This window comes from Neodiprion lecontei, chromosome 6 (assembly GCF_021901455.1).
Source record: "Neodiprion lecontei isolate iyNeoLeco1 chromosome 6, iyNeoLeco1.1, whole genome shotgun sequence".
Classification (NCBI taxonomy): Eukaryota; Metazoa; Arthropoda; class Insecta; order Hymenoptera; family Diprionidae; genus Neodiprion; species Neodiprion lecontei.
This window is the reverse complement of record NC_060265.1, coordinates 10669179-10813357: the sequence shown is the minus strand read 5'-3', so window position 1 is coordinate 10813357 and position 144179 is coordinate 10669179. Positions and strand designations below refer to the sequence as shown.

Sequence of the window (144179 nt, the reverse complement as noted above, 5' to 3'; positions counted from 1 at the left end):
TCCACCATCAGTCGGTTTTCTACTTTTCTTCATTCCGTACCTCTGCGTACCTCTTACGTAGGTTTATATTATACGCGTTTTTTTTTCCATTCGTACTCGGCGAAAAATCGGGAAGGGGTCGACATCATCGATCAGAACGGCGTGAAAGAGTTCTGGCTAGCGTGAAAATTCTAATGATCGAACGCCATGAGAAAGTTTTAATCGTTTTTCGCACTCTCGATGTCCGTTGAAAAATTGATAAAAAAAAAAAATACGTGCGTGTATCGCGTAGTGTGCGTTATTTGGTAATGAAATTCTTGCCAATGTTATACGTATTTCTGAATCATTGTAAGCGCTAAGTGCTTATATTGAAGTTGTTGAATTTCTCGAGTGTCCGATTCGTCGGGTAATATTTGTTTATAAAAACAGAAACACAAATATGATTATACGTGTGCGAAGAGTGTGTGCGTGTGTACAATGCGAGTTATCCGAAAATCCGATCATGCTTACAATCAGTGGTTTAAAATACGGTGTATAATACTAAAACCGTACCTCGTACTTGTTGATAAGACAAAGCAGCGTCGTTTACTAGATTGCTTCCATGGAGATAAAACTTTGCAAAACTATTTCCATTACCTCTGAGCGAGTCGTACCGATCAAATATCTCACGCATGAACACATGCACAGGTGTATATTTAAACCGTGATAAGTAAATTGAGATGTGTATAAACGGTGTTGGGTTTGTTTGTGTGTAAAATGAATTTCCAACGCATTGAAATTTGTCATTGTTCAAACGGTGGTTGTATGTTTACTTTCCAGCTCGAGATATATAGGCGTGCTTGTACGGATATACGCGGCATGCGGGAGGGAATGCCTAAATCATCACGACGGGACGACGCACCCTCAGCAAGGGCGAAAGAGTGGAGGACGCAAAGCGAACGAAGAGTAAAACAAGACACCTAAAAATGGTAGCAATACGAATCTCAGGCACTTTCCCATTTCGGATCAGTTTTTATCCAAGACCGGAAGTACCCGTAGCCGACGAGCCGCGTACGAAGGAAACTCCGCAGCCGAGGGTAAGGGCAAGGGTAAGGGTAAGGGTAAGTTAGCTCTGCAACCACAACCCTTTTTTTGTTTTTTAATACGTCCCATATTGTCGTGGGAATGGAAATGTGAATATTACGAAGGGTGGCAGCGTCTATATTTAAATTTTTTGACGGGGGTTCTTCCACGTCGCGCGTACATCGTCTGTACCACCTCCTCCATGCGCGTATGTATGAGTAAACGACAAAAAGTCTGGCCCTTTTACGCGCCCACCGCGCGTCGTACGCCATGGTGAAATAAACGAAACAAGGAGCGAGTGCTCCACCAGTTGCACATCGTTTCTACGTAAGCCACGTAATATCGCACGGAGAAAAACTCGGTAAAACAGGTATCGTTAAAAAAACTGTTCGAACGTTGTTGGAATTACGAAAAACGAGGTACGCCCAACCGTTTCGCGCTATTTTCCATCCTTTTTTGGCAATTGCGACGCAAAATCAGTATGTTCGGTTTACTCCACTTTTTTAGTTAAATAAGGCTTTAACGTCAATTTGTTCTCGCCCAAGCATAAAATTTTCGCAACGGTTGCAAGCAATTATAGTAACAGTGATGATAATGAGAAAGAATAGTAACGGATGCTAAACTTTCCGGTAACAGCTACAAATCTAATTTTAATTTTGTACCGAGAACTGTATTTTTCGATTGTGATAAAAGATGAAAATAGTCAAGCGCTGAGCGGTAACCGGAACTAAAAATTCCTCTCAGTGCAGGTATACCCGATACGCGAGGTATTCTTGTTTCGTGTCCAATTTTCTTTTTCCTGCAATCATTTAACAATGTGAGCGTATCGTTGTGATCCGGGCTGCATATAATTTCCGGCGTTGGAATGTACGCGCGACGGAATCTACTCGTCAGATTAAACGACAAGTCTTATACGTATGTGTAAATACGTGTGTATTAGGTAAGGACGTGTAATACCTGGCCGCAGAAAAATGCGTAGATTTCGACGTTGCCCTGGCGAGAGGATTACCTAGACCACATCAGATGATGATAAGGCATCATTTATATTTTTGCTGGCGATTTCACGATTAGAGAAAGCCTCTAGCCATTTATTTGGCGATAAGATAGATATATTACATGTTTCGCGTTATTCGCTTGTAGTCAACGGACTCGATTATACATATTATACGAAAGTTTTTCGATTTCACGCGGTTTGTCCGCTCTTGTTCGCTGTGAAATTTCAGTGATAAAAAAAGTGACACAAAGGTGCGTCCAATTAACTCGCATCGTATTCGCCACGCGATTCCGTCCAAAAAGGTAATTAGCTTGTGTGAAATTGTTTCCTTAGATACGGATCGCGACCTTCCGAAGCGTTGTAATTTGAAAGAAAATAATTCAACGAGGAAACGTGTTCTTCCTACGAAAGTGCGGTGGGCATTAATTCCTTTATTTTCAGCCTTATTATACACGACCGCGATGTTACAGCGAGCGGGTGATATTTTAGAAAAAAGAACCTTCACCCCGGATCAGTTGAACACCACTGCAAGGCATTCACTGATTCGGGGCTCCGGCCTTTTCGATAATTACACGCTGCATGGCGTAACAGCCCTCGAAATATATGTTTGATCGGGATGGTTTTTTGAATTATTTGAAAAGAGACAGCGTGGGTTTCGTATTATCCCAGGCTTTTTTCCTCCTCTTTCTTTGCCTTCTTTTCTTCTCATCTTATTCCTTTTCTTCACATTTCTTTCGGTCAATATTCTTCTTGCGGTTTCGCTTTTGGGCGTGCGTCGGATATTTCGAGATTGTGGGATAGCCTGTTCCCTGAAGCACAGCAAGATCACACGCGTTATATACTATGCACGGATTTTTCTATGTATTACATACATATTACGATACAATTTCCTACACACGAGTCACAATATTATACGTTTCAAGTTCCGATGGTCCAGTACGAGATTCTATACCATTTCACGGATCGGGCTGGAGGAAATAAGGTTCCTGGGAGATTTTCACTCCGGTCCATTATACCGAGCGTTGTCGTTGTGTAATGACCGTCCGTGTATTCGGAAGGCGTGATTTTTCTTTTTTCTTTATTCTTCTTCGGAAAGGAAATTTTTCTCTTTTTCTTCTTTCGAACGGAGCGAAATGAAAACAAACAAAGCGAGACGAAAAACTTATTCGCTGGCGTAAATCTTGGGGAATTTAAATAAGCGATAGGGACGTGAAGTGTGATTAGATTAGATTAGACTCGCGGTCACAAGTATCTGGATTTTTGGATTACTCGAAACAGATGTGTTAATCTAGTTTTATTTCGACTCGCAGGTAGAAGAATTGCGTCGATTTCAAGAAATTAAATTCTGCTACCGTCACATTCACGTTACATAATCGTAACGTCGATAATCGATCGAATGTCGAATCATAAATCCATGCCCTAATGCCTCGCTCATTGAACAAACTAATCGTGAATTTCACTTGCAAGTATAACAACGCGTACGATCATTCATTACGGATCATTTGCTTCTTGCCATGATGTACAGTAGTTAATTTTTCTCATTAGTAACTATCCATTAAATAAAATTAAATCACGTAGAGTACGGATCGTGAAATAAAAAGCGTCATATTCAACGTTCGGAATTGAAAATTTATCGAAAATTGTTTCATGTGTTGATTCGATTATTACTTTTCATCGATGGATTACTAGCTCTCTAATCACGATAAGATTTGATCGTCCGTATGTATATGTATACGCGGGTATTCGCGGTATGTACGGTACACACATGCGTTCATTCAGATTATTTGTTTTTCGACCGCATAATCTGTTTTTCATCGGTGGTGACTGATTCGCCTTTTTATTCTCAGTCCACATTTTCTTTCGCTCATTTCCTTTACCCTTTCGTCGTTACGCTGTGCTTGACGCTATTGCGGAATTATTGTAACCAAGAAACTATTATTAATCAACAAGCATTCGCTGATAGTGCGATCGAATATTTACGAGCAATTGTCCTTTCAACGATCACATAAAACGCCGCAGATGTTATAATTTGACCTAATACCTAACGTGCACAAAATACGTACAAAAAATATGCGTGCATATGACGCAAGACAATCATCTCCTGCAGTACGTACAAATCCACCGGCACAATGTATACCTATAATCTAATGCGTGTAACATTGCACCAATGCACAAACATCGGGGAGATCTTTGGCCCGCGGTTTTATACACAGCAAAGCAAAAGGTTTGTGCCGAAGGTGAAGGAAAAGGAGAGAAGAGAAAAGAGCGATATACACAGAACCGAGATCGTACAAATGACTGTGTTTAAAATTGAACGTGACAAAATTTAAAAATTCCTTCATGGAAGGGGAATTCTCCGCCTTCGTTCTCTCTTTCTCTCTCTTCTCTCTCTCTCTCTCTCTCTAACATCCTCTGCCACCACCAACCCAAACTTTTTATTCTCATTCGGTACGCATGCGCCGCGCCATTCAATTGTTTTGCTCTCGTTCCCGCGAAATTGGCTATAATTGCATCGAGTCTCCTCCTATCCCTCCTCCTTCCCCCCTTTATCATTTGCGGAGCCCTCCCTCTTGCCCTTGTACACTGGCACCTATAGCACTTTTTTCTCTTCTTGTTTCTCTTACTTCGGTATTAGCACATTCGTTAAGATCTGGCACCGACAAATATTCGAAAATAAATACAGATTTGGCCACCTGCTGGTATTGATATTTTTTCGAAAAATTGAATCTTGTGGTATGTTTATGCAAAAAACTTGGCGCAATATCAACGAACGTTTAAGTTTTTTGAAACTTGCTTACATTTATTGATTATCAATGATTTCAGTACTAGGGTGATTAAGCACCGTCCTTCGGTATATGCAACTTGATACGTCTGAACAGTGTTCAGGGAACGTTTCGATCGGGAACGAATAATATAGTCAGTACACAGCAGCCACGTGACTAATACAATGTCGTTTACCTGTGCAAGGAACGAACTAACAAAATTTTATACACAGAATGTCGAAAGCAGCAAAAAGTCGAAACGAAATAACAAACAGAATTAAAAAGTAAAACAGAGAAATGACTTTGCCAGCAAGATTATAAGAAAACAGGTTCCCATTATTCCAATAGATTATACGAACTCATGCTTCTAGTTCTACTCAGGAATTGGTATAGCCGCACTTCTCCGTACATAATATACCTTACCAGCTCTGCTTGCTTACACGGACGTGTGTATGCGTATTACACACATATATGTGCGTATATATGCATTCGGTGTACGCATGGATCAGGGGCATACGATTCTCGTGAATGTACGTATACGTGTCCATGCGTGCGTTATGTGTACGTACATGGATACGTAGATACATACATACGTAGGCTAGATTAAGGTCGCAGGTATGACTCTGGGATTTTAGCCGCTATCTGCCCGTCGAGATCTCGTTGGAATGATTTTCAAAATATGATTAATTATCTTTCGAAGGTATTTCTTGTCCGAGAACCCCAGGGAGATGCGGAAGATATTTTTTACTCACATTATGTACGTACGGACACACACACACGCACACATGTATATATATATATATATGTATATATATAAATGTCTACTACGCGTGTATGCATGTAAATATTATATATAACCGTAACGACTCGTATTCCGTTCGCGTGTCTATTTTACCTTTAACGCTACATTATCGCCTCACGTTTTAATACGCTGGTTACGTATTGTATAGACGTAGTATAATACACATTACACGGCAATACCGTGAATAACACGCGCGTGTGTTACAATCCGTGCATTCGCGTTAACACGGAATCGAATAACCTTCCAGTTTGCCAAATACAGTGCGTAGACCACCTCTGCACGCATACGTAATATGTACATAGGTACAGCCCCAGATACCAAGCAGCTATATATAATCTCAAGCTGAATGGCATGGACCCAGATAATTACCTCTCGTTTTTCAAAATCAAATCTTTATCAATTATTAGTATCTCTAACAGTTGTATAGACTGAGAGAAATTTTTAGTCCCGGTTACCGCTCAGTCCTTAATTATTTTCATATTTTACCACAATCGAAAAACATAGTTCCGGGTACAAAATGAAAATTAGTTTTCTAGCTGTTACCGGAAAGTCTAGCATCCGTTAATATTCTTTCTCATTACGATCACTGTTACTATATTTTCTTCCAGCTATATATAATATATATATATATATATATTACGGATAAAGAAAAGCATACGGGTGATCGAGTAAGAAAAATAGAAAGAAAGTAAAAGAAAAGTAGAGTAAAAATCGCCCCCCCAAAACTCAAGTCGATCGTCCGAGGGCGATCGGGAACGCGAACTCGTCATAAAGCCATAATCCCCACCGACCGGCAGGGAGGCGGTATCATGATAGCGCACGGCTCTGTCTTCTTATTTCGATCGTGAGTGTTTATTTTTAAAAATTTTTTTATCATCGGTTTCCTTCCTTTGTATTATATGTACGTATGTATGCATGTATAGATATTAGATACGTGTAAGCTTTTGCTCTTTTTCTCGGAATTAAAATCGAGTTTGAATCACGAACAATGCGTATCAAATGATTTGACGTTACTGTCGGAGGACCCGCCGCCTCTTGGAACCGATCGGACCCATTTCGGCCCGGCTTTTCGGGGACTCGGGCCCCTCTTACCCCGGGGATCGGTCTTCCGTTCCATCAGAGCCCGGTGCTGTACTGAATTTGGCCGTTTCACCGTCGTCCCGCCGCTGCGCGGATCCTTTACACGACCCTGCGAGCACGTGTGCGAGTGTCCGCATGTGTGGTGCACACCTATTTCTGCGTCCAGAAAACGATGAACCGCGTGCGGCGAGAAGTAATCTTTCTCCAGGCCGGTGGTGTGTAATTATTTGTTGGACAGTGACTCTTAACCCCGTGTACTGTGCGGAGAAATTCTTCTCCTATCTTAATAGACACATCTTTTTCGGAGATCGGAGTTTCTCTAATTTGATGTATATTTTATGGAGGATCTCCCGCCGCAGATTACGCAATTATTCACCCTCGATGCATACGTACGAAAGTATTTATTGGTGTGTCAAATGCGTGACGCGCACGTACCAGATACGTTGACTTGTGCACATATATAAACGTCGTGATTTAATTTTCAAATTGACGAAGATCTAGAGTCGTAATTAGTATTCCTAATTGTGTCCGTTGAATCGCCGAGATGAGATGTATCGTTTTACGTACACCTAGGTGTATACCTATCGCTCTTCGTCTATATCCGTACGAAATTGAGTTTCGGTGACCTTGAACTTTCTCACGGGATCGATTTGATTCCTTTGCCTCTTAATTAGGCGGAGGAACTAATAAGACATTCTTTTATTTCCTCACTTGTTGAACTTTGTTTTTATCTTCCTATTGTTGAACAGAGAATAAACGCTTCGACGCATTGTCAATTTTCACCGCTTCGTAATGTCGTAATCTTTTCTGTACCCCGTAATGGTAAGTGACTTCTATGGTGCGGTATAATGTCTGTATTAAATAAAATATAACGCGAGGATCAAATCAGTCACAGTCTCGGGTCTCATCGGCCGAGAGACCAGACGCAACTCGAGCAGCTGCCTTCCTGCGTTATTGGTTTCGAGGCGAACGTGAGACATTCGAGTTGTACGAAAAGCTGTTCCCACATCGGACGAATGCACCGCTGGACAAAACGAAAGATGCTTGCTCTAACATTTTGCTCGTTCTCCCCCACAAGGTTCGCTAAAGAACTTACATTCTGGGCCCGAAATACGAGGTAATCAAAATTAGCACAAATCGAGCAGTTTGTTTCTTTTTTTTATTCAAGATAACAGTTTGGATGTCAGGTTTGATATTTCAGTAGTTTGCGTACGATAGAAGGACAGTATTAACTAGTTCTTGGTACATCAAGAAATGCGACACGTAACAAGACGCTAAATGCTTAAACAATGGCTGCAAACATCGTGGAATATGCTAAGTAGCAACATTTCTCAGAAATGTCAGGAAGCCTTTAACTCTTGATTCCACGGTCATCCTAGTTTGTTGTAAAAGCCAAGGATCTCGGCTTGTGGAAGCGCTCCGCACTCACAATCCGTGACATCTGATGACCTTTCTTCGGACCCTCCAGTGCAGTGACTCATATCTCACGAATAATCGTGCCAATGAAACGGTCGACAAATTCGATATCTTGCAATCAGCGAAGATCAATCATTGGCTGAACCGCGTTCGTCAAACTTGCAAATTTCGATTCCGACCGTTCAACAGCCGCCACAGGCGGTTTCGCAAAATGGGCACAATTACGAGACGTGTCAATTGTTGGCAGAATCTTCGTCGTTCAAACTGCATTTTCAAAAGTTGTCACCAACACGCGGTACAGAAGGCGACGACGAACCTCGTTCGCATGTGACGCGGAATTATGCCTCAAAGTAAGGCGCATACTTTCGTCTTATATACACAAGTCCATGTACGAGTACATTCGAGTATACAATACGTATGCGTACGCATGTACAATAGAGGCTCGGAGTCTTTCTCGCGCGGCGCAGATATCTCGAATCGGAACGCGTTCGATTCATTTCAGAGATAAGATCTTTCATTCGAAATATGAATATTATAACCGCGTGGCTGTTCTGGCCCGTTCTGGCAGATGGCGGCTGGGCGCGGGGGGGGGGGGGGGGGGGGGATGGGGAAGGGTGGCTGGCCCTCGTTCCCTCCGCAGAGCCCGCAACTCGGCGACGATGAGAAGGAGGATGAGGAGGGCAGCTTGGCGCGCGTTCCTTTTTCAAATCTAAGATCTTTCCGAACGGAAAAAAGGACGGAGATAAGAAGAGCGGTGGGCAAGAGAATTGAGAAGAAGAAGAAGAAGAAGAAGAAGAAGAAGAAGAGGAGACGCGAGAGTGGCGGAGGGGGAGGAGAAAGAAATAAAGAAAGAATGGGTGGAAAGAAATAAAGAAAGAAATCGGTCGGTCAAGAAGTAGAAAAGAAAAAGAGACCCCGGGAGCGGGGGAGAGCCGACCGAGAGGAGAGCTGGATCTCTCTCCCCGAGCGACTTCGCCGGCCGCGACGAACGAACGAACGAACGAACGAACAACCCGGAGTATTACACGTCAGGTTAGGTCCTCCGACGGCGAGACTCGCCTCGCCCGAATTGCCGCGCCGCTGCTGCCGCTAGCTGCCGCTGCCTCGACGCCCGTCAGTTTAAAGAATTCTTCACGAGTCAGAAAAATGAGCATCGTCATGATTTTTGAAAGTAAAAAATGAATAACGCCGACCGACCAGGCGCGCGGTGGAAACCTTCCCCACCCCACCCCTGCACCTCCTCCTCCTCGTCCTCCCTCCCCCCCCCCATCCCTCTCTAACCCCATGCTCGACACACGGGTCACTCCACACTCCGCACTCTCCACACTTTGGTACAACAACTGTGACGCCGAGATGAGTGTATGCAGTACCTAATATCTACGTACAAAACGTATACGTTAATACGCGTGACGTACTTCATGTACCGAACCTTGCACGCACATGCACACACCTGTCTTGTGCGTATGTTGCTCATAATACGCACACGTGTCTCCGTCTGTCTAACGAAAAATACCTTAGACGCAGTTTTTTTACGCAATAAGTAGCTGGTGCGTGTTCCGCCAGGTTAACCGAACGGGATAATGTCATATCCGGATATGACACTGAGATATGTTACAAAATACTTAATAGCTGGGCACATTTGTGCGGTACCTGTGTACGTATTAGGTATCCGCCATCATTGTTAATATATGTACACACGCCTAGGGTATTTTACGCTGAGAAAAATTCTGTTTTTATGATTGATTACGATTGAGTATAATATCGTCCGAGTTACTGGATGATGCATGACACACAAATTACCGTATCCGTCGTGATAATATAGTTTTAGTTATAGTTGCCTCGTGCAGTTACAAAACTAGTCTGTGCAATCCATTAGGCTTGTTTACCATGAATTTTTAACCGAGTTTATAGATCCTTGACTTGACTTTCTTGTCGAATCCGTGTAATACGACCGAATTGACTTATCGTACGGTAACAAGATGATTCGGTACCGGTTACGACACGGTAAAAAGCACTGCTCGGTGCGGACTTCGTGTCGAGTAATGGCTGTGGTTGTAAAAACCGAAAATAGTCGTGTTCATTTTGCTAATCCAGAACCATGTGGTTCAACGGTGCAACGATAGTGATGAAAAGTAGTTACGGTAGGTAAAATTCGCAGTAAAACGGTAACGAAGTCTGCGGACGGCTTCTCGTGATATCCTTTGACGTTATATGTTGACGAGGCAACTTCGGAAAACTAACCCAACTGCGGTGTACTCCTTACAAAGGCCGAAAGTATCGGCATGCCAAAATACCGTTGCAAACTTGTCGAAGAAAACTGTTCGATCTCACCGTAGACTTCAATTGTTATAATCGAAACCTGTAATACCACGTTGTCGACATTCATCTTACCGTAAGGATCAGACTACTTCTTAAGAGCCAGTGGCAGTTTCATTTTGCGTAGCGCGTGACTAACGGAAGTTATATTACTCACGACTGTATTTTTTCTTTTCTTATACAAGTACTACGGCTGAAGCAGTCGCAAAATTGTTATCGTAAACTTATCGAACATACCTATACTTGGTCCTAATTCGGACCGTTTTCAATGACCACATTCGAATCGAACACCCCTCGATATTCCGCTACTGTCAAAACCGTTTTCCGCTAATACAAAATTTTCTAGCGTATCTTCCGACCAACAAACATCGAACAACCTTAAATTCAGTACCTATTATACCTACAGTCGGACAAAGAGTAACGATCCAACTGTGAGGTTGCAGCAGCTTCAGGTTCGACATGACATTTTCACGGTGTATAAACCATCGCACCTCGACGATGTGTCAAGCAAGCATATAGAATTGTTCGTCCGAGCGTAGGTACACGCGGGTTAGAGGTAACCTGCAACAGCGTTGTCCGGATGATGTGCACATATCGAGGAATCTGTACCTACACGTCTCGCGATGCACCTACGCGTGCGGCACGACGCGTCATGCCGCGTACAGTACGTCTTGTGCCGGATGATATTATACGTATGCCTAGGTATTGTAGACGCATTCGAGCATTGTGATCATTATTGTGATTATTCAAAGTTGTTCTTTTTTTTGCCGGTCCGTCGGTTGGGCATGGCAGCAACGGGGCCGCCCGGCGTTTGAAAGGAGAGAAGGAGAAGCGGCAGGGGGGGGGGGGGGGGAGGGGAGCGAGAGAGGCCATTGTTCGATTATTTGAATATCGAACGTGGACGAGAATCGATTCGTGGGGCCTAATGGGGATTACACGGCCAATCAGGCCTTGTGGGCCCGATCCCCGACTGCACGGCCACCAGAGGGTCTCGATCCCTCCGGACTCCGACCCCACAGATCCGTCCCGAGAGCCGCGTCGGAATCGTTCCGTTTTTAACCCCGCCGATTCTTGTCCAACTTTGGCATTTTTGAATCCACGAGAGACGCTGAAATCGGACATGGTATCTACGGCTTGTGAGTTTCGAACCGGGTACCCTTGACGCAAATTGTCTTACGGGAATCAGATGCAGGGTCGATAGGTTGGCGGCGTGTATAATCTAATACGATGTATAATGTTATTTGAAAAAAATCACAAGGCTTCGTTACAACCGTCGCATATACGAACGCATGGCTCGGCCCGAGATCGTCGATATGATCGATTTTAAATCCGTCAAGATTTAAGATTGACAATAATTAATTGGACCGACGACGCATGCCTCGCGGCCTAATTCTATAAACTCAACTTTGTGCGGTTGATCTGCATAAAACCTCCCGATCGTTGAGGTGTACCTGTAAGGTCGAACTTACACAGATTACGTAAAACCGATTTAGATACGTGTGCGTACAAACACGTGTCTCTGCCTACGTGTCGTGTTGTATTGCATGTGATGCATGTTCACATTCGGATGTCGGGTGAATTTGTCTACATGCGTGTATTCAAAAGTACGATTTCTTTTTTCAATCTCCTCCGATTTGTCATACATCGCCTTTGGCGGGCGAACTGGTAATAATTTCCTCAATTCCGTCACATCGACACACAAATACCTGCGGTATTCTTGATAATTGACACTTTAGTCGAACGATCGGTAAGACGGTTTCGACTTTTTCTATCTTCGCGTTTTGTTTCGCTGTCCTTTATTTTTATCCATTTTTTCCAGTATGTATATGTATACACATCAGCGCGTCGCGCGTGTTTCAAATCTATGAGGCATACGATATTATCATTGCGCAACTTACGTATACCGGTCATAAATAATCGAACGATTAGTTTTTCTCGGAAATCGAAGGGGGAAAAAACGAGTGAAGAACAAAAACGAAACAAAAATAAATGACTAAGCAAACAAACAGACCAATCGTCGAGTCGTAATTGACATGTTGCCGATAGAAAAAAAATTTCTGGGTATATTATTATTAGTTTACGATTAAAAATAGACAAACTCGCATCCACATCCACACGTGTTACCACGGGATAAATGCACACGTTCAGGTAGGTTGTATACAAGGCATAGGTATACGGATTACCGATTTCTTAAAACCATTTGTCAAAGAATTTATTTGAAATAGGAGAGTAACGATAATCTCTCCCATCCCCCTCACGCTCCCTCACAAAAAAAAAAAAAAAAAAACACCTCGCCAAGTACATTAAAAATGTGATCATTATTCACAAAAATACCTTCTCTGATGAGAAACGTATGCGTATAATTAACTTGTACAAAAAAAAAAAGTATGATTGACTTGAGCCTCAGCTTCCACATCACACTGTTGTCACACTGGGGTCAAACTGACCCTAAACTCATCCAACTGCAAGTGATAATTAAGTATGAATAAAAAAAATCACTCGCAGATTGATGAAAATTCAGAAAAAGAAAATCGAGTCTGACCGATAAGAATGACGAGTTTCTGGGTTAAGCGACGGCAGTTTTGAGTCCGGGGGTGTGAAGGAAAGGGCGCGGCATTTCTCGAATCAGTGACCGGGACACGCTTTGCGGGATTCGATGCAGCGTCGGAAGCCCCGGCCGAGACGATTATGAATGTATCGGGGACAGAGTGCCGCGATATGACTTAAGATACAGTTATAAGTATAATATGACGTATAAACGGACATACCACTGTGTACCCACAATGGGCGGCTTCCAGTTTGGAAGTTGGGACCAAGGCGGGGTAAAAAAATAATCACAAGAGGTAAAAAATTCGTTGACCGTAAAAAAAAATACACACACACACACACGCACACAAAATAAGAATAAATAGTATCGACAATCTTGTGCGTCGTGAAAGAGCCAACTTCGGCTTATAGCTTAACCCGATTAACTGACCACGTGTACTATTATACCGTGGCCTAACCTCGTACGCCGCTGACCGTAACAATCGTTAACTAATAAGATCACAGCCGTACGCAATGGAATTCGTTCTACGGAGCGTCAGATTCTAGTGCTTTTATAAATATTTGCAAGTTTCTTCAAGAAAGAAATGAAGATGAGGCTCAAACTCAATTTCTGGTCCAAGTGAAACTACTCCCGTTTCTCGTTATTATTATTCCTCTGCAAACGTACAAGAGAATATAACAGAAATTGAGCGTTGTACTCCAAGAAGATGTGTGTATATATATATATATGTATATAATCCACATTTTAAGCGGGCAGATGAATTTATTCTTGTTTGATTTTTTGTGTTTTCAGAGAAGCAAAATTCGCCGCCTTGAGCAAGAACGCGGGCGCAAGAGAATAGGAAAGAAATGCGGATCTAGCGGTGAGTCGATTGAAGTTTTAATCATCATTAGCGCACTAGCCTGAACAGAGCAAACCAAGGGTAAAGAATTGAAACGTATACGTATTGTATTGTAATACACGATATAGGCAGTATACTTAATTACAATTCATGAATCAACGAAGATACGACCGCGGAGCGTATTACAAATTAGGTGCGAAAATCCATGGGAAGGAGGAAAACGTTGTTATACAGACACATGACGCGGCGTTTCTTCAACCTTATACTTATTCTTTCTTGACTACGCCTTCGTTTTCGTCTTGTTGGTTTACTTACTTTTTAATTACGTAGCCGGGTTTCCACCGGAGCGAAGAAGGTCCGGCCCAGATTCCGTGGGAATAATATCGAGAGAGTGTATAATGTAAACGTAATTCGTTGTTAATCAGAACAAACGAGCTCGGCATACACTCGTTTCCCGCACCTCGGGTATCGAGCCCGGAGCCCGCAGCACGTTAATATGACAATTTACGTAATTATACATTCGCCTCGGTACAATCTCGTTACTAATTTGTAACAATAGTTTCTCGTACGAGTCGATGGGCACGGTGCGCCTACTGGTTTTGTACAGCGGTTATGATAAGTGGGGTCGAAAGGTATGCAAAAAGGAGTAGGAAAAAAAGGAAGGGCCGGTGGTGGAGGAAAATAAGAAAGAGCCGAGGAAGAGACGAAAGAAATGTGAGACAATCGCGGTCGCTCGAAGAGGTGGAAAAGGTGGCGGCGGTGAACAGGGAGCGAATTAATTTGACGTCTGTGGGATGACTTTTGATCGGTAACGAATTTGGTCTTGGTGGCTGGTACCCGTGTATTTTATTATACGCGGGACTCTCGAAGTCGATCGGGCGAGTTTTCTGGGTTCGGTTAAGCCCGCTCGCACGAAGACAATGATTCATATTCGAGATATATTCGTTGAGATCGAGCGATCGGTCGACACAAGCCGATCAAAGCACCGCCTATTACTGGCAAACGGACTGCACGGAGGACGGGGATAATAATTATTCCTAATCAAGCTCAATCTAATACTCGTAGCATGACGGAGCTGGCAGCGAGGAGATATCCGAGGCTTTTTTTATTAATTAAAAATCTAGTCAAACGATTTCATTCCCCGATTACATTTTGTTCCTGCACGCTGCTCGACCTCCTGCGTACACCTTCGGGCCTCCTCCTGCACGGACTCCAGGATCGCGTCCTCGAAGGTACCGGGTACACGGGCCGCACCAGGAATCAAGTGTGCACTGCACCTTATTATACGCTCCGCGCGGCGAGGGGGAGGGGGCGGGGAGGGATGGAGGAGCCGAGCCGAGGGCCAAGGACCGAGTTCCTTCGTGTGTGCGAGATTATCGGTCCCGGTGTAGGTATGTAAACGAATACACAAGGCGCACAAACCATCGGGGATCCTCGTTCCCACAATATTGAATCGAGTCGAGTCATCGTTTCGAGATGAAAGAACATTATTATTCCAATTTTAAAGGATGCGCGAGCTGCGCGAGCTGCGCGCGTTTCGAAACTCCCCGAGAGAGCGAACGCGGTTCCCTCGAGTCCACGAGTCCATCCGTCCGTCCATCTTACTCAGCGGCTTAAATTCCGAATACGTCGTTATTCAACTTTTTATCGAACCACCGCTCGCCCTCGCTGGTTATTAATTTCATTCGATGTTTGCTCTTTTTGGGCCGTTATGGAATCTTTCACTATGTTCCGTCTCTCGTTCCTTATTCCTTCGTTCGCGTCCGTCCAGAATATACGTATACGACTCGACAGCATCTGCCGCTGCCGATGCTCCGCTGAAGAGCGAGCTTTTTGTATTCTTGGAACGCCCGCGTATGAATATGCATTGATTAATACATACTTACTTCGGCCATCGGTCGGTACGTACGTACCTACGTCCGTGCTGCGTTCCTGTCTCAGGATTACCGACATTTTTTTCATCCCCACCCACCCACACGCATCGCCCGATGAATACATCCCTCCTTTGTTCGGGCACAACGACATCAAACAAATGATTCCCGGTCAAGTTACCACCAAAACGTTCGTCCCATTAATCCCCCGCAACCAATCTCTACAATTTCTCTCGGCCAATCTCCTCCCATTAGTCGGTAAATCGGGTATTTATGATGCGGCCCGAAGACGAATAAACAAACAAAAATAAAAGATAAAGAAAAAGAAAAACAGCGAAGCAGATTTGTCCAGTCAATTTTCAATCGAATTATACCTGATCGATTGTACCCGAAGTAAAGATCTCGAAGCAATTTCTTCTGTCGATCTCAAAAAAAAAAAATAAAAATAAAAAAATAATTTACCTCGTAATAATAATCACGTGGTAGCACTAAAATATTATGACTCTGTGACCTGTAGGGATCCGATTTCGAAAATCAGTGATACTTGATGTATCGGTAACTCTTCCTTAGTCTTGAAAAAACATTAACTTCAACCGCGCGCTGATTTCAACTTCAAGATTTCTAGACCACAAAATGAAATAAAAATGTTTCTCGATCTTCGAGCAATCGAGTTGGAGGACAAATTCTTCGCAAGGACCCAAGGAATGCAAGACTTCATTCGACTCGAATGACGTTGATGAACCGTCGAGGTTTGCAAAAAATTGACAAATCTGCATACACCCAAAGATCCTCGGGGCTCGCGCACTCGTCGCGAAATATTTGACCGGCGGCTAGACCGGTAGGCCTGCTGACTTGTTGACGGGACATATTTCACTTTGCATATTATAAATACAAGCTCCGCACCTACAGCCGTGCAATGGCAATGTTGATAATAATAACAAGAATGATCCCGAAATGCCCTGACAAATACAATAACGTCATTCGTGACGAACAGAGGCGTACAGAGGTTGTAACGCGTATCGAAAGGTTCGGCCCGACAATGGGAATTGCACAACGTCGGGGCTCGAAACCGCGGCTTTCTCCAAATTAAAATAAGACTGCCCGGTTTGACGTATGGCGTAAAGTGTTTATGAGGATCGCGATTTATACGCCGGTGCCGACTCGTGTACGAGGCTCGCGGAGCGCGGCCGCAGCATTTGATAATTGGAAGAGAAGATTTTGAGGCAGTATTTTAGAATCCTGGATTCGACCCGAGTCCCGAAGGCACATTTTGTGGGGGCCGGACGGTCGGGCAGCACCGCTGCACGGGTTACACGCCGGCTATGTATAAGCCGAGCACAGCCCGAGCAGCCAAATCGTTGACTATAACTCAAATCCAGCCACTTCGATTTATTAACTAAGGTGGTAATTATAAAAGATACTAACCCGTGTAAAAACATAACCGAACGGAATCGCCCCGGTCTAAATATACACCCCGCGCCTTCCGAAACGCGTGCGTTGGAAATCGTGAGAAACGTGGCGTTTTCCTTCGGTACACACCGAGCACCCTCTTCCTACGATGTCCCGTACAATCGCGTACGAGCCCCAAAACGTGCCGAGGTATGGTAAAAAAGAAGAAAAGTTTTAAACTAATTTCGATAAAAAAAACTGCAAAAGGTCATATGTTGAAGCCAATTCCACCAATCGTAAGCAAGTGCGTTATTTAATACTGCTTCGATATAAAACGAATTTTATTTCTGAGTATATACGCGTACACCCGTATGCATAGACCAGCAAGCGGCTGATTACGGGCATGTGAAAAGGGCAAACTTGGTCGGTTGATCAGGTGGCAAGACGATATCGTTATACGGAACGGACGCGCGTTTCGTATACCGCAACGGAGAGATAAATCGCAGTGCAGGATGTAACGAAAGTGAAAAAAAATGCTCGAATGTCGAAAGTCAAAGAGTAATTTACAGTTAGTGTACGTACACCCCCTCCTCCTCCTCCTGTCGCCCAGGCAACACACCCAAAGTCCCAAAGTGACTTCGGTCAGGCCTCAAGTCAATGCGTACGGTACGTGATATTAATCTCGTCGGTTGTATTCGTATTGCTTCGGGTATCCTCGATTCCTTTCGGCTGCATCTTTCGCGCGTCCCCTCGGGGCAAGGCTTGATGAATCACGCGCGCCCCTATCCACGCCTCCAAAATTCTGGTGATTAGTTATGAAATATCGGTTTTCAAATCCGGAGAAATTACACCCTAAAGGAACGCCGGTACTACGACCGAATATTCCTCAGCACGCTGGTCAACCTCGACGATTCGACTTGTATCTCCCGGGTGATACGATGTTGTAAGAAATTTGGAACCCAACGCGCAGAGATTGCACTTTTTGCGAAATTCTACGGGCCGATGGTTCGATCGAGCGGCAAAACTTATCTACAATATCATCACCCTCGTGAAACGCTAAATTCTTTTCTAATTTTTCAGCTGATATGAAAACTGGGCGTTCAGTAGCTGCGGTGACGAACGTGCGGGGGTGCGGTTGAATTATTAAGTAAATGCGGGGCAAAAAGGCGAGAGAGCACAGAGCGGATTTCTCTTGTAAAAATATACCGCGTTTGTACAGTAAAAACCTGAGGCAAAAGATGGAAGCGAACGAAACCTACGGGGTTAGCGGGTTGTATGCAAGGCCTGAGTGCAACGTGTGTACGGGAGATTTGAGAACCAGTCGAACAATTAAACATCTCGAGACGAGCAAAACAGAAAAGGGCTCTGTTGGAAGCAAGAAAGTGAAAGAAAAAAACGTAAATGAAAAAAACGAGAAAGAGAAAGAAAGAGAGAGAGAAAGCGAGAGACGAGGAGTGACGAGGAGGAAAGGGGGTAAAAATAGAAGTAAAGAAATGAAATTCGCGGTTGTAAAATCCGCACGGGTTGCACCGAACGCAATTAAACGCCGAAGCCGAGTGAGTCCGCGGGCCGCCAACGAGTCCGAGAGAGTTCGGCGCAGCCCGGCTCGCTTCAGACTCGGTTTGGGCAGCCCTGCCAGCCCTTAGGGCTCCAGACGGAACGCTTTTAAAATTTATTGACAATCATAAATTTCGAAAATAAAACCTTATATTCCGGCGTGCAGTGTGCAGCGCCTGCAAGGCCCGGCACCCTGCGCGGCCCTCGAGAGACGCGTATAACCCCGCTGCAGCAGCCCGCTCCCTGTTCGTCCTCGCATCCTTTTCCTTCGATTTTTCAACTCTCCGGAGCAGTCGAAACAAAAGAATCCGATCACGCTCCGCGGATCTGCCTCTCGGTCCGATTCTTTTCCGCTTCTTCTTCGCCGCCCCCTCCCCACGTAATCCCCCTGAGCCGAGATGCGCGTTTCTCATCGACGGATTTTGAAAAGTTATTGCGGAAATTTATGCACGTATATACGTACATCCGCGTCCCGCTCAAATATTTTTCCACACTGTATACGGCGTATATAATGTCATGCGAAACCGATTCTCCTTCTTGTCCTCGTTCCAAATTCCAGCCTCACCATGCACACCGCGCTGTTCTCCTTACCAAATCCATCCTATATGACTATTAATTTAAACAAATTTATACGCCAGAAAAGTCTAATTATATTCTACAAGTGTTCACCGCGTACGTACCTTCTTACCTTCGTCTGTCTTTAGTCGTACCTGCATAGATACGGCGGCGACGTAGACTTGGTCAGTGCAACCCAAAATCGTACGACCTGTGTTTGATTGATTTGAAAATTTCTCTCGACTTATCGCATTTTTCAACGCGCCAAGCACGTATATACACACGGAAATTCGACGGGCGATAATTCTTCGCCATTTCATTCTCGCCGGCTATTCGCGAAGTTTAACTCAGTTTACGGCGTAATTATGTTTATACATATATATATATGTATATGTATATTATATATATATACATACGTATGCACGTACTTATATGCCATTGTACGTGTAAGTCCGAGGTTAATTTTTTACGCTGTAAAGAGCCACCGCCTGTCGTTTTTTACAGCTTGTTAATTCCCAACACGAAATGAGAATTGAACACCGGTCGATGGCTACGATTCATTCCATTTCTGTATACCTGCACCTGTGTGACGTCCGTTTTGACATTGACTAAGGCGTATACATGTATATTATAACGACTCGTGTACGCGGTCTCTGCTTGGAACCGACGTTCACGTTCCGGGAGAATTTTAATTCAGGAAACGGTTAAACCACCGCTAAAAACCGACATGCCAATCCCTCATTGGTAAATCGAATTAATTTTTCTCATTTTCTGATCCTCCATCTCGATATCGAACCATTCTTCTCAACCCTCGTTCCAGTCCGGATACCTTGTTCCAATTTATTCCAGCTCGTTTCTGTCACCCTTCGAAGTTCGCTGCCCCGAACCGGAAAATAGTAACGGAATTAGTGGCTAGCCTGTGAACGCGCCACCTTAACCTGCACGGGCTAATTGGCAACTGAGGATTATCGCCCTGGCGCGTTCGTCACACCTGTTCCTCCCAAAAAGTCAGCTCGCGCCCTTTGCCTATTCCGACGCCTCGCCCACCTTCGCTCCAATTTAATCTATGCATGTATATTATATGTAAATTCATGTACAGGGTGGGCCGAGTTCGTCCTGACGCTTCACTTCTTCCCTATCAATCTTAAAACATACATTAACCATTTGTACAACGATATCCGAAGAAACTTTCATCGTGAAATATTTTGAGAATAGTTTCAGTCCGGTTACATTATCGGATCATAAATGTTCTTGTGCTTGCGCTGTACGAGCGCACTTGGTGTAATAATTCGCGAAAAGTTACAAGTCGGTCCGACCGAAATTTAAAAAAACATATCGTCATATTTTCGGCGTATTAAAATTATCCGCGATTCAGAGACACGCGAAACTAGGCGAGCCTCGATCGATGACGTGAGAAAATCATGGGAAATTGAGCGAAGTAAGAATCGTGCAGAGGACCCGCATACGCTCCGACTCGTCTGACTAATTTTGGACCCTTAAACCGACCTAGCAAGTCTCGCTGGCTGTGTGAAACGGGGTAACGCAATTAGTAGACGTCTGCCGTCTGGAGTTTCGAGTGACCGTACGCTTGGCATACTCGCGTGTATCAAGTTTGTATACCGGTTTACCTATGCGAGTGTGAAGCGACCGTATTGACAGAAACTATCGAATGTCGTTCAACATCGATTCGGATTAATACTTGTGTTATCAAGCCTCGCCGACGGGCCTCTTAAAACAAATAAAATTCCAGCCTGCCATTCGCTTGTAAACTTCACCAGAGTGCATCGGTGCCGCGACAGTGTGACTTGTTCGCTTATTTATTTTTTCTTCTCACAAATCAACGCCTCGGTATGCGGGGTGAGAAATTATCTTGCACAGCGCAAGGAGAGGCGCGGTTGAAACGGACAAACCCGACATTTGCTCGAACGAAGATCCGTTCGCGAGTATCGAGACCCTCACGGTGAACCCCCCCTAACATCGAGAGCGAAGTGGAACGATTTTTTTCCTCCCCCCGTCATCCTTTTCACCGTTTATGTATACGCTCTCCTTAATTTTTACTCGGTTATTTTGACCAGGCTAATTCGTTTGAAAAGAGGGCCAGTTGAAATTATGGTAATTCAGGGTGGAATACATCAGTCCAAGTCAGAAATAGCCCGAGAGTGATACATCACTCTTGACCGCCGATCCTTCATACGGACTCATATATGTTCTTGCATTGAATAATACATTTCTGGCGACACGAGAATACACCAATTTTCACCTTCTTCCTGCTCTGCGACGTAGGTATAAAAAAGGTACGCGTTGTACCAGCAGCACCTTGAAGATGGTCGCCTCAATTCTAATTCTTGCACATTCTTCGTTAATTCTTCCTCGACTTCCATCAGCCGTGACGCGCGACGATCGCTTTCGCAGCAATCCTCCTCCATGTGGCTCGAGAATCGTGACACAGAGAGAGATGGTTGCGGCGGTGGCGGGGGCGGGGGCGGGGGCGGGGGTGGAGTGCCACGGTGCCCCGTACCCGCAGCACACGTCCTCATTGTCGATCGATTAAAATGAGCAACCGTGTGTCGAGGCGTACCAGGAAACGGAAGTGACGTCACGACATAGCCAAGACGTTCGCCGTGCGTATGCCTCGGCATGCGTATTTATCCATTCGTTTTAGTGGAACTGTTTGTTTGCCTTTTGCTCGGGCTTATAGACTTCAGGATGAATGGGTCGGTCTCGCGTTCGCCCTGATGGGAATATCTCTCTCTCTCTCTCTCTCTCTCTCTCCTCTCTCTCCTTCTCTCTCTCCCTCCCTCTCCTTCTCTCTCTCCCTCCCTCTCTCTCTCTCCCTCTCTCTCCCTCCGGACGTTAGACCGTTCTGGGGTACAACGACGAGTGCGCTTCGTCTGCCTATGCGGTTCATCTGGATGCCTGCGGCGTGTATCGGCGCACATGTCTCTTCTTCGGGAATCTCTATAGCCGCTGCATTCGCCTCCGCATATGCGTTACATCTATGCGCCTACTCTCTGTGCGCGGACGGCTTATGCCTTATACGCGAGGCGTACCAGCGTCGATATATCAGCCGGCCGAATGTTTATACCGTGCGTAAAGTTCTCAGAGATTGAAATTAAACAAATATATCCGTGTCTATAAACTAATAGGCCGATAAAAATCTCTTTCCTTTATATACTCCGTTTATGACGCGTCTCGAAAGATAGATACGTACATCGCCCTCTCCCGAGATGCACCGACGATCAACGCGAATGTAGTTGTTATAATATCCAACCTACAAGTTCGTCGAAATGGTCTTTCTCGTTAGATAAGTTAGACACGCTTTGTTTATTTCTTCGTTTAGACAGGCCCACTTCTCGCTATTTCCTTCAAGTTTAATTCAGATCCTCCCGACGAACCCGACCAAGTGTTGGAGAATAATCTTGAAGTATAGAGTAACGGATATGATATTAGCGAACTCGAATACTGTTGTCGTAATTATAATATCCCGTGTGCGATTGTCTCAATTTTAATTTACCGAAAAGGCTTAGGCACAAAACTAACATCTATCAGATTCCAGCTACGACCTACACGTTTCGATTTACTCGAAATAATGTCACGCTCGCGGTACAAGACGTTTATTTTATTTTTGGTTGATTCTTTCTTTTCATCGACAACTTGAAAGAACGTCTCAGATTCGCGTTTGATATTTGTCTTACAGATCCACACACGTCATACACATAAATATCTATATATACATATATATATATATACATATATATATATATCAGATACAGGTTGGTACCTTATCAAACGCCACGCCAATAATTATTCGCTCCGCAGAGTTACGACGTGTGAATAAAGGCGCGGGCCACCGGGTGTATAAACTTCGTGTATAATTAAACGCCAGTCCCTTCACGTGTCGGGTGCTTATCGTTGGGCAATTAGTCACAACATGGGGAATAAAAAGGAAATTCCAACCCCTGTGGAGCGACTGATAAAAATTACACTCATTGGTTTCTAATCAGAATCAGAGCAAAATAGGATCTCGGAAAGTGGGGAATTTTTTGAATTACGGTCGTTTTGTTTTCAGGAATGAACGTCAAGTTTAAAGGGACTTTGCCTGATACGGAGAGGCATTTTTGTAACTTTAAAAAAATATGGATAACTCTAACCTAGCTTCTTTTGGATAGGCAGTCATTTTAAGAAAGTTCTTCGACGTGGAACTAGAATTTCGGTCCTTGGTTTCGTCTCGACGTAAAAACTGAGATTTTCCTCCCAGCTGGGTAGTCTGGATGAAAAAGTTGATAAATTTCGCAAAAAAATGCCGCATGATTATTAAGTCAAAGAGCTACGAAAGTATCGATAGAATTGAGAAAATACTGTCTTACGTAACAACAAAAAAATATGTATCAATATTGTATTCCCGTTAAAATCGAAGAAGTAACGACGTATAATGAAAATAGCAATTCCAATCTTTTATTGCAGAAATGCACAGTCTATTCTCAGTCGCTTAATCTCGCCTTAATTATAACGACGCGCTCCTCGAAAGTAAGATAAACATTTCATTGAGAGTCCGTGGATCATCGGCACATATGGTGAGAATTAATTGGCTCCTCGGCTGGTTTAGTTTGGCTGGACACCGTTGGCCACGATGTCCGCATGAGAAACACCAAAACGAAAGAAGTCTCACAGGTAGCACGGGCTCTTGACAGGTGCTACGAAAGTATTTTAGAGATGTTAGTGATGTTAGAGGGAGACAAATATTCGGAATATCCTTGACTAGCCGCAGTTGCCACGGGACACTTTGACCCCCCGAGTTTTATCCTTTTATTTCCATATCATTTTATCGGTTTTAGAGTTTATTGTTCCTCCCTCAGGAGCGGACCCGGCAAGTCACCGTATTCCCGAAGGTTCGTACGCCGCGCACACCTTGCCGCGAACATAATTATGATCTATCGAGTATCCGAGCTTTATGGTCCCTCGGGGTCCTAGAGGTTCCTTTTCTACCGCCTTATCTGAAACTCGCCTTCTTCTCGCCGTAATATCTTTCTTCTCCTCCTATTTCCACTTATAAATTTCACTCAAATCTTTGTGTCAGCACTCCGACAATCGTAAACAAAATTTTTACAGCATCCAGCTTATAGTTCTTCGTACGTGTAACACGTGCGCAACGTTCCTCGAGTCCCGCTCGCCTCTCTTTTTTATTTCCCCGCCGATTTTCGTCCATTTGATGAAAAATCCGAGCATCCCCAAAGCCGTCGACGAAAACGTAACGGCAGCCCAGCGATTACGCGATTCTTCTTTCATCTCTCGCTTCCGATTCGCAGGTATTCAACTTTGTCGACGGTGCTTGCGCAGGAAGAGGAGAATTAGCTCTGGCAAGACGGAATAGAGCCATAACGCGCCGGCGTGGGTAACTGCGGAGGTATAAACCGAGCTTGATATGGTAATTGCGGAAAGACGGAAACGCACGTGTGCGGGTGCACAAGCCGCAGGTATAGACAAACGTCGAGCGTGTGGGGAGTCGGGTCGGCTTGTTTTATTTTCCGTCCGCAGCCTTTTTTCCCCCCTCGTTGTTATATACCGCTTCTAATTGAGCACGACCGAGCACTCCCTCAAGTTTTTTGAAATTTCAAATTCGGATTTGCGTTGCAGATGCGGTGGCAGTGTCGCGCAAGCTACGAGTAGGATGTTTTCTCTCAATTAAGCCTTAATTAAGTTAAAATTAACATTGCGGACTCCCCCACTCCCCGGCACTCCGCAGGCCGCATGCATCGCGTCTCCAACTTTGGGTGGCCTCCGCGGTCGTACAGCCACGCCGAAAAATTCAATTGACAATGCGTCTCGTCGGTGAAAAAAAATTTACACGCATTCACCCGTGATTCGAAATCAACGACGCGTGCGATTTTCGGTCTCAAACTGCTCCGTAAAAATCCTACATCTATCGCACGATTCGCAGTAACGACGAAATTACCGTCTGCACTCTATTCGACTATTTCCACGAATTTCACCGAAATTGGACAGAGCTTCGCGAGAATGGAACGGGAATTGTGTCGCAATTCGGGGTTCTTGATCGTCGCGCGTATTCGATCGGTGGGGGTGGGTGGAGGGCGGGCGAGGGAACTTTTGCACCCGGATGTACGGAGTGGATCGCAAAGGTGTCCTCCTCGGCAGGACGACGCGGTGGTTGCAGGTACGGTACGCGAAGCGTAGGTATATGGGAATGGGATATACTTGGAATCGAAAGCCTTGGCAGATAAACCTTTTCAGCCTTCATTAGGACGCGGGTGATCAGACAAGGGCCTATACAGCTCGACCCTGCATCTCCGCTCCTCCACGTATATAGAATGCATTCAGGTCCATAGCGGTGGCGAGGCGCGATCTGCAGGTACCCCTCGCTATTATGCTGCCCCGGACGCACACCGACTTCCTCCTCTTCGCGTCCGTGCACGACGCCGCCTCTGTGTGAACGCAGGCGAGATTATTCTACGTGCGGATATACCCATGTGCGACGGGGAATTAGGCAGGCAGGACATGTGATCTTGCTTGTCCACCGCGACGCGGCGACGTCCTGCAGACGCTGCTCCTTCCAACCTCGAGAGCTTCTCGCACCGCGTTTGCATCTCGTGCCTGCGGTAATCTTCTCGTGGGGGGTCTCGGCCAGGCCGAAGATTCCTTCCACGGGATCATTGATGGCCGATTGGTGGGCAGTTTCTTTTTCGCCGTCAGTTCGCGTCTTTTCGACGACTCGACCGTCGCAACGACCGACCAAAGAAATCCTCATCCCTCTCGGTGTGTGGATAAAAATTGTTCATCGACTGGGTTCAAGTTCGCTCGTTCTTTTTATCATCTTGTTTTACTTTTTGCGATCAATTTTACGCAACATTGGGCAATCCCGCGTTCTGCGTGCACGCATCGTTTGTAATGCCGGGAACCCCGCGTCGGGGCTAATCGGGTCGGTTAATGGAAGACAATTTCCTCGGTGAGAAGGAGGACACGTATTTTAAGTGCGTAGTTTATACCAAAGAAAAGCGTCCCGTGCGCCGACGAACGTTACATGCACACGCCGTACATAAAGTGTACCTACAAAGTCTACGCGCGGTCAATTTTTATTTAATCCTCGTAATTCTATTGTTTTCACGGACTATTAAGTTTCCGATAATAGGTGACTTCCGGTTAATGAGTAAGACTCTACCGCGGGAACACTTCGAATGCAGGAAAGGGCGCGTCGCCCTCCCCCTAGAAAATTTTTTTTTTTAAGGCGAGGCTTCGCCGCCGATGGTCATTTGCTTCCTTGCTGCATATCGTAAAGCGATTACATCGCGTAGACTGCAGCAGCTACCGCATTATGTTATTTACTCGTGTGACCGTAATAGATGTCTGTAGCTTTTGCTTCTTTTTTTTTTATATTTTTTTTATCTTTTCTTGCGTGCGAGCACGATTACTCTAAATCTGCAATGTCCCGAATATTCCAAGGTGAACGTAGTGCGGCTGACCCGACGTGCAACCACGATCTTGAAACGAAACAATTTCTCTCTTATACTCGCGGTATTTACAAGGCATAATACCTGAGAATGTTTAACCTGTAGGTGACATTCTGGCCAAGGATTACAGAACTGTAATGTGCACGATGAGATTATTATACCGGGGCATGAAATTTGTCGCGACGTAACACGGACCGCTTTCTAAATTCCTTTCATAAATTACAATGCATGTGATTTTTACGCGCGGAAAGATGTTCGACTGAATTGTGCAGATACTCACTTTCGACTCACCCTTTCTTCGATCCTGAAATCAAGACAGGAAATTATTCATTCATATACTACAAGCGTGTCTTGAATTTTATGCGAATAAACAGTTTGAACCTCCGATTATCGCTCCGATCGCGTATTTCAAAGAACGCCTTAGCTATTCTAACAGTTCTGTAAAGGCGTGTGTTAGTTCCTGAAGGAAGTCGTCCCTGATCGGTCCACCGACTATCAAGAATGTGCAGCGGTAATGGGTTCCAACATCGTGCACAGTGGGAAACACAATGTTCGCAAAGGCATTCGAGTGACACGGTCGATCGTTACCTGTCATTACCGATCTGGTTATCGAATTGAATCGCATGTACCCGGGAAAACGATAATAGAACGCGGATAATATCCAAGGAACCGTGAAGAAAATGTAAATTGAAACGATTTCACATTTCTCGCGCACCTATTTGTTTCAATTTACATCTCCTCACTTTTTCTGGACGCTCCATTTTCACTACGTAATGTATAATCAGCTTAATGATTTCTAAGCAATCGCAACTCCGAAGTAACGCTGTGAAAACTACGGTTAGGTATACGGCAATTGTTGAGCGCAATTACCAATTACTACTTCTGTTACGGTTTTATGCTCTCATTATACTACAATAATTCTTGAATATTTTCAGAGATCACTTTCGCTGAAACCGCACGTGATTTTTCATCGAGTTACCGTAATTTCCGTTAAAAATGACTGCGACTGGTATTTCTCCTCCGGCATCGTAACAAATTCCCCGAACCCCATTATCTATCAACGCCCATCTTTCACCACGACACACTTATGCCCGAAGTCCGATGCGGGGGTTGTTCGTATACCATGTAGTCATCGGCAGTGCGGTCCGATGAAAAGATGTCGAACCCATGACATTGGACTGACATGTACCTAAGTTTTGAGTTATAATCACGAGGTGCGCAGGAACGTCGAGCGCATTCGTCGATCTCGGTTTGCATCTCGACTCTGTTTACAATGTTGATGAGAAAACAAAAAAAAAAAAAAAAGAAACGTAATAACAATATCGCAAACTTCCGGTAAAACAAACTCACGCAATGACAAGGTGGAGCGTACTATCGATATAAACTTTTTCCCATTTTCGTTCGCATCGACTCGAGTTCGAATCTACGAATCGTTTCATAAAACGAGTCAGCGAAGGCCAAGGCGGAGGATAATCGAGGGCGTGAAAGCAAGGCGAGAGCATCCAAGTTACGGGTTTCGTACCCTCCGCAAGCGGGATCCGCGTCTGCGGCTAGTTGGATGCACGTCGCGGTTCGCCGGAACGCACACACGTACCTTTATAACTTGCTCATACGTACACGTGTGTATAATCGAAGAGAGGGCGGTGTACCCCGGTTGGCCGTAAGTTTGGGGAGGGGGGCTTGAGCGGAGGTTTGGCCGTATACCTAATACCGTGCGCCCAGGGAGCAGCATTATCGCGCGGTGGTGCTATTCAAATGAGAGAGCCACATTCTGAAACACACGTTTCAAGAGCAACGCGTCTCGACCACACGCGCGTGCATGCACGCGGACGTATTCGTGTGTATAGTCGACGACGACGAAGAGGAAGGTTTGTACGGTATAAACGCTCCCGCCGAAGGAGAACGTTCGGCAACGCCAGGTTGGTCGACAGTGGCTCCGCCTAGCATCCGCCCCCGAAACCCGATTGGACGTTAAATTCTCCCGCCTCGAGGCTCATTTGTTTATTAATGTTGTAATCACCGGCGTGATCCTCTTTTGTTACGTTCCTCGCCTCACCGCTTCACCACTGTACCAACCGGGAATGCGACCAGTTTCTCCTTATATTTCTTCTTATGTATTTCTTATTGCAACGACGATCTTGGAATATTCTTTCTTTCCTTGCCTCCCTTCCCCCCCCCCCCGCGAAGTCCTTCTCTCTTCTCTCTTCTCTCTTTCTCTGATTGTGAGACTCGGACCGAGCTGCAATAGAGTCTCTCTATCGCTCTCGTTCTCTCCGCCCCCTCCCCCCTCCCCCTCCCTCGCCCTCTCTCTCTCTCTCTCTCTCTTGCTCTCTCAGAGCCATGCGCGTACCGCGCTTTACCACCGCCCCCCCCCCTCCCCTCCCCCTCTTCATCTTCCTCATCAGTTCTGCTCCGTCGTTCTTCTCTCTCTCTTTCTCTCTCTCTGTCTCTCGTTCTCTCTCCGTTCCGACTGATCGGTGATTCTCGGCCAAACTCGCGACCCTTCGTCATCCCTTTACGGGGGGCGGGGGTGGGAAGGAACAGCAAGAGGCGGGAGGGGAACGTCGGTAGAAGAGAAAGAGAGAGTAATATCGCGTCGCGCGAAGGGGGGCGGAGGGGGGCATCAGCGTGGCGCGGAGCGCGTCGTCGCGACTCAACGTCGGATTTCACGGGCGTCAGTTATCGCCGAATTGGTTAATTGATATTGGAAGGCCCGCGGGACGATCCTGTGCCTCCGGCAGGACTCGGGTGGGTGAACGCAGGGGTAAGGTTAAGGTCGGAGGTAGGCATGCAGCCTGCAGACGTGTTCGTACCGACGGACGGATAGGATAGCGTATAATAGGATAGGTGTCCTTAGAAAGCAGCTAGGTAGAGTTCCACACCTTTTAATAATAGATTCTTATTATTAGACGACAGACGGACGACTGGGCGAGCAAGCGGCGAGCAGGTCAGTCACGTGTCGTCGTCTGTGTCTCAAACTCTCCGTGTAATACACGCAGGACGTCGACGACTGTGTTTCGTCGTTAGTTGTCACTCGCCGACGACGACGACGAAGTAAAGACGACGCTACGGTGCGTGTTGGTTATTCTCCCCCACCCCTGCCCCTCTTTCTCTTTCTCTTTCTCGTTACCATCTCCCTTCCTTCCCTTTTTCTTTCCTTCTGCCTTTCTTTCTTTCGGATCTCTTTTGACACTTGACCACCGCGACACAAGGTGTGACGGAATTAACAATATAATAATGATATTAACGACACGTGACGCGGAAACGATGTCCTGTTACGAATTAACGCCGTATAACGCGTTACAGGTACAACCTTTAACAAACTTCTTAGAAACTACGCACGCGGGTCGTTTCGTATTGTGAACCTACGCGTACGTACACTGTGCAATTCTACAACTTATTGTTAGCTTTTGCAGGATTCCAGGGACTGTCGCAAAATTGCGGAACGCTTCCGTAAGTGACAAATATCGTTTGGGTAATCCGTGTAGTATAGATTGAGGAGTGCCATGAATTATTCATCGCACCCTTCTCAAGTCTTCTCGAACCCCAATCGAATCGTACGTAGATTTAATTTTCATCCATTTTATAAATTATTACACGCGGGTTGTCTGTTGATTCAAGTGTGTAATAATAAGAGTCAGGCGAGGAAAGCATTTGGAGCTCGTTCGGCGTGGGGCGTGATCGAATGTCTGTTAATTCTGTAAAAAGCAAAACACGAAGAAGAAGAAGAAGAAGAAGAAGAAAAATGGAGAATCGAAGAAAGTAATAGAGAAAAATAAAACAACTGAAAGAAATCAAACAATATTGATTCGGGTTCCGATAAATACGTAAAAAGGTTTTTAAGCGGGAACGCGAGCCCGTACCTATTACGTACGCATGTACGTATCCACGGTGAACTGGAACCGCGTTTCACGGATTTTTCAACAGCTTCCTGGCGCCTCACTTTCGACGACAGTTAAAACAAACAGCCCGTCAAATTGAGACGCGAGGGTGACGGGACCGCTTGCAGAGTCTATAAATATTGTAAAATCAAATATATACATATATATGTATATACATATGTACGTAAGCAACCCACACACGTAGGCGTACGCGTACACATACACGGCGATCCCTCACGCAAGAAATTCCAAGGCGAATACCCACGCGCGCGTCTATGTATTCCGTAATATAGACCACGACGCGTACGTATAACAGGCATCTTATACCTACACGTGATTGCAAACGTACAGTCGTTTTAAGTGTATGCAGGCAAGTGCAAATTCGACCAAAAGTCGAGGAAAACGCTACACGTACGTACGCAGCCGGCTTACGTGCATTCGTACGTATTCCGCAGCAATGCTCGGAAGGGCCGTTCGTACGGCATATATGATATATAGTTACTATTCGCCGAGCCGCACCAGACGTAAGATAATATGCCTGAGTTATAAGCGAACTGCGGGGGGAATGATCGAGGTTATGCGTATATACCTACCCTGTAAGTGTGTATATCCAATATACCGTAGAGACCCGGCTGCACGATGCAATTTGTCGCATCAGAATCCAGCCATATCATTAACCATTGAAATTGGAGAATGGATATATAATGGTTGCAATCGGAAAGATTCGGCCTGGCCGGACGCGAGGGGGCGAGATACCGCCAGGTATAATACACTGCGGACATGCCGCACCGCGGGTACACTGCGGGATGCACGGACGCACACAGACGCAACGCGGTCCAGCGACGCGGACGCGGGCGAGACGAGGAGGGAGAGGAACCGAGGATTCCTGCGGGACATGGGATAGGTCAAGGGCGAATATGCCCGCGAATATTGACCGGAAGTCGGGTCGGGGTGCAGAAGCCGGCCGATTCCTAGGTCGCAGCTCGGACGTTGCGTCGTGGCAACGTGCAAGGACGAAGGTTAAGGAGGAAGGTGCGGGAGACGAAGATCCAGGATAGGTAGAACAATCGGGCGCATCCTCGTAACGCAACGGCGTTCGTATCGTACAGGTTCTCATCTGCAGCTCTGATCCTCGGTGTCTTCTTTAAGGTCTTCGTGGAACCCGAGGCTCATGCAATGTCAAGTAGGTAGGTAGGTAGGTAGGTAGATAGGTAGGTAGGTAGGTATAATATGGTAGGCAGTCAGAGGCACCTCTGCACTCTATCCATCCATCCATCCGCGGGTACACGAACGTAAGCCGTGGCGTACCGGGCATGGCGTGCAAGGTAGATACGTACGTACGTACGTACGTACACCGAGGTGTAGACGAATGGTAAAAAGAAAGTATTTTCAGAGTGTGTCCCAAATGTTGAATTCCATGTGCAGGGCGTGGCGGCTCGGCTTGCACGCCGCCCGGCTCTCCTCGGTTCGTTGTTATTCCGAAATGACGAATCATAATGTATAATATGCTTCGGGTGTGCATGTGGCTGTACGCGATGCTTCCCCTCCCTCCCATATCTCGTACCTACGTACCGCCGTTTGTCCGCCCGTCGTCCGTTCATCCGCAGCCCGCGTATCTACGTATACGTTGTACGCATCTATACCTGACTGCGCGCATGCACGCACACTCCTGCAATCCTTCACCGTCCCGGTACTTACATGGCTTATTCAAATGAACCCCGGGATTGTCTGATATATCTAAGCTAACTGGATTCTAAATATTGAACAAGGAGAACGAAAAGGCAGGAAAAAAGAATAAATGAATAGAAAAATTGAAGGAAGAAAACAAAAAAAAGGAAAAAAAAAAGAAAAAAAAAAGATTGAAATAGGAAGGAGGAAAAAAAAACGAGGCAAAACGGACAGAAAATATAATTGAAACCGTTGTTCGTCAATTTCTTTTGCCCGCGTTATCTTTCACGGGCGCCCCGCGTTAGAAATATTCTATCTAACCGAACTACGAGGTGGATGGCTATATACCTGCCTGTCTATCCGTATATATATATATATATATATATATATATATATACATACTCGCGTAACTATGTACAACCATGTACGTATATCTATAGATGCGATGTATCTATAATCTGCCCATCTATATCAATACCGAGTTATGTACGCCGCGAGTATCCATCTCCAGGCGCGGACATACGGAACCGTATAATTTAATCAATCAGTGATTTCCAATGACATTTACGAGTGTTATAGGCGCTTTTTGCGAGATCCGGGACTACATGACACAACTTTCAAATTCAGACCGGAGCCTGTTTACAACGAGGAATATACCAGTCATTTTTGCCGGTAATAATTTCGACCCGACTGGTATTTGAAGCTGCGATAAAAATCACCTCTCCTTGCCTCGCGTTCGCGTCTCAACCGTCGTCCTGCTTAAGTACACACGTAGATCACGGACTATGCCGCCGCATCCTTCACCTCGTACATACCGCGTTCCCTGCCAATGATCGTTTTCCGCCTAATCGTTAAATTTGCCTGCCTGAAATCTGCGTATAATGAAAAGGTCCGCACAGGCAGAACGAGGTACAGCACGGTCTACATATGCCTGTAACCGCGAGTACGTATCCACGTGTCTGCGTCTGTTCAACAAGCGATTCTTCATCCCAGCTGCGTGGTGTCATTCCTACGGGGACACGTATGTAATCCGCTTCGATCCAGCAACACCCGCAATTCTCGACAGTTCAAAGCCCCGACTTGTCACGCTTCCGTCTTTTTTTCCACCTTTACGGAAAGATTGTGAAAAGAGTGAAAAACTCACCGTCTCAAAACCGCATTAGAAACGTATATATATCCGGCTAAGCCCGGAGTCAACAACAAGTGACTGTCGTCGCCCGGCCCCGGATTCGTAACGGGTATAGACGTTCGCTGGTTTGAAAGAAGTAAAAGGGAGAAAAAAAAAACTGGGGACAGGGATTGAAAAAACAGGCCAAAATCATCAAGAGTTGAACGAAATTTCCACGCTCGCAACCCCGCTTTGTATTATATACACGAAGCTCCAGTTTTGTGTGTAACCCGGGGATCGATTTTCAGGGCAAAAAGTTGCTAAATATGTCCTTAATGCTAGGGGGTCCTCTGCAAATGCGGTCACATTATGACGCAACTCCCCAACCTTACAGGTATAAAGATCTTCTCTACTCCATATACGCCCCGGTTGTATATATGCATTATGCGTACCCAAAAGTGGCGAGCTGTGGCACCGGTTCGGGTTTCGAATAGTGCAGCGGATTGCGGGAGAGGGACTGAGGGGAGGAAAAAGGGGGGGGGGGGGGATAAATTGCGGACGTCCCGAAAATAGTTCCCCAATTTTTCGTAACCCTGCATCCTTTCTCGTTCTTGATTTATAGAAAAGAAGGTCTGCGCGCATGTGCCCAGTTTTGCAGAAGTTCTCCTATTATTCCTGTATATTGTGACGAACTCTCGTCTCCTTCCCTTCGCCCCATTCTCTGGTCATATTTCTTAAACTCCACCTGGCTGAGGGTAGCGATTTTTTCAATTTCGATTCCTTTCCTCGCTCCTTTTTCCGTCATTCCTTCTTTGAGCTTTTCTTCCGTCTTCGTTGATTTTTTTTTTTTTTTCCTTACTTAATAATTATTCTTCTTGCTCAGACATGCTTGGCGATATTTGCTTACCCGTTAACGAAAGCGGCACTCGTGACCGTGTCCAAGTGCGCAACGATTTGCTCGCCTGTGTATCAGGGATCAGAGTCGAAAATCCGGAGTGTAACAGTGAGCTTCTGTGATTCCGAGATCCGACAGTTTCCGAGAAGCCTAACGATATACGTATACACACACCGCGTTTACATAACGTAACGTAAAGACACACGTACGCGTGTAATGAAAAACTCGGTTATATTGTCGACCGCCCGGCGGATGTTTGAGAAATTTTTCAAATCTAGCTGTACCGAGCGGTACAACGTATTCTGATATAAAAATATTTACAAGCTGCACGTGACGAACTCTCCGCCCTGTATACGCGCACCGATATACATATTACACATTGTACATGTATACGCTATTCGTCTCTCCGAGACGGAGATGCAGGTTATACGTGCCTCGGAGACGGCAGAAACGAAGATATCAAACAAAACGAACGATACAACCGTGTGTGAGAAAACGTACCGAATACGTTTCGATCGACTAAACGATCCATTCGAATTGAATCGTTCCTTTGGAAAAACGACACTCGCCCGCATCTCGTAATAACAACAGCAGACTTTTCATTATCTTCCGATAATGGTAGATTTGATTCCTCGCGTTGTCGCAGACTTAATACACAGCTGCTCGATACAATTGGCGTATGCACAAATTGACATGTTTTCAGAGTCGACTTGACGTTTCGTACTATTACGTCGGTTTTCAGGAATTTACCGAACGTTCAAATTCGCAGAAACTTACGATTCTTGACAGATTGAAAAGTGCGGAGTACCATATTGTTGCCTTCCGACGAGGAACGGAATTCAATTCTGTAACAACCTCCGGCGACTTTGGCCCTCGATATCATTCCACACTTCGGTCGACACCCGTTTGACATTTAGTACTTTGTCGTATCTTCCGTGCCAGGTCAGTGTCAAATAAATCTTACCCAATGAGCATTGATCTCGTTCCAAATTTGAAGTAAATTTTAACGTCGGATGAAAAATTGAAACTATGGTAGTTATTTTTGCGCGCTTGGATGTCTCGATAGTTAATTTGACACTTTATTTCAACAGTTTCACCGAGAATATTTGCTCTGTCGAATACAAAGCTGTGCATAATTCTTGTGTCAAAACAACTCACAAACTAAGGAGTTAAATCTGGGTCAGTCCTTACACAACTCGTCTTACCCGTCAACGCCTCGTTCGTAAGATCGTATGCGCGTGTCTGTTGAGCGGAAGTAAATTTTCGGAAGTTACAACGAACGTTGTCTAAATCTCGAAGCGACAGAGGATAACAAACATCCAGCAAAATTTCGGCAATGTCGTCTCGTCTTTGATTCAAGAGACCGCCAGAAACCGATACCGCGATATCGCAGTCCTACTGCCGGCAAAGGCGACCGATGATACACCGGAAGTGGACATTTGATTGCCAGAGAGGCGACTAACTCGTACGCACCAACTGCAACGGCGTACGTCAGCCAACGTATACGTGCATCGACACAATGTAGGTACTACGCAATTTCTCCAATTACCGTATCCGGTCCAGATGAAGTAGACGCAACAATGCATCGCGCCGGCCGCATGGAGTGGTAGGGGATTTACCAAGAAACAACTAAGCATAATATTGATAGGGTCTCGCGGGTACTTGGTTGTTTTGTTCCAGTGATATCGGTGTGAAGTTCGTTGCGGACGGCAGCACACGGCTCTCACTTCACCGGGGTAGTGACTGCTGCCTTCCTTCTCTGGCGAACGTTTCGCAAACTCGCCCCATCCTCGTCCGCTGATAAGACGCTGGCATGCGGCGTGGGCGAGGAACCAAACACCGCCTCGCCGCCAAGTTCAAATTTCGAACAATTGCACCGAGTCGAGTGCCAACCGGTCAACGCTTGAATTACATATTCAGGGTAACTGGGACCGAAGCTCGTGCCGCGATCCGCTTCACTTTCTGCACGGTAAGCGACAATCAGATTTTCCGGGAAACCGTGAGAAAGATTCTTCAAAAATTTATATGGCACGAACGTTACAGCACTTGCGACGAATATTTCGTCCTTTCTATTCTTTTCTCCGAATTTTTCACTGCGACCTACATACGTATGCGAACTGTCAACGATCGGAGTAAGAATTAGGTACGATTGGATAATTGGTTCTGTTCTCTCCCCTCGTTTAAGCTCGACGACCCCTTATTAACATCTCCAGCTACCCTATGCAAAATGCGTTCTCATACTTGAGGATTTTCACATCCAGAGGCAAAGAAAACCAAACCTATTATATACATTGAACGCTTTTCCACTCGTTGGAGCATTGGACCTATTTTTCTGACTCGTGTCAAATATTGAACCATCGGTTGGTCGATCATTTATGTGGACCGTAATGCAAGTGACGCTCGCTTTCTTGCATCTTGGAATATATGGTTTTGAAAAGAAGCGAATAAATGTCAATATTCTGTTAAATTTTTACGTATAGTTACCACCACGGTATATACGAACTCGGCGTACGAACTACACCGAACCCTTACGATATAACTGGTTTATGAAACGACAAAGGACCTTTTTCTGTCACAAGTTTTTCCTATGATGTTCCTTTTAGTTTCCCGTTGACTATATTTAAATATGCTTATGGAAAAGCGACGGGGCCGAGCTTGGTAACTAGATCGATCGTTATGCAAACTAGGGACCGAGATAAATCACGCGTAAAACATATCGACCATATTTCATTGAAATTTTCCAAACACTCTATTCCCTTTGGCAATGACACTTCGCACCCCGATCGTCATATGTTCGAAAGAGGAGATGAGAGGGTGTGTGTGTGTGTGTGTGCGTGAGAGAGAGAGAGAGAGAGGTAAAAAAGTGAGCATCGCTTCACCCCTAGGGCGACATGCAAATCTTCTCGATCTTAACAATGACAACACCCCTAGCCGCCGGCTTCTGGCTCCTGGCTCCTGGCTCCTGGCTCCTGGATCCTCTCACTCCTGGCCGAAGCTACAGCCGATCATGACCACTGACTGCAGTCCTTCTGTCCTCCCGTCCGCCTGGCTGGCAGCCCGGCAAAGGTTTGCGGTTGTGAAAAACTCCGGAATCATCTGCATATCTAAATAATCGAACGCTGTTTGAACGCAGTGTGGACTCATTTGAATTGCAAATGCGGGTTCCTTGAACCAGATCTGATTGGCTGCTGGGTGGCAAATCTAGATATCCATTGGTGTTTCCATCGTAAGGACGAACGGTATGGCAACGGTGTGGTATACGTGCATATCGAACCCATTGATTACCAATTGAATTCAGTTTACCCTTTTGTAAATCATGTATTTAACAACAATATGGCGGAGGTAGGAACCCTTTTTTTATAAGGATCGTTAGTGGCAGCTGCCGATAATGAATTTCGACGTCTTCCCTGATTTATCGACTAATTTGCATGAGGCATCTGTCCGTACCTTAACCTGCACTCCAACATACGAGACGTGGTATAACTTTGGCGTAGGCACCCATCTACCCGTGTACGTACACGAATAGACAATTCCCTTTCGTTGGCGAGTTGGATCCGGCAATGAGAACAATGCGACACTGTACAACAATGGAAGAATTCCATTTGTTATCAAAAGATAGGCGTTGAATTTGACGCCTTGGTGTTGAAACGCGAAGCCTGGCCTTGCTCGTGTGGTGCAGGAACTCTGCCCCGTGTCTATTAGAATCGGTTGGACGGACAGAAACTCGCGACTATACTTTGCTCCGGAATGTCGTGCTGTTTCAATACCGAGTCATCATCGACTCACCCCAACTTTCACCAGCCAACTTACACATTTATATTCAAGAACGAAAAGGCGCAAAAACTGAAAAAGAAACGTGGCAAGAACGAAAGTGCGAATATCTCGTTTTCGCGACCTTTTCGTACATTCGACGAGTGTTTTACCAATTACAATTTCCTGCATCACCTTTTTGTCCTTCGCTCTGTATGCCGCATTCTGTCATTAGAAGCAGGAATATCCGTATGCACGCACACCTAGGCGCGTGTGTTTTACGGAGAAAACGCCCACAGTCGCATACCTCGAAGGGGCAGCTGCAGTGATAACCTAGAAACGAGTGAGAATTTCCCGAGCTAGTTTTGTCTTAAATATATACGTATAGGTATATATATATATATATATTATATCGGAACATTTACGTTGGCTGAAAATCATCTACGGATTATATACACAATGCGGCACACGTATATGATGTTGTACGTGTGGACAACGCCATCAAGCGCAGCTCCCAGTGATGAACCGTCAAGTAAAACCGAGTCGTCTTCCTGCCATCAGGGAACGGGTTTAATTTTAGATTTCCGACTTATTTCAACGGTAGTTCATTTCTATGAATGAATGTGCTAGACCGCGGGACTCCGTTAATAACCAATCGCCAACGTCTCCGACACGTTGGGCTACGTTACGGTGTTCAATTTATGGAGTCTGAGAAAGGCATGCTCGCTGCTGCGTTATCGACTATGATATTTCGATTCCGCATTTATCAGCAACGAAGATCCATCAGGTGTAAAGTGAGCAATACGTGTTGTCGTTTCGCGATGAGCTGAAATCGGCTTAGCGAGACTGTAATAATTCGACAGGATCGAGAAGATGGTAAATTGATTCCGATCATGCACCGCGTTTATACGTTGAATATACATTTTTTTCTTTTCTTTTTTGTTTTTACTTTTATTTTTCCCTACTTTTTATGTTTTCGGCGCGTGTCGCGACATCTAAATTCAGAAAAGAAGCAACCGATTCTGGTATCCTCTTCATGCGTTGGTCTATCATGTACACTCGCGTGCATGTCGATGGATACGTGTGCACGCTCGTGCGTGTGTGTGTGTGTGTGCGTGCATACAGCACATGCCTCTCTGTGTATGGTTAGAAATTCTTAAATCGGCGCTCGATCGCCGCATTGCTGCAGGAATGTATGGAAATGCAGAGAGTGGCGAGTTGCCATTGTTTGTTAGCCTCCCACACGGTTGTCGCGTCTCGTTTCGAGGCCCGATCATCATATTATACGCGTGTGACACGTGTCGAACGAACGGTGCACAATGTCGCCGATGTGAATTTCCCCCTTTGTCGGCGTCGAAGGGCCTGCGATAAAGAAACGAAAGGAAACGATATCGCTACGGGTAACGTTTCGTCCGATTTTTTTTTTGAAAAATTTTTTTTTTCTCCCGTCGACGGATTCGTAAAAATTATGCTCAACGTATGTTTCGTACACGTACCTATACATCCACCGCATTCTCCCGCATGCGGTGAAAAACGTGAGTATACATGTAACATATTAATCGATACGCAACCAAGACACGTTTTCACGACACACGTGTTGCAACGACGGAATGCAGACGTCATATCAACTTTACTAATTCGTTTTTCACGTGCCGCAGCTTTTGGAGAAAATGCTTGTTCGATCATCGTCGTCGGTACACCTGCAACGCGCTTCGTTCCATGCATTCCCGAACCTCGAGACCGGCACGGAGTTTCAGCCTCGTATTTTCGTACTCATCATCCGCCTCAACGGCACAGGATAAACGACGAACAAGACGGCCGAACGCACGCCGTTGGGAGCGTCGCGTCGCGTCGCTTAGGTGCCGCTTCAACGAATTTCCGTCCCTTTGTGCTCGACAATTGATACGACGTAACACAGTCGGACCGTAATTCCAGTGATATCTCTATGAGGGCTCCTCGCCATGTTCCAACGCTTCCTCCTCGCGGCCAGCTCTGCATGATCTGAGATTTGACCCGCCGAGTGAGACAACGACGTCCCAATTGCCCCAAGTACGCGGAGAGGAAGAGAAAGAAGGCGACGCCCTCCGCGGCTTCGAAGCTTGTCGGTAGTTCGTCCGTACCACAGGCTGTCTTTGATCCGCGGAGCGTCGATCGAGGCAGCGTGCGTCCGAACACATGGAAAATGTGTGAGATTGACGCGTGATCGACGCGACCCAGCGGCGGGATACTTGGAGTGCACGTGTGAAGAAGCGTCGGGACGCTTGACACGCGCTTACCTGAAACACCATTCGAATACGTGATAACCACGAGACTCGCAGCGTCATCTCGTGTTCCCCGCGTTACACCTCCTGCGGAAGGATCCGAGTCCAGGCATCGTCCACCCGCACGGATCGATCCACCTTGCCGCTTGACGGATATTTCTGTATCGGATGTCGGACGTGCAACAGGATGTCTTCTGCTTCGGCAGCTCTTTCTTCCGCTTCTTTCTCTCCCTGCCGGGAATTTGGATAATACAGACTCGTATACAGGAGCGTTGATGTCCCGCCGGATAGCCTGAATACTTTTACACTGTTTAGAGGTAGAGTTGTCCGGTTGCGGTTCGCGCGCGCGCGTTCCTGATTAGCAAACACTCGGAGAATATTAATAGGCCGATTAAAGGGCATCTCGTAGGAGTGGCTCGATCCGTAAAACACCGCCGAATATAGCATGGGGCATTTCTTTCTTTCGTTCTCTCGTTCTTTCTTTCGACACACCTCTCGAATCGATAATTATACGCCGATACTCGATAATGTGTCTGGGATGCCTAACGTGTGAAAAATTTGACACAAATTTCGTATTTCCTTTCCATAACGATCGCATGAAATCAAATAATCATTCCGACTGTGTACTGTTGAATTATTGATCGAGGAATAGCTGTAGGTGTTGGTACGAAATCCGGAGTGATTTTAAGGACTTGAGTCGCCGCGGGTTATTACAGTATACCCGACACTCGTCCCCTCTATTCTCTCTCTCTCTCTCTCTCTCTCTCTTTCTCGCTCTATCGACGATGGATATGGTTATACTGCCCCGCGTACCGTTAGTAATTCACATTACGTAAATCGTCGAAATGAAAGCGCTGAATATTGCAATTAGCATTTACCGCGTCGCTCGTAACGAACAGATAGGAATTCAAACATTTTCCGCCAAATTCACCGTCCAACGCGTACCCGTGTACAGGATACTTCGATCTGAATACGAAACGTTGAAACAAGTTTAAAAACGAGTCTAAGATTGAGATAAAAAAAGGTATATTCCGTTGCAAAAAATTATTTCCATTAGTTTGTACGGCGGGCGCGCGTGGATAATGGATCCAGAAAACTTGATCCTCGAAGTTGTATACGTAGAAATTAAATGGCAATGGCCACATCCACAGAAGTGATTACACCACACACGAACGCGCGTTTGAAATGAATTGGCAAAAAGTTAATCGATCCGAAACTACAATCTCGAAAATTCGTACCTAGGTAATAATAAGTGGCATATACGCGCTGCTTGTGCCTACGTCGGAACGAGGGAACATCGACCTTACGGATCCACACATCCAATCCTCGGCGGGCAGTCAGACACACGTGAGCGCGTGAACTCGGCTTACCGCAGGTCCGTACCTACATGCGCTAGCGGAGAATCGAATGCGTGAGCTCGTCGTACGTGTAATACGAACGCGCACTGAGGCCCTCGTGTGGGTTCGTTATACATTATACATTATATATTCTATATCCATCCGGCAACAATTAATACTCGGGCACTCGGTTCTCTCGGCGGCGGAGACGAGCTCTGGTTTCGCCAGCCCGAGGCGACTCTGAGACCGGTCAAGAACCCAATACAAGCCAGTCCGCAGTCCTCGGATTGGGTTGTTGGCGCGAGTCGAATGCAGATAGATCATACACATTCGTACCTCCGCGGGACTCTCTCCCTCTCTGCCTCTCTCCCTCTCTCTTTCTCTCTTCACCCCTTCGCCCGAGAGAGAGGGAGAGAGAATCACTCCCACAACGCCGATCCGATGCAGGGTTCACTATACTCGTACACTTACTCCCGGCAACCGGGATACGTATCGGTAACGCTATCACGGCTTCCCCGTCCGGCGCAATCCCCGCATTCTCGTTGTGTGAAGGATTTTTTCACTCCGATGCTGAAGTTTCTCCACCGCCGCCGCAGATCATTATGGTCCACCGATCGACTTCGGACCTTCCACCTACAATCCGGGCATTCCCAGCAACGGGTCATTGAAGGATACGCCGTAGTGTAGGTTCGCAATTACGCTCGAAACGATGCTGACTCCGGGATCTTGCGACTTGGAAGATAAGCGCTGGATTACCTGTTTTTTTTTTCTTTTTTTTGTTCAAAGATTTTGAAATACTTCGAATTCGAACACCTCGCCTCAGAGTATATCGTAACAGACCTTTCGGAGTGAATGAGAAAAGAGAAGGAGAAGAGATTCATTCCTCCCGCAAACTGAGCAGTAAAAAATAAATGCCGTGTTTAAAAAACTTCTCGGCCACGTGGTAAGAAAAATGCTGTGGGATAGTTCTGGAGTCACCCAACACCTTCTCTAACGCTGAATTTCCGAATCGACCGCACAAATTTTTCCAAGCAGTCCACGTCGGCCAATTGCGGTCAATCGCAGCTCGACCATTTTTGACAGTGCACCGGTCATCTTGGCCTCGTGCACTCGGGTTCATGTTCGAGACGAGGCCAAGGGTGCACGGCTATGTCGGTTATATATGTACACGCCGCACCATGGGAATCAATGTTCGAAGAAATTTAATCCATATAATACGCATCGCGAGTAAGATAATCATGATAATAATAATGACGAAGGAGAAGGAGAACGAGACGTACGTGAAAGAGAGAAAAAGCTGGAGAGCGATTCTGGTGTGTAGATGATTGCCGACGCCGATGCTCGTGCTTGCGGAAAAAATAAAAGTGAACTCTCTTTCTTCGGGGCGAGTGTGCACGCGGTGCGGTGCATTGAGTGCTCGTCCACCTGGATTACATTCGTGTCGAGAGACACATGTTGGTATCGTCGTCTGCGTTTCTGGGTACGTCATTACACACGGCCGCGAGTAGGTATGAGTAAATTCTTAATCGGTTTAAATTCCCGACAGTCTGGTAGGTAGCCGTGCTCAGCCAGCGGCGGTCTAAATTTCTTTTTTCTTTTATTTAATTTTTTGCTTTATTTTTTTCTTCTCTCAGTTTTCTTCTTCTATATCTCTCTGGTAGCTCATCGAGATCACTCCCGTTGCATCGGAGGCAAAGCATTAGTTAACCTTTCCAGCGATCGGCGATGAGATCGCGCTTATACCTTTGGTATGAGAATTAAGCTCAGCCGCGTATTCGGATGTAGGTGAAAGTATAACGAATCGGTCGGTGATTCGATCGGACACGATAAAAGCGAGGTTGATCGGCGTGTATAACGGAATTTGAGAAAAGTTACCGGCTAATTTATTAAAAACGTGCGGCTGTGTCCCATGCCCATGCCGAGGAGAGTTTCGCGGTTCGGAATACGTATATCAGGCGCGGGGAACAGAAGAACCGACAAACTATCAAATCGTATAAATCGTATAAATCAGACTTCCAATATGTTCAATTAACATCGTGTCTCGGCTACACATGTATATGTATATTAATGTATATCCCGGCCCGATATTCGGCTGCACGTGGTTCTTATTTAAATTTTATTTACACAGGATTGAGAAATAGTTTCATTCCCGCGTGTTGGTGGGCCTGGATGCGTGCGCGTGTATGTTGCACCTATAATGCGGGACATTCATGCCCAGGCTGTATAAGAGGGGGCGTGCCTCACTCCGGCATCATTACTGGTCTACGAGGACAATTAATTATCTCCTGATTCTTTTTAAGAACCAGTCCAAGTACGCTCCGACTAATACCAACGAACCGGCCGGACGCACACGTCTCTCTTTTATAGACACATATGATGGAACACTCTCAGGCTGATCGTGTTTCAAACCACAGAGACTCTTAACAGAGGGAACGACGCGTATACTGCAATATCTCTCGGCCGGCTGCCGCGTATACGACTAAATTCAGATCGAACTTAACTAGCTCGGCGAGATATTCACGCAGTGTCCGCGCTGCTGTACCCCCGTATAACCCCAAGACGTGGTTGCGGCAACCTGAGATAAAGCCACTTTTGTATTCGAGAAACCAGTAGCAAATCTCTCCCCTCATCTCGTTTTACTTCTTGCGGAATTATAAGGCCGATTTCGTCACGCCTCGCACATCTGATCGCAATTGCTGTTTCAAGTTTACCTACTACGCGCAGTAGTCTTCCCGGTCGATACGTACGATAGGTGAAACTCGACGGTCCTCGGCAAGCGATATTGTGCGAGGAGGATGACGAATCACGGTAAAAATCTCGGGGAAAAAACGGTGACAGTCTCGCGACGCGATTCGTGATTTACCGAGAAACGCAAATGTCGCGGAATTGTTTTGTCATTCGGACGTGAAAGCATTTTCTTGTTTTCTGATCGTGCGATATTGTATATTTCTTCAGCATTTTCACCGCCTTAGATGCGGAATGAATTTCGCCAAGTTCGAACGATTCCGTAAAGTAATTTTATATGTTATTCGGTGCGTGTTTTGATCGCAGTTTTTGTTAGAGTTAATTAATTCTTCAGAAATACTCGGCAAGTTTTTTTTTTTCGGCATGTATATACCTATGCATATGACGTGGCGAACAGTAGCGTGGCAGATATAATCTTCACCCACTCACGGAAATTATTCTCGCGACAGCCGAGGTCGCGTTCCGCGGTGAGAATTCAAATGAAATCAGAAATAAGGAAGTGGCCGTGCCGCACGACGAATTAAGGTAAAAGTTGAAAACACGTGGGTATAAGAAAAACAGAAATGCGCATAGAACATGAATCAAGGTGACAAAGAGTGAGTAAAAAAATCACAGCGTATAGTGCAAGGTATATGTAAGCACAAAAATGAAACACCGTGGTCCAACATGACACGTGGGCTGTGTAGGTAATTAATAACCTAATGATTTCTCATCTCAAAATGAATCTTACCGTCATTGATTAATTATGCACGCTCCGGGAACGCAGAATTTCAGAACGGGCTAATACGTGGCCCGGGTTCATTACACGTGTACCTACATACATGTATGCGAATATGTTTGTACAGGCGTGTACAATATTATTATACTTTCGTCAGTCATGCCAAATCGCCGTACAAGATTACGAAAACTCTAATCGACGGATACACGTGTATGCCAACAGCCGAACCTTTCGCAGCGGTGTAAAGTTGAGAATTAGCTGTCGAAAAAGCCGGGACGGTAGGCAAACGATTAGACGAAGAGAGAAGATGAATTCGCGTTTGCGAGCTGTAGGATATATTTCGTCCGCGAGATAATTAGACAAAAAAAAGAAAAAAATTACTCCAAGTTATAAAAAAATATTCATTAACTATGCGGTGGGATGTACATGTATAATAAATAGGTGAGACGGTCTCGCGTTAGGGTGAAGATCGGAATTCTCACAGGCCGCGATCGGCAGGGCGAAGGACTCGCGAGGATCAGGGGTTGTTGGAGAGGGGAGGGATCCGGTCGAGGCAAGACACGCGGAGTCGCAGGTACTTTTTACCGCAATTAGGCAAAGTGTCGAGAACAGGGAGTCGTTTTCTGGGGTTCCGCCCAATCGCCGTTCAGATTATACAAATATTCAAATCAGCGATCCCGTTCTCCGGGTGGGGGTGGGTGGGGTTCGGTCTCTGTTCGCAACAGTTACGGATTATCAAATTATTATAATTTTATCACGGGGCAACAATAATCTCCTCTCCTCCGCGGGGGAGGTGAAAAAAGTTTCGGAGCGACACGCCCATCGTCCGCGAATGCATAATACATCCGCGCATACACACCCCCGCATCTTACGGAGGGTGATTTCCTCGGCGGGGGTGGAGTTTCGGCCGCGACTGCGCGCCGCTTCGCCCCCTCGCCTCGGGGGCGCGTCTCCGGGTTTCCTGATTCGCGGTATTCGCGATTCGCTTATCGCGCGAATCCCCGAGGCGGGGGCGGTTCGCCCTCGGCGTCGGCGACACCCTCGGGAACGGCGCCCCACGCTGTTACGCACCTGGTCATTACGCCCACACCCTCTCACGATCGGATCGTAATGCCTGCGTATATCAGTCATGGTCTCGGGATATCGGAGGAGAAGTGACGTCACGTACGTCGCCGGATATCGTGAACGTGTCGCCCCGTCCGCGCCCTCGGAATAACAACAGAAGTCCGCGGGTACATCCAGGTATGTATGCAGGAACGTACGTGTGTGTCGATTCGGCTGCGCCTCAGCCGCACACGCGACAGCCTTTCCTTTCCTTTCCTTTCCTTTCCTCTCCTTTCCCTTCATTTCCCTTCCTTTCCTCGGCTCGATTATATTTCAAAATTCATATTACGAGGGTCATGTGCCGTTAGCTTCCTCTCCTAATTGCGCGCGCCTAGAGTTCACCGGTCGACTGAACCCGCGGCTCGTAACGACGCGTGAAACAAAAGAGGATCGCCGATCTCGTCGTGCGCAATCGCCCGTGCGTATCGCTTTAACGCACGCGCGTCGCGTGGAATTTACTCTATTAACGGTTGGCGGGCGTTCGATACCCATAATACACCTATCCGTTAACCGTCGTGCCTTCAACGCCCGCGTGAAAGCTCACCCGCTATCTCTAGCCGCTCTGCGTGCTCCGAGGAGCGCGGTATACTCGATGCGATCGAAAATCAACTGATAATCGCTCCTCTTCTCAGACCCGGAGGAAATTCACGACCAATGGAGCGAAGATTTTTGGTCGAGGGGCTGCCTTCGTCACAAGTCCAAGACGGTTCGTAACGAAAGCTGCAAGCTCTAAGAGTTAACGAGAATTCTTCGAAGACGTTACCGATGTTTGCAATCGACTTTGCAAATTACACGAAAACATATTCCGCTGGATTTTTTAACAGGTGTCATTGTCGCTGTTACGATTTTTTCGCCATCCGCCTGAATGGGTCATGATACAGGATAACTGGTCGAACAAACGTGTCGTTTGAAAATAATTTTTCGCCAAGGTTGTATGGGTAGAAGCGATGTCCGGTGTGCGAGGACGTAAAACGCGGCGATGCTGGAGTCCGCCGCCATGTGCAGCGGCACGGGAGAGTGAAGTACATGCTGGGTAAGGAATTCATCAGCCAAAGGTTGGCAAACGTGCTCCACCATAAAACCGAATGATTTACTCCGACATTTTATGGTCCCGCGCCAGACGCCACCAAAGTTTTGTGAATTTTTCTTAATTCGTTGGTAAGTTGTTTGGCGAAGGTAAAAATACCGTCGACGATCCGAAGGGCGGCCGTATTTTTTGGCGCGTTATTCGAATCCCCGCGCGGTCGTCCCGCAGCGATAAAAAATAATCGCGAATCGCCTCGCGATCGTTTTTTGGCGCGGACGGTACGTCCGTATTGTTTCGCTTCGGGCGGCGCGCGAACTATGGAAAAATCGGTTTCATTACACCGACGAGGCGTCGGGACGCCGGTGTGGGTTGCGTACCTTCGTGTGCGTCGCGCGAATACTTGTGTCTGACTCTCCGAGGTTCCTTCTTATCCCTCCACTCGGCATTCGTTGCAGTGTGAGTTTACGAGGCTGGGAGCAATGTAACCAGAGATTCCCGTCTCCGGACAGTTGATTTCCGAACGGTTTCGTCGTTCGATCGTTCTCCCGCAACGTTTTACATCCCTCTCACTCTTGGCACTGATTTTTTCACCGATATCTGACTTTTTCGTCCTCTCGTTGTCGGATCCTTTCATTCTCTTCGCCCGCTGCCAACATCATCCCTCTTCTTGGACATAAATTACCTCCGCCTATCCTTCCCCCAGCAATAATTCTGCACCGTTAATATATATCACGCGTACATGCGCGCTTTTCAACGTCGACCTTCCGTATTTCCGAAGAGTAATATCGGCTATTATACGCAATTCCTTCCTCAAACAAGCTGTCGTCTAGCCTTAACTTCCTACGTAGGTACTCCGTCCGTCTATTATCCACCGTTTTTCATCACCTTTTTTACCACGCGTTTATTTCTGCTCAACCGCTGTGAAAATCGCCATTTTCACACGAATCCCGCTCGTCGTCCGTATTGCGTTATAAGGTAAGGGACCCTCGGCGCGCGGTCATCTTTTTTTACCATCGGTTAATTGACCGTTTTTGTCTCTTTTTTATTCGCCTCTTCGCTCCGTTCAGCTTCTTTTCTATTCTCTCCTTTTTTTTCCACTCTTACCTCACCGCCGTTCTCTCTTCCACGATCCTTCGATAATCCAGGCGGTCAAGTCTGTCAAAATATTTCAAGTATACCCCATTGTGCCTTCTTTCCATAGTCAAAAGGCAACAAGGGAGTGCTCGTCTCGGGGATTCTCATTCGCCCTTTCTCTCGCTCTCGGGATTTCGCCCGTAACTTCGGCAAGGGGATGGTCAATGGGACGGGGAAGGACAGTGCGGACGGAAGGGATCGAACCAGAGGTCAATGGTCCGCCGATGGCTCAATTTCACAAGTGGTTGCGGACCATCCCCAAATCGCCACTTAAGATTTTCCATCTCGCACGGCTCTCGCTCTTTTTACATCAATTTTTTCGCTCTTCCCTTCGGCTTCTTTTCACCTTTCCCCCTATCATCGCGATACTCGCATCACGGGCTGTTTTTTATCCCGCTCGTTTTTTCTCCAAACTTTTTTCACCGCGCGTTCACCGTTCCGATCCGAGACTGGTTCTCACCTAATTTTCACGAAATATTGCCAGGGGTGATGAACCGTCGATTCCTCCGCGATGCGAATACGCGTTATACCCAAAAATGATTAGCATTTTTATTTATTGGGATATCGTGAGATTATAGTTTACATTTATTCGCATTGGGCTTGTGCACGGTTATAAGTACCTATCCTCCGCGCTGCGGGTACATTCCTCGATATAAAGTTCACAATATCTTCTTAATAATTGTATTTAGATTCTGGGCATATTCGTCGTCGGATCGGTTGATAGGTATATTACGTATACCGGCGGTGATTGCGTGACGGATAAATAACTCGAGCTGCCTGGAAGAAGAGGACGATAGAAATTAGAAGATGCTAGGAGTAGAGACGGAGACAGAGAGCGAGAGAGAGAGAGAGAGAGAGAGGAAGAAAGTGAGAGAGAGGGAAAAAGTAGGGAAGAAGAATCGAAAAGAAGAGCGTAGAGGAAGGAAAAAAAAACCGGTTCCTCTGGCTACCTTAATATAAACCCATCGTGTTATTATAATGTATGCATGTGGAGTTGAAATGAAAATAAATGTCACAAATGTTGACTACCGGAACTACACGTAATTATGTAGGTGCTATATGCGTCGTTTTCATTTCTAACTAAATGGAATTTATAAGAGACGAGAAACGGAGAATCCGTGATACAAGCTACACCTGCACGGTATAATATAGAGAGACCCAAGAGTTATTCGTTATACCTGAATCTTTATCGATAGAGATATACATATACCTATGTATCATGTATATATATATATATTTACGGGTTTGTGCTTTGCTCTGCTGTAAGCGCTTTATTAAATACCAAAGTCGTCGGTATGATTTTTTTATTATTTACAATAAACTATTCGTATTTCGGTTTGTAGGTATATCAAACGAACCGTCGTTATTCAATTTACACGCCAACTCCTTTATTTTCTATTCCTTTCGACTTGTATGTAATAATCTCGAATTTAACACCGCGATCCCATCGTATATTACACCTGGCTATATGCGTGATTTAATAGCGTCGTGGAAAGAAGAGAGGGGGGAAAAAAATATGTACGTATAAAAAAGCGTCGAGAAATAGTAGCAAATACTAAACCACGATATTCGTGACCAATAAAAGGTCGTTGACGCCTCCGTGACGTCACGTATTACATACATACGCACTCGTCTCGGTACGCATACGCCTGCATCTGTCTATCGCTTGCCCATTGTTTCGTGGACTCATCAATTAAACACCCTGCAATGCGTTACTTACGCATCACCGGACAAATGTGACAATAATTATACTTTTGCAAATATCGGTCGAGAAGAAGAAAATTTCGCTGTGGAAATTCGGTAATTTCGAAATTGTTGAACGGTTAAGAAGGAAAAAAAAAACGAAGTCACGAAAACCAATTGTTGCACTGAGAGAAATTTTTAGTTGCGGTTACCCTTCTGCCTTGACTATTTTCATTTTTTACCACAATCGAAAAATACAGTTCTAGGTACAAAATGAAAATTAGTTTTCTAGCTGTTACCGGAAAGTCTAGCATCGGTTACTATTCTTTCTCATTACGATCACTGCTGCTATATTTTGTTGTAACTGTTGCGAAAATTTAATGCTTGTGCAGAAATAAATTGGAGTCAAAGCCTTGTTTAAGTAAAAAAGTAGAGTAAACCTCACAAACTGATTTTGCATTGCAGTTACCAAAAAAGGATCGACAATAGCGCAAAATGATCACGTGTACCTCGTTTTTCGTAATCCCAACGATATTCAAACAGTTTTTTAACGATGCCCGTTTTACCGAATTTTTCTAGTGACTGTAACAAATGAGATTTATCTCAGTGTGGAAATCGAATTGCGAAAGTAACGGTATAAAAGACAACAACAACAGGCGCGACTTATAAATTTATACGATATAAATATGCTTATACGCGTTTGGATCAAGAGTTGCGTATAATACCTACAATCGAGATTTCAAATTAATTACCTTTTAATGCGATTTCCTGAAAAGCACATAAAACCGCGGCCTGCAGTCGAGCTGTCAGGCAACAAGTCTAGAATATAAATTACGTAATGTATAGGTGTACTATCGCGTATACGGTTGATACCTATACGTACAATCTCTTTAAAGTTAACCACATTCCGAGCGAACACTACAATCGCCGCGTGTTACTTTATTTCGTGTTATTGCGCCTCTACTGCATATCCTGCTGCAGGGCAGCACGTCGTATTACAGCCACCTACCTGTAATAATCCGCGAGGTAACATACGCACAAGCTCTGTTCGCGTAAAAGATATATAAATAACGAACCGGCTATCCCTTGCTAAAAATCATCTATCTCTCGTTACGTCGGTCTTCGGCTTTCGGCGAACTTCCCACGGTCCTCGATTATTTCATACCGTTTCATTCGACATCCGGCGAACGGTTAGACCGAACCATCATCGTCTACCTCCTATCTCCTATCCTCCTGCCTGCCGCCCGTATATACATATGTATAAGCAAAAAAGATTTATTAAATGTAACGTCGACGTACGTACGTCTTTATGAATATCGGGAATATACACAGATTATACAGCGCGAGATTATAACAACGCCGCAAATCATCATCTGTAACTTCCGGTTAATTTGCGGGATAAATCTATCCGAAAACCAAACCGAGATTTAAACGCGCACGTTATACCCTTGATAATACGCGGTACGTCCGCGGCGTGTGTAGCGAAATAAAACGCGTGTGTTACCTACGTGCGCGCACATGCGTAAGCGCGTGTCCGTGTGACGTGAATTAATTTCTGAGAGATGAGAGAAATGCGCGGGCAACGAACCTAATCCGTGAGCCCGTGTAAGCCGCTGCACAGGAACAGCCTTCGTTCCACATATTTCACTATTTCTTTAGTATTTTGATAATTGCCCGTTACTGCCGGGATGCTGGGATTCTGGACCGCGCGGTGTGTTATTTAAAACTGATTAGAGTAGGTACCTACGATCGGCGTCGTGTGCGTTGCAGTGCGGACGAACAGAAGGAGAGATCACCGCGGGAGCCGCTCCGGACGCCAGGCGGAGAATTATTTTGTAATTCTTGTTAGCAAAATCGAGGCCAAGAGGCCCCGGAGCAAAGCGAACCGTTAGAACAATCTCGGATCCGCAAATTCGAATTTCTGCTGGAAGCATTACGCGCGCAAAGAGTCGCGGGGTCGGAGAGAGCGCGGAAGAAAAGAAGAATTAAGAGAGAAAGAGAGACGGGCGGCCATTATATTCAACGATTGCGTCATCCGTCGCCGGTTCTTACAGATCGTTTCTTGATAATCAATTCATATTCTATTGAGTCCTGGTTCACCAAGGTTGTAAATTAATCGCTTAACGCGGCCTAGTTTGTATATTTTGCTCTTGTTATTATCATACGTTTTACGCTTTGTCCTCTGTCGTGACTTCATTTCCCCCCCCCCTCGTCGCCGCTCTTTCTCACACTCTCGCCATCGGTTCGTAGACGCATACACGCGGTATGTATTACCTCGTGCCGACGGTTTTTTTAAAACGTGGATTTCACGCCGCTGTTTAATCGGGCTTTTCCATTGCGGCAATGTAACGAACGCGTCGAACCGATCCGGTAAACCGATATTATACCAGGTATTAACCCGCCTGTCGGTTGAAAAATAATCTTTGCAAATGTTCGTTGCTGTAATAATCGATGGAATAAAAGAGGAGTTGAAGAGAGAGAGAGAGAGAGAGCGAGAAATAAGAAGAATAGAATAAAATAAACGAGAACAAAGCAGCGCCTTCTCTCCCAAGGTGATACGAGCCTCCCGCAGCTGCCCCGCAGCATGATGATGTTTCGAAGATTGAGAAATATGAGAGAAAAGGCCGATACCCCGGGTACTCTAATTCCAGCTTGCCGCGGGATAGGAACAAAAAAATAAATGAGGAAACGAGATGAAACCAAGCATCTTGTACCAGCCACGGTGGCCAAGATGTTACGAGGAATTGTAAGAGAACACCCGAGTTAATTTTGATACCGTGTGTGTTCAGTTTCTACGCATATCATTCGAAAAAATTATACTCATTGTCAGTCGCGATGAATTTGTTTCCGCTAAGAACTCAAGATCCTGACATTTTTTTTTTATTCGGTCACCAACTCGGACTTTAATTTACGGCTTGGATGACTTTGAGAAGACTTGCGTTATCAATTGCGTACATCAATTTTGCACGATCAAACGTTCGGGAAAATTTTCAAGTCACGTACTACGAATTGAAACATCCAGATGTCGATTAAAAAGTATTAATCATTCTCGAATTTTTGACCGACTCGATTCGACGCGTCGTATCTGAATGGTGGAGGAAAATCGATTTTCGGGTTGCCAATTACAATTGCTGTACGTCCTGCCGAGTTTCTAGACTCAAAGATTTGTGCGATTTAACGACTGGTCTGCGCGAGCAAGAAGTATCTCGGATTTTCATATTCTCCTACGGGTTAAATTATTCCGACATTTATACCACGCGTACGTATGTCTGCGTCGTATGGAAACTCGAACGTGTCTCTGTAAAAAGTAATCGGTGCTGTGTTAACGGATGTGACATACATACATATATCGATCTATCAATATTGCAGATGAAGAGATAACAGACTCGCGTCCGTAAGCCGCGTACTTCCACATAAAGATTCCAAGAATTTGCGACGTTGTAAAATTTGATCTCAATTAATATACAATCTTTTGACATTTGTATACATAACGCAGGTATGCCGATAATCGGTAAAACGCAAAAGGATATACGACAAGTCGTCGAGCGTTTTTTCTTCCTCTTCTTCCTTTTGCTTCGCTCGACCGCGGAGAGACAGAGAGAGAGATAATAAACCTGACAAGACAATGTACTAAATTAAAATAAATATATAATACACATGTGCCTATGTACTTAATAAATACGCATACCCTTTACGTTACGCGAAAAGTGATCGGTAATCACTGTCCTTCTCTCTCTCTCTCTCTCTCTCTCTCTCTCTCTCTCTCTCTCTCTCTCCGTACATATATACAACAGTCTTGATAATCATTCCATGATTTAAAGCGCCGCACTCCGTATTACATAATAATGCAGGCATACCGAAGCTGACACAGACATTGTCCCTATCGAGAGTCTATAAAAATGGAGTGTACCGGACGAAGAGGAAAGGCTAACAACACGAGCGCATTGTGCGGCACGGACTATATTCTCGGTGCACGGCAGGCGTGCGTGCGCGTGTGCGTGCGCGTGCACACGCCCTGGACGCTGCACGACCGGATCGCAATGTCGGGGGTGCCTACTGGATTTGATATACGAGTGCACCAACACCAGCGGCCGAGACACGCGCGTGACTCATATTGGAAACCAGTCTTTAATCCAATACCGCATGAACGTTCATCGAGTGAATATTTTATCGTTAGATGTGCCCGCCTGCCTCCGCGCGTTTCGCCTGGCATTGCGCGAAACGCAAGAGCTGGACGCCGAATCGCGGTTGTCGGGAATCAGGACTCGATTTCAGCGGGAAAATAAAACAATCTCCGTGATAATTTGCAGTTTGCTTTACCCGAAACCTACCGGAAGCGGTCGGTCGGCTTCGTTCGCTTCGATCCAGTCATTTGTATATTCGAAACGAACTGTGCCGTAAAAGTTTTCATTAATACACAGGCGTTGCTCGTTTGCGATTGTTGTGTTGATTTTTTCGGCAACTCAACATTTTTTATCCTCATCATGTGCCTCGAGACATAACGATAATGATTATAGTATGTGTTGTGCCGTTAATTTTTGTTCCGTTTATTTGTATTTTTTATTTAGTTATTTATCGTTTTTTTTTTTTCTCTTTTTTCTTCCACTTGCTTCCTCCACCTTTCGACACGCCCTAAATTCTGAGGAAGCGTTCACCGAAATTGTCTATTTTTTTTTTTTTTTTTTTTTTTCCCGTACACGTGTAGTTATAAAGTGTAACATATCGCACGAAGTTGTAGTGGAAATAAAGAAAGCCTGTGTAAAGAAGGAGTCAAGGAACGAGAGAAAATTCTTCACTTGAAACTGACGCCACTTTCTCTTACACTGTTAAACGCGGTGTAAGTACGTATTATATACGTAGAGGCGTATAAAGCGCAAGAAAGGAATTCTGAACCGCAATCGCGACATATTTGCATTCCAATCTTTTTTTTTTTTTTCTCTCTTCTTCCGCTTCGTTTCTTTTTTCTTTATTCGTTTTCCTTTTTTTTTTCTCTTCAATCTTCTTCATTTCTTACCTTTCTCTCTCTCTCTCTCTCTCTCTCTCTCTTTTCAAGTATCACTCGACGCTCTTGTACAATATAATACGTATGCGCGTACACGTATACATGACACGTCTTCCTTTTTAACGCCGGGCTGCGTTTTCCAAACGGTTTTTTATAACCGCTTATCACGTTATACCGTAATCGATGTTGACACGTATGTACGGCCGCTTCGCGGTTACCGCCTTCTGGGCTATATGGGTAACGTCGACTTTGCGGTGCACAATGGTATGGCCATAATTATACACGGTTGGAAATAAATCGTCTACCTGTAGAATATTAAACATTTCCGTCTTCGGCCGATTCGTTTTTACAGTGAACTTCAAGCTTCTGTGAATATATAAAAAGAAATTCTACGATTGCGAGACCTTTTGAACGGAAAATTCGACTACGCGTATTTTATTTCCGATCTAGTAACTCCAAGCTTCTACATTATTGAGCTGAAACAACACGGAATTTAAGTAACTACTCGTACAACGGACGGTGTCACCAAATAGTCACCAGGTGCTTATGCTTACAAAACTCCGGGTACAAAAGAAGCTCGAAACTGTAACAATAACCTCCGGTGACTCAGGCTCTACAAAATCACACCGGATTTCATCCAACACCTGTTTCGCATTTAGCACAGCTCTGTCGTATTCTCGGCGCGATATCAGTGTCAAATAAATATCGCCCGTAACATAAGCGCGGTTGTATAATGTATAATTAACTTTGTTTTCGAGCTGAAATTATATTTTCAAACGGTCGTACGAATAATTGATGTTGTCACGATTTCATTCGCGCCAGCTTTGATGTGCCGTACTTAAAAACGGTCGATTCGACAGTGATTTTGATACACCGTGTCATCGAAATTTTGTGAAATTTAACGTAAGAGAAAAAAAAACAAAGCTGAAAAAAAGTAATCGCGTTGTAAAGATAGTCACGAAAGACGAGCGTATCGAATTGACGCAAATCTTACTCGAAACCTTTTCCTCCGAGGTTGGAAAAATGTGTTGGCATTAACATACTTTGTATATCCAACAGCGTGCCGGTGTCCGCAGGTAGGCATAACGTGAAAGCGTATTCTCGAAACTGATGAACGCCTGTAGGAGAATGGTATAAAGGTGCGCGCGTATAAGATCAATTGCCGCGCAGGGATCGCCGAGGTATAAAGTCCCTTTTAAAGTCGTGTTTCCACGCATTTATCTCTATCTCTGCACGTTTGAAGAGAAAAAGCCTAGACTTGTTCGTTGTTAATAAACTCAGCGAGGGTTATTTGTCAATGAAAAGATCGCTCCGTCTTAACGCTGACGTCGGTATTACAATACGTACCCGAGGTGCACGGTGTGCAGGCATATACCATATATACAAATATGTGTGTGTGCGTACGTATATACAAATTTTCGTGCTTTCCTTTTTTTCCTGCTTTCCGGAAATACGTGATCCAAATTGATTACAATACGCGTCTGAAGTGCGGAAAAGAGCAGACTTCACTCAAAACTGCAAGAAAAAAGATTGACATCAAGGTTTTTGATAAAAAAAAAAAATCCCCGTGTCAACTATATTTTTTACTATAAATGCAGAAAATTTTACTCTGCACGCAGCGATTTTCACTCTTCGTTCTACCAAGTCTACACATTACCACAAACACCTGGCGTATTCCTCGTTTCCCTGCAGTTTTCGAGTAAAATCGGCTCCGTAAAAAATTTCTACCCCCGGTATAGACGAGTCAATAACGATTCCCGAACGGCGAATGCGGATGAGATCGCGTTGTAGGTACGGAAGGAAATTGAAACTTGCATCCGCGGACAATATGCACCCACCGGTACGTACGCACACACGCATGCCCATACGCGTAATAAACGCATACGTAGACGTCCGGGAAAATATGCCGGCGATAACCGGCGGTCATGGCGCGGTGCTGCCGCAACTCAGGACCACACATTAAATAATTCATGTAATTACAATACGCGAACGAACGCGAGAGCGCTGCAGCCTGAGACTGCACTTCCATCCGCCCACGCGGATCTCTAACAATAAGTCCGCGACCCGATGCAATGTAACGAGGCTAGAGTGCGTTACGTGCGTCGGGCTATTATACATAACGCATTATGTTATGACAAAAAAAAGGTAACTATACCAGGCTCTGTATCCCGGGCCGACCACATTCCACGGTGGTCGAGAGTCCTGGTCAATGCAACAGGCGCCTGCCGTGCGTTACACGGGCGCACGCTTACACGACTCGGCTCCTCCGTGTTCGTGCACTGTTCACGCGTTCCTCGGGCACGTGCGTCGATCCACCCGTTTAGTTCTCTCGATGCCGCCTCTCAACCCCTAGACCCACTTGCTTTTTTTTCACCGCCAGGACGTCCTCGGACGCCTTCGGACCCGTCTGATTGTCCAAAACGTGGTTTTCGGAACGATCGTCGTCGTTACGATGGATATTTTATAATTTTTATTTTCTTTTATAAGACGGTGTTGTAAACAATTGAAACGGATACCTGTCAAGGAATTTTTCTTGTGTATCGTTGAGAAGAATTTCATTTTTTTATAGTGGCTAGAAAAATTGAGTAAAACAGGTATCGTTAAAAAAACCGTTTGTATATTGTTGGAATTATTATATTTTGGTAATTGCAACGCAATATCAATTTGTAAGGTTTACACTACTCTTTTAGTTAAATAAGGCTTTAATTAACGTCAATTTATCGTTGCACGAGCGTTAAATTTTCGCAACAGTTGCAAGAAAATATAGTTGCAGCTATCGTAATGAGAAAGAATAGTAACGGATAGGCTAGACTTACCGGTAACGGCTAGAAAATTAATTTTCATTTTGTACCTAGAACTATATTTTTTGATTGTGATAAAAAACGAAAATAGTTGAGGACTGAGCGGTAACCGGAACTAAAAATATCTCTCAGTGTATGATATTTTTTCAATTTGAAGCAATTGCTATTACATAATATTGTATGAACATACATTGTTTATCATAAAAATGTATAATGTTAATATTGTAAACGTGAATTATCTCCTATCGATAAAATTGTCGCCATGTTCTTTCTTTATTAATATTTCGCGTCATCTCTCTTTTCTTTCGATCAGGGTTCGGTAAAGTTTTGACGTTTTAACGTTTCGAATTGTTTCCCTGATAATCACTGAATTTTAGTTACATGTAGATCCATGCGGTTCTATTTGCGAAAATGATTGAAAAAAATTTATGCATTACTTTTCACTGACTTGATTAAGATGTCGCGTAAGTTTTGCCAAGACACTTTTTATTAGAAAATTATTTTAATGATTGTCAAAGTTCAATTTTAAAAGAAAAGAAGACACTTGCGAGGAAAGACAATTTTACACGTGGTGCTCTGAATAGATATTTTGGCAGAGAGAGCACATCTCCGAGAAAACAGGTGGAAGGCGGAAACCACGTGATCCACACTGTAAGTAAATTACAACTGGGTGCCGGTTTTGATTTGAGGCGGGCATATTTGAATCGTTACACCGTAAATAGCGGCACGAAGAAAGAAACGAGCCTTTTTCTCTTTCTTTTTCAAACATACACCGTACTTCCCGTTGACAATTATGGCGATAATCGTGATTGTCCAAGCGAATGTTTATAATAAGAGTAATCCGCTTGTCAGGTACTTGAATCGTTTGTTTCTTGAATTTTTTAAATATCACTCTAATTTTTATCATTATATATTGAAATGTGTATCGATTGAAAAACACCGTCTTCGGTAAAGGGTCAAGGCTTTACTTACCTCGAACAAAATCGCGACGGCGTCCGTAAATTTTATCTACAGAACTTCTCTCGTCCGGTCGGAGGATGCGACGTCGTCGGTATATAAACGGAGGTAAATCTCGGATGAATTATCCGCATTGCCGTTATAATTTGCAAATTTATGTCGGTATAATGCGGATTTAGGTACGCCGTAGAGAATAAACGAGTTGAGAAAAATTTTCGCATTCGCGGCAGCAGCATCCATCCGTTCGCTTAAATACAGTAGATTTGAATCTCGAGTCGCGCATAATATTTCGGAGCGGTTATAATACGCTGGCTGCAGACAAGACAGCGGTACACACAGCCCAGGGTACATGCGTCGGGGGATAAAGTTATTGTTCCGTATGCATATAGAAAAGTGTGTATATATAAGAAGGAGGAATCGGAAGAATAAGAAAAAAGTAAGGGAACTAGTCGGGTCTGCGTTTCGCCGGATTTCGGGGAAGAGAGACGCCGGAGAATGCCAAAGGCGGTTCGTCGACCCTGTCGCAGGAAGATTTCTCGTCGGGACACATTAGAAGACGAGAAAAGAGAGCGAGAGAGAGAGAGAGAGAGAGAGAGAGAGAGACGGAGAGGAAGGACGGTGCCCGCACAGAAATATGACATTCGTAAACAAAAACACCGTAAAATCGGAGATGCGGAAACGCGGCTGGGACCCCGAGATCTACGCCCAGGCGGCGCATGGAAGCGCACGCATGTATAAGAAGAAGGCGAGCAACCAACCCTTTTCTATCAGCGCGCGCAGCGCCCGGCAGCATCGGGCACCGAAAGCCTTGAGCCCGCACCCGAAACACCTTGGAAGAAGTCCTGGCCGCGCCACGCCGGCTAAAAATATTCTTTGGTGAAGTTTTTTCGATATACCTTTTTTATTTCCATATCTCTACTCTTCCCTTTTCTCAATCCTTTTTCCCTGTCGTTGTCTCTCTCTCTCTCTCTCTCTCTCTCTATCTCTCTCTTGCGCACTTCTGCCTCTTCTTCTTCTTCTTCTTCTTCTTCTTCCTCAACTCTCGCGAAGAAGACGACGAAGAAGGAGAAGAAGAAGAAGAAGAAGAAAAAGAAGAAGATGGCTCGCCTCGCCGCACCATATGGCCGTGGGGAGATAAAAAAATTAATATTTCTACAAGAAGGGCTGAGACTAGTAGAGTCTCGTGGTATTTTTAAACCCCGGTACGGTTGTACGGCTGTAGTTACCTACCCGCGTTCTCTCTGTTACAACAGTTTTGCCCCACCGCGGTTCAATTGCAGCTTAGAGTTTTACTCTTGGTAGGTAAACGCGCGTGTAAAATACCTGTTCACCGCTCGTACGAAACGAAGTTATCTTTCTTCGGAGCGGAATCGCGATAGAAACGTGATCGAAGTGAGTAACGTTACTGTGACGACGCATGTTTAGGAAAAATTTTTACTTCGCGCCGTTAGAATTGTCTGGAATTCAGTAAATCACACCGAACCAAACACAACCGTATTTTTCAAACGCCAACTCCTTGAAAGTAGTTTTAAAATTGCAAAATAATGAATTTCTTCTCGATGTCTGGTGACGTTAACGTTACTTGACGTCTGTTAACAAGTGCGCAAAACTTTATAAAAACTTTCCATACATTTGTACTTCACAGCTTCTTACAATTTCGATATCTTGATACCGGTACTAAAATCGCCTCGAAAGACGTTCGCCTAAAATTCGATTTGGAAGGAAAGGCCTCGTAAACGGGTCGTTATAATACAAGCTGTGCGATCACCGCGGTGAAAGTTGCAGTTTTTTTTGTTCTTCGAACAATGCGTGTATTTCTCTTTTCTCGTTTGAAGTGAAAATTTTATCACCAAGTGTAACGAGCTGGCGAGTGTCTCGTGTCTATGCCGTGTGTGGAAGACAGATAACGACTTATCTCTTCGTACCGCACTATAGTTGGGTTCCGGTGGAGGAGAGCCGCACGATGCACGCTGCTGCGTATAACGAGTCCGCAAGTTGAAATCGAGGAAGCACCGCTTACCAGGTTTCTTTCTCCTCTTACCGCTGTCGTTATTATCGCCCATTTCTCGTTCTCCTAGAATTTCCGAGGAAGACGGATTAACCCTCGGGATTCCACCCCGTCGGCGTAATATCCCTTAGCCAGGTAAAGGGCGCGTCGCTGCTACCTGAAAATCCGGAAACCAAGATTTGATTTCCTTACCCCTCGGGACGAAGGAGTGGCTAGACTGTGGGGCTGCTCTCCCTGCATGCGGGGACACGGGGTCCTTCTCGCCCAGCTATCCCGTCTTCTCAGGCTCGGCGCTCATTTTTTACGGGAATCATTTTTCCTTTAATGGACGTTTTCTCACAGGGGATGAGGATCCGGCGTCCCCCTGCATCGCAGATTGGGATCGGTAGGGAAACCCTTTCATCCGCGTTATTCGATCGAACCTTGTATAGCGGGATATTTTATATTTACACGCCCGAGTGTGCGTGCTGTCTATATTCACGTACCTGACGAATTTCGACGATTTAGGGACAAATTTGATCGGCCAACGATTTTTTATTCCCTCACGTTTCGCAGGCTTGAACGCGCCGAGTCCAAAATTCGCTCACCAAATTTCAATGAAATTGTACATCATTCTGTAATACGCGATGATCAACGTGACTGATAAGAATTTCGTCAAAAATCTGAAACTTGGCGTCTTGCAATTAGATTTCTTTTTCGCCGGGTAATCAAGTAAGCTTTTAGTTCGTAGATCATAATAATTATACAGTGATCGTTATATATATATATATATATATATTCATATTTTATTATAAAATGGGATAGGATAAATTTGTGAAATTCATTTATGGCCTGCAGGTATATTCTCAGCGTTTTGTATGCACATAGCGATAATTACAGGATTCAGATATTGCGCGCTGCTGTATATATATGTATATATATTACAATACGTGCAGTACGTACATGTATGTGCATATATCATCACGTCGTACGGTACACCCTGAGTTAATAGGCTACCTTGTGTAAGGGGATATTTTATTGCTGCTAAAGAGACTTTTTAGGAAAATCGTAACGGGTTTTCAAGCCGAGGCCACAGCAGCAGCGGCAGCAGCAGCACTCCTCGTCTCGCTTTTGTTCGGCTTTTCATTCCCTCGTAACCCATTCGGAAGTTGAGGATCTTTCCCTGCGGTAACCCTTCCACTCGTTCCCTGCGTGCCCTCCACTTTCCCACATTCCAATTTCGCCCGATTTTTTCCATGTGTAAGTGCCTCGATTAGAATTCAAACAACGACGAAAGAAAGAAGAATGGAATGAGGAAAGTAGGGTTAAAAACTTGACGGAAAAGCGTCGATTTCTTTGCCCGGAAACATAATGGCTGTACGAAATATTTCTTCTCTTTGAAATTTTGTCGTTTTATCGGGCGTTTCCACGAACGTTTGGTGAAAGAAAAAAAAAAAAAAAAAAACACCAACAATCTTGCGCGACGATTAATTATCTCGCATTTATTTTTAACAAAAATTTGACACGTGCATGTGATTTTTCATCCGTGGAATTGGACTGAGAAGTAAGAAATGAAAAAAATAAAGTAGAACCAACATTCTGTGAAAAGTAGGGGAAAACCGTCTCGGTTCCCGTGGCATAGCGGTACCAAAATATTCCAACAACGGCTTGAGACAACCCTTTCAAAAAATGAAGAAGCCCTTCTCGCCACCAAGCGGGGCGCGCTCATGGTGTCAGCCAGATATTCGAGTAGCTCTGCAGCGAGTAGAGGATGATGCTCGCATATGGAAAGAGGAGAAGGATGAGAAGCGTGAGGAGGAGGAGGAATCTTCGGTGGGTTGTGAGAGATATATGAATCGGAGTACCGCGGCACGTGAAAGGGTGCGCAGGAATACGGAAAAAGGATGGGCAAAAAAGGCAAAACACCCCCCCCCCCCCCCCCCCCTATAACTCGGCTATTATTGCATTACGCCGCGGTCTTTTTCCGCTGTTAAAATTCTACCATCGCGTACCGAATTTTGATTCGCGCGAGCGTCAGCGTGTGTGTGGAAAAAAAAAATCTCATTTTTTAAAGAGCGCTTCCGCGTGTAATATTCGTACAGGTATAACGTATCGTGTGTAGTTACAGCTTACTTTTGAAACTAGAACACCGCGGCACGAAGTCGTGGTGCCGAAGTTTGAAAGGATATAATTAAGCCACATGATAAATTTCACCGGGGTTTTCAACAATCATTGTTCAACGGTATCACGTATGGGTGTGGAGTATGCAATAAGGTACGCGCACGTGTACGAACGTAAGGCGCGGCTTGGAGATAAAAGGTTTTCTGATTTTTCAACGGATTCTATTTCAAAGCGCGTAGTTCGACACGATCCGAGTTTCACAGCTCTTGACGCATCGCGAGTTGCCCGAGGACTAATATCGACATGCATCGCTATTTTATATCGCGATGTAGTTTTGTTGTTAAAATATACCTATGTATTTATCATGGCTGACGATCAATTCTATCGTGTTGAGAGAGTTTTTTTTTTTTTTTTGTTTCTTCAAACTGTATACGCAAAATCAGGTCGTATCTTATTCCTAATGAGTACTGTCACCCTAGGTTTACTTCTAAATGCATACCATCGTTTCGCGAACGAACGTGAAAGATAAGAAAATAGCGGATCGGGGATATTTCGAAATATTGACAATATTAGGAGAAGCAAAAATTTTTAGTCCGATCGAGGCAATTGTTGAGCCGGGATGTCTTCCTGTTATATATTCGATGTTTCTTACTCTCTTCCAAAGCGTTGACGGGTATTTACATCTGTGTTTATTTACGGTAAGAATGGTAGGTACGTTTTACGCGATGCTTTCTCGGACTGTGGGATCGTTTGTAACGCGTAAGGCGAAGGAGCAACAACAGCAGCAACAGCAGCGTAGCAGCCAGCCGGCAGTGGGCAGCTAGGTATAATACGTGGATGGATGCCCGCAATATGCAACTGCGGTTTAAGGGGGGTAATTGTAACAACAATCGCTTCCCTATGCACATCAAGAAAATACTCGACTATTCGTTGCCGCATAATTCTAGCACTTGAAATTCGCCGTTTAGTATAAGCGTAGGTACGTGCACGCATTTCACTGCAACAAAAGCCCAAGTCTTCGCATTTTACGGTTACGAACGATGAATTTTGTACCTACTGCAGACGCGGTTCAATTATCGGCTTAAATTTTATATTGCCGCAAATTCATGCAAATAGAATTTTACTCTTATGACCCGTTTACTCCATGTTTTTACCTCCTCCGTGCAAGGGAGGTACGCGCACGTTCATTTTTGCTACAAGGTCTACGTATGTTATACGAACGTCTAGTTTCCACTGGAAAATATTTTTAACTTCGCAGTATTGGTGAATTTACTTCGCAGATCAATGTATTTTTTAATAGGTATAATAATAGAGATGATGCATGTTTTATACGGTCAAGATATTCAATTTTTTGGTAGATCGTGAGCTGGAAACAAAAAATGTAGTCGGATTATCGGTTGTACCAGATTGAACAGACAAAATCTTTATTGCTAAGTAGAAATAGACAAATTTATGATCTAAAAAATACACATATCTTGATTGTATGTGTGCGCCAGTGTTGCCAAGTTCAAACGCAGTTCGATCTTTGAAATAAGTACGAGTAACATTTCCTCCGGCCATTCAAAATAAGAGTACAGATTTCCTCCTCGTAAAGCCTGCGGTTGAAAAAACTCTACTTCCCTAAGGTATTTCAACCATTACCTGCAGGTTAATACTTGAAATTTGCATACGATGTTGGTATTTTCTGATATTTTTTTTGTTTTTAAACAACTGAGTCGAGCCTAATATTGTAAATTACAATCATCAAAACATCCAAGGAAGCTCATTTCAGTTGGCCAAAAATCGACATCTTCACTAATTCTATCACGAGATGATCGCAGATCGGGTATTCAGTCAAACCGCTACAATCTTAAGCCACGCACAGATTGCTTTGAAAAATACAAGAGTCAAATTGTGAACGAAAGCTTGAATGTCGATGCATCATTTCAAACCGTTACAAGGTGATTAAAAATTTATAGTTAAAAGATTGTTCGATTTTCGTGTACGATAGCTGATTTTATCCGAACAATTATTTTTCTTTAAAGTCGGAAACAAAATTTCTTTTTTTTATTTAGTGGTCTGTTCAAAATTACAATCTGTTGATCATAATCTGTATCGATGCAATGTTGTAAAATTAAATATTCAACGATGCTAACATGATGAAAAAAAAAAAAATTTCGCGTACTGAAAAAATATTTCATTTGTTATGGTCACTTGAAAGTTGTAGTAAAACGGTTATCGTTACAAATTGTTCACGTATTATTAACCCCTGAGAGATACGCATGATTTTTACTGCACTTGACAGGTACACTGACCTGAAAAGGGTCGGCGACCTTTAAGCAGGAATTGTGACGACTGTGATGATCGTAGAAAGTTATTCATTTTTCTTTTAATAAAAAGAGTGTTTGATTTGTGGTTTTCAAAAGTCTACTTGTTTTTTAAATTATCTCAGTTCTTATTGGCAATACAAATCCTTGAATGTACAAAAGTCGACGTTGTTTTTTGGCTATTTACTGAATTTTATATATCATTAATACTTTTGAAGATATTGGGATGAAAATTTTAGGTTATATAGTTAAAAATATGCTCTGTCACGTGGGATCGATGATTTTTAATTATTGTGAAGTATTCGATTTTACCTTGCAAGATAAATTTGGATAATAGGACCTTCTTTAGGATAGGTGAAATTGAATGCCTAGTCGGTTTTACATATGATAAACAATAAAATGCACATCAAACATATCTTTTATTGCAAAACGTCATTACATTGTTTTTTGCTATTAGGTGGTCTCACATATGGTGAAAAAAAAATTAAAAAATTGCAAAGTATACGAGGGAATCATATGCCACTTTCGTCCCGTTTATTAGATCAACAAAAAAGTGAACACCGTGGTCAACATTTCGGTTCAGTTGAGAATAAAGTACATTTTTTATACCCTTATGCCTACGTGCGTATTTTTACAACTCATTTTAAATACGAATAATCAAATACGATCCATGCTTACATTTCACAGTAGTCAAATCATTCAAAAAAATGATATAAAAACGAAATATTTGGTTTTATGAAAATAAAAAACTTGACGATTCCGTTACACTGTCCCCAATTGGGTCAACAAAGAATGCAGACGTGTTTACTACACGACGATTACCTAACGCCGAAACTGAGGAAAGTCGGGATTTTTCGAGGGACGATAGAAATCCCAAGATTGCAGTTGTTTTGTGTAATTCTTACACGAAGAATTTTGCTCGACCCGTTTTGGGTCAGTGTACCTCTCACGCGTTAATATTACTACAAGAAAATGCGGCACAAATAACTATTTAGTGTAATCATAGTTATCGTCGGTACATTTTCTGGTTATTGCAACGTTAGAACTGTTTGACTAGTTTGCTGAGTTTTTTCAGTCTATGCGCCAATATCAAACTATCGCAACAGTGACAAGAAAACAGTGGGACTGACAATAATAAAACATGCACGCTAGCTTCTCTAGTTACAGCTATGAAACATAATTTCATTATCTGTACTCACAATCAGAATATATTCGTCGATAATGGTCTAGGGTAAAAACAGTCGAAAGATCGCACAACTAGACATTTCTGTCGGTGTGAATTTATCGGACAAAATGAGCCATTGCTACAGAATAAAATCGAAAAACTCTGCTAGCGTGGAACAATTGTTCGCGATCTGGAAGGAAACATCGGTATCCAAGATTTCGATAATCGACAGAATAATATTAAAAATATTTCATTACATCGGAATAAATTATCTGATATTATTATCGACGGTTTATCGCATAAAAGTATTATTAGCACCCTGATTAAGAAACTACCGATTACCATAGATTAATAAACAATGTACTCTGACATCTGTATACATTTCACAGAATATTGACAGCACATGGACTGTTTACTTTGAAATAATTGCTGTTCAAAATTCTCCGACAGAGAAGAGATGTCAAGGAAAATGCTAGCTAATTTTCGTTGAACGCGAAAACGCGCTCATTCATCATGTTTGGGTAAAACAAAAACAAAATGTATCATAAAACGTGAGAACAATTTTTCGAATACTAAATATCTCGAAATTTTCATTCATTATTATTATTTCAAATAAACAGATTGTTTTAAGAAAATGGATGTTTGTTTTTTTTTTTTTTTTTTGTCCTATTTACAGACATATCTTAGCTAATCAGCAAAAGAAGCGTTTGTCTTTTTTTACTTGTATTGATTTGTCTATTCTAAAAATAGTCTAAAAATGAATCGATTACTTTGTACTTTTTTTTTTGAAACGGATACATTTATTCGAAATCAAAATTTGGTAAAGTTCATTACGTAGTCCGAATTAAGTGGGAAAGTTTCCTGATAACGTACAGTTTGATTAAAAATATTTTTTTGCAATCTCACTTAAAAATATTCATTCATCATTGACTAATAACATCAAACAGGTACTAAGCGAGTAAGACAAAGATAACAATCGATACTCGAACGACATGAATCGATAATTGTACCGCGTCGTTCACGAGAGTAAATAACGAAAAACCGACGGCGATGAAAAATGACCCAGTCGGTGGACTGATCGAGTTTGATTAATCGTAAAAAAACTGAACAATTCAATCGGTAATAAAACATTCCAAGTTTCGCAGGCAAGAAGGAATCGAGGTACGCACGTGGGTATCGTTCGTCGGCTTGCGCAGAGTGTCAGCTTTTCGCGGAGGGTCGTCGTCGTTGTCGTCGTCGTCGAATCTCTAAGAGGGGCGCAGGCGGTGCCGCAAAAGTGCGACGAAGAACGTCGCGGAGTATCGCGGTAGGCGGCAAGGCGGCAAGGCGGGGAAGGCGGGAAAAGGGAGAGGAGCCGTCGCGCCGCTCGCTCCGCGCCACCCTTTCGTCCAAGCTCGCCTCGGCGGTGGTGGGGTTCAGTCATCTCGCGCCAGCCGAACCACGCGCACTCGAATCCCACCTTTGAGCGGCGAGAATTGGATCCTGCGAGGAGAGCGCGAGCCTTGCGGGTTCTCGACGGCCACACGACTTTTCCTCAAACTGCACGGAGACGGGCCACGCCGCGTATCGCATCGCTTGGAAAATTTCCCCGTTTCTTTGCAACCGGCTTCGGTTATCCCCGTTTTTTCTTTTCTTTTCTTTTTTTTCTTTTTTGTTTTTTTTTTTTTTTTTTTTGTTTTTCAAACAGTTTTCCCATTTCTCATCTTCGGTTTTAACCCGTTTAACCCCTCGTTCGTTCGTCGTTCTTAAGTTCGTAAGAGTCGCGCGTTACGGTTGTATACAAGGCGTACAACGATCGGAACACCAAGGACACTTCGGCTTCGGTTTGAGGCGGCTAATCGCAACGTACGGAAAGGGTGATAAGCGATCCGTCGATCGTCATCGGGAAGATATCGCATCGATCGAGATTATTGTTCGGGGTGACTTACGCTGAACGAGAGGAGCGGAGGGTGGTTTTAAGGAGGAGAAAAGAGAGAGAGAGAGAGAGAGAGAGAGCCATGGAACGGACAACAATGTCGATGCGGATGAAGACTGGCGAGCCGATAAAATGGAACGGGGAGTAAGAAGGGAGCTCTTCTCCCCCTGCCCCCTTGCCCCCCGCCCCGCCAACCCTCCGCCCCACCGACAAAAACCCTTGGCCGTCGTTGCGTTGTTTATGGTGTACATGCAGTGTGTGTGTGCGTGAATTTGATCCGACAGTGTCCGTAATCGTAATACTAATCGGCGATGCGACGCTGCGCGTGTTATTGACAGTTTGCCGAACGGTGAGGGGTGGTGAAAAAACAGAAGGAAAGAAGGGAGACGAAGAGGAAGAGGAAGAAGAAGAGGAAGAGGAAAGGGCTTGACGAAGAAATGGTGCGGAATCGGTCGAACTATCGCCACTGACAATATAATTATGGTAGCGTGAAGTCGTATATAAACGAATTACGTACGATTCGTGTATCGAAACAGTGCGGAAAGCGGTGAGAAGAGGAGATAATACATAGTTTAATTTATACACGGAGTTGATTGATTGTCGCTGAATTGATAGCTGTATTGTTGTTGTTAAATTGTGACGATGATGATAATTAACGTGTGGACCTGCCGCCGGAGGAACGAGAGATTATTTTAATCTTTTATCAAGGTAAAGAAAGAATCGGTACATGTACCTAACGATGATATTATCTGATCCTCGCCCTCTCGCTTTATTGTTTGTTTTTTTTCCCCAATTCTCCAGTTCATACGCTACGACGTTACACGTTACACGTACCTACCTGTAAAATGGACTGCGACGGATCGTCGAGTCGTAATAAAAGAGACAATCGACCCTCGTCGGTGTATAATAAGCAACGGGGAATTCGTAAAAGAGATCGAGGGCATCGTCTCGAAATTAATCGTCGTCAACCTCGTCGTAGAGTTTCGATCCGTCCTCGCCGCGTCAGCCAACGAACGAACGTATAATATTATTTGAGACATCTTGAAATCCGAATCTTTATTGCCGGACCGACTAGGCTCGTCCTTTATCTCGCCGGTTGTTGTTTTTCTCCACCTCTTCGTCCTCCCTCCGCGTCTACTATTCCCTAGGGAAGCGGGGCGAGGATCTCTCCTCTCCCCCCCCCCCCCCCCCTCCACCCTTCCTTCTCTGTCCGACGTAGTTCGGCCGTTAAAAATCTTTAATGTCTAAATTTTAACTTTTAATTGTTTCTGTCTCACACCGAGGCGCCGTCCGAGAAATTCCGGAATGACCAATAAAGTGGTAAAAAGAATAACGAAAAATGTCGAATAGTCGTTTCCCGAGGTTTTAAGTTTGAAACCCCTCATTCCCGGGCAGCGCGACGGCCGAAAAACCAACAATCTGATAAATCGTTATGGGTCCTTCGGGATCCGGGCTATTCGATCCCTCGAAGCTCTCTTCGGCTCTTACCTCCGTGACCGGATGATGACGAGCCGTTCTAAATCACCGCGTCGCTTTTCGCTCCTTCGACGGCTGTCTCACGCGTAAGCTTACTCGCGGGGAATGTTTTTTGTCAAGGGAAATATTAGAGGAAAAGGAGACTCCGTCACCGTCCAAATCGCTCGTCGCACCTCTACCTGGTTTCGCTAAATTCGCTTCCGTTTTCTCGCGTGTAAATAAATACTCTCGCGGCACACGCACGTGGTTCTCTCGCGATTACGTCATCGCTCGTCCTAAGGCGCGTTAAAGAGCCGGGCTTTCCGCTCCTTCGACGCGGAGGAAAATAAAGGACGAGCAAAACGAACGAGGAATCTGACACACTTTCGAACGATCCGACCTGGGAAGAAGGAGAGAGAGATAAAAATAAAAAGTGGAATATCGCGTGGAGAAAATTGTAGCGATCGATCGAATTCGGACACTGCACCCGAACTTTTGCGCCGTGTTTGATTGCGAGAGTTTTTCGTCGGTCGACGATTCGAGTCGCGAGCGCGTGCCTCGAGTTTTCGTTCTTTTTCTCTTCGGCCAACGTCGATCGGCTTTCCTTAAAGAGTTTTTATCCTATTTACCTCCTTTTTTTTCTTCCGCCTCTCTTTTCTTATCGTCGTAAATTATAGTAACGCGAGCGGTGGTTGTGTGTATCCTACGCACCGCCATCCACGCGGCATCGGGTCGCAAAGTGTTGCACACTACGTGTTATAACCCAGTTATAACCCAGTAACGGGTGCGGGTTTGTTCAGATTAAAATTCTCCTCGATTTACAATACAGGTAGCAACAGGGCCCGGTTGTTCAACCTCTGCAAGCACGGCACTCCTTGATCTCGCTTGCAAACGCGTTATTTCTAACAATATTTGATTTCACAAATCCTACCTTCTACCTGCGTCGTTACCTTTTACAAACGCAAATTTAACCGTATTTTATCTCCGTTGTTATCATCGCCGTTTGCTTGCTCATATCCAAAGTCGCTTCTCACCCTCGTTTACTATTCTTCCTCCGCTTTATTGGTGGGTTACACCTAAGACGAGTATTCGCCGTTTGAATTCTGCTTTCTGCAACTCCTATCCTCGGACAGCAAATTCCACCCTGCGCTCTACGCCCAACTGTCGCAAGTTGCACCTTCTTTTGTTTTTTTTTTCTTTTCTTTTCTTTCTTTTTTTTTTTATAAACCATTCACGAACGGCCGGTTGGTCTTGATTCTTCATCTTGTCTCGTTGATACGTCTGTACATAATAAAATACATAAGCGCGAGTGACTCTACCTCCTAGGAGGCAGCGAAAGGAGTATAGTAGTAATAAAAGGTCTAAACTTTTTAATACTTTCAGTTGTTGTTTTTACGGCGACTGGCATTTGTCCGTAGTCCGTGTGCCTGTGTGTTTACGTTTTATTATTTTTTATTTTTACGTTTTATGCATCTTTTCTTTTTTTCTAAATTTTATTTTCATTTTATATTTTCTTACCTTCTTTCTTTATATCCTTTATTTTATTTTCATTACTTTCTTCTCTCTTTATTCCCCTATCGTCGAGACTTGTGAGCTACCATTGCTGCTCGTTCACGGAGGCCGCAGACTGAGAGAGAGAGAGAGAGAGAGAGATAGAGATAGAGAGAGGGAAGACGGCAAGCAGCAGCAGCCCTCTTCTCCTGATGTACGACTTGGCTTACAGCGTGAAAAAAATCCCATAAACCAGTAAAAAAAGCATCAGGATATAATATCGCCAAAGGAATTCTTCTCCTTCTTCTTCGTCTTTTTCTTCTTATATATCCCCGCAGCACACAAGCACGCACAGAGAGAGAGAGAGAGAGAGAGAGAGAGAGAGAGAGAGAGAGAGAGAGAGAGAGAGAGAGAGAGAGAGAGAGAGAGAGAGAGAGAGAGAGAGAGAGAGAGAGAGAGAGAGAGAGAGAGAGAGAGAGAGAGAGAGAGAGAGAGAGAGAGAGAGAGAGAGAGACACACACACACGAGCGTTCAATAGGCGCCCGCGTACCTGTCCACGAATTTATATACGTGTATATGTGTATACTATATTATATTATATGGGTGTATATATACCTGCAGTGCACTTCACCGTAACACAAACGCGGATTTATAACGTGCCACGATCGTGACGAACCCTTAAGGGACGAAGCGTGCGCTTTCGAACGGGATAGAAAATTTGAATACGCATGACGCATCCGTGCGCGCGTTTAAATGCGTGCATATGTATGCGTACACGCGCAATGCGTGCCGTGGCGGACACCCACACGCGGATGTAACATCTGAAGCGACGAGGAGCGGTGAGGAGAGGAGAGGAGAGGAGAGGAGAGGAGAGGAGAGGAGACTGAACTCGTGAATTAAAAAGCGAAGACACGAGAATGTCAAATGACAAATGACGAACACATGTGCGTGCCTCGTCTATTCTTTACGCCTTTGGTGATGCCTGTGGCGGATTATGTGTGTATATGCATGCATGCATTGTATATCAGGACCTATGACATGGACGATATGCCGCGCGAAGAGTTGGCAGAAAATTTTGGCTCTTCCCTTTCTCGCTCTTTCGATCCTCTCGATTTTTCTTCTTTATTTTTCAAACGTGTTCGTGCAGAAATTGACCTAACGATTTATACTCAACCGCGTACGACGATTTGTTGTATTGAATTTTTGACAGACATTTATTTATATCGAACGGAGAGATACGCGAGAGGGCGGGGCTTTTGTTTCTACCCTTTGAATTTGTCTTGCCGTGCTTTCTTTTTCTAAATGTTTTTTTTTTTACCAACTCCGTTTTCAATTACAAAGGCAACATTTGCTTAAAAATGAATCTTAATTTCCGCTGTGCTCGTAAAAATTTGATGTTAAATCTACCCACGATCACGATGTGGGATCTTGCGAAGTTTTTCCCGCGTATCGTTGGCGTAACGTAGGAAACGAATATCAGAGTTGCGCGAGAATATGAAAAATCACACGTGATTTCGATTTACAGTTGCGGGTACTTTAAAAACGCAATTCCAACTCTATCAGACAAAGCAATCGTGTAAAAAACTTGTCAATTTTCGAATTTTTACCAATCCTCTTCAACGGGATACGAAAATTCTGAAAAGTGTATAAAAGTATACACACCCACACCATCTACCGCGAACGAAGCATCGAGAAACGATGTTACTCCACGCGCGTTATTAACAACCACCCCGCAGAGACGAGGGTCTTGTGATACGTACAAACATTGCCTGTGCATATGCCGAGGTATATACGGTTTATTTTTTATCCATAATATTATTTTTTCCCTTTCCTCTCCTGCCCGCAGGATTCTCCTTCAATTTAAAGGAGTGACTTTGCTCTTCTCTTGCATATATGCGCAAGAATCTCTCCTCCACCCCCGGGTTCCCAGGGTTAGAGGGAGAGAGAGAGAGAGAGAGATTCTCTTCTTGATTCTTCCACGCCGAGTCTGGATGGAGCGGGTCAGTACCGACATATCCACACGCGTGTACGCCCTTCTCGGCGAGGAGGAGGCAAAAGCCCTTTCCTTGACACGGGGAAGAAGAGGAGTAGGAGGAGGAGGAGAAGGAGAAACAAAATAAGATCGTTCGAAATGCCCCGACTACTATTCGTTAGGCTTAACGACAACGACCGGTTATTAAGCCCCGATAATTATCGATTTTAATTATCAACGTGAATTGCTATAAACTACTGCGCCCCGCGTTCAGCGCCGAGTTATAGGCACTCGTCTCTGAATCGTCGTTGGTCGTTCTCCTCGTACAAAACGTTGTTATACCTACCTCGGATACTCCTCTTATTTGCCCCCCTCTTCTTCTTCGCCCTCCGATCCGCGTTTCGAATCGATTAAAACAAGAAGGAAGAGAGCCAGAGATAGAGAGAGAGAGAGAGAGGAATAAAAAACAACAGAAATAGTCGAGATAAATGAGTGATAAAAAATCATCGCGCAGAGAAGACTTAAACTACCGGCTCCGCAAACTAGTCGGTAGCTCTCATCACGCGCAGCGGTATCGCTCACCGCGTACGTGTAAGTGCACATAATAATGACATCGTATATTTATTTATCGCTTTGCTTCCTTGTCCGATTATATATTTGGTGTTTTTGCTTTTTAGATTTTTTTTTTATTATCATTTCTGCTTCATATCTCCTTCGACACATCGACGCGAGTCCTTTTAAATCGCGATTTTTCAAAATTTATCCGCATATCGTGCGTATTTCAGGCGAAATTTAGCAGTTTATTAATTCATAATCGTCCCGACCGTTAAACGACAAATATATGTATACGCTGGAACTAAACAACTGTATCACTTTGAACCTCAAAAGATATACGCCGACGCCGACGACTCCTCGTCACGCCAGCATCCCCCATTTCCTGCTTTTCGTGTTGAACGACGAAATTATGTGAAATACCGCGCACCCGCGCGTTTCCCTTCCCCGCCCCCGTATTCCTTGTTATTAACTTTTTTTTATTTATTTTATTTATTTTATTTTTTTTTATCACTTTTATTTTCTCTGATATTCGATTCAACTTGGGGAATTTTCCTTCTTTTCGTCCTCGAAATGTGACTCATTCGTTCCGAGATTTGTTTCAATAATTCAGAAGCTAGGAATTCGAAGTAAAGTAGAGAGGAAGAAGAAGAAACTTAGCGATCGGTTTCCTAGATTTAAATTTTATTCAATATGTACATGATTGCAGTCTCTTGCTTTCCGGCGTCTATTAGAAACAAGAATTTCGTCGAAGTTCGTCACGTTATACTACTACGTGTATATTGCACAAATAAGCTGTACATGTTATTCGCGAATTTGATCACATTCCATTAATTTACGCACATACAGTCGATTATGTATGTGTACATACATACGAGTATACATGCGATTCAACATCGGTGCATGTTTATACATATATTATTATAATGTCCATCAAGCAAAGAGGAGAAAGGAGTTCAGCGACCCCGGGGTGTAAATGATTGTTTCTTTCTTTTTTCTTCTTTTCGATCACTTATTTTGAATTAATACTCATTCTTTTCATTCGCTTCAATTTTCATCATTTCGCCGCATTTTTTATTTTTTTATTTTTTTTTTTTTATCTCTTTTGTCGTTCGCCGAGGCGCGTGCCGTCCGCGATATTTTTTTTTTTTTTCTTCTTTTCCGCAACAAGTAGCGTATATTTGTAATTTGATTATTTGACAAAAGTTATGTACATACGTATCACGCGGATGTGTACACACACATGTATATGCAGACACACGCACGGCGCTGTGGGTATATTGAAATCGGGATCAGGGTCGAGCAGACCAGCGCGTGTTGAGGTTGGCAGCCTGTGACACAAGCCTCCGGACACATTTGTACGCGTTGGCGAAAAGCGTCCGTGTGTTGTATATCATATCCTCCGGACGACGACCCGCGGATACTCGATGTCAGCAGTTTAGCATTCTTGCATTTTGATTAATTAATCGGCACGGGAATACGTAAACGCTCCTCCGATTTTCCGGATAGACGCGTCGCGAAATCCGTAATTAGCAAAATTCGTCGGTCCGTGAAACAAAACTTGCGTTAAACGTATATATTACTGATGTATCGAAACACAGGCCAGCTGACGTCTCGGTTATTTGAACCTGACGTGGACGGAAATTGGCTATGCACGTTATAAAGTAATACACATATACACACGTCGCACAGGCTTATACATATTGTAGCATGTATATTACAGGGATTAGGGAGGTTTCTTTTATCCGCGGGTTATCAGCGGCTGCTTGCTCGTCGTCGTCGTCGTCGCCGAGGTGAGATGCCGTGGTATGGAGGCGGGTCCGTTCTAATTATTAATTAATTCCGGAATAACGGTCTCGACTTGTACATATACCATATAATATATATATATATATATATATAAAGCATAAAGCGGTCGAGCGACATTCAAATTTCAATGTGTTACATATCAGAAGTGCAGCGGGTTCAGCCGGCAGTGTGTATAAAATAATACCGACCATGTGACCGACTCGCCGGGCCGATTATCGAGAAATTGGAATTGGATCGTTGCGTCAATTTTGTAATTCCCGGACGTTATTCGCGATTTATTCAGATATACGTAATCGGTGATGAACGTTACGCGAAATACTCGGAACTGTTTGCCAAAAGGAACGCAATAAACGACGCCAGCTGGTTTTGCGGTATCGATCATAAAATTGTTTGTGAATATTTATACAAAAATAAAGGTTTCACGTGTCTTTTATATAATTCTGCGGAGAATCTGGGAAAACGAGATTTCTATTTATTTCGACGAATTAACAAGAATTCTCACCTAAGCTAGCGTATAATCCCTGTACAGTTTTACCACGCTTATAAATAAATGCTTCGATAGCACACATGCGCGTATGTGTATATTTTCATATACGTACAAGTATACCCACGTAGAATTTTCTTCGGAGTATGTGTAATTTACGTGATTCTATGCTAAACGTCAGGGATTTACACAAAGTGTTAGGAGTGGCTCGCCGCTCGGATATAGTAGGTACGTTGTACACGTGTTGTGTGTGTCAGCTATTTAATACTTCATTGTTTAGCACACCAGCTGAGGATGAGCTGACTCGATTTATTCAGGAATTCGTGAACGAACCCTTTGCCCTTTCCCCCCACTCCCTCATTTTTTTTTCACGCGCGTCGTCCTCCTTCAGTTTCCCTCAATTTCCCTCGCAAGTTACCATTATTATCACGCACACAGCCCTGCCATTGTATTAACGCTACGTGTGCCTGCGATGACTCGGTTTATAATGTCCGAAATATCGCGCCATATGTTGATTTCCTCTTTTCGGCTCCGATCCCGGGATCGCCACTGCTCTAGGTATATCATTATGTACCGCACGACGGCTGTATTTTATTATCCGTCTACATATACATATTCATATTTATACCTTACAGTACAAGATAGGCACCTTCCCGTTGATACATGCCGCGTATGATCCCCCGTGTCGTAGGAGAGGAGGAGAGGGAATTTTTTTCCGGAATAGTGGTCAGAGAGAGAGAGAGAGAGAGAGAGAGAGAGAGACGTGCAACACGTCGGAGTGAGATAAAGTGATATAAAAAGAGATGAATGGACGGATAGAGGAAGCGAGAAAGAGAGGGAGAGAGGGAGAGAGGGAGAGAGAAGGAGCGAGCGTTTAGAACTCTGGTGCAGTAGAGCAGCAGCGGCATTAATTTATTCGTCCACAGAAGCGATGATGGTGACGAGTGAAGCTTGTTAACCGTTTTATAAGAGGATAATTATTTTCTCATTGTTTGTCGAGGAGAAGGGGAAGTTTTCGGACCTTCTGGGCCCGAACAACTGCGGCACATTCAAGGGATCGTCTCATAATACCTACACTACGGAACTGTTGCAGGTATAACGCACACGCCCGTAATATACAGATACATTTGTGCATGCGTGTGTATACGCGTTCGTGTTGTCGGGATAAATTCGTTCACTCGGAAATGAAATGAAGACGGTTGACTCGGGAGACAAGCTGCCCGGGCGAATCGTAAATTTAAATTTAGATCGCCCAGGTTTTTCGTATAGAAAAAAGAAAAATGAAAAAAAAAAAAAAAGTTGCGCCCGCGGAGAGAGCGACAGAGAGAAAGAAAGTGCGCGTGTGTGCGCGTGCACGAGAGAGAGAGAAGGAGAGAGAGAGAGGGAGAGGAAGAGAGACGCATTTGAATTTCAAAATATAACCGCAAAGATTGGCCGAAGGTTTTGTCGTAAATTGCAGTCTCTCTTTTCTGCCCCCGTGGGGGCATCGCATCGTCTTCCGAAAAAGTAGTCAATGCTCCGATTTTTCAACACGCTCGTCCATCGCCTACGGCAGTATCGTGTACGTGCATGCGTACCGCCTAACCCTTACACACACGCCGGTAGAAACGCAGCCGGCAATATAAGAGAAAAAAAGAGAGGGAGAGAGAGAGAGAGAGAGAAAGGTAGAAATAATACGCCGTCTATACTCTCTTCTCAATAAGGAATGGATCGGGCCGAAACTCGGCTTTCAAAGTAACTCCTCACTCCTCTTCACTCTGTGCTCTGTCAGAATACATGCCTACTTCCGTTCTCCGGCTCTGTGTACGCCGAGCGTGTGTGTACAAGCAAAACTATTTATCTGAATCTCACTTCCTTGCTCGTGTTTTTCCGTTGGTAAAGATAGGGGAACGATAAGTTGAAAAACCGAAAGAGACAACGAGAAAAAATTTGAAAAGAAAAATATCAAAAGATAGAATATAGAGAAGAAAAAAAAAAAAATTAGTATAAATAAAAAAAATGGAGAAACCAGCGACGGAGCAGGGATGCAGACGTTTGGTCAAACCTACACCGTGTTAGGTGTCCGGATATTTCGATACTTCGCCGTACGAGCACGCCTACGCGTCTAGGCGTCTATGAGCTTGACGTCGTTGGATGTACAACTGCGTTTGTAGAGATTATACGCGTATGTATAAATCGGCACGTTGTCTACCGATATTGCGTTGCGAAACGATCGTCACGCGATTGAAATTTACGAAAACAATATGTACGTATAATTGCTGTACGATTTAAGATATGCAGCGTACTTTCTTATCTCTGTATAGCTTCTGGTGTTAATTGTTCGATATAACAACTCCCACGCCAGGAAGTTGACTTCCTATTCTCTGTAATCTCTTTCGGGAAATTTCATTTTAATGAAATATCGTTGTATCAAGTAAACAAGATTTTTGTCGGTGCTGTCTTCTCTACTTTGATTTCATTTCATACTTTTTTTTTCAAAATTACATTGCTGCTTCATTACAACGCGTGTACGACATAATATCCCGCAAAATCACGCGATATTTGCGTCGGCTTCACGCGGTTTTTCATTCTTGTGTTCACTCGTGATTGTTGTAAAATCAACGCGAACACGCTTCCCGGACGGATCTAATATTTGATGAAACATTGTGGTGGTGAAGGGAATATTTTTAACAAATCGGTCACATTTTGACGAAAAATTTCGCAATTGAACCATTGTTACACTCGTAAAATTAATGAGGATAAAATAATATACGTCTTCGATAAATATAGTTCGCATTTAGTATGTAATTATAAAACGATATTGCACGATTAAAATCGTTTCAACAAATTTCTGTTCAGTTGAAAAAGACAGACACGCAATTCCTTAAGCTTCCAACATATGTAATAATTAATTGTTTGTGATTGTTTTACAGATATACGTACATTTTATCTTCCATTGAACTAATTGTAAGATAAACGGGTTCATCGAATCAAGCCGATTTATTAATTTTCTCTCGTACAACGAAACCATTTTTCACAACAACGGAATGAAATTCGACCACGAGTCATTTTTTGAACGCGGAATAGACACCACGGACAGCGTTTAATCGTTTGTCCGATCAACTTGGCGAAATAACCGGTTAAAAAACTTTCCACCCACTGGGAACAGTAATATTTTCCAGCGTTATTTCATTCCCGCGGAGGTATAGAAGCTTTAATCATATTAGTCCGGTTGAAATGATACGCGATAAACGCGAGCCCGTGTACTAATATGTATCTAGGGCTCTGGGTGTGGCCGCTCATGATGCATTGTTTTTTAATATTTGTTTCCTTTGTTTGTTTCTTTTTCTTTTTTACTTCTCTCTTTTTTATTCTACTTCTTTCTTCTACTCTCCTGTGGTTTTGTTCTTTCAATTACAATATTGTCATTATTAATATATTATACATTTATACATTCAAGACTCTGACTTTCTAAAAGCTCTGTAGGTATCGGCAGATGTTATGTATGTATGTATGTATATACGTACGTGTATGTAAGAATGAGTGTGTCTGTATGCATACATATACATGTATATATATATATTTATACATACTCGACAATGGTCGAACTCCCCGCTTCAAACAACGGGGCAACTGTTCGTACCAATCCGCTAAGATTATGACGTGTCACGAGGTTCAGCTGTGGATATGCATACCTGTATCCTTGCTGTATGCGTATGCATATGTGTGTATAATGCAAACATACGCGTGCATCGGTAGAGTATCTGTTTAAGGATTAGAGAAGGATTCGTCCCCAATGATTCGCAAAGTATTGAGCGTTTTTTTTTTTTTTTTTTTTTTTCTTTCTTTCATTTTATTTATTTATTTATTTTTTTTTTTCATTTTACGCAATTCTCGACTGCTCGCATAGCGCGGAACTTATTACGACACACGACCACCGCCTATCGTATCCTTATCCGAAGGTTGTTACCTCCTTAATTAAATCACGTTTCCAATATTCTATACGTAGCTGAAAATTCAATTGTACAACTCGAGGGAGAAAAAATTGATTGTCGTATTAAGTTAAATATCGTTATGATCGAGCGATTGGTATCGCCAACGCGACTCGATTCTCATTGGCGAATTTGACAATTTCGAGAGTAACGGTTGTCTTCGTTCACTCGCTGACGAGTATCGTTTGCCTGTGATAACCTCGCGCGTAGCATGCGTCGGTTGTTATTCTTCCTTACAGCGAGAGGGCTTGTAAGCCGATTGATTGTGAGACCAGAGCCGCGAATCGGCATCGGACGATATAATTCCACTAGGACTAGACCCGGTAAAAGAGTTGGCCATTTCGAGCATAGGCATAGGCAGTAGAATGGCGTTTGAACAGTTGAGTGACGTTTCGGGGGCGAACCGCTCGTTTGTCACAGGAACGCCGGACTTCATTTGTTTCCCCCCTCGCCTCAGCTAACCCGACGCCGCCGTCGTCGGGTCTCATTTGTTTCTGTTTTTTTTTTTTTTCTTTTTTATTCTCTCTCTCACTCTTTATATTTTTCGTTTTTGTTTTTGTCACATCTCTCCCTCCCTCTCGCTCTCTTTTTCTTTCTTCGTCTTCGTCTCATTTCCGTGCTCTTTTCTCTAATTTCAAATGAAACGAATAGAAGAAAAAAGAAACTAACATAAAGCGAACGGACAAACGAAACGAATCATTTCACCGTTTCGTGTTAGTATAAGATGGATAGATGGAATGGATATGTATAATGTACGTACATGTTCACACCGCACGTTTCAAGATTACTAGAGACGATATTTTGCCGTATTCGTCTACCCCTTGCTCTGACATTTCTCAAACTCAGATTACAAATAGCTGTCCCTTTTATTCGGTCGTTATAATTTATGGATCCATCGGAATATGGTTCATCATTTGCATTTGCATTTCGAGTGCGGAGAACAATTCTCGTGTATTTCCTTCCTCTCTCTTTTTGCAGTTTACTAATCGCGTTAATCGGTGTAAACCTCGCGTTACAGTCGCATAATTTTTTTTTTTTTTTTTACCATTCCCCACGTTTAAAGCAAGACATACGTTGATAAAATATGACTAGGTCCGCGAAACTTGGAACAAGTTGTGACCGGTTGTGCGAGAAGGTTGAATGTAATTTCTAACCGAATCGGTGGTGCAAAAGTTGTGCCTCTCACAATCAGCGGGCAAGAACCCGAAGGGTCTGAAGAACTTCTCGACGTCGCTTCTCTCTCTCTCTCCCTCTCTCTCTCCCTCTCTCTCGATCATCGTCGCTGGTCGAGGTTTGATTTCGTCGGGCACACCGGGTATACGCAGTAAACGTACCTCCGCGTTATGCCGCGTGTTTTGGTAATTCATATCGAACGCGTAGGCGTTCGCGCGTACACAATTGAAATGCGCACGATAATTGATGGCCGTCTCGCGTATATCGACACAATACTTCCAATACTTGCAATACTTCCAATACTTCCAATAGTTCCAATACCATATGCGAATATGGAACGCCCAGATTTCCTTGGCTATAAAAATGTCAGCCAATCGCCACGTACCCGCGAGCTACGCGAGGCTAAATCGCATTAATGAAACAGTAACGCGGCATGTGGGTATACCTGGGTATCGTGCATGAGCGATGTATCGTTGGCCGGTTAGTTTGTTAGTTGGTTATTAAAGTTGATCAGCTTGCCGTTGTATCTAAGTCGGCTTGTCGTTTCCGTTATGTATGCAGGTGGACGCGTATTCGAGAAATGAAAGACCGCGATGAAGGGGCTTCGAGAGCCAAAAAAGGACGGGTATAGAAAACAATGGAATAACAAAAAAGGCGCGAAATCCAGAATATGGCCGCGGATTATGGCCGTTGTACGTTACGAACGTTCTTGATTTGAACGTGGAACACGTTCGCCGAACGCTTTTCAAATAAATTAAACCTCCGCATTCTGGTATGGAATCGCATAATAAATATACATATATACCTGTATGTACGTAGAAAACTCGGTTCTCTTCGATTTACTCGCAGCTCTCGATTATACCTCGCCAAGTTTACAAAGATGGCGCCGATTTTTAATGTCAACGTAATTTGCGTTATTACGTACGCGAATCACTTACCGCCATAATTTTATAACGTTCATCGCCGTAGTCGCTCGAACGTAATTTATAATTGAAGCGAACGCTTGTTGCTTATCGTAGGAAAACTTGAGTCTGTACCTAGCAGCTGGAACGAAAAATCCGCTAAGCATTCGTCAGCGGCTACGGATATCGTTGCTGACTTTCTTTTCTACTCGTTGCAGCTTCCGGGTCCTTTTATCACGGAAACGGTGAGAGAGCTCGGCAAAGCATCTAGCGAAGATTCCTAACATTTTTCAACCGGTGACAATCTGTATTAACATCGCTTATCGTCGTGTTTAAATATGCATATATTCCTGTACAACTCACCTTTTAACATGTGTAAACAAACATAGGTATGTAAGACGTTTCGAAGAATTGCCAGAAACGCTAAATGTTCAAATATACATGAAAATTCTGTACGTATGTGTTAATCTTGGTTAAACGATTGAACATTCGCACAAATTATTTCAAACAGTTCACACACGCGTGCTTGTTCGCGATCGTTTTCACACGACTAAACCATACGCGGCTTCTCCGTACACGTACAACGTGTGTAACGTACGATAAGCGTCGAAGAGAAGAGAAGTCGGTAGCAGCTCGACGATCGAGTAACTCGATAATTGGTCGATTTCGCGCAACGGGACAAGAATTCAATTTGTCGTCGAGTTGTGCAAGAGTTGATGCGGTGTCCGCATCCACCATCTTGTATTTAACTGACCCGTCAGTTGGCCTAGAATCTCAATTTCCGTTTCTCCCTCCAACCGATCACAAATGCGTGTGCGACGAGCGCGTTCATCGCGCTCTACATCGAACGAATATCCCCATCTCCTCCGACCTGCGAGGTAAAAATGGACTGGGAAAAAATTGGTAAAAAATTTACCGCGATTAATACAAGCGTGTGTAAGGAAAAGCGAAGAAAAGGAAAAATCGTTGCGCGCACCGCCTTCTGGCAATGCCACGTATAATCTAGCGCCGCGCCGCCTCGTCTTTCGACTTCCGATTTGAATATATCTTGCCTCCAGGGACCGCGGGTTGTGGGTACACCTATTGCCCGCTACATAAAACACCGCGCGACGAACGTGCGTGGGTATATAATGCAGTCAAGTTTTGAAAACATTCATCGGGCGAAGAGCGCCGCCGCCACCGCCGCGGTGTGCAATTGGTAGTTGATTAACGTGGCTGTTACCTGACCGTTCGATTATAACGCACCTATTCCCAACACAAGCGCAGTGTCATTAGAATACCGTGCGTGTGTAACTACGTATCGTCTTTCACGGGATATGGATGAATTCTTTTTCTTTTACGCAAGACGTCGACTCGTCGAATTGTAAGAACAATTTTTGGCCAGCGGTAGATTCGAGATTGAGCGAATGATCGAAAAATTGTACGGGATTTACGAGGTTGAAGTTGGTAACGTTGTCGTAACGAAACATTGGGGGAAAAAACGATATTTTTTTATTTTGACAATGATCTCGAATGAACTGAGATTGCAAAATATGAGTACGTTTCGTTTCATTACGGCTTACTGAATTTCAGACAGTTCGGAAATCGCACCGGAAGTAGGATGGCTTCTAGTTCGATTTATAATTATGCTATCGCATGTCGCTAGGTCGTGAGAAGGAGCTTTGTCAATTATCCGGACTTCCTCGCGACGGCTTCTGAAAAAATGTTTGATTTGTCATAGCTGTAGGTACGTGACTATCTTGCGAAGAGGCGTGTTTGAACTTGTAACGTCTCTGTTTCGCGTTCGCTCTTCGTCCGCTCGGCTTCCAATCCTTCCGATTTACCTTTATCTCATTTTCTCCTTTTTCCCCGGTCGCAATAATAGGAAACAAGAAAACCCACGAAGAAGTGGAAGTGGAGAAAGAATAAGAATAAGAATAAGAATGAGAATGAGAATGAGAATGAGAAGAAGGGTGCCGGGTGATTAATGAGTCGCAGGTCGCTATACTGCTGCAGCCAGCGCCAGCCTAGTCCTGCCGAGGATAAGATCTCGAATGGAATTCTTCTCTCTCCCTCTCGCTTTTACATTCGATTTTTTTAAATTCGTTACTTTATCTAGCCTTATGTTAATAGCTCCTGATATGAGAAAGAGCTCACCGGTTAAGAGGAGTTCATTTGTCATTTGTTTCTGGCAACGCGTGAAGTCGAACGGAGGCTGAGCAGCACTCTCTCCTCTCCTCTCCTCTCCTCTCCTCTCTTCGCTGCCGTCCGTAGAGGCCGGCAATAATCACCGCCACATGCCCCCGCGTCGCGGCTAATATATAGATGGATAATCGTCCTAACCAGCGGCAGCGGGCTTAATAATTTCGTATTTCCTATTAGAGTTGCCGGGCGCGTTGTGTTCTCCGGGTTTCATTAATTGGAGCGCATTAATATCGCCATCATAACCGGCCGCTTGTACACAGTGACACCCACCAGTTTTTGGTGGCCGCGCGTTTCGATGGGAGGACGGGCCCGAGTTCCAATGTGTATCGGACGATGATGGCGTTCCTTCATGCTTTATGGTGTATTTGGTCGAAGGTTCGAGCCGAAGTCCCGGCGACGTTGAGCTCAGGCCGCTTCGCTGTTCGAGGTTCTCCTGCATGCCCGGATGCAGGAGAGAAGAAGAGTGCAGCCCGGTGTACCTCTTAATCCAGATTGAAAATATGTAAATAAATCCACTCGTCCGGTGCAGAGGAGAAGAAGAAAAAGAAGAAGCAGCAACGGTAGAAAGGGAAAGAAGAGAAGAGAAGAGAAGAAGAGAGGAGAAGGAAGGCAGGCAAGCCAGGGCAAGGCCCATTCTGTATTCTACGTCGAAAAAGTATTTTAATAGAAGCGATCCATCATTCCCTCGCTGCCTATAGTAGTATACTTTTTCTTGCCGTTCTCTCTCTCTCTCCCTCCCTCCCTCTCTCTCTCTCTCTCTCTCTCTCTCTCTCTCTCTCTCTCTCTCTCTCTCTTTCCTCCCTCTCTTGCTTCGTCGCGATACGTGAATGTGCGCGCTTGTGTCCATTTCTCTGATAGTGTACGTACGTCTCACTATTGCGTCCAGATTGTGGATTGGCAGGTGTGCGTTCGGCTTATACTTCGCGTCTCTACGAAGGTGGTGGATGATACTTGTAACCTCTCGCACCGTGTATGAGGTGCCTCGCTCGTACGTGAGAGAGCGGGATAATATTGCTCGAAAAGTGGAAACCTCGACCACGCGCACACACCCACGAACCGAACACGAACGAGCCAGTTTTTACTCAAAATTTATACATTCCAAATTCCGTTATAGTCTCCGAGAAAACTCCGTCAGTGTGCTTGCCTGGGCATAGACACAACGCCCAACCACGTAACTCTGTTCCAATTTCAAGCGGACTTGCCGTGAACTCGAACTTCTTGGCTAGTCGGTTATTTGCACGCCGATTGTGAAATTGATTTAACGACGCGTTTTTTTTTTTTTTGGAAAATTTCAGTTTTTCAAACCTTACGATCGTCTGAAATATTCGGTAAACCGTAATACTGTTGCGTTCTGGAACGTTAATTATGTCATAGAAACTCGTATTTTGTAAATTCGTTACTTTTGAAGCTGGATGCCTAAGTTGCTAGATTACAGTAAGTTTTCGTTCAACGTTTTCTTCAACGTGGAGTTATGGTTAATAACTTCGACCTCGTAGTTATGCTTAGACATTCCCAGAAAAGTTGTTCATTCTCAATACCTTCGATAGTTTCAGGGTATATACTGGAATCTCGTGAATAAATTATTTCTTGTACCGCAATGAATCCTTGTCTCATAGCTTAGGTATTGGACGGAAGCGTGCAATTTATAATTCGTGGATGAATCAGTTGACTTCTCCGGATTCTCGTTTTATTGTAGCCTCGATCCGTTCCACCGTAGCGTAATAATTGATCCCTAAATATTGTACAGTGATTTCGAACGGTAGAGTTGAAAAAAAAAGAATAATGTTAAATAAAAATAAAGCTCGGAAACTTTTGGCGAAAGTTAGCTTCGTCGCGGTTCGCTTTTTCTATAGTTCATAATCCGCATAAGCGCACGCGGAAAGACACGCACACACGCATCGCTTAATCCAGTTCACCGATGACGTCATCGCGGGTACGGGACTTGAATTTAGGCAAGGCGAGGACGACGATTGCAGGGGGAGAGGCTAATGAAAAAAAATTGACCCGCGAATGGTGGGGCGGTAGGCATATATTTTTCAGCATTGCGAAGAGGGGGCTGGGGGGCTTCGAACCCCAACGCGGAGAGAGAGAGAGACAGAGAGAGAGAGAGAGAGAGAGAGAGAGAGTCGGCCACGTACTATAAATCTCGAAAGTTTTTAATGCTTTGCATCAAGCTGCTGTTGCTGCTGCTGCTGCAGGCTACGCTTTTCCACATCTTCCTCTCCTTCTCTCTCCCTCGTGTACACGGATCCGCCACCGTATGCCTCTCCTCTCCTCTCCCTCATCCACGCCCAATGCCACGGTTTACTTCCCCTCACAAAAAACCCCTTGCAGGAAGGACATATTTGCATACGCGCATAATGGGCCCGGGATCCTGGGCCGCCTCACCGCCGCAGTAGCCTACCCCCTTTACTATTAATTTTATAAAATTATTCAGCCCATTCGAAACTGCGCAGCAGCAGCAGCCGCAGCACCTTTTACCTACGTTACTTATTTAAATAACGGATTTTCGAAATCTCGTTTTATGGGATGCTCGTACCGGGGTTCGTTCCCTTTTTCTTTCCCGTGTGCGTAGCTACGTATACGCTTACGCATCCTCGTCTCGTTTGCTCCTCACCTTTCCGAGAGACGGGGAAGGCGAATCGGAACCACCTATAATAACGCGCAGCTTCTACAATGCAGATTTGTTGGATTAGGTATTCGCCTCGCTGCGAATGCGATGTGTGTGTGTGTGTGTGCGGAGGAAAAAATTGGTGTACGAGAGAAGATGAACAAAAAAAGACAAAACGACTCGAGTTACGAATGCTGAAACTGAAATCCTGTTTGCATGTAGGTACCTAACCCGGCATTCGACACAAAACGTGCGGTTTAACGGCGTTGTTTCATCCGTTACGGAGAAATGAAAAATGCGTTACGATATCCTGTTGTACGGCTGCGTTGACTGTAATTTAAAGCGCAGTTGTACGCACTTCTGTTTCTGATTCTCTTCTTTTCTATTTCCACCTTTTTCTATATCCCTGTTCCGAGTTCAAGACGAATACCGAAGTGCCGGCTGAGTGATCTCTGGCAGCGTGTGTAGAAATTCGAGCTAAGGAAATGTACAAATACGATATTGAGTTTTGACGGAAATCAGGTTAGCGTCACCGTGCCAATGCGCGGACAGTTCTTCTCTCCTAATTTCGAAAGATGAGCGTAAAAACAAAATTTTTGTTGCTTTTTTCGTTAGAACCGGCACACACACCGGCGTAGCCTTGTTCGAATTGGTGGAGAAGCGAGCCGAAAGGTGTCAAACCGGCATTAACATCGATAAGGAAAGCCTCCTAATTTCCTCACCGAGAACCGATTACTTCGGCGGTAAATTACGGATCGGCGAGTCGATCCCGAGCTGCATCGGGTGACATTTCGACACGGCGGTTGCACCGCATCCGGAAAAGTCCTGACGAGCCGGAGCTTCCGATAAGCCGCACGCGTGCGCGTGCAGCGCGTGAGATGCGCGCGAAACTTGCTGAAACAATAATATTTTCCACGCCATTGCCCGTCCATTAAGACGATTTAGCATATTTTGAGAAATGAGCTCCAAGGCTCGTATATCGCCGGCTACTTAGAGTCTCCTCTCCTCTCCTCGCCTCTCCTCTCCTCTCCGCCTTCATCGCTTCTACACCAACTCGCTACGAGGTAGAGCCAGAGCTCTAAATGCCTTGCGCCCCGCTAAATGGCCTAACAAGATTAGTACATTGTTGCCTGCTCTATTTTTAACCTACATACCACCAACCCTACCCTCTTTAGAAAACGTTTTAAAAGAGTTTAGCGGAAAATCAGTAGCCTCGTACATTTACAAACAGACTTACCGCCGCAGCGCCGCAAGCTAGTTTATACTCGTAAGGACTTCATCCCCCGCGTTCACTTTGCCCGTTACGGTTTACGATATTCGTGTTATGCTTTCTTTGAAATCCGTTCGTTCTAGCCGAGGCAAGAAAATTAGCTCTCTTTTCGCGACGACGACGACCAAGTTCTGCTATTTTTTCTTCTCTTTTCTTTCCTTTTTGTTTTTTTTTTTTCCCTCACACTTCTGCAGCCCGCTTTGCGCTTTGTGCACACTTCTTCCGCCGTATTCTTCATACGTATGTATTTATACCTATAACGTACCTACGAATATGTTATTATGACTCCTTGAACCAGTTCTCAGAATTCCATGTTTTTAATTCTTTAATCTTAGCAGGGCTCTCGCGTTTCACACTCTATCTTACGAACACATTCCCTCACGGCACACACGCTCGGCGTCTCTCTTTTTCCATCCATTTTTCTCTCTTTCGGTACTCGTCTTTAACCCGCCACACTACCACCACACCACCCACCGACAAACAGACACGTTCGCGATAATCGGATCGTTTTTGCGCATACGGAATAAAGACGAGGAAAAAACATAAAGGCAGCCGTGTTGTGACCGTCGCGATTGTTGGAATAGAAAAACTCTGGGTAGCCGTTTTGATTCTCGCGTACTCTACCTGCCAACCTTCCACTTAACGCCTAGAGAAATTCTACATACCTAGTCCGAATATATTCCGATCGAGAGCGTATCGTTCGTTGAATGAATTTCACGACGATAGCATTGAGACGGTATTCGCATCGGTGATTGCCAACTGCAATCGAAGGTGAGTCATTCGTTCCAACTTTGTACGATCTTACACGCGTGTGTTTCAAGGGATGGTGGGTACGCGTTCGTTGTTTGCTCTGAAATAACAATTTCCACGGCACACACTCGTCCTCGAAGTAAATTATTTATTTTAAGACCTTTGAATTTGAATAATCCTCGGGGATTCAAGACACTCGAAGAAGAGCCGGCTGCTGGACCGCGCAAGCTGCATGACGGACGCTCTGGAAGTTGGTTTGGTTTCTTCGTTGGACGGCTTTGCTCCGTATCCACGGTAGTCTTAGAGCCAGTCTCAGTCTCGGTCTCTCGCTACATTTGAGTGTTTGACGAATGTTGAGTTGAACGTCCCCCCCATCATTCTTGTTTCTTTATTTCTTCTTCCCTCTTGTCTGCTTTTTTTTTTTGTTTCATCATTCCGCAGCCTTTGGGCCCATCGGGGCTCGTCGGAGAACGAGCAGCTACGTCGAGTGGTCAGAGACTCGCCCTCTGAAGAACAAGCCGTTCGTTCGTCTTCCGCGTCCAACCGTCGCGAGCATCGCACTTTCGAGCAATTAAACGACACGTCGGTAGATCGGAATTAACATCGGAGAGCGGAACGTCCGGTTGATCGTGGCGGGTTGTTTCCGCGTTTAAAATTGACTCGAAATCTGTGCTTTCATCAATTCGAAAGAAATCTCTTCTTGATTAAAACCTGCAGAGAACCCGACAATGAGTAATCGTCGAGGTGACTTCTCGAGGTTGTAATGAGATTATTACTATTCCGTTAGACGACGGAGCAAATATTTCCACGACGGTTAGACACGCCGTTTCGACCGGACGTATTTGGTACGCAGAAAGCCTCACCGGATTTGGAACTTAAGGGAATGCCAGTGAGCGATTCGCGACCGACGCCGAGGAGGCAGTCTTAATTTCCTTGTTTGTCTTTAAAATTAGAACCTACACTCCGGGTAACATTTCAAGTGAATCTAGGTCACCGTTTGCAGACTACGTACCATACACTTACCATTCTAGGTACCCGAAGACCACGAATAAAGACGGGACTCGACCGCGTTTATACTTATACACAAAGGCGTACTTTACTCGGGTACGTGAATTTCTTAAAATCTCATTCGACGTGCTGAACATCCGATATTGGGGCAGTTTAACTAATGCCAACAACGCAGATTCGATCGCATTGGCATTTTTTGATAGGAGCTTGAGGTGACGAATAATCGAGACCACTAGAAAACTGTTATGGTTGCGTTACAAAAGAGAACGAATTTGCTTTGCTTGATTTTTTTTATTCTCTTAGAAAATAATCTGGATTTCGCAAGTTTCCAGCTTTGAAATTGTTCGGACAATTATTCTCAAACTCTGTGTCCGTTCGTAAGCTTGGAAGTTTACAACAACGGAGTATGTTTGCTGGATAACGGTTGTTAATTAATTTCCGTACAGCTGTAATCGGCGCCGATTGCTGCTGACGTAAGGAAAATGAAATGAATTACAGCGCAGCTGAAGCTTATCGCTGAGCGAAATCAATTGTTTTGTCGAGCAATCGGAACCTAATTGAATCTCCTGTACATTTGCCGTTTGTCAAAGTTGACTCGGCAGTACGCCGGTTTGTCTGAAAAAGCGCGACCTCTACAATGATTTGGAAACGGTTCATGTGTTACTTGGCCGGTTTTTACAATATCCTGACCAACCAACCCCCTTTGATCGTAAATTCTCCGTATACATCTGATAATGTATTCAAGGTCCGCCCTGTGGGAGCGTGGTGGGGTAAAACTGGGCGTTCACCATAGGTACTATAACAGATGTTAATTACCCCTACTGTATATGGTCGACAAAGAGAATATATATATATATATATATATATATATATATACACACATATATGTATGTGGATACAGACACGCGTTCTCACCTACGTACACGTCTGTTTTTTGTGTGTGAATAGACTGTATATGCGACGGCGTGTACCGCGTACGTTGTTCATCTACCCGCACGAAGATCTCGCTCTGGTTTTCTATGATCGGGCCATTCCCAATCATTCCCAGCACCACGGCAAGTCGAGGTCATCTTCTTGACAGCGACCAAACATTATCCTCTGTAATTCCATTATTATGACAAATAAACACTTCGTCAAACAAACCGAGAATGTTTAATCAACGAATCCGGTGTGTTCCATCTCGTGTGCGAGAAAAGCGTATCCGTAGGAGAAAGATAGGAAACGGGGGAAAAGATTTTAATAGTTCGCAATTTCTTAGTCTTTGATTTGACTTCTGATTTTATTTCCCTTGTCTGCTCGAAGTTGGCCCGATTGACTCGAAGGCAATTAATAATCTCGCCTGACCAGAATACGCGAACTTGTGTTCGCTAAAAAATAGTTGGCAATCGTGCCAACGGTCACTGTACCAGTTAGCAAATCTAGACGGACCAATCTGAAGCTTCTGCGTGCGTTTGCATCTGCAACAAGTACGTGTATATATCTTAATACCGATGCGAACTTCGCAAGTACCAAATACATGCCGACCTTTGTTCCGCGCTTGCTTACTTCTTCTCCTTCGTATTTCTCTCCTTCTTTACTCCAACGATTTAATTAAAGACATTGTTTGAATTTCTGTTTTAGAATGCACTGAGGAAACGAGAGGTGGAAGGACTTTGAGATGTCAGCTGTCACCAGTCCGTATGGCCCCAGTAAGTCGCTACAGATTTTATTAATATCCGATGAAAATTTAGTTGTTTTTTTTTATTCAAATCTAACCTTGACCGAATTTCAAATATTCCTCTACCGAACGCATGTTTCGTCAAAATTTCCACGATTCTTACGCCAGTGGCTTAAGTTACGGACCTACGGAGATATCCATAATTTGAATTGGCCCAACGATCCAATCGCAACCTTCCAACGACTTGGTCGTTCAATTAAAGGACGGCTTCTCGTTCAGTTCCATGTAATCGTTTTTACCGGTTACCATACTTGTTTCACTGGTCCGAACGGTAACGACGTACAATTTTCTTGATTTTCGGCAAAGTTATGACGCAGCGTGAAAATAGATTTGGATTCATCCAGCCATCACTCACGGCTCGCGTTTCTTGCCTCCCTAATCTAGCGGAGATGCTGTCCGACTCCGTTTACAATTACGCAACGGCTCGCACCGCCGATCAGGACTCTGACTCTCAATTCGAGTCGCAAACGCCGATCCAGATATCGTCGGGTCAAAAGCCTAGGAACAAAAGGAAGAATTTTAAACCAATTAGCAGCCGGATGGCCGAGGTCTCGGACGAGTCTGATCGCGAGGAGGTCGACAGGTACATCGACGAGGAGGACAACCAGATTGACAATAACTCGAACGACAACGCCGTCGAGATACTCGAGTACGAGAGAAAGAAAATGCTACCGGTCGACGAACAGCGGGTCAAACTTCCGACGGACGAGAGGGTGAAGCAGGGCTTGAACAACAACGAGGCCAGTCCGATGGATCTCTCGGTTACGACCCGGCCTGCCTCTTCCGAGGCTGACGACGACAGCAGCGACTCGATGAGGCACAAGTTCATCCTGGAACAGCTCAGGTCCCAGAAGCTCTACTCCCCGAGTCGCGAGGTAAGACTTACCACCTTCAGACTACTCCCAAGGGTTCGCTGTTATCTCCTTTGCGCTTCGGTAGGGAACTCGCGTTGCTGCTCACACTTTCCTTTCGAATCATCGACTGTGAAAACGAAGACGCGTTCGCAGCGAGCGAGGCAGTTGAACGTGAAAAATTTTTAATCGCCCGCTCGCTCTGACGCCAATCATTTGTCGGCGATTGCGCGAAAGCTCTGATCGAACCTCTAAGGGTATCGAAGATGCGGTTTGCGCTGCGAATGTATTATTCTTGTTGCTTTGTTTCTTGGTTAGCGTTTGTATGCGCGATGGATGAATAGGAAGTTGGATTGCGTGTCCTGCAGGTAAGGAGTCCTACCTCGGATTCGTCGGAGAAAAGCGGCGGCAGTGGCGTACCACTCGACCCCGAGGTCGCGGGGGGACGGCTCGACGTAAACGGCGGCCAATTCGACGACGAGCGACCCGGGACCGAGGAGAGGGTACCGACCCAGGGGATGAGGGAGTACGCCGAGTCGACGATGCAGGAACTCCTCGCGATCTACGGCCTCGGCGGAGAGCTCGCCAAGTCAGTCACGAGGCAGCTTCCGCCCACTTTTCTCAATCCTCCGGCCAGCCATACCCAGGGTGAGTAAAAGCTTTCCTTTCCCACCGTGTCGGGATGTGTGTTTGTTTCATTTTGGTTTTTCATTATCGTTACCGCGCTGCGACGGATCAAGTCGAAGATTTTTCATTTTTCGCCGTATCGTGAGAGCAGGATCGAAAATTCCGTCTTTCTTTTTGTTACGCAATTTTAAAACGCGGCGAATGGCCGTAGCGCAGGAATGGGCGTTATTTTTCATTCGTCATTTTCGAACAAATGCCGTGTCTATGATTTACGGGAAATCGAGATGAAAGATAATTTACTCATTTGGCGCGGCCGAGTTTTACCGCATGATATGTATTATTTTTTTTTTTTTTTCTAACTCTTTTATAACGTTTCCGTTTTCAACGCCCACTTGAACCCTTGAACAATTTATTACCGACTATCATTGCGTGGCTAAGCTTTTATCAAATTTAGTATCACAGTTACGGCTACTTTCGATACAATCAGTAGTGCAAATCTTTCCGTGAACAATTTTTACGAGTTACCGAAATCCAAGATTCGATACAAAATACAAATTTTTAAACCGACCAAAAAGAAAAGATTCGCAAGTTTGTTGGAGAGTTCGAAAGAAAAATTGTCATTTTGACGACAAAATAATCTTAGTCCTCGGTATAAAATTGTAAATTGGTTGGATTTTCCGTAAAGTTGAATAATTAATTTACCTCTTATTATAAAGGAATTTAGCGAAGCTTTGCGTGGCATTCCTTGCGCGAAATGCGAATGCATCGAACGCAAATAAACGAAGTTCTCCTGTCCCTGTCCCGTGTAGTCTGTGATTTTCAAGCTTACACTTAGGTATGCTTATGATTCCTGCATATATCTGAATTCTTCCTCGTTAAATGATGCGAGCGCAACATTTTTCGTCTTTCTTCAAGTCTAATCCCATGCTAGGATCGATCGCAACGATAAGAGGTTCCTAACGTATTCAGATTTCGATCAATTCGTTCGCGTCAATCGTTTTCATTCGGCCTTGCGGAGCTTCCAACCCTTTGAAGTCGGTAAGGAAACCCGTCCAATTCGTTGGTTGAATACCGAACGGACTCGATTTCGAGTTCCCAGTTCTCAGTGCTCAACGGGTGGGCTTCTTCTCGGCAACTGGCGGGTCGGAGGATATCATTTTAAAAATCGTCGGTAGTGAAAGAAGAAGAAATGGTATAAAAAGAACAAAAAACAAAAATAAAAAAAAAAACAAAAAAAAAAAAAAAACCGTAACACGAACCAATGAAGTAAAACGAAAAGTGAAATAAAATGTATGGTAAGATAAAAAATAACACAACACTATCAGTTAATGAATCTTGCGGTCGTTTGGCGTAGAGGGGCGAGATGCCTCCTCACTGACAATGGGTACGCGTCCCGACGAAATTCGAAAAATAAAAAATGATTCCTCGGGTTCCCGACCAGAGGCGGTCGTGCCCTCCCCCCCCCCCCCATAAGCGGGGGTCTATCTGTCCGGCTGTCCGTCCATTCGTTCGTCTCCTTCCATCCTTTCTGGCTTTATCCGAGCCGGAATGATTAATGGGGTTTACAGAAATACGACGTTCAGATGTTTTCTAGTTTTCTTCGGACCCGGTGGTGCTGATGCCGCTGCTTCGCCGCGCGCTACATGCCTGGGCGTTGTGCTTTCTGTCGTGCACGAAATATGTCGGCGTGAGGTGCGTCGCCTCTCCGACACGCCATGCACGCACTCGCGCACGCATACACCAACCCCGCGTGAGTAAGCGAAGCGTAGGCTCTTTGAAGTGGAGTGGGTGTTTTCTTAAAGTGTGATAAACTAAAGAAGAGGGATAAAAAGAAGGAAGAGAGCCGGATAGAGAAAATCGACAAAGGCGCGAGCGTTTTACTCGTTGACCACTTTTCACGCGATTTCTCTGACGCGATGCTCCCCGCGTTCCTTCTTTCCCCTCGTCCCATACTTTTTATACACTTTTTCTTTCCGCTCTGCAGCAACGCCCTTCTCCGCTCTCCGCAACAGCCGCAACACTCGGTCACGACAATTTCAATTTAACGCCACTAATTTTCTCGAATTGGTTACGAAAAGGAGATGACCGTGCCGCTCGTGCCGCGCTGTTTGCTACCGATCTCAAACGCCCGCACTCGCTGTATCTACAATCCGATAATCCATGCTCGGTCTTCGCCTCCGAGCACAAATAACCTGCTTTTATCGTCTAGTTCCCAAAACCATACCGTATTCTGTCTCAACGGTCACACGGTTTGCGCTCAAATCCGCACACGTGACGGTATCGCAGTCAGTGATTTCGAAGGTGGTTTTTCAATTACAGTCACAGGATCATCGCGAAGAGTTATTGCATACTCTAATGTTACAGCAGCCTGTCTTTACACTTTGGAAACTCGTGTCGGACGCACTTTCCTGCCTCCTTCTCCGAACTCTTTCCTTCAGAAGGGAAAATTTTTGTTGCAAAATTCTCGGTCTTCTTCTGTACGTGACGCATTACGATATCCGGCGATTCGAAAACAGTTATAATCGTCTTGTGATTCATTAGCCACTCAACTGCCTAGGCGTCACAGCGGCGTAAAGCGCGTCCGTGCCGTAATTGAAAAAAATCGCGGAATGGCGTCGCAAAGTAATTAAATGTTTTCGGTGTCTCGGGTGAATATATATTCCTTTGAAAGCATGGGTTTTAAGTATTTTCGATGTCAAGGAATCCGATTATGACAATAAAAAGTTCGTTCTTTCGCGCATTTGTACAGACCACGAGGTTGACGAATGTTTTTATCACTTTCTCAAATGCCGTCGTAGAACAAGCTATCATTTTCATTCTCGGTGATGAATTTTTCTTTTGAAAAACATTGAATAATAATATTTTTGAGTTCAAATACGCGATCTCAAGAATTACCGAGTCATTTTTTTAATACAAGTAATAGTTGTACCGTATAATAAATCACATTGACTCGATAATTTGCGAAATTGCGCATTTGGACTCAAAAACAGTATTATTCAGTGTCTTTCAAAAGAAAAATGCATCCCAAAAAAAAAAGAAAATGATCAAAAACTTGTGAAATTTGAGGAATCAAAACTGTATGAATGCGCAAAAAATACAACTTTTTATGGTCACAATCGGATTCCTTGGCCCCAAAAATACTTGATACACATGCTTCCAAAAGTAAATAATCACCTAAGAAACCCAAAAACATTGAATTACTTTGTGACGCAATTTCACGATTTTTGCTACGGCGCCTTGGTAGTTGAGTGGCTAATACCCTGTGTTTGATTATACTCTATCAAATGCGGTGAATTGGAAATTGCGTTTTCGTGCGACACCTCACCCATCAGCCCTTGCGGGATGAGTCACAAGTTGTCGTGGATTCGACGTTTTGCTACTCATTGCTCAGCGGTGTAAATAACTTCCCACTCCATAATCAACCCGCTGAGAAAATCGATTAATCGATTATTTCAGAGTTACAACAAACTCCAATTAATTCTGAAATTCGTTGATTCCATCATCGTTCGATTCAACGATACATCGCAATCCGTCTCTAACGTTGCACGCGGCACTACGACAGCGAAAACGACGAATTAGACACGTGAGTAAAGAAGTGAAAAAAAAAAGAAAAAAAGAAAAAAGAACGATAAAAAAGAAATGTCAATTTTAATTTCTGAGAAGTTGACCTTTCCGCCTACGCTTCGCTTCGTTAATCCCACCATCCGAAAGTGCCCGTAAACTTCGAGAGTCGGTATACCAGATATCGGTCCAGTCTGCGGATGCAGTTGCGACACGTATATCGCCTACAATAAAATGTACGAAGGGTCGCAGGTGGGGGGCGATAATTGGCATGGAAGGATTTGTCTCGGAGCCGGCCGGCGGGAGTGTCGTCGCTACGACGTTCGCTGAGAAAAATTTCATTTGTCATAGTAACTAGAAAAATTCGGTAAAACAGGTACCGTTAAAAAACTGTTTTAATACTGTTGGGATTACGAAAAACGAGATACGCCCAACCATTTTGCGCCATTGTCGATCCTTTTTCGGTAATCGCAACGCAATATCAGTTTGTTCGGTTTACTCTACTTTTTTAGTTAAACGAGGCTTTAACGTCAATTTATTCTTGCACGAGCGTTAAATTTTCGCAACAGTCATAAGAAAATCTAGCAACGGTGATCGTAATGAGAAAGAACAGCAACGGATACCGGACTTTCCGGTAACAGCTACGAAACTAATTTTCATTTTGTACCCAGAAGTATATTTTTCGATTTTGGTAAAAAATGAAAATAGTCAAGGACTAGTGTTACACGCGTGTGATCGTTCCCCATGCTCGCGGTGTGTCTCACGAGCAACGAGTCGCATTAGCGTGCGACTGCCGGCCCACGACAAGTCGACGATTCGGGGGAGGCGAAGAGGGCGAGACGACGGGCCGATACAAATTATTACGTCTAATCGACGCGGTGGATCCCGAGGCGCATCGATAGGCGGAATCGTCGCGCGGCGATTATCAGGCGTGCACGCTGAGCGCGAAGTGGGTGAGCGCGTACTTGAGTAGGTGCGCGACGACGCAGCGTGTACGATGTACGCCGTACGTACATTTATATTATACATTATACATGTGTGGTCGTACCTACGCGGACGAACTTTATGAGTTATAAGTCGGCCATCTTGCGAGCCATCATATATTCACGTACGTGCCGCACATGTGAGGGCAGCCCCGCACCAGAGCAATATGTAAGTGCCACATTCTGTTCTCTCTGCAAGACCGTACAGTCGATGTTAAAAATTACAATCTGGGCCTCGAGAGCTGGATGTCACGACGATTGCTTGTCCGTCGCTCGTTTCCTACGGATAGTTACCTTTATCCTCCAGCCTGTAGCTGCGTTACGCGTTTTAATCCCTTCCCCCCCCTTTATTATCGCATGTCCTCACCAAAACACCCAATACGAATTTTGATTTATTCTCACACCGCGTTGCTCAACGCCATCGGCGCTACCTAACGGACTTACGGAGAACGTTACCGTGTATTAGAAAATATCTCACGCGTTGAAATTAATTTGTAGTTATAACTTATGAGCAGAGAGGAGGATGGAAACGAGGAATAAAAAAAAAAATAAATAAATAATCAAATAAAAAAATACACCCAATGAAAATGGTTATGCTTGTATAAACGGCCAATCATCGGGCTCCGCGACGACTGACCGACCGACTGACTGACAGCTGTGGGTATCTGATTTCCCATGATTTATAGAGTTACACACGGTAATCGGCAATCTGTTTATTTTTACTCATTTTTTTATACCTTGATCGCTATCTGAAATTGGAGAGTATAATTTTCTAGTTTTATTCCAGCGTTGCAGGGTAGCGTGTACGATGTTGAATATTTGTCGCAATCTCCTGTCGAATTTCGCACGCGATTATTCGAAATTTTGCGATAATTCAAAGTAACGCACTCTGAGATACTCGAACATGTTTTCACTGTTTGATATGCATCGGGCGTAGAGTACAATATTTGGGTGACCAAGAAGACATTGAAGATTTCACGTGCTGTTGTTTGTTTGTTTTTTGTTTTTTATTTTTTCCGCTGCTTATTTTCACTTTTTTTCACACCAATTCCACCGGGGCGAATCGAGCGTGAAACGTTCGCCGCTGCGAGTGCAGTGATGAATAGATTTTTGTTTTTTCTCAAAAAAAAAAAAAAAAAAACGTAGGAAAACGTGAAACTGCAAAGCGGGCAATATCTACCACCCGACCAACTAAGACGAATATCATTCTTCAACGATAGTCGTTACAAAACGATAATAAATATTTCAGTTCGTCCGAAAAATAAAACAACAATCGTCAAAAAATGATTTAAGACGCGGTATAAAAAGATTGTCGCACAGTTCAAGGATACGAGAAATTCGACTCTGTTAATCAATGATTCGGCGACTATTTAAACGGTTGACGCCTTTTCGTAAAATTCGAACGATGATTTGGCGATGATGACGCCTATACGTATACATGTACGTATGTGTGGCTGGCAGCAGTAGTTGCGTAGTAGTAGTAGTAGTAGTATTAGTTCGCAATGGTATATACGGTTGGGAACGTCTGCAGCAGGCAGCGGTAGCATCAGCGGCAGCAAAAGGTATGATGAGATCGTAGAATGTTTTATGAAACACATTTTACGACTCTTGGCTGAACAGAAATGACGAGCTGCTGCCAGTGGCCTGGGCTCGGCTCTTTCCCTGCACATGTGCCGTATGTTCTTAGATGATTTCAATAAGCTAAAACTCGCACATGCGTGCGCGTATATCCGTTGCGATATATAATTGTGTACACTTTAAGTTGTAATTTAACTCGCAGGGATAGCGATAAACGGATATACGACTTATTTTTCGTTTGCGTAAACGCTTCGCTGCGCGAAATCAATTTTTCCGGAAACAATTTACTCGAGATTATAACAACTTGGTCTCTGGCGATTTTCGCAGAGTCTCCATCCGAGTTTCTTGAAACTTGACTTCATCGGCTGACGGTTTACGTCACTGACGACTATTCTCGAGCCAATTGGCCACTATATGTGCTTTTTGCTTCTTAATTAACTCGGCGCTAGCGGGAGCCTCCGGCTCGTTCTACCTCCTCCTCCTCCTTCTTCTTCTTCTTCTTCTCTTGATTGTCTAAACGCCTGTGAGAATCCCACTTTTTGTTCAAACCTCTCGAATAATGACCAACGCAGACGAATCGTTCGGCTAACGCGCTACGACGACGAGACGACGAAGACGGCGACGTTGCTTAGAACGAGAATAGGGAACACCCGTCTTACAAGAGATACTTTCATCCGCCTCGCGCGCATCAACGCTGCCTCCGACTGTCGGAATATCTCGCCGTTGTCGTCTCCTCTTTTATTATTTTCAATTTTTTCATTCCTGCCTCTTTCTTCTCGACAAACTTTTTCCCGGTTTTCTTCCTCTCTCCATTTCTATATCACAGCTTTTCGCCATGCACGCAACTTTAACGTGTGTGAACCAGCCCGAGAAGGACGATAGAGTAACAGAGAGAATAGAGGTAGAGATGGAGAGAGAGAGAAAGAGAGAGAGAGGGAGAGAGAGAGCGTGAGCGCGAGGAATACCGGGAGTGAGATGGAAACGTGCACGTTTTTTCTCGGCATCTTGTTTATTTTGCCTGTCAACTAGCTGACACTCGGACATTCGTTTAAATTTAGAATTCAATGGAGTCCTTTTAGTGGTAGCCTTTCAAATCTTAACAGATTTCTGTACAACTTTTTCGATTATTTATTTAATTTTAGTGTAACGTTGCCACGCACGCTCGTACGTACGGCTCCAGAGCCAGCCGGAACTCGGCTCAATTCTGTTTTCGTTTCAGCACCTATATGTACGCGTGCGTTGCGAGATCCGTACAATGCATGCGTACAAACGTATCATCCGTATTCACGGTTCATCGGGGAATTCCACAGCTGGTCTCTGTCCTAACCCGAACTAATCCCTTACTTCCCGTTCAAATCGCCTCTGCGTCGCGCGACATGCGCGCGAATAACGTGCCGAGGGGAAAATTAAAAACAAAAAAACAAAAACATTGATGTCGATCGATGAAGAAGCAAGAGGAATAATAATACATCGATAAATACGCGACGGACAAGGCTGCATATTTTCCTCGACACGTTCCACGGGCAGGAGAGTTATTTCGTACATATTCCGTGTCAAGTTTTGCCCCCTCTCCGTAAGGCACCGATCGCCGTGCTTATGCCGATTAACTTTTCAAACAATTCCGTTTTGAGTTATTGAACTTTGAGAGGGCGATAGGCAGCTCGAACCGTACGGCTGCCCATTAGGAGGTACAGTCGTAGACGTCAGTCTCCGAAAACCAGAAAGACTACTCGTCAAATTAATCATGGACCGATCCATCAGTTGTATATAGATATAGGCATAAAGCGTAAACCCATACACGCAGCCGTATTATTCGTCCGATGGCTTGCCCACACTTTTATATGCCTACGTACAGCACGCCCATCGTGGTACGCGTACCCGTGCGTATGGTCAAGCTGGCCTCTCATCTCGTTCGGAAAAGAAATGCCGTTTCGATTCTTTCGTTACTACGGCTGCTAACGCTATTTAAGCTCGGAATTTCTTACGCCTATAAACGTATGCGAGTATTCCATACTCACTGCACCCGCGGTGTTCTTAAGCCCGAGTTGCGCTGACGGAAATTATTCGACTTGCGAGTTCGCTGTATATACTTTTATTTTTCCACTTCCTCATCTCCGAAACTATTCGTTATTTTAGCTTGTCTTTTTTTTTTTTTTTTTTTCTTCCTCCTCGAACTGAACGTTTGTTCTTTAATGCATGGAAGGAAGCAAATTCCAGTCGATGGATCTGAATTTTTTTTCTTCGCGTAGACGAGTGAAAGAAACATCAGAAAAATTCTGTAAAAGTCTCTAATAACGGAGGAAAAAGTGACGGGAAAATGTTTTTTTTTGTTTCTTTTTTTTATCTCTTCGACTCAAGTGGCCAGACTGTAGAAAAAAAGTGTTTTCGGTATGTATAGCCGAAGGATACAGAGAAGAGAAGTTGAAAAAAAAAAAAAAAAAAAAACAACATTGCTGGCCACTTGACGTTCCTAAGTTGCAGCGAGGGGCAGGGTGTGGGTGAGTCGAGGAAAAACTGAAAAGAAAGAGAGCGAGAGATCGAATCTTACTCGAAGCCACATGGCTGGTGCAGGTACAGTCGATGCCACGAAACGATTCATCGGGACAGCAGAAGCTTAACCGTATCAGCATTCTTCTGTAACTTGTTAATGGTCCGTACGCGGCTTGGTTCCGATGTATCGTACATACTTGTACAGGTACATAGGTGTATGTACGGCTCAGGCACTGCTGTGAGGTATATAAGGCCTTCCAGTCGTGCCTGACTTGATATTTTGATTTATTGGAGGCGAGCTAGTCGTGCGAGCCTAGCCAAGCGAGCCGGTAACCTCTTATTTCCGAAAGTGACGCCTTTAAATCCTCAAACGAGAAACAAGTAATTATTGATGAAATATGAAATCAGCCGCGAAATTATGTATCTGGGTACCCAGGGCCACGGCCTACGTCGTATTTTGTTTTTCTAGCCGTCCCCCTCCATCCCCCTCCCCCAACAGAGATTTCCTCTTTTTTTTCTTCCACTTTGTAATATATTCTCATACGCTTGTTTTCTCCAACCGTGGAAATACCCATATCCTTCCGCGATCACTTCGGCTGCACGATCTGATAACGCGTTTGGAGGTAAAATAGCCGCAATATCTCGCGTATCCGCGCATATTCAAGTCCGTCAAAAATGTCGCATTGGTGGAGCGAGTGTAATACGATGGAAAAAATAAGGATAAATAATTGATGAGCAACGAATGCCTTTTTTTTCTCTTCTATCCCTCTCTCTATCTTTCTCTTTCTCTGTCTCTTTGTGCCGGTGATGACATTTTTTGTGGTGCAGTCAACCCGCGGTTCTTGGATGCTGCGGTGCCGGGTTCGACGGCTCAATTCTCTCACATTCTGACGATTTTTCTTCCGTTTTTCCCCCTCATTTCCCTATCTTCCGCCGTTTTCGTTCATTCACCTGTACTTAAACAATCGTCGCGGGTTTGTTTTACGGTTTTTTAAATTCCGCCCGGTGCGGGTGGATCCTCTGCTGCTCGAACACTCGAAGGAGGAACACGAGGCACGTGAAAAGGTATGCGAAAACCAGTTTTATCGGTCGTCCAATGTGCAATACCAATATTAATAAGCTTCATATATACACGCATTGGTGACCGTGTCGCATACGTGTTTGTATCACGCACCAAATTCTGGCTTCGCCTGTTCTCGATTCGCTTTTATACCCACGCTCTGCGGCATCGGATTTCATTCGCCGTCTTATCAACTTCCGAAACAACGTTGAACGATGACATCCTAGAACGTGCACTAATTTTATAACCAAAAACAGCAGAGAAGTCGTTCCATCTTTATCGCACACCTGGAACAACTCGGATTTTGTAAAATTGCAAAAATCAAGATAGTTTGCACAGTTTTGTGGGGGGAAATTGTACGAGCTTGTTTACCGTTTTAACTTGTCGCTGTGGGAACAGCGAAGGTGAATTTATTTTCTCCGTCCCGGAGGGAGACAAGGGCGAATTTACCGATCGAAAGGCGTGTCGGAAAATCACTGCCTTCCGAAAGATCCGCTGCCGGAAGGTGGATGATTTTTTCGTCGGTGAAAGAGGCGTTGTTATACGGCGAACGGGCATTGCGGCCCGTACTGTCTACGGACGGGGTAAAAGCGGTCCGAGTATTAAAACCGGCTAATTTTAATATTTAAATCTGGATGCGAAACGAGCTTGAAGGAAGAATTTGTGGTGCACCGGGGCTGCATGCTCGGTGGAATGACGCGGGGCCTCTCTCGGGCCTTTTGGGCCTTTCGGGTCTTCCGAGTCGCTGAGCGAGAGAGCGAGAGAGAGTGAGAGGGAGCCGCGAGCCCGGAGGAGAGTGGCACACCGCACATAACCGATTCTCGAACTCATAAATTTTAAATTATGTCAAAGAAAAAAGAAGCGCGCGCGCGCACACGCGGTGGGACCAACCTTGTAGAAATAAAAGAGCGCGCGGGTTTGAGTTTTGGTCCGCGGGGAAAAAACAGAAAACGGATCGGGCTCGGCGGTGGCGGATAGGAATATGGAGAGGGGTACGAGGGGAAGGGCCCAAGTTATGCCTAAAACGATCTCGCTCGTTTTACGAGGTCTAGACGAAATTTCAGCCCCATTAGCGAGTCGAATTTCCAGCATTAATTTGATATTACAATATTCAAATTGATCATTTGAATTTTCAAACCAACATACCGTATACTTATAGAAAGCAGAGCCGCGCGACGATGATAAGCTTTAAACGGGGGATTACGAAATTTCGAGGAAATATCCTCGGCGTCGACGCGTGTGTTACACATGTCGCACCTGCAACCTGTTGCAACGAATCTCTCGTGCGCCCGAGTACCGCGTAAATATGTACGACATTCATTTCATAACGAAAACGTTGTGCCGTACAACAATTGTTACGGTTCCTTGTGTACCTGCGTACGCAAGGAGGAGAAAGCATCGGAGAAGAATTAAAAAAAAAAAACAGAAATTGGATAAAATCGACGAATAACCTGCATAGAGTTGAATAGAGACAGAGAGACAGAGAGAGAGAGAGAGAGCGAGAGAGTGAAAGGAAATATCTTCGCTGTTCGTCCCAAAAGTCGGAGAAGCTTGTGCAAGTTTGAGCCGCCGAAGAATGAAGCTTTAACGCGTCGGGAGTTATCTTACGTGTCGACTTTTTATCCAACCGCTAATGACCCTTTGGTCGAGGCGAGAGAGAGAGGGAGAGGGAGAGAACGAGAGAAGGAGGAAGACGAAGAAAAGGAAAGGTGTATTTGAGAGGGGGGAGGGATGAAGAGGGGAAGAGAGAGAGAGAGAGAGAAAGAGAGAGCCGAGAAAATTCAAATTTTCGAGCGTGACGTGGAGGAATCGTTCCCGTTTTCGAGCTCAAACAATAGAAGAACGATTCCTATAGCGATAGTGGCACCCCGCTGCTCGCCATATTGGTACCCCGACCAATGTTTTCGTTCTTTTTCTTCCTCTCCTCTTTTTCCATACCTTTTTTGTTTCTCAAATCTCGGTTTTTTTTCTTCTTATTCTTCTTTTCTCTTCCTTCGTTTTCGCTCCGTATGCACGTAAGCGCGTATTATATGGTACATACGTATAATATCTCGGGTGATTCGTTGACCGGAGACAAAAGAAACAACGGTGTCTTTGAAGGGTGGGGGCGGGAGGGGGGGGGGGGGGTAAACCCGATCCCCCTACTCCGCAAGGATACGCGATGCACGAATGTATTACGGCGTATGTAGAAACAAATGGGTGTAGCGTAATAGGAAATACGGTCCGCCCGCTCACACAATTTTCCAGTTTCCGGTACGGTGCGGAGTAAAGTTTACGGAAAAGCAAAAAAGAAAGAGAATTATAACGAGGCCGAAGAAACGAAACGTAAGGGAAGAATCTGTTATTGTGAAATTTGAAGAGGATGACTCTCGAGGAGTTGGCATTGTTTTTTACGGTTAACGATATTTGTGTCGCTGCAGTATCGCTTGCTGGATTCAATATCGCGAATTATAGGCCCCGATACGGAGAGATTTTTGTAAAATATGCGGTGACCCGCGGAGAGCGAAATGCAACGACAACGATCTTTCCTCTCGTCATTTTGTACGTTGATTCTCGTACCGCTTGCTGCTTACTAACGATAAGTCATGTTTCAACGAAATGGGCCCAGCCTGTTCTGCCCGCATCCCGCGCGCCTTAACGAATAATACGATCCGTTTGATTTTCGAGCTTATTAACGGGGGAGTGCAGGGAACGTATTCGAATGTTCACGGGTTTAGTGCCGTGTATATAATACCGCGTGTCTATCCGTCGTATCTCTCACGTGTCCGCGTATTATTATAACCGTTTGCAATGCACCCGAAGCCGGGACTTGCTCGCCTTTGTTTGGCTCGTTTCATTTCTTGAATATGGTAGATAATTAATCTTGGAGGGCATAAAAGGGTTTTCGGGTACGGGCGCGAGAAAAAAAATGAGCATGCCGCATATATAGCCCTATTTCTTTCTCCCTCTCACCTTCTCACCTTCTCACCTTCTCCCCTCGCAGGCAACTTGTCCGAACGCTGCGTGCACCGTGGAGAAATTCTTGGCTGGTAATGATTACTGTTAATTTTATTGTTGTTATTATCTTTGACATCGCTGTCGCACACATTTCGGCCGACATTATCGCCTGTTCCCAGTCGATGAATCTCTGCGAAAATCAACGGACCGTTTTCGTATTTTCTTACTGATGGTGTTTTCTTTTTTCGTTTTTTTTGTCAATTTTGTTTCCTATTTAATATTGTTGTCGCCATTATTATTCTTATCAGTATTTCCTCGCGGCGCGTCGCCTAACCCTTTTCAGAATTTGAGTCAATAAAAAATTGTCTGGAACAAAGGGTAACGGCCTCTTATTTCTCATATAGAATGCGATGTCGGGTTCGTATAATCGCGGTGCTTCATCTAAACTTCTGTTAGGTGTTAAAAATGGACCCGAGACTCTTTATCTCTGGTAGTATCCTACAAACCGGCGGTGCGGCTACCTGACCTGAGAAGTCATCGTCGTTCGGGGATAAGATTCATCTCAAATATTAAAATTTGGAAACCTAATACTTGGGGATATTTCAACCTGAAAACCATCCGCCGCTCGGTGAATAACCGTGTCCAATTTTACAAAATATTCTGTCCCATATTAATCAGAGTCACGGTCCCGGCTACCTACCATCATGTATAACGTCAAATCCCGCATTATACCCTCGTTCGTTACTCCTGCCTCCTATGCGGAGGCGCTGCTGCGCGTTTTATATACCCGTGTATGTATTATACATATATACATATATATATATATACACATGTATATATTATGCCTGTGAAGTTATGATATTCATATTCTTGCATCAACCGCGGTACTGTGAAAAAAAAAAAAAAATATGGAGGAGCATTTGGCGCATGATCGCGTTGGATTGCATTTTAGCAAATAAAACGACTGTACTTTGAATTCTCGGATTCGACGCTCTTGCGTGCAATCTAGATATACAGTTTCCTATGGTGCGCACGTGCGTGCGTGTGTTTGTGTGTATGCATAAGGGGGGGAAACGCGAGAAGCATCGACCTCGAGTTATACTAAACGACTAATCAGTCTGAGCAATTTCGAAACGGTTATAGTAGCATAAATTGACCGAAGGGATTCTATACTTGTTATTTTTTTTTATATGCCCGCGGGTTCTTCGCGAGCTCGTACATTTCTTTTCAATTTGTTTTTTTTTTTTGTCCCAGTCTTTCTAACGTTTATCGTATATGCAATCGTGTGTAAATTTAAAGACAGTGAGGTCAGTAAGAAAATATTGAAACTGTGAGAATGTAGTTTTTGTGCAATTTCATTATTCCTTTCTATTTTGATATGCCAATGAACTGTCAGGTCTAGGTTGACACTCTACTTAAAACTTCCGAAATTAGTCCCGTAAAAATAAAAACTAGTCTTTGATGCGTGTAATCGAAATTACCGTATTAGCGAACGAAAACCATAGACGCGTAAAATTTAGCCTAAAAATAGAAACGCTGGTCGAAAAATTATCGGTATAATGAGAATTATTCAGTCTCTTTGCATAGTTGGAACAATTGGAGCGCCTCTAATTGATTTTAACACTGCGCATTCAACATCTCGCGTTTGTATACGAAGAAGTCGTAAGTGCGTTGCCTGCAGCTGAGAGTCACGGACACAGTTTCGTGCCTGCTTGTATGAGGATCGTATTAGGAAGAATCGCAGTTGGAATTTAAAAGTCTGACGGGGCGGGAATTGATTTTCAATCTTTACAACCTCGGTAACGTTGGTTCGTATGAATTAATCGCAGAGCCATGGGTGTGAATATATCACGTGTACGAGTGTACGTTACACCTTCGCTCCTACGTCTCCGCACAGCAAAGACTTGATACACTCGCGTTAAAACGACCGAGAACAGCCAAATGGAACAATGAAAAATCTACCGAACCGATAAGCTCGTGCAGCTTTTCCATTATGCTCCGACGATTGGTACCCATATCTCTTGAGGTGCTCGCAAACAATGCCGATACGAGATTCGACTTTTGTTTGCGCGAAACCTCAAAACGCGAAGAACGATTAGAAAAGTTAGGAAAGTATAAAGAATCGATGCTCAATACGCCATTCAATTCACCGAGGCTCTCTACTATCCTGCAAAATTGGGACAAGCTACGAAATTTTAGGTTGTTTTCTTTAATATTGGTGAAAATTTAAAATTAGTTGTATTTGAAGTGAGATCATCTACGCAATTTAGCGCAAGGAATATGACATTCATGTTCGTTTCAATTTATCGTAAATCGAGCTCTGTTAAAGAACGAAACGTTCCGAACTCACCATTTTCAATCGATTTTGAGAAATCAATTGATCGCACATTACTCGACACGCGAAGAGAAAATCTCCTCGATTGAGATAACTTCGTACATCGCGTGGTAAAAAATCGTCGAAGGCGTCGTTGAGTGTGTCGATTATTACGTGTTGCGATTAGTTTGGAAAAAAATCCGATGAAACAGTGTTGTAATCCTGCGAACAGCAGCCGTGCAAACCCGTGAAAATTCGTCGTTGGTTCTTTCTCATGGCGAAGGCGAACATGCGAAGCGTCGAGTGGATACAACGCCTGTCCGTCTCGCAGCTGATCGAGGACGACCGTGTGCCGTCTTGAATGGTTGAACGACCAGCGATTACTCAAATTTCCGGGTCCCGTCGTCGGAGGGCAACCCCTATCCCAGGAGTAGGAATTTTTTCAGTCCCCGAACTCTTCTACCCTTACAAATCCGAAGAGAAAACGTTGGAAAAAAATTAGAAAAAGAAAAAAAAAAAAAAACTAAGGACGCTATAAGGAGAGAAGATCGTACGGTGTAAAAAACTAACGGGGAGAAAAAATAACCTCCGGGTCACCGGGTGAATACCGTTTTACCAACTATTAACTCAGTTTCACCCGTTTCCCCGGTGCGGAAACCTCTTTCTCTACGTTGCCCTTCGCCTTCCTGCCGCCTTTCATACTTTTACGTAATCTTCCGTTTTCCGCATCGGGCGGGGCGCGTGCAGGTAGACGAAACTTGGCGCACGGCTACCTGCGCCACCGAAGACTCAGGGGACACGCTCGATTTAACCTGTGAGAAAAATTGGGGCCCCGCAACGCCCCGGAGGGTTAACCGATTTCCCTGCGCAAAATTTGAAATTTGAACCGATGTCGTTGACCTGCTACCCCCCTCCCGTCCTCTCCCCTTTGCCCCATTCTCCCGTTAAGTACCTCGTGAAAATCTCGACGATGTCTGTCAGTGATCGCTGTCGGGTTTACAGCCATTCTTCTTCGCAAGCCTATCGCCTTCGGCTTCTCGTCTCGGTAACGTATCAGAATTTTTTCTAGTAATCAACTGTACTAAAAGTTTGTCGAATGTTTCAAACGTGTCATTAGATGAGACGAAACGATCCACACGTGTTTTCGTCGGTACGTTAAATTGATTCCGAGATATATTGTATGTCCGTTTAATTTTTTTAATCGCTCGTTTGCAACGTTTGAAAAACTTTGCGGATCTTTGATGACGGAAAAACTGATCAAACTGAGCAAACTAGAATTCACGAATTGTGAAATGAAGAAAAAATTTCAGACTGAACACTTACATAATTACCAAATTTCCCAATCGCTCGATTAAGTAATATTTTTTCAACGATTTCCTAACCGACGTTAGTAACGTCTAGATTTTATAGACACGTTTGTGCGACTGCAGCAAAACACCTAGCGTAAGATTGCCACGAATTTAGCAAGACCATCGTATTCTTGGGGACAGCGACGATTGTTTAACAATTGACAAAAATCTTATCGAGGATTTCTTGAAAATGGTTTATCTAAGCGGTGCGAGGCTGCGCGAGATAATTTTTAAGCCGTCCCGTCCTCGAAACCAGTTTCAGCTGGCGCGTCACCGTATCCCAGTTTTCTTGAAAAATCGTTAGTCGTTTGTTATCTTAATTATTATTAATGGAGCGCACCGAACAATCCGACGTTCCTCGGAGCGAGGAGGTCAGAAAAGGAGTAACATGATTTTGAAATTAAAAATTCTAAGGCATCCCGAGAATTAACTCTGGATTCTCGGATAATGATTGAGTGGTCGATCCCACGTGCGTACCAGCGTGCCGTCTTACTCTCTCTCACTCCACCCCTCTCTCTCTCTCTCTCTCTCCATTTCTGTCTTGTATTAAAAAAATGTTTTAAAACGAGAGAAACACAGACGCCCCGCAGCGGAGGCGTCGTTTCGAACCGCGAGCACTGTGAAAAAAATTGCCTCGATTTCAAGCGCAACTTTTGAAATACGGTACACTCATAATTTCTCACACAGTTTTTCACCGTGGAAGATAAATAAATAATACAAAAAAAAATATATATAAATAAAAATAAGATCGTAATTAAAGAACACGACGATCCAGCTGGAGTAACAAAGTTCAAACAGACGCACGTGCACAATTTTTAGCCAATGATTATTAGGACTTTTATATCTATGGGAACGAACGAAATTATCTGTTGAGTTATTATCGCACCGGGCCAAATTACCCGGCGTAATTTTTGCCAAATCATCGATCAACGCGTTCGACTGAAAAAGGGAAAATAAAAATAAGATAAGCAAGGAATGAGGAAAAAGGGGCCCCACGGGGGTCTCTGGGCTGGGTTCTCTTTTGGGGCCCCCTGCAGGGGACTTTGCCTTTCCCCTTTCCCGTTTTAGTCCCAATTTTTTTTTACCGGTCGGGTCAAACGTGGCGTGTAGACAGGTATATGAGCTTTGGCTTTAGCTCAGTTCTCAGGAGCCTCGGAGCTGGCAGCGCAGCCCTCCGGCCTAACCTGATATTCCTCATATTATACCTGCGGCCTAAGAGGCATTAGAAATACAACCCCCCCCCATCCGCAGAACGTGTTGGTTTATCGTTTATATCAAAAAATGAAGGATATATGCGTACGTGTGTGTGTGTGCGTGTATATGTATGCATACGTATTCTTCTTAGGCTTACCACTTTTTCAATCCCCAGCTTCTTCCCGGTTATTCTTCCTTTTTATCCCTGCATCGTTGAACGGTCTAGCCGATTCCTTAAATTTTTCTCTCGCATCCTTACGCATACATATGCAGGCATATTATTTTCTTCGTTAACGGGTATTCCGTTATTGCCGCAGAGTTGCGAATCGAGCGTTAAACCGTTTTCACCGTGACTCAATACTCGATCAGCGCTGATGTCAAGTTGATGTGTTGCAGCGTCGATGCATAAATACGGAATATTTTTCTTCGCAGAACTTACATTAGAACGATAATGGAATTAGCGATTCGTACTGTTTTCATTATCGCTCATTGTTTTGCCCTCTTCTTTTCATCCTCTTTGTCGAGTCAAGGTATATTATGGCAGCGAATTGTCAATGACTATGATTATCGCCGCACATATCTACGATTCCAATTTGTATGCGAATAAATTACTCACCCTTCTAAGTGTCTAAATCATTCTATATGGCTGGCAATCTTTTAACGAGCTCACAATTCACCGTGTACACTTATCGGAATGCTATCCGCATATAATGCTCTACATTTGCAGCCCAGACATGTCCATAAAGTCATTTACGCGTTCTATATTTTACTCAAACCTCAACCGACGAGGGTTTTTTTTTTCTCTCCCTTTACATTATGTCAGATCACTTCATTTCGATCGTTTGCATTCTAAATGTAACTACGTGACGAAATGAGTCTTTTATAAATTCGTTCTGTTCGGGTGGCAAATTCATGAACTGACAGTATTTTAAACCTGCGCTATTTTTATTTATAATTTTTTTTTTTTTTTGTTTCACCAAGGCGAGATGATACTCGATTAATTATTTTACAAGAAATATTGATTACTTATTTATGAATCCAATTGTTGATGAAACAGTGGTGGGGAAATTTCATTCAACACGAAAGCAGGTTACTCGACACGGACAACCCGTTGATTTTGTAAAAACTAGGAGCAGGTATACGTGTATAATTAGTAGCTTATTTCGTCAGCATGTTCGCTTCACTCTAATTTTGCGACAGTCAATTTTCGTCAAAAATCCCATCTCAATTGGCCCTCCGGCACTCAGCGTGGTCGAAGACGCAGATACAGCCTAATAACAGGGTTCCGATTAGTATAATTACACTAGACGCTAATTAACCAAATTACCAAACCGTGCAGGCCCAAGTAAGTTTCCTCCGGTAAAAACTAACTCTCTTTATAACACTCGAATACGTAACTCGACTGCGAAACGGCACAAAAAGAGAATCCTCAAATTTTTCGCTGAAAACGTCTCAATTCGGACGAAAATCACCCCGAGATGCGGCTGAACATCACGCTGAGCGCATGCATCTTTCCCACCCTTGGTCTCCTCGGCTTCGGCTATACGATGCCGTTTTTCTTGGTCACCACCCTTCGTCCGAATCAGCCAATGGAAGGGATCCACGGCACCCTATCCCTCCCCCCACCACCATTCGGAAACCCCGCTCCTTACAGCCCTGCTTTCCAAAATCTCGGAATCTCCGAAAGTCAGTCTTGCGCGCAACGCGTCTAGGTTAACATCTACGACGAGATTCTGGCTAGCCAAGACTTTTTTCTGTCCTGCAATATCGGCACCGGTGATTCGGTTCACTTTCTGGATCGAACTAGACTTTCGGAGAAAGTCGTGCTATATATTTTCAACTGCATCGTCATTGCACATAAGATCCGTTTATCCTTCCAATAGTCGGATATAATTTTTGTTTTTCCTGGTTATTTATTTTTTTACCAGAATTTGTGTTCACTTTTTGTATTCTTATTTTTTTTTTTTTGTTTTTTTATTTTTATAATTATATTACCACGCATCTTCGTCCGTTTCAACATATTTCATTTTACTCACGTATCGTATTCGCACCTCCGCCATTTTTTTCGGTCGATATAAAACGTTGTTCGCGGTTATTTATCTACGTCGTAAAAATATTTTTACGATTGGATCGTGGCCGTAGAATGTTTGACAGATTTTTTGCACACCGCGTCTAGATTATATACGTGCAAGAGGGGGGAGAAGGAAATATAATTAGTATTTGCAAAATATTTCGCACGTTAACGAAATAACGAATATACAATTCGGTTTCCGGACAATCTAGTCTAACAGGTGACGTTTTTTGGCGAAGCAACTGTTCGCACAATTCGCGTTACACCAGCGTTCGGCTCTTTTTACTCTTCGATCAATCGCGCGCGATCCAAACGACGGACCTTGGAATTGGACGCGGAGAATTGTGGGTCCTGCAAATGCACATTTTCCGCCACGTATGCTGATACAAGCGCGGCAACTTATTATTATTATTATTATTCGCGAAACGCGAATTCCACCTCGCACTCACCTCGAATTCAATTCACCCTCGGTGAGTTGCGAAATAATTTTCAGGGCGATCCGGCATCGCGTGCGTCAATTTTCGGTGCTTTTCAACATGCAAGCGGCACGCTTACGGTTGTCAAACTTTTTCAATAAACTGGCGAAAATAAAGAAAACTTTTCCGTCTCGGGGAAAGAGACGCATCGATTATTTTCCACGACTTTTGTAACTCCCGCAGCACTCCTCTTGGATTTTTCTTTTCATCGACAGACAGTGAGTATATAAAAGGAATATGCGTATGGTTCGTGACTTTACAATTGATTGAATCGGAATCGAGTTCTTCGTATACTCGGCGGTTGAAAGCGGAACTCTGACGTTCTTCTCTTCACGCTGGAATTTAATCGTAATTGTGTTACGTGCGTATTGCACATCCTATAAAGGTGCGTGTGTGTGTGCGTGCGGCGAGAGGAGGCGGAAGTATTGCGAGATGGTGTATTAATCGTCTCCGCAGGTCTTCCGGCAATTTTTTGTCGGAATGTATTTACAGAATTTTGTTTGTTCCACGTGACAAAATATCGTAGATACTACACGGAAGTGCGTATACCTGATAATAAACGAACAAGGATCGTAGAGTTTGAAGAGTTAATTGCACGCGTAGGGCAAAACGGAAGTACTTACGCGTATTATAATGCCGCGCAGTGCGTTTCAAGCGTGTGTTACGGAATTGAGAAACAAAACGAAATGAAAAATAACAACAGCAACAACAAGAATAATAATGATAGAAATGTATTCCGTAGAGCACGGACGGCATGGGAAGAGCATTCCGGACGTGACTACCTACCGACCTGGCTAACGTTATTGTTTTCGCTTTTGTCTATCAACAGGAAAGATGAACGACTCGTCTTCAATGGCGCCTGGAAGTCCACCGACGCCTCCTCACACGCCGCAGAGTCCACCGCGGCAGAATGTCGCCTCGAGTTTGTCGCAGTCGAGTCAAACCTCGAATCACGCCCCGCAAAATTTCCCGCCGCAATTACACGCGGTACAGAATTCACCGCTAAGTCAAATACTCGTACAGAATCCCGCCCTCGCTCAGCTGCTACAGCAAAACCCGGCCATCCTAACTCAGCATCCCCAGCTCGCTCAGCTGCTGCAACAAAATTTGGCGCAAATGGGTTCCGTTCTATTCCAAAACGTACGACGAGACGACGTCGAAGAAAGGGTAAGACGCAGATTTTTTATTTCATTGTTCCCTCTTTTCATATCTCGCGTTCGACAATAAATCAAGCTTCGAATTACAAGGAATGAAATCGTTGGTGAGTCATTGTAAATTCAGGGTGTCTAGCTGTCGGGGAATTTTTACATTTGCTTCCTCACTACCGTAGGATTTTTTTAAATGTAGAAAATAGTTCTCTTCGGGAGACAATTTAGGGGGTTAAAGCTAAAAGAGTATAAGTGACGGAAATTATGATTTTTGGAGGAGTTTGATATGCTGAGTGCTGTGTAAAATTTATGAAAAATATGAAGAACTACTGAAAACAGTCAAAACTCGGATTCATGTTTCTACCTTTGTGTTGAGAAAGAATGGCTAATCCTAATCTTCCCTTAGTTTCTTAAAATTGGAGTGCCTTTTGATACAAAATTGAGTTTAAGCAAAATTGAACTGACAGAAAAATTGGACTATTTTAACTCACGATGGGTACATTTGATGTCTAATTTTGAAATAATTTGTACGAAAAAAGTGAGTTTGTTGGTAAAGTTAGGTAGAAAAGAGTTCTGGAAAATGTGTATTATTTTCAAATGTCAGAGAATTTAATATATCTTTGACGCTAGACACTCTGTATACAATATGAGGGTGTTTCGGAATAAAATAACTTACAATTTTCCACCGTGGCATCCCCTGTAAAGCTTGTGTAGGTAAAAAGAAATATTATGTCAATAGATGAGCGTGCTACGTTACGTTGAAGATCGCGCTCATTTGATTTTCCGCTTTCGTTTTCACATTTTTATTTTATTTTTTGAATTTGTGAAGAAACACGTTGTAGCACTTCAATTATTGTTTCTCTCCCGACATTTATATTCAACCCAAAGATCTCGATCCATAACAGAATAATATGTCATCCATTAATCTTATTCTCTTAAATTAAAAGTTCATATTAAATTATAACTATTTTACGAGACTGAATTATTAACGAAAAGATCGTCAGATACACTTCTCGGAACATCAACTAGATACTTAATGTTATGAACCGTGGGTCTTCTTTCTGACATAAATTGATATTGCGATTGATGGAAGCAATAAAAATTATTCACGATACTTCATAAATTCAAAGAAATGTAACTAAGAGAAAAATCAACCGAGCTCGATCTTCCACGTAATACTAAAACGGTCATCTTCTGACAGAATCTTTCTTCTGATCAAAACAAACTTATTAGGGGATGCCACGGTGGAAAACCGTTAATTATTTATTTCCGAAACACCCAATATATATATATATATATATATACACAACCTATATGTATATAACATACTTAGTTATGTGTACAATTACGATTCGAATCGAAATCAACTGTCATTGCTAAGAGCTTTTCATGCGCTCGTGATTTGACCACCGCAGCCGTAAATACGTGACTTGTGTACCGTGAAAAGCTTCACTTAGTCGGGAGAAAATAGGAATACACGGGTGACGATTCGAAGCTGGAAGGGGATTCCGTGTGAACGATACTATTGTTTCAACGTTAATCGTTCGTGGCGAATGAAAATTTAACAGTCCGCACTAAATCGTCGAACACAAATGGCTTACCAATGGAAGTTCTAGCCTCGTTGGTTACGGAGAGTGAGACAAAGATAGAGAGAGAGAGAGAGAGAGAGAGAGCGAGTGAGAGAGGCCTTCGACGCAGATAGGTAAAACGCACGGAGTGTTACCTACTTTGCGGTATAAAGGCGGAGGATTTTTTTTCTTCTCAAGTTTGTTTTTTTTTTGCGTCACTTTTTTCCCTGGCTACGCGTGAAAAATAGAATAGAAATAATAAGTAGAAAAAGAAGACGAAGAGAGAGAGAAAAAGAGAGAGAGAGAGAGAGAGAGAGAGAAAAAACTAATCGTGCCTAACGCAACACGTCCTGTCCAACTATATTCGCTTTTGTTACCGGGTTAGATACCTACAGCTGTGTGTAAAGTGGTTATAGGAAACTTGGAGATTGTCAGATGTGTGTATCTAATCGTTATGTTCGCGCAAATAAGGCCCTGTAATCATAGAATCTATGACTATCGGAACATCGGCGCTTAATTGTATGTCAGTTTCCAAGTATTTTCGAATACAGCTATAACGAGAGGTGTCGGGTGAAGGGGGGGGGAAAAAAAAACGTAAGAATAAAAAGGAAAAAAACGAAGTTGCAAAAAAAGAAGCGCAAACAAGTATAACCGAACAAAACACAAGCCTGGTCAAAGTTCCTCTTTCTTTTGGCTTCGTTACTACTGAATATTTCAATCCGCGTAGGTTTCGTTCTCGCAAATTCTTATTTCGTGTATATAGAATAAATTATTGTGATAAACTAACACCGGCTATAGCTTACCCGGAAACGACCGTCTCTTGAGTTCAGGTATTTATATCATACCGACACTCTTGGTCCATGCTTACATACTTCGTATTAATAAAAATGATTTCAACGGCTATAGGTGAAAACGTATAACCCATTATAATAATCCTTGCCCTAAGCGTAACTCGCGTTTTTTCTACATCTTTTTATACCAGTTTGCGTAATATTTGCAATTACCTGTTCGAAGAAGCATTTCAGCTCTTGTACGGACAACATTATGTATACATAATTATATATATTTGTTTAAAAATGAAAAATAAAAAATTTTATAAAAAATTTGGGAAACCGGCAAATCCACACGTCAAAATCGTTGCACACACGCGGCTTTCAATTGAGTGTGTTTGTAATTGATTCTCATGTTTCTTCGGTGATTTATACATCTCCTACCACTTCTCTAGTTATTCTGTTTTCTCTCTCTTTTTTTTTCCAATTTTGTTTTTTTCACATTTTTCACCCGTATAACGTTGTTTCGTTGGCACATCGCCTCTCTTTCTGACGGTTGTTAATTGTTTCGTAACTTTTGCCACCGGTAGTAAACCGGCGGCAGAACCAGGAGCATGAATGACTATTAAAGGCAGCGGAAATCGCGTTTTAGTTACATGAAGAGCGAAACGTCGCCGTCGTCGGTGAGTCTTCTTCTTCTCCTTCTTCTGCTTCTTCTTCGCGTGCATCTACGTACTCGTATAAGACGGTACTGGAATTGAACCGTACTGTACGAAATTGCGATGTACCGTATATGCGTACATTGTATGTATGTGTACGCAAATAAAACACACATATATATATATATTATATATATATATATATATATATATATATATATTTATTTGATTGAGTGTATATTTGTGTACGCGTGTAGAAGAGAGGAATACGTACAGTACGGAGAAAATTTAAATTATTCTCCAATTTTTTCGTGACGTTTACATTATTTGCCTTTGAATATTAATGGGCATATGCTCTCCCGCGTTATGGCACAAGAAGTAACAACGGCGTATAATACTTGACTCTTAACGTTATTCTATTGTTTGCAAATCAGCTCTATTGTCTTCTCATGTACTTCACCATCCCCTGTCTCTTCGCTCCTCGCCGCGGCCCACCGGCCACACACTCACACAAACCCAACTTCGCCTATTCACGATTATACCTGTGTCGTCACACAATCACTGCAGGCGTGTGCTTGTGCCGAGGTAGAATGAAAGAGAGAGAGAGAGAGAGAGAGAGAGAGAGAGAGAGTAAGTGAAACGGGGATGGCGATACTTTTGCTCTTGCATTAAATCTATAATATTAAATGCAGCCCGCATGTAGAGGGTCGTTTGGTACCGAAGGTATATATGTACATACACACATTATACGCATGCATATGAATATAAGTATACGTGCATAATCCACGTGGCCGATGTTAATTCTCCGATAAACTTCGAACAATGCAGATTCACGTTATACGGGATAAAAATTACACTTATGTAATAATTGCACATTTACAAACTAGCTCTCTCTGATTTTTCTCGTTATTTAATTTTTTTATTTTTTTATTTTTCCTGTCGTCTACACGCGTATAATTTATTGTAACGGCGCACCGCGCGCTGCGTATATACGTGCATTCGCTCGGTACGTACGTTGTCTGCTCTTTATATCCAGTATGTGGGGAACCGTAATTACAGTCACGCGATGAACACCGGGCCCGATCCCTTCAGCATCTTCAGATTAACGAGGTTTCATTCATAACTTTTTCAGAACGAAATCGCGTCGGTGCAAATCGGATCGAGCACGGTCCATTAAATCTTGCACCTTTGCGGAAGAAAGGTTAATGTCCGTTATATCTCGTTTTTTGTACGCTACATGTGTAGTATTTGAATATGCGGTTCTTTGATACTCTAATTGGAGCAGAGGTTTTAGAAATGTAGCGGGTTTCGTTCTTGCGAATTTTTTTTTCTTTAGCTTACTATTAAAAAACGCGGAGTTTCGATTACAATTTTATTTCAATCGTATTGTAGAAGGCTATGGATTCATTCCGATAATAATCGGCCATGGATTTTCAACGAGATGATACAATATCGTTTTATTTCTGTAACCACACTACTTCCACTTCTATCCGCGGAACTCGGAAACAGATAAAAAGAAACGTTGAGAGACTGTTTGTCAATTGTGCGAGATATGTGAAATTTAACCGGTGGTTTTTACATATAGTACATACGTATACGTATATCGGGTGTACATATGTAAGGTGCAGTGGCTCGATTAGGTTACGATGTGGCAACCACTTTAAATTCAACGTCTTGGACTCTGTGAGTAAGGCTTCGGAAATCGTACAGGATTCGAATAATTTGAATCCCAGTGGGGCTTCCTTCTTCGTTCTCGCATACACGTATAGGTATACATACACCTTGGGTGTCGTTTTTTTTTCTTTTTTTTTTTTTTTGTTTTTCTATTGTTTGTTGAAATATACTCGGTGTTTTTGTTTTTCCACCACCCACCATCGGCGCCATTTTAATTTTTATCGTATCGTTGTTGTTTTTAATTTCATGCCTTTTATCCGTTGTCCGATTCATTGTTTTGAAGATTCGTTACCAGCGCAACCCGTCGACACTTCGAAGCCCAACCGCGTTGCGCCGCGCGGTTGTCATTAGCATATAAATTCTAATTGTTCCCTATTTTTAAATTAATCAGAATTATTACGCCGGACGGAAATCATTTGAAATTCGAAGCCATTGTCCGGCGGGGAAGGTCGTTAATCTTGAGCCCTCTTGATAATCATTCTGCTTTGAGGAAATGAGAAAATATATACATACCTATATATTCGTGCCACCGCAAATGTATTCCCTTCCCCTTTGTATGCGTGTGCGTGTGTGTGTGTGTGTGTACACATATGCCTTCATACTTGCGCTGAAATACGCGCGTGTTCAAATTTCAGGCATTTAACGGCAACTCGGGCGGGTGAAATTTTTTTCTTCAGTTTACACACCGTTCTAAAGACATCCCTGTAACACGTTGCGATTTGTATGTATGCATATGTATAAACACACACACACGCACGGGAATATGTGTTTTATACCCACGCACCGCGCATATTTGTCACCGCGATACGTACCTAAAAGTGAAAAACGTACGCCTCCTTCCGCATCTCGACGTGATTTTCACGCGTGTCCTTACAGCACAGCACACCGTTCACATACGGACGTGTATATCTCCATACACACGCACACACACTGATATGCAGTTTATGTACATGATGTTACTTCCTCGGTTCTTTCAGGTTCCCCCCACAATAGCCAGCCTGGCGGCAATGACAGTCGAGGCAGCTGACCCCAAGGTTTCCGGTGAGTCTCTATTTCCTTTTTATAGAATTAAGATTTAAATTAAATTTAAATGAAATTTAAGCAAGTACATTTCCATCGAACTTTCTCCCCGTTTGCCGCCTGTATACGCACAATTTCTGTTCAATGCTAGTTACACTTTTCCCCCACTGTACGATACATACACGTATGTATACCACGTGCGTGTGTGTTCGCGTTGGTCGTGTTGGTCGACGACGCGACGCCTTCCTATTCCAAACTCGCAGCAGCTCGACGCGGTCTCCCAGCTTCCACCGTTTTCAAAGGGTGTCCCCCCTTTATTGGAATATCCGCCCACAGCATTATGGGAATTATCAAGGAAATGGGATGAAGGGGGCGGGATAATTCGAATTCATAAAAATAAAATTGAAAGAAGGAAAAAAAATACATTCCATGTAGGCATAGAGGACACGTTGACGCTCGGGATATCTGTAGCCGTGTGACGAGATGAATCAAATCTAACAACAGAGGAGGAAAATTTCATTCAATTTCTCGGGAATGCGGTATTTCTTGTCTTCGCCGGAAATCAATTTCATTCGTTTATACAAACGATCGCGAGAATAGTTGATATTCAACAATAAAAATGAAAATTCAGGTTACTTGTGTTGCGGACATTCTTTTTGTCGTCTAATTACTTGATCAGTAATTGACAGTGGTTTAAGATACAGTTAATGACTTGAATCGGCATTCGCTTATCGAAGTGACTCGGCTTGTCTCGCGTTAGGTACCAAATCGATCGTTCGAAATTTAGATCTGTAAGCTTTCAAAAACAACCCTCAACTGTTATCGAAGTGAAAAAATGCGCTACCGAACATTTTCCTTCGCGTTATCGACCGTCTTCACTGAAATCTAATTCTTTTCCGAAGCGTTAGTCCGGTCGTGTATCCGAAACATCTCAAGTTGTCGACGTTGCCCGTATCAGCTGCTGGCAATCGGTAAATCATGACGTCCTCTTAGATTTTCCATCTTGCAAACGAACACCGTGCGTAAGTTGTGTGAATTCATATTGCAATACGAACAATCGGCAGAGGGTTGATCGCGGTGGTCGACGCGATGCGTGAGCACGTCCGATAACGATCCCACATTCCGGGGGTGTCGAAGGGATAAATTGTAGAGAAGCGCGGGGTAGGTACGGAGAGTGAAAGAGAGAGAGAGAGTAGAAAAAAAATTATATGATATAGTATGGCGGGCAGCAATCAGAGCTGATTAAGCCCATGGGGAATCCAACTGGGGAATCTGTGAGTCCTCTGGTCAGTCTCACGCCAATCGGGACCAATCAGCGACTGGCCGGGGAGATTTAAAAAATAGAATGCTTCTGTCAATTGTCCCATAATTTAAATAAATCGAATAAATGGACAAAGTGGCCAATTAGAGTAGTTGCTTGCTACTGCTTTAACGTATTCTATCTGTCTCTCTTTGGAGGAATATTGCTTCTCTTAAACGGAATTACCAACGACGGCCGTTTCATCGCTCCTCGTTTCTATACCAAACTGCCTACTATACCTTATAATATCTCGCCTCGCTTCACAATGAACCTTGTGCTTCGCCTCTACCCTCCTATTCAAAAATAATCCTATACACAGAGGCTCGACGGACGCGCGCACGTCTCGTCGTCCTCGTCCTCGTCCTCCTTGTTCGTCTCCGTTTTTCCCTCCCCTCGGCAAATCCATCGCGTCCTTCCTCCTCTAATTACGCGCATCCACCTACCCTCATCGCTTCTCGTCCTTCGCGTACTCACGTGCAATGCGAATTTACGCCGTTTTCTCCCAACGCTTCGCCTTTCTTCCGCCTTTTGTTGCTTCCACGATCCGATCGTGCGGGTCTCTCAGCCCGCTTCTGACATACGATACCTACCGGAGAGTCCTGCGGGTTGCGGAGCACAAGGCGTGGATTCAAACTCGCGAATCGCATTTCACTAGTTCGAATATCGCGGTTATTCGACGCACCGACGTAACCCAAAGTTTAACCATACACCATGTACCACATAAAGACGAATGGTGACTGTGAAAATTTGTTGAAAATTGGATTTCAAAGTTTCTTAAGTTTTATCAAACAACCGGATCAAACGTTGGTAGTTGGAAGGAAACTGTGTTCGTTGAAATAAATACGTACGCCTCATCAGTTCTCAATGTACTCTTTCGATGTGATTTGAAATTCGTAATCTGTGAAATAGATGTGTATCGAAATCTCTTGAAATGGTTCGAAATTATTCAAATCTTCGGGATATCGGACGTTTGAAATTCTGAAATCTGGTATGCACAGAAATTGATCGGAGGCTCACAACCCTAGCCGGTATATTATAGCTACATATAACGAGACGAAGAAACGTATGAGAAAGGTGGGGAGAAGGCTTCGAGGGGAGGAATCTGAACGGAATAATAGGCATTAAAAGTTAGGGACTGCATTCCGTCTCCGAAGTGTACCAGTTTTATTGTGCCAGAGTCCGAGTATCGTTCTTTTTGGTCGTTTCGCTTGGCCCGGCGTCGGAATGGCCTAAATTAATAAAAAGTTGAATAACGATAAATTAGGCCGACGGCTGCTGGCTCTCCTCTCCTCTCTCCTCTCTCCTCTCTCCTCACTCAGCCAATGAACTTTACCGGGACTTCTGGATCAGGATGGATGTAAGCTGTGCAGGTGTAGGCGAAACTGTGCGTGTGTGTGTGTGTGTGTGTTTGTCAGAGTCGGTGGCAGGAGTCGTTCTCCGATAAATTTCAAATATCAAATTTTAAATCCTGTTTTGTTCGAATTCACTCCGTCTTTCTCTCTCCCGCGTGTTAACTTAAGCCTTTTAACCAGAGGCGAGCTTTTTATCCAGTCAACTGCAGATATTATAGAAATACATCCCGATCCTTTATCCAACCGAAAATGAAACATGGATTTTTTGCTTCTCACTTTCGTTTCTTCAATCTCGTTCGATCGTTCATTATTGTTTTATATCAGAATATCTGTTTTATTTATTTTATATCTTTGGTCAAAACCGCGCTGTACCGTCGCACTCGAGTGCCTGTGTGATCGTCTGGTGAAATTATGCACATTTAGTTTCAACTAATTTATTAGGGTTTAACGTGCACAAATGTCGTGTGATCACCCGTGTATAGATTGACCACGAGATCGACAAGCCGAAACATCAAGTTATACATACTTGATATTCGAATGAATAAAATTGTTAGCAATTAAAAAACTTGACAAAATCGCGATAGGACATAAATTTCTAACATGTAGCCGTATCGTTATCGAACTGTCAAATAGGTACTTATTTTGCCGTTAATTTGAAAAGTTCGAACCCCGTTTATATGCGTCGGCACGTGTAAACCGTTTAAAAGTTTCGAATGAACCGTGAAATTCGTTCAAGCTTACTCACGATTGGTCGTCGAACGGTTTTGTTTTTAATGGTATTTCTTGTATACACCGTACGCGTGTGTGTGTATATATATGTATATTGTACCGCTCGAAAAATGGAGGAACAAAACCGAAGGTACGTTGATTATTATTCGGCGTAACTGCGTTGTTCAAATTCGAATAATCGAATTCAATTTAGCAATTTTCGATAAACCGAATGCGTAAGCGATCGCTATACGCTCAGCTTCGTCACACAAATAAGGCGTGCTTAAACACACACTGCACTCTCACACACGCGTAGGTTGTACGTAATACCGAGAACACGTAGTAATACATCGTACTCAATGCAAAGCTCTGTTTTGAAATTATTTTATTGACAAATTACGGTTCTTACGAGCTTCGCGATTAATATCACTGCGGCATCACGAAGTGATTGCCGTCGTTTTTCCGCACCTTTATTTATACTTACCCTTTCGGTGCCCCAGAAACTCCAGTCAAAATACGCGTTGTTAGGTATTGATGAATAGAATGTTTTTTGAATAAATTACAGAATATTAACACGCATCGATAACTTTGTTCCAGTAAACACGTAGAAACTTGAAATTTTTCAATAGATGAAATCACCGCGTACCAAATTTGTCGGGATATAGAAAATCAAGTTTGAAAACGTGTCGACCGACAAGTTTCAACAATAATTGCTCTACGAAGGTACGTCACGTGCACGTGTTGTGAAGAAAAAAAGAAGGAGAGTAAAAAAAAAAGGCGGAACGTTAGCGATCGTTGATAAGTAGAAGAAAAAAATGGCAAGAACGGAGGGAGAGGGAAAATGATATAACACACGCATGTACAAGTAGCGATTTGAGATTATCAGAGTATTTAATTGGCACCTGGCAGTATAATTCTAACCTAATAAAATGAGAATTAATTTTTTATCAGCACTGCACCGTTAAATGATTTTTGCCCAGCGGACGCCTTTGAAAAGAAAGGAAGCTTGCACTTGTGCTGAATTCGCAGTAGTGGGTGTAACTATAAACGCACGGACCTTGACATTTTGTACGGTTTTTCTTATCTTCTCCGGTGTTGCACGTCGCATGCGATGATTACTTGGCAGTCTGTGAAAATGCCGAATAATTAGTCCGCAGGTGTGCCGCGTTGTGCGGAATGAGTAACGTTTGTTAAAACCACGTGCATAATACTCGCAGATATCTGCAGCCTTGGGAGTTGCATTATATGCAGAATCGACGTCTACCATATTCTCTACAATATCCTTTTAATTAAGACAATCTGTAATACCCGTTTCTCATATACCAACCTTGTCCGTCGCTTATTACAGTCTCTTATTCCAACTTCTTTCCTACTTACCGATAGATTTATTTATACAAGTATTTTTGGTGTAATTACAGTTCGATAATATTAGACAACTTTTGACTTTGAAAATCTTAAGCTGACTAGTCCGTTCAACGTTTTGACTTTCAAGTATCCTACACTCTCTCACGATCGAGATTTTGAGCCTGCAAACCCTGATTTGTACTTTGAAAAGGAAGACCATAAAAAAAAAAAAAAAAAAAAAAAAAACATAATTTAACCACTAATAATTATAATGTATCGACTGATCTTTTCAACGAGCTTTACAGAGTAACGTAGTCGTTTTCTTAATTCCTTCCCCCCCTTCTTCTTATCTGTACAATCTTAACCAAATTGATCCGTTTTGCGAAATTGTGGGTATTATTGCGGTGATAAATCAAATTCTAGCAGGGCAGAATGGTGATTGCGGGTGATTTCGAAAACTAGGCGACAAATCTTTGGCGAATAGATAATTACAGCAGCCAAGTGTAACGAACGGCAACGTCAAGCAAGACGACGGTGATTCGTTTGACGGATCGCCCTTTCAAGCGCGGAGCAGGTATCAAGACGTCTCGAATCGACCGTCGCGACGCGTATCGCACGTTTGAAAGTCACACCACGCTCAAAGATAGATTGACATCGATTTCCAACGGGGAGGGCAACGCAGTGATTGCGAGATCTTAGCAGTAATTGGTTCGGCGATCGCTATAGCCCAGTATTACATCTGTTGTGCCATGCAGACCGAATCCGCGAATTGAGATGCGACGGCGTTCATTGCAACATTACGTCGGCCCGAAGTAAATTTCAATGCGAAACGCGAGGTTTCAGCAGAAATTTAGCGCTGTGTTTTCATTTTACCCGTACCCACTCGAACTATCGACAAATGTAATTTCCTCAGAATTTTAGACTTTGTTTATCGATTCGGTAGAAGTTTTAGTTCGTGAGAAATTACAAGTATTCGATTAGCGATAAGATGTAACGTGTCGAGCTATTCAAACCGTATTGTATTTATGTTGCAACATAGCAACCCAATAAACTTGTCAAAAATCAACAATTTCCACGATCGTATCGACGAATTTTCTTTCATCGCATAAGTTTATTAAATATTACTAAATTGTTTTGCAGCTTTTACCTCCTGCACACGTGTTTGCGCAATATCACAATTAGCACCATTTTACATCCAAAATGTGAATAATTTTTTTTAGAAGCCGTTGCTTCGATTTGCAGTTGAAGAACCGAATTTTACATGACTGTGAAAATTGTTTCTATGTCTCTCTGCGGGTAGTAAAGGTTGGTAGCTGCATTGGATGTGTACACACAGGGGCGGGGTTCAAATTAATGTAACGTTTTGTAACATTCGATGAGGGGGGGCTAAATCGAGTTCAGTGGGCTCCGATTCTATACAGCTTACGATTAGCTTAGCTTAGCTGAGCCTAGAGCTGGGCGGTGTCGACTTGCGAAATGTTGCAAACTTCTCTAGCTCGCTAGCGCGAATATGCGCGTGTTGCATACATGTCTAAATAGTTATAGGCGTTTCGTGCGTGACGTGGTGAAGCTAGCGTCGCAGTTGGCCGCTTGGCCCGGATTGGTTCGCTTCGGGAAACAATTGGCAATCGCGTGCCTGTCCTCGAAACTGGGAATTCGACTGATTCGACGAGTGGTGCTCGTTTGTAGAAGTGACGAATAGACGCGGGGAGAGAAAGAGAAAAAGAGAGGGAGAGAGAAATTGAGAAAAGGAGAATCGTACTCAGCGCACAAGTCTCGCGTTGCGTATATATATATATATATATATATATGTATATATATGCGTTATACGATCCGCGCGAAATCGCTCGCATGGAGAAGAAGAGAGATATGACAGAGTCTGAACTATCGGTTACGTTAATTCTTATTACATAGATATATTGCAGACAGCCACTCGGTGTCAGTCGTCGCGATTTTTCGGCACATTACGAGCTCTAGCCTTACGGACCGTTATCAGCAATCGTTGAAAGTTTCCGACCATTAGATTCTAGCTGGCATTACTCTTACATGCGCGTCATGTCGTTATAGAAACGGAGGAACGAAATTCACTCCGTCAATTCGTTTCATTGATCGACCGAACCGATTTCTTGAGTATAATTTTTGTCATTTCAGAGGATTGATTATCCTCGAGTAAGGAAAGCTGGATTAGGTTTTTTTTTTTTCTACCACGCATAACGGGCGGAATAAATAATTGTTGCAGTTGAATGTTACAAATCTATGCAACGCGGTACGCGTCTGTACGTAAATCGAAAGAGAATAAAAGATGACCGAAACTTTGTCCAAAAATATATGAATATTTTAACTTCACGTCTGCCTAAACGACATCCGGCTGACTATTTTCATAAAAGACGGCGAAAGATGAGCGACGTGCGTCTCGTTCGTCGTTAAGGGCACTGTCTTTATTGGAAGGAAGCGGGAGAGGGAGGCCAGATAAAGAGAGAAGAAAACTGGGAGAGACAGGCGGAGAGTTAAGTAAAAAGATCTATAATGTCGGATGAAAATATAATGATGATAAAAAAATTCAGAAATGGAAAGAAAAAAATATTAATAATAACGACAACGACAACGACAACAACAACAACAACAACAACAACAACAACAACAACAACAACAACAACAACAACAACAACAACAATAATAATAATAATAATAATAACGAAGCGAAAGGAGGAGGAAGTGCGGAGGTAAAATTAAAGCTGATGACTTTTGGTTTATTTCTTCTTTGTTCTTTCTCATTCCCTCCATCTCGCTTTCTCTCTTTCTCTTTCTTTCTCTTTATTGCACTTTTTTTTTTTACGACGTTCGTACGCGGCGTTACGGCAGGCGTAAAAGCTACGTTACAGCTGCAGGCGTGCTTGTATGTACATATACCTAAGAGAAGAAGCGCCGAGGAGTCGGCGAGTCCGAATGCAAATGCCTGCGAAAGAAGAGGGCAGCTTTTAACCTGCCGCGTTCTAGTATATTTCCGTGCTTAATAAAAACAACGTAAGCATTAGCGTGTTGCGACGAGGTTCTTGACGATCGTCGATTGTTTTAGCCGCTTGCATCGTAAGATCGTTTTGTAAGAGTTGAAACTTGCGGCGTTGGCTGCCAAATCATGCGAACGGAATCGGAGAAATTTAAAAAATATTCTAAATTTAATTCGTACGGTCGACCGTTTGGTCTTTCGAAATCGTCAGGCCGGCCTGCCAATGACTGGTGAAAAATAGCCAACGGTATAAAACCTACCGTACTAATCCACGCGAGTCTTCGGGTATAACCGCGATTATTGTAAATACATCCCGGCTCTGGTTTCGATTTGAAATTTTCTATACATTTTCAACCGCGGTATCAACATCACACGTATTATTCGAAATTTCAAGCTGCTCATGCGAGAAAGGTTTTTGAGCGTTAGGTTGCTCAGCGAATTATACGCGGCCTTCCAGTGGATCGACTGTGTCATCGATTTTCCCAGTTTCACACAAGATCGTCAGGGAACGTACGATGGAAATGCGAAGAAACGAAAACTTGCAATCGATAGTTATTTTGGGGCGACGACCAATCGTTATATTACGATCGTTTGTCGAAATTTTCACCGCGGGGAGCCCTTTCACTTGGAATACGTCGTCGAAATCGCATGATATATATATATATATGTATATATCTGTGTAGGAAATCTCGCGAGGCATATTGAGTTATCAGATTTCTGTTTTGACAGAACGCCGATGATCCGTGGAGCGGAGCCGGATTGGCACCGATCGTAATAAAATTGAAAAGTTTAAGCTGCGGACAAAGAGATCCGATTGCAATTCTCCTTTCAGGCTTTATTTGAATTTAGAGAAGCGTGGGGGCTCGCTAGTGGGTTCGAACGTAATACGGCAGGCACGCATATAGTGCTTGCATAGTGTAGGTAGGTACATATATGCGCGTAGGAAAGGGTTCGATTCTGTTTATTTTCAAGGGGTGGGAGGGGTCGGTTTTGTGCGGGTAATGTTACACACCGGGCCCCCTCTCTCTTCGTAAAAACTGACACTAGGGGGGTCGCTTTCGTTCGTTCGCTAAGCAGACTTTCGTAGGGGCGTCGAGCCGGCCTTGCGGACTCCCGGCGTCATACGAAACGGCGGGGACGTTTTTAATTCAGCGTCGTTGAAAAATCTATAGAAAACATTTCGGCAGGGTTGCGGGAAGGGTTGCCGAGCCGATTTAAAAAACTTCTCAATTAAAATGTTCAAAATTTTCACAATACCTGTATAAGCCGCTGCTACGCCCGCGTCCTGCATCGTCCCCCGTCATTCTATGACCGAACCCCCTGTTCCGCCGTTTCGACATTACCGAACTCAATTCGCCCCCTTTGATATAGTAGCGACTACCGTACTAATTGCGACCTCGTTTGAAGCAGTGTGGCAACTCAGGTATGCAATAAATGGCTCGACTCGATTGATCCTTTCACGAAATCACAATGTCGGGTGATTCTGCCCGCGGATATCGTCAAGTTGCTAAAAAAATCTCTCGTCTACCGATGTACCAATTCGATTCGGAAAAGTTCGCGCGCGTTTTTCCGTTCATGCTGACGAATCGGTCGACCGCGTTACTTGTAATACAATCGTTGTAACGGAGCATCTGCCAAGTGCATGGTATAAGATAAAGCTCGCGATGACAGGTGAGTCTGTTAATTTGGAGCAGACTCAACAAATCGGCGCATTCATAGATCTTGTAAGATTAGAGTTAAGCTCGTCGTCTTAGCCGCAGCCTATCTACAGAGGGGAGGTAACAACGGTAATTAGAATTTTCTTTGTCACGGGCTTGTTCGTGTCAGGTTATGCGGCAGTCACCGCAGCGGCGTTTATTCCAAACTCGTAAGTTACAATTACCAAGAATTTCCGTTTATTTTTGGCGTCTTCGCCGCCACCTCCTCTGTATAGTTTCGCCGCTTGGTCAAAGGTGATAAACGGCCCCTGCAGGACGACGAGCCGTTGCGAAAAGAGATGCATAGGAGAGAAACGCGAAAATGAGAAAATGAGAAAAGGGGGCCATAACGCGCGTAATTTTGACGGAAATAACACCGACCAGTTCTGCTCCTCTGCTGGAGACAATAAGACTCAAACTGTACCCTTCCCGATCTGAGAATAGTTTAGTAACCAGACGATGCCCATACAGTTTGCAGTTCACCCTGTCCGCACTCGAAAATCTAATTTTGCGGTAGTATCCCGTGTGTGACCGCTTCGCAAGCTTACATACATATTGTATACACGCGCAAATCTGCTTGCACATAACCGTGTCGTAAGTGCATAAATCTCGACGTAAATGTGTTATGTGATTCGAAGGTGCGGACGTTGAACGTTTGCACGTCACGATTCGTACTTTGATTTAGTAGTTCGTAGAATTTTTTGCCAATTGCACGAATTACTTTTCCTATACGCTGTCTTGACTTGTGAAAGAATGATCGGTTAGCGGTAATGATTAAAACACTTTGCCGACACTTACGCGAGCTCTCGTTCGTTTCTGTGGTTATCGATGATACTTTTTGCGATTCCATCGTTTCATCGCTTCGTATGTACTTGACAAAATCTTGGACCAAACGAACAGTTGAACCGGATTCAGCAGAATTTGACTTATGATAAAAAAAAAAAAGTCAAACAAAAAAACCGTGTAAAACGCTAATGACGGACAAAACCTGTTTCGAGAACACGAGTGTCGTGCGTTTCGCATACAATTTACCTTTAGTTTAATAAATATATATTAGACATCGAATAAATTTCAGCAACGATATCAATATTTCTGCGCATTAATATATTTCGCACTAAGTGGTATACCTACTAGTTTTGAAGCATATAAGATATTCGGAGTAATGAGCTAGCGAGTATCATTGCTGTGAGTTTCTTTCTCAGGTTTTTTTTTAAACCTTTATAGTGTTTGATGTCGTTGATTTGTTGAAAATAGTAATAACCGAGGCCAATGGTTCCTATAAATGGATGGTAAAAATTATTTAAATAATCCATAGCATGCATCCTAAACGGATTAGCAACAATTTCCTGCGCACGTCGTTATAAACCATTACCATATATCACTCAGAATCATATATTACGTCGCGCTGAAACAAATGTTGTCCAATGGGCTAATTTTATTATCATATTTTTTATTGAGGACGACTAGCGAGTTTTTGTAAATCATTACCGAAAATTCGTTCCTTTTTCTTTTCGCTAAGATCCCCGATATGCACGCTTCGAAGAATTTGGCAAAGGTGCGGTGTGGAACGATTAAATCGCTGGGAACAAGCATCGGCATCGACGGGAGTACACCGTACGGAAAACAATATTGTGACAAGCATCATTAAAAAAAGTCCGTTGGGATTTTTCGGTATTTGGGTCCTCGTTGAGACTGAAAGGCCCCTCTTGGCCCCGGGGCCGCGGATTATGTACAGGGGCATATATGTATTATACATACGCGCAGTACACATTATATTATATCGAAAATATACGTTCTTAAAATACATTATATGCTCAGGGTCGATTTTATACATATGTAGAGCACCACACGTACGGCTCGCGGTGTAAGGAACTTTTTATAAAGGGTTATTCAGCCGGGGGCCCACGGATTAAATGATAAAAAAGAGAGACCCCGTTTGAAATACGGGCCTTTTCAGAGCAGCTTTTTCAAAATTTTAAACCCCTTCGCCCGGCTGCGCGAGTTTTAAGAACCTAGAATAAAAGGGGTTTCGTTGAAAGAGGCACGTAGCCGTGCTGCTGCTGCTTGCTGCTTGCTGCTGCTGCAGGGGCGCGGGTGGGGCGGACAACTGGAAGAGGAAGAGGAGAGGAGAAGGGGGGGGGGGGGCGGAGAGGCGACACGGAGGGGATCACGGGACCCGAGGTTTCTCATATTTTTAAGATTTGCCCTTTAAGCCGCATCACGTTTTTCGTATTCTTATTTAAAATTAAGTCTCGTCGCACGTGGGTGGTATCAGCATTAGGTGCACGAGGGCATAACCCACTCCCCGATGCACCCTGCACCGCCTCAAGGCGACTCGACGTACTTCAACACCACGAGCTCGGCGTATCGCACCCACATTCGCCGTTTACTTCACAATACGAACACTGGCGGTGATCACATGTGCAGGTGTTGCAGCACGCCCGGCCCTTTTCGCGCTTCTCTCGCCATTCAAGAACAATAATTGAAACTTGCGCCCGCAGGCCGTGAGGCGGGAATCGCGAACGGTAATTCGAACGCTCTTTGTTCTTCTCGATCGATTTAAATCACTCCGCGAGTCAGTTACGCGTTATGATCTTTGAAGAAGAAAACACGCATTTCGGTCAATTGATTGACTAATCATTCGTACTTCCCTGTTTTTTTTTCCCCCTTTATTTCTGTTTATTATTAACTTCGATATGTAAGGAAACTTCTTAGTTTGAAACTAAATTCTTCTAACAATTTTTAAGAATAGCAGTTTGCCAGCTAAGCGACTTACGATGCTTGGTTGGTTTGTACGGAAGGCGTAAATGATGCAATTCTTTTTGAATTTGTGATATTTCTACGATCAATTGCGTCGATATTATTATTAATGACCATGTGAGCATAGAGAAAGTTGGCGTAGCTGGTGTAACACGTGAATCTAGATATTTGATAAATCGTGACTCGAGCGCAGACGTCGTTCGTGTTTCGTATATACTTTCGCAAAGGTGATACAGATATGTATAGGCATCTATAATATACCGGGGATATTTGAAATCGGAACATGTACACACGGACTGTGCGAACATGAATCTTCGGGTGAAATATGGGCGAAATTTTTTTGGGTCATAAGAGAGATTATAAGCGTAGAAAAGGCGAAGCTGCAGGTATATCTCAACATACACCTATAAGGTGCATCGGGGAATGGCGAAAATTGTGAAAAAGGAAGAAACTGTGATCCGATTCGGTCGGTGCGTTACGCATACACCTTTGCTGCAAGTACGCACGTGTATAAGTATGATTCCCCCTTCGCATATTTGGAGGTCCCATGCGTCTGCCGGAGAAAAGTAATGCTCCGCAATAATGCAGCGCTCCGCGTCTCTCTCTCTCTCTCTCTCTCTCTCTCTCTCTCTCTCTCTCTCTCTCTCTCTCTCTCTCTCTCTCTCTCTTTCTCTCCGAGGCTTTGAACGGAGCGACGTGCCTCGCTCTTATATCTATACCGGCGGACCGAACACGAGTGAACATCGGAGTCTCTCCCATATGTGCGGGGATATATGTATCTCGCATACACGTGATATACTCACGCGTGTACGCAGCGCGCTGTGCGCAAACGAACGAAGGACCGGCAGGACGACGCCGCAGCTGAAGAAATATTCGACAATTTTTAAACTCGTTTCTGAACGCATTCAAACTGCGCCAAATAATTCCTGGAATCGAGTTCGCGACCGTTCGCGGCTGTTGCAGCAGTTCCTTGCAGATACTTCGACACGGGTCCGCCTGCGTGCGGTGCAGCCCGCGATTCCGCATAAACGAGAAATTCTTACCGCGCAAGGCGACGTATCGGGGTTCATTTGTTATAACGGAAAGGGGTGTGGATACATGCGGATGCGTCCGTGTTGAGAACTCGGTTGATTCAGATTGTCCGGCGTTCCTGTACCTCGGCGGGTACTTAGCCGGAGACCCAGAACGCGATAGCCCTTCTTCTTGTTCTTTCCTTTTTTTCCTCCGCACGCGGGCAACTTTTTCATCATCCCTACTTTTTTTCATTCTCTTTATCTTTTGCACTATTTTTAAAACCCTTTTACGGATCGAACCCGCGTCAAGCGACGTTTTAATCGCGTTTTGCGGAGACCCCGGGAACCGGAGGGGGCTAAATTGGTAGAAAAACAGCTTGTTAGCCGGAAAGCGACCGGCATTTGTTTCAATGTCGACCCGCGTGTTTTATCGCGAAATTCTTTCACCGAAGGTATAAGGTAGGTAGGTATACTTGAAACTCTTTTTACGCGCACTTGTACAACGGCGGAACCAGCGTGCAGAAATGACTGTCGTACAGTCATGAGACCGCTTGCTCTAAACCGATCAAATGCCGTTTCGAGCGGTACGTTCATACCATAAAACGAACCGTCGAATTACCCACCGATTCGAAAATTCGTTCAAACTGCAGTCCAACTGCTCAGCTGAGCCGAGTCGCGAAATTGCTCTGAAACGATTCGCGAGGATCGTTTTCACGGACGGACGGATCGCAATGGTTTTCATTTCAAGTACCAGCGCCCATATGTGCGATACACTTTTTTGCTCTGTTCCTACAATTACCTTCGACTCATATTCGTTTTCTTCCATTTTTCCTGCCTGCATTCTCGCCGCTCTTACTCTGGCTTCGCATCGCTCTCGCTCTTATTCCATTTATTTCGCGGTGCCCTAACAACCAGTTTCGGGGCCCTCGATATGTACGGAACAAGCCCGCTGCCCCGGTGTCTTGGAGGCGTGGGTCGACGAACGGGGTCCCCTCCGCTCATAACTCTTGATATGTGTATCGGAAATTGTCCCCTCCGATGTGTATCGCTGCATTGTCGACCCATGCAAGCGGTAGGTACTGGCATCTTCCGGAGGTAGCCGCGCGCGTTGTGCGCTCGCCTTTTTGTCCCTATTTGGATCTGCTGCAAGCTACTTACCGACAAAATCGTGCTCCCTGCGGTCGATCAAACAACCCCTACCTTATTGGCCGCGTAAGCGACTCACCGATACTGGTTTGTATGTATCTGTTGATGGTAATGTGCCTATTACCTTCGCGCATTCAGTGTCGATAACGTAGCCATCTCTCAAATTCAAATATCCCTGCTATAAAAACTTGCAGAAACACAAAAGTGTGAGGGAATCCCCGAACCCGGGTGACCTACCATGCAAAAAGTTCTTTGAAACTATGGTATACTTTGGCGATACATAATGAAGGCACAATTAATAATAAGTGGATTCTATTTAACTAGGTAGCCAGCTAAATTTACTCTACATTTTCCAACTGTGAGATTCAAATTAGCGTCGAAACTGGGTCCGTTGCCACGTGAAAAGCTTGGCCTCATTTGTTTTTTCTTCTTCATACCTTGGCCTACAACTTCGCTCAACGACAAAGACAGTGATTCAAAAATAGCGATTCTTTCCAACCGTAAGCCATCCGCATACCGAGTGAATCACGATGATCTGCCTGGGTCAAGAAGCATTCCATTTATGGATTTTTAAATATTAAAGTCTGATTGTAACGAAGTTTTTTCTTGTATTGTCATTAGATTTATCTGTTCAAAAGTTATACACAGAAGATAATAGTTATACTCGGATGCCTTCTAAATTCTGGTTTTATGAGTTCATGCTTCCATGTTCGATTAGATAAGAAAGTTATAGTTTCAGAAAAAAACACTTAAAAGTTGCCGTATTCGTATAAAATACACTCGTCTTGTTTTTAACAATTCACTTTCTTATATTCAAGGTCAGGTAATCACATCCGTATAACACCTTTTGCATTCCACATAAACACGACTGTTGGTAAACATTCCATTGTTCTTGGTGAGGAGTGGAGGGCATTAATTAGTTCAAAGATCACAGATATCTTGACTGGCTCGAAATAACCTGCGAACATTCACTGGTTTCATAAAATACTGAAATCCAAAATCGACTGGAAATTTTTGGATGTGACGATTAGGGTAGCGTTACTTCAGAAAATAATTAATACGTTTCGGTTAACTTGAAAAATGAGGTTTTTTTCTTTGACAATCTTCTATTCTGTGTACAGAATAAAGCGTGAAAATATATTTTTAGACAGATTTTTTCGTACATTTTCGTTCCACAAAATTATGATGAAACTTTAAACTTTCAACCGCGTAGTTTGTCCATGTATTTTGAAATTTGTATACACCTCCTGAAATATGTTCGTCTGCGCCTTGTTTCAGCACTGTTGAGGCAAAGCATGTCCCCGGTGGCGGACCCCTTGATCGGCAGCACGAAATCTCCAGTTCCTCAGCCAATAATCGATTACTCGCGATACGTCCGTCGGTATACGTCCGGCCAAGAATGCGGTAACTCTTATTGCAAGGAGTTGGGTTGCAGAGAACATTTCCATTGTCTCGACTGCAGTGGCAGGGTGTTTGTGAAGAAGGAGGAAATGATAAGGCACTTCAAGTGGCACAAAAAGAGGGACGAATCCTTGCAGCACGGGTTTATGAGGTATTCGCCAACGGACGACTGCTCGGAAAGACACCCTGGCCGTGCCTGTCCCCACAACAGAAAGCAAACCCACTACCACTGCATCCACGAGAACTGTGACAAGGTTTACATATCAACCTCGGACGTTCAGATGCACGCCAATTATCACCGGAAAGACTCTGCTATCATCCAGGAAGGTTTTCAACGCTTCAGAGCCACCGAAAGCTGTGGCACGGAGTATTGTCCCTTCGCCGGTCAGCGCACAACTCATTTCCACTGTCGCCGACCCGGCTGTCGATTCACGTTTAAGAACAAGGCCGACATGGGTAAGAGTCAATGTTACAAAAAACCACGTGCCTTCGACACAGGTAATTTAAGGTGCGATGTTTATTTCGCTGATTGTTCTTTTCAGAGAAACACAAATCGTACCACATCAAGGATGAGCAACTGTCCCGCGACGGGTTCAAAAAGTTCATGAAGTCGGAAGCCTGCCCGTTCGACCAGTGTCGCTTCTCCAGGGTCTGCAACCACATCCACTGCATCAGACCGCACTGCAGCTACGTCCTCCACTCGTCCGGTCAGCTGTTTTCCCACAAGCGTAAGCACGAGAGACACGACTCGGAATTGGCCTACCGGAAGTACAAGCAGGCGGGAAGCACCGGGATCCGACCTCCGAGTTCTTGGGCTCCGGAAGATCTCGGAAGTCAGAGTCTCGCGCTCAGTTTGAACGGGGAAAGTTCTAACGAGGGGAGAGGCTCCCCGTCTTACTTCTCCTTGGATGACTCCTTCCAGAGTGCGAGCGACCTCGCCATGGACCTGACTTCTTCAGCTTCCGGTCCGCCTACGGGGAACTCGACCGTCACCACGATGCCGAGCTACTCCGGCGAGCAGCAGCAGCAGCTAACTCCCGTCGAGCTAGCGTACCTGGCACCGGCCACCGCGGACTGCCCTTGTCAGCTGGGGCGGGATCATCACCACTGCGGCCTTGACCGCTGCGGGGCGACGCTGCGGGACCCGAGGGAGGTCAGGGAGCACCTCAGGGAGCACGAGACTCAGGAGAGGATAACCGACGCGTACTTCGAGGAGGGCGGTTGCGAGGAGGGCTGTCCCTACATGGACAAGGAGAAGCACTACCACTGCAACTGGGACAATTGCCGCGAGGTGATTCTCGCCACCGACAAACCCTTCCGGAGGCTGCAGCACTACAAGATACACGAGTACAGCAGACAACTGAACCTTTCCTCCTCGTCTCACCCTCTATCCTCCGACGTCACGTTGACCCACCTGACCAACATCGACGCGATGTTCAGGCGAAAAAGGGGCAGGCCGCCGAAGAACCGTGTCATCGAAATATGGTCCGGCGGCGACCCGGCTACCCAAACTCACGACTCACCTCAGGCGATTTTCACGAGCTTCAAACTACCAAAGCCGACTCCGTCGTCAACCCCGAACACCCCGACCGAGGAACGCGAGGGCAGTGTATCTCCCTCGAACAGCCTCGGCGAACCCGAAGGATTCTCAACGTACAACGCGGAGTGCTGTCCCGAGGCTGTCTGCGCCCTCAGAGCAACGAGGCATCATCACTGCTCCCAGCCTCGTTGTCATTTTTCGACGGACCGTCCTGACCAGCTCCTTATGCACAGCAAGGACTTTCACGATAACGTTGACATTTTGCCGGGGTTTTCATTCTTCGACAAGATGATAGACTGTAAGCTCAACGGCTGTCACAGCAACCGGGTTAATCGTCATTTTCACTGCACCAGACCGAATTGCGGATATTCTTTCGTACGGTACTCGGCTATGGCTTTGCACGAGAAACAACACAGTAATTCCTCAAGCCATGGTAGCGGGGGTACGAACGAACCGGAAATTAGCGAGATTAGCCAAGATATTAAACCGCGAATTCAGGTGAAAAATCCTGCCGAACTAATTGACAAGCCGGAAGAAAATTTCGTCGAGGAAACTAGCAGGACCATCATCACAGCTGACGACAAGGAGAGAGAGATACCAAGTCCTGACTCGAGCAAGACTACGGGTGAGTGAAATCTCTTTTTGAGAATATAGGGTATAGTTTATTATGCTCTGATGAATTAGACACGTTTTTTTTCTCGATATGTATAGTTGTATTTTCAATTTTAGTAGTGGCTCAATGAAGACATGTATTTTTTTTCTTTTTCTTCACCAATTATACACACGAAATCAGAAAGCATGTACATCATCTATTGCACGACATATAGCACCGTTATCAACTACTTATGCATACCTACTACACCAGATCACTGATTTAGATGCCAGTATTTTTAATGAAGCCCATTATACGATGCCGAGGAATAAAGGTATGGAGTGGGAAATAGGAAAACCTAGGAAACGTAATATCACAAATCCTTTTTCCGCTCGTCTCTTACCAATAGACTCAATATCTTAATAACCCACATCTGCAAACTATCACAAGCCATTTATCATTGCGCATACCCATATCATTGCTGAATCATTTTGTCTCTTGGTAACAGCCTACGCCTGATCTCGCCAGTTCGTGAACGAAAATCATTTTTCCCACTTCATTTTTCATTGCTCATCATCGAAAGGCCTCTACCAAATACCGAATTTGGTCATTCCTCGTTTTTTTGCACCCTCCATCTACCTCACTTTTTCGACATTCCATCGCACACAATGTATAATGGGCTTAATTGTTATCGTTTTACTTTCTCATATATCATGTGGTGGTTGTATTATAGTGGGCGGTATTTGAAGTGTTGGTTGTTTGGTTGATTGTTGCTAGTGGTGAGGGCGGCAGGCACCTATTATCCGGTCAGCGGACCGCCGATCGAAACGGCACATCCGGGCGCCATGCTATCCATGCGAGCTTCCGGTCATCAAGGTTCGTGTCTGACGTTTTGCATTTAGAACTCCGTATACCTACGTTTCCATTACAATCAATAGTAGATACTGTGTTTTTTGCTCCTTCTACACACATATATATATATATATATATATATATATATATATATATATATTTATCTCTGTCTTTGTCTTCTTCTTTTGCATAATTACCGTATGTGCCTATGTAGGTACAGAAATACAGCTGATCTCGCCACCTTGACGATTTATATTGATCAACGATTCATGCATTTGTCATTCGGTCAGAAATAATTAAATGTACCAACAGAAAAACACCTCAAAGTGGTGATTGCAGCTGCCAGCGTCCAACTTCTGCCTTCTTGTCATCCTCGACAGAGCTACACCCCAGTAATATCCATTTCTTCTCTTGTTTACAGAACCCCAAGCAATTCCATCTACCAGTTCTTCACCCCACACTCTTTACGGACCAGAGCAGAGTTGTAGCCGGCCATTTTGTAAGCTGAAGCGTAAAAACCATTATCACTGCAACGCGTGTAACCAAGCATTCTCGGAATTGGACAGACTGGTGGCCCACATCGCAAAACACTCGACTGGGGCAATCTTAAGCCAACAGCAACATGAAGTGGGAAGTAGCGGCCAAAACTCGCAACTTCAGAGAGACGCGATTCTGAATCAACAACAGCACGATTACCTCACCCAGTTTTCGGTGCAGAAGCACGAATTTATGGCGCAAAATGCCCAGATTGCTCAGAACGTACAAAACTTTCAAAACATGCAGAGGCAGATCCAGCAAAATCTGACAATGAGTCAGCAGTCGGCCAAGGAGTGCAGCATGACGAAGTCAGGAGACGGTGGCAATATGAACCAGAGGATAGATCAGTTGGCGGCGGCGAGCGGAACCAGCGTTAAACGTGAACCAGCGGAGAGCAATCGCGAAGAAGAAATGATGCATAACGAAAACGGCCAGGCGCAATCACAGTTGATGAATCAGACGCAGTCCCTTCAGCAGCCGTCGATTTCTCAGGGCTTTGAGATTGACCTTAGCCACGGATTCCACTTTCCTAGTCCAGCGGTCATGGCCGCGATGAACCAGCAGTTCGCACTTATGAACCAAGCGTTGCCACCCTTCCTTCAGCATGGCGGGATGTACGCCGGTACTCCGGGACTTATGTTCGCCCCGGGTCTGCCCCCGGGGAACTTTTTACCGCCTTCCAGAGACGAGAACCCATTAGCGTCGCTGGCGGCGAACCTGAACCTTGGTGGTAAGAGGTCCTTGTCTCCCCCTGATAGTAATTCACCGGAAGCGAAGAAACAAAGGTTACATCATTCGATGAGGATGCTGAAGGACGAGCCCGTACCGGAGGGTTACGTGAGGTTCAGATTTAACGAGGACTGTCGTTATCAGCACTGTGGATACCGCGAACACCAGACCCACTTTCACTGTATGCGCCAAGACTGCGGTTACTCCTTTTGTGACAAGACGAGGTTTGTCCAGCACACCGCGCGGCACGAACGTCTTGACACTTTGATGGGAGGTGACTTTCAGCAGTACAGAGCAAACGTACCTTGCGGTAGGCCCCAGTGCGCCTACACCTCTTCTTTGGGATCGATGCAGAACAAGGCGTCGCACTTTCACTGCTTGAAGTGTGACTTTGTCTGCACGGACACAAACAAGGTTGTTGCTCATCGGAGACAGCATGCTAAGTTAGATAGCATTGCCGCAGCTGGTTTCCAGAAATTCACACCCAGCCAACCTTGCGGCGCTGTACAGTGTCAACACTCCGGAAAGCAGACCCATTACCATTGCCTGCAGTGCCAGTATGCGGTCTTGGGACTTGCACAGATGTCAGCGCACAAGTACCGGCACATGGATGGCTAGTATAGCGATTTGAATAAATCCGTTGAACGGCTGATATAAATCGATCGAATTCAACCTTATGTGTTCTGTCGAATACATGTATATATCCCTAAGGGTATATCCGTGTATGAAGCATACCGTGTATAGAGGCTCTTAAAAGACTTACGAATATTCGCCCCCACAGACGGCGAATGCTTGGACGAGGGGTGACGACGACCAAGCATCTGCATCGGCGTTGCTGCGCTGGTCGATGTCAGAAGTATGGACTATCGAATGGTGTAAGAAACAAACAAAAAAAACAAAACATCATACACTAACAGACGTGACGAGGGACGAAGGAGGATCAAGATATTGAAGAGCGAAAATAAACGTTATAAATATATAATATAATATGACCTTCCGGGGAAAAAATTTTTTAAGACAATAAGATTATCATTGACGCGATATAGCTTTAGCATGAAAAAAAGACAAACTTTAATATTTAATAAGTATAATAATGTGTAACGTTGTAGAGATATTTACATGGAAGTGTCGTACTATACGGTTTTAGACTCGTAGTGTATAGTTAGTAAAATAGTGAATAGAATTATCATCGAAGGATGAGGCGTAACATACACTGAATCAAATTACTTGATCAAAAACAAACAAGTCGAATTGAATATTCTTCGATCGAGGAAATGACAATTGATTGGAGACGATGGAGATCACCGGACAGACCTTACGATGCCCAAGGTGAAGTATGAACAGTCGAATAAGTCGGTCCGGATTTATACAAAAAGACAAGGAAACAAAAGACAGCCGTATTTATTTTAAATCGTAGATAATACGAAATATGTATATCATAATAGATGAACTAATACTGACTTATGATCATTTATATATTATCGTACTAGATTTATTTCATGGATTAAAAAATCCACGAGGTAATAAAAATATTATTGTATTACGAACAGTATTCAGAAAATTAAATAAAGACTGCCAGACGAAATGAATATGAATAATATTGAGGAGGTGAGAATACGAAACGCGATATACATGGCAAAATGGAAAATTATTATTATTTTTTTTTTTTTAATTTTGCGAAACAGTATATAACAAGAAAGGTATACTCTGAAATCTAAATCAATTTCATATACTGTGTTGATCAGAGATGAAAAATAAATTTTCTAATATATTTAAATAAAATCATTGATATACACTGTAGGTTTCTTGCGTTGTTTCTATAGGATCATGCTCAAGCGAAACAATATTCTGTACATTCTAGTGTGTAGTTGATGTATTTGAAAGTTGCATGTTGTATGTATACCACAGAATTATAATTATATCGTAATATTGTATCACAATTGTAGGCACGGCGATTATTATTACAAACAAAAATTTTTTTTTTTTCAATTACCGTTTTCGAAAAGCGATTGCGACGTGTGAACAAGACTTGGTGAATATATAGTGTTTTATAGTTTCAGTCTTTATTTTTCTGCCTTTTTGTTTTTGCAAACGGTCGGAGCTATGTATTTATGTATTTGAAGTGAACTAATTAGGGAGACAGACACAGTTTTACATGTATCGCAGATATTTTTTAGATATATAAAGCTAGATATGTGTATACAACTGAATACATACATATATCTTTCTGACTCACATTAGGGTGCCTTTAGGGTGGTAACACAGTTAGAACCGTGCCTTAGCACCGAGAAACATACATACAGAGATGAAAACGAACTTCTGGCAACTTGAGACAAATAATCTGAATTTAGTGCCTTACACGACAAGAAAAAGTGAAGAAAACAAAAACAAATTGTGAAACGAATAAGGAAATGAAACACGTGACACACCAAATCTGTTTTAAAACCGACAACGTAGGTGTTATGTAAAATTTGTCCTATTTCTCAGATTTTTCACTGACTATTTCCTATCATTACAACTTAATGAATAAAATGAAACTACGTAATCCTGTTGAAAAATTTATCTGTTTCTCTTGTCCGTCCTGTTGAGCGGAATTCACACAATTGTAATGAACAATATAAATTAAAAAAGTTCTGAAGTAAGCAATTATCGGGTGTTTGATCGTCGTATCGTTTAATAGAGAACCGTCAAACGAAGGTGAAAAAAAAATAAATGTGAAAATTACAAATAGAAGAAACGTGAAAATAATAGTCTAATTATATTAATAGTAGCATTCCATAGGAAGTACACACTGATAGTCATCCATCCTAGCCCTTGGCTTACAATTTTCACGCAACAATTGCGATAGTAGTAACTTATACGAATATATATATAACCAGTAATCGCGAAGAAAACGGGGGAGAGGAAAAAAGAGAAACATGATGATGATGATGATAATAATTATAATAATAACAACAACAACAACAACAACAACAACAACAATAATAATAATAATAATAATAATAATAATAATAAAAACAAAAAAGAACATGTTAACTGGCATCGGATCCGTGCTTAAAAATGGAAGTCGTAATCACAGAGGGCTAGGCTAGCAGCCATACGAGTGCCATACCACAAATAATAATAATAATAATGATGATAATAATAATAACAATAATAATAATAATAACGAAATAAATATACTTTTTAGAGAGAGAGAAATCCCTGTAACATATTTATTTAGCGTGTAGATGTATGCATGAGATATATATTATACATATATATATATACATATATATATATATATATATATATATATATATATATATATATATATATATATATATATATATACACATATATATATATATATATATATATATATATATATATATATATATATATATATATACACACACATATATATGTATGTATACATACACATATGAGTATATAGGTGATACAATAAACACATGTATAAATACACCGTTAATTAATATTGTATTTCAACTTAAGTAACAAAAACGAACAAATTCATTCATAAATACGATGCAATTGTCAGGAAAATTGAATCGATTTTTGAACGTAACGTGAATCGATGCCTATGATACGCCCATTTGTATCTACGACACTTACGACTACCTTAGATTTGAAATCAAGTGAATTACAATGTACTCTAGGTTTATTCAGAATACAATGTAAGATCATTAATATTATAATATTTACCGTATGGATGTATAAGAGAGAATCATTATATAATTTTATCCCTTATTAATATTGTCTATTATTATCTATTATCTATTATTATTACTATTATTATTTTAATTTTATTATTATTATTTTATTATTATAATATTATTATTATTAATAATAATTGATAATATTCTCTAAACCTATTATTGAACCACACATCTTATGTAGCTGTGATTTTGCTTTCAAAAAGTAAAAATTAAAAATATTTATAGCAAAAGAAATCAATCTTCACTGTGGTCGCTCGATTCGATATCCCTGTAAAATCAACTTTGCCAACCACACGTATTGTCCGTAATAAGATTTTGACACATCAATGTGGAATTTCGAGTTTATGGAAGTTCGAGTACGCGTAAAGGCAGGATAAAAATGAGTTTTATCGACCGTTGCTAATTCACAAGTTGCCACGATTACGATCGTGATGACGTTAAAATTTTTTTCTTTCCGCAAACAAATAGCAATTATCTTAGTTGTTTAGATATTGGTTGACACGTAGAAGTACTAATTCCAGTTTCCAATTGACGCCTGAGCCACCGATACCTGTGTATTTGTGATGAAAACCGCGTCTACAAAATGCTGATGCAAATTTATTC

At 43.8% G+C, this 144179-nt stretch overlaps 1 protein-coding gene across 4 annotated transcripts; it reads left to right on the top strand.

The window, feature by feature from the left end:
• Positions 1-67938: 67938 nt before the first annotated feature.
• LOC107225356 lies at positions 67939-141912 on the top strand. Of its 4 annotated transcripts, XM_046742776.1 has the most exons (11): positions 67940-68908; positions 91453-91520; positions 91934-92424; positions 92769-93048; positions 113870-114207; positions 119837-119900; positions 135485-136063; positions 136150-137772; positions 138517-138615; positions 139013-140470; positions 140639-141912. In XM_046742776.1, exons 2-11 carry the CDS (start codon positions 91490-91492, stop codon positions 140662-140664), a joined length of 4989 nt encoding a protein of 1662 aa, XP_046598732.1. In that variant the 5' UTR covers positions 67940-68908; positions 91453-91489; the 3' UTR covers positions 140665-141912. The 4 variants fall into 4 exon arrangements, with proteins under 4 accessions (XP_046598733.1, XP_046598732.1, XP_046598734.1 ...); XM_046742777.1 differs by lacking the exon at positions 138517-138615 and having other exon boundaries at positions 67939-68908; XM_046742778.1 differs by lacking the exon at positions 91934-92424 and having other exon boundaries at positions 68897-68908.
• Positions 141913-144179: the final 2267 nt, after the last annotated feature.

What these genes read in the sequence shown, in the direction of transcription:
- LOC107225356 (XM_046742776.1), top strand. Translation starts at nt 91,490, where the DNA reads ATGTCAGCTGTCACCAGTCCGTATGGCCCCA. An exon ending in GAGACGACGTCGAAGAAAGG is followed by an intron (nt 114,208 to 119,836) that starts GTAAGACGCAGA and finishes CGGTTCTTTCAG; the next exon opens with GTTCCCCCCACAATAGCCAG. An exon ending in CAAGTACCGGCACATGGATG is followed by an intron (nt 140,471 to 140,638) that starts GCTAGTATAGCG and finishes TCGCCCCCACAG; the next exon opens with ACGGCGAATGCTTGGACGAG.